This window comes from Balaenoptera borealis, assembly GCF_965194805.1.
Source record: "Balaenoptera borealis genome assembly, chromosome: 10".
Lineage (NCBI taxonomy): Eukaryota > Metazoa > Chordata > Mammalia > Artiodactyla > Balaenopteridae > Balaenoptera > Balaenoptera borealis.
Window position 1 is genome coordinate 75,349,686 of NC_138874.1, and position 144,179 is coordinate 75,493,864.

Genomic DNA, 144,179 nt, shown 5'->3' on the forward strand with positions numbered 1-144,179 from the left:
TAAACAAATTAAACTTATGAAAAGTTTATAAAATTTATGAACATTTATGGAAAAAAGTGAGATTATTGCCTATCCTTGGGGTTTTCTTTATTTTCTGATTCTCACACCCTCCCAAACTAAATGGACTGTTTCAAATTTTTTGGATAGAGTTCTGACTAAAAGGAACTCCGACAAGTAGGATGGTCCAGAAGTATATCCAAAACAAGTAGGAGATTTTGAAGATAGCATAAGCAATGGCAGAGTTCAAACCATGGCTCAGAAAAGAGGAAATGATTCAGAGCTGGAACATTAGTGCTCTTAAGGCATTCGGTTAGTCCCAAACTAGGAGGATGATTTATGAGGTTAAACACAATAAAGAGTAAGAACAGGGGACAACAAATTATATATATATATATATATATATATATATATATCAAATACATATGATATATAGGTTAAGAACTTTAGTACCAAATCCATCAAGAACTGTAATAAACCTAAGTTTTCTTTATATGAGTTAATGGCTATGTGTTTTGAGAATGAGGCAACAGATTAAAGGAAGTAAGTATGATTGGACAATATTGGAAAAATACAAGAAAAGATTTTCATGTGTTCAGTTATTCATGGATTTATTCATTCTTCAAAAGACTGTTTATGTGTGTTGATGGTTCATAATACTAAAACCACATGGGGTTAATTATAACCACATAGAAGCCTAATATAAAAATGGAATCAGAATGTGTTCTGCTCAAGGAAGTTTTTAAAATCAAAATTGTCTATTTTTTTTTTTTTGACTTTATCAGCAATCCATTTGAAGTCCTACGTTTTCCCCAAAGGTTAACAGCCTGATTTACATAATCACCCTTCTCAGTTTTCCTAGTTAAATACCTTCTTTAACACTATAACCCTTTTTTCTTGGTACTGTGAAGTGCACCTCTAGAAGAAAATTAGAAGGTAGTGATTGTATGAATTTTCTATCCATTGTATGAATTGTGGACAGTTTAGGACTTTTGATTGAGGGGTCATGCAGCCAAGTATTTAAGACCTTGAGCTCTAGCAAGTAAAATACTTTGGTTTCAGTATTGTCCCAGTTATTTAAGACCAGTTCCCCTTCCTTCCCAAGATTTTTTAAATCCCTGACACTGGACTGGTAATACTATGTCCTTCATATATTTGTTGTAATGATTGACTGAGTGTCTAATAGAGATTATTTTACAGACTCTGGATCATAGTGAGTACTAGATTGGAATTAGGTATCATCATTCCTATTATTTATATGGTGCTAGGCAATGAAAGTGAGTTAAATAATTATCATTAATATTAGTAAATATAAAATGGTTTGAATATTCAGAAATTTTATTTTCTAAACTGTATTTTTCATTCATATTGGTAAAACAATTTTGATCAGAGACTATATATAAAGTATATATATTCTTAAGTTTACACACATATAACTGTACTGATATATTTTGTAATCAAAATATACAAACATGGAAATTGTTTGAAATAGATAAAATAAGGCAGTGCCATTAAAACAAGCAAAAACAAAACAAAACAAAATACTTGAGTCCAACATGAAACCGGGATTAAGAACCACCAGATTAGAAAAAGAAAACAAATTCAATACTAGGCATCTATTAACATTAAAGAACTTAGGTCTCAAAAGAGTACAATATAAAAAGCTTCAGCTAGAGCTGGGAATTTACATTATAATGAGCATTTGAATTAACCTTAACCCCTCATACCAAGCACAATATTTAATTTGAGATGGTTTCACAAAAATATAAATACTGAAGCTTCTAGAAATAAAACTTTGAGAAATATCTTCATGATCTTGAAATCAACAAAGTTTTTTCAGAGCACAGAACATTTAAAAATTGTATTGATACATTGGACTATATTAAAACTTATATTCACTTACTCATAAAAACTTCATTAGATAAATAAGGAGCCCCAACAACTCAATAGCAAAAATAAAACAAAACAAAATAAACCAAATAACTCAATTTAAAAATGGGCAAAAGAATTAAATAGACATTTCTCCAAAGAAAACATACAAATGACCAACAGGTATATTAAAAGATGCTCAACATCACTAATTATCAGGGAATGCAAATCAAAACCACAATAAGATATCATCTCACCCCTGTTAGGATAGTTATTATCAAAACTAAATAAAAGTGTTGGTGAAGATGTGGAGAAATTAGAACCCTGTATACTATGGGTAGGAATGTAAATTGGTTCAGCCACTATGAAAAATAGTTTGGAGGGTCCTTATAAAATTAAAACCAAAACAACCATAGGATCCAGCAATCCCACTTTTGGGTATTATATATCCAAAAAAATGGAATCAAGATCTTGAAGAGATAGCTACACTCCCATGTTTACTGCAACATTATTCACCATAACCAAGACTTAGAAATGACCTAAATTTTCATCTACAGATGAATGAATAAAGAAAATCTGTGCCATGGAAATTATATTCAGTCTTTAAAAAAAAGGAAATCCTGCCATATGTGACAACATGGATGAACCCAGAGAACGTTATGCTAAGTGAGATAAGCCAGTCACAGAAGGACAAATACTGCATGAATCCACTTATATGAGCTATGTAAAATAGTCAAACTCATACAAACAGAGTGGAGTGGTGATTGCCAAGGAATGGGGGAAGAGTTTGCTGTTCAACAGGTATGTAAGCTATGTAAGATGAAAAAGTGCTAGAGATCTGCTGTACAACATTGTGCCTATACTTAACAATGCTGTATTATGCACCTAAAGTTTTATTAAGAGGGTAGATTTTAAGTGTTCTTACCACAATGAAAAAAAAATGAATAAGCATGTCACAGAATAAGAGAACATATTTGCAACAATGTATATCTAACAAAATATTTCTATCCAGAATAAAGAAGTCCTACCCATCTATATGTAAAAGATAACCACCAAATTAAAAATTTGGTAAAAAGATTTGAGTGGTCAATTCATAAAAGAAGACAGTCAAGTGGATAATAAAAGTAAGAAACACAAGTGGTAATAAGGAAAATAAAAATCAGAACTTCAATAAGATATCAATACCTACCAGGATAACTGCTAAATTAGAATGGCTGAATATACCAAGAGCTGAAGAAAAGATACAGGTCAGTGGAACTCTCATACATTTTGGTGGGAGTGCAACTACATTTTAAAGAAGTTTAGCAATTTCTTATAAAGTTAAACTGCATGCATACCCAATGACACAGCAATTCAATTTTTATGTGTATACCAAAAATAAATGATTGTAATTTTCACACAAAAAAGACAAGTATAAGAATATTCACAGAAGCTATTTTTAATAATAGGCAAAAACTGGAAAAAATCTATCAAGAGGAGAAAAAATTTTAAAGCTATGATATTGACCTATAAAGTAATGATACACAGCAATAAAGAATGAAGTACTAATACATACAATAGCATGGGCAAATCTCAAAAACATGATGCTGAATAAAATAAGCCAGACACAAAAGATTAAATACTATATGACTCCAAATAAATGAAGTTCAGCAGTAGGCAAAAGAAAACTGTAGTGATAGTAATTAGAATAGTCTTAACCCTGTGTGGTTATTGACTGGAATGGAATACAAGAAAACTTTCTGGTGTAGTGGAACCATTCCTTATCTTGATATGGGTAAAGTGAACATGAATGCATAAATATGTAAAATCCATCAAGGTGTACACTTAAGATCTGTGCATTTTACTAATTGTAAATTTAGCCTTAGTAATGCACTTCCAAAATCTTTTATTAAGGCTATAAATTATTTTATATGTATATTTATTATACTGTTAGTGATATAGTATCTTATATTTGCATATTTTCTAAGAAATAACCTTGTGGTCTAAGATTAAGTATTTCATTTAATACTCATCATACATTTATAATTGAGTAAGTGATTTATAATTGAGTAATAACTATGTATAAATCTTTATCACAATCTATAATTTAGGTAGTATTGTCTTCATTTTAAATTAAATTAGTAGTACAGTGATTTTACATGGCTTGCCTAAAACCCCACAATTATTTAATGGTGTATTTGGGACTCTAATCCAGGTCCACTTCTAAGTAGTAATATGTTCATTCTTCTTCAACTTGATAACTTTAAAATATACTTTGAAAGAGTTATTATTTAATTAATTGGTTAATATGCTCTCTTAATGTATTGTAAATTATGTGGATCATGTAACACTAGTTGGGTTGCCATTGTAGTTATGCCTTCTAATAGCCATATGGACTTGGCTGCTGAGCTTTCTCTTGGCAAAAGCAAATGATAATATCTCCCATTCTCAAGGCTATTGTGTGGTTTAAATGGAATTTTAAAAATTCCTTTTTGAAAGATTCTATCAGGACACAAAGTGCAAAGAAGATTTTCAATTTTCAGAAATATCTGAATTTTTCCTTTACCTTCTCATTCTTATTGTCACCTCTCTCCACAATGCTGCTGCTTCCAATATAGCCCTCTAAGTGGTAGATTATTTCTTACCCTCAGCTCCCTATCCACTGTCTCTAGAAGTGAAATAAATGTCCTCTCTTGCTCTTTGCTATTGATACTTCCAGAGCTTTCTCACTTCCTTCTCCTCCAACCCCTCCAATTCGGAATCATATGCCATTAGAATCTGTTAACTACTCTCTTCCATTTTTGTAGGCATGTTCCCTCATTCTTTGAAATCTTTATATCCTGATTTACTGTCAATATTTGCAATTCTGCCACTGTCATAATTTTGGTGTTCCATAAAATTCCTCATCCTTAGATATTTGACCTACTCATTTTCAATATTCTTGCCATCTTCAGTACCTCAATCACTCAATCCCATTATCTCAGCTCAAACCGTGTCATTACTCATAATGCAAATTTTTACAATCTAAATTTTAAGCCACCTACTCTCTGAACATTAACTGCCATCTTTCCAGTTCACTCCTTTACTACTACAACTCCAAAAGTTTCTTGATTCCTTCTGGTCCTACAATCTCATACAATATACAATCCTCAATCCAATTTTCACATGCATAGCTCTCATTTCTCAGCAACTCTACCCTCAAAAATATGTAACAATTCCCACTACTATTATTATTCACTCAGTTCAAGTCAACGCATATTTCATCTGAATTTTTAAATATTCCCCTTCTTTCTTCCACATTTGTCACACTTCTATCATTTGCCTCAATACATAAGCAAGAACAGAAAATAATTGAAGTCATATCACTCATCTGATCAATCACCTTCAATAACTTATGATCTCACTCTGAGTGAAAGGTAGTCATTATAATAGTTTACAAAGCCCTGTCCATGCGCCCCACCAGGTGTACCTTTCTCACCACATTGACTATTGCTCTGCCCTTCACCCTGTTCCAGCCTCATTGCTGTCCCGGCCTCCTGATGATCTTTGAAAATGCCAGGGATTTTCTTACATTAGATTCTTTGTATGTGTTTTCTCTGACTGAAAATACCTATCTCCAGATTTCCACCTGGATTGCTTTCTTACCTCTCTCATAACTTTCACTCAAATGCTACTTTCTCCATCACACCTTCCTTGATTTCCTTAGTTAAAATTAAATCCTCTTTCTGACATTCCCTATTTGCTTCTTCTGCTTTACTTTTCTCCATATAACTTATCACTACCAACATATCATGTGATTTCATTATTTATTTTTTTATATGTCACCTGCCACATAATGTACACTGCATGAAGGCAGGGATTTTTGTCATTTTTGTTCACTGTGGTATCCACAGTGCCTATAACAGAACGTGGTACATGGAAGGCATCCAGTATAAATGAATGAATGAATGTTAGTCTCATTACCTTTTAAGTTTACCTTATTTTTATTTTCCATCTTTAATCCTTTGGGATATACTCACAGAAAGTAGCAAAGTTCAGGAAACACCTAAGCACTCTAGCCAGATTTACCCAAACTTAATTTTCAAACTTTAACTGCAAAGCCAGCCACACAATGTGCAAGGGACAAGTAGTTATCTTTTTTTCTCCAGTAGGTTATTTACCAGTTAAAATTCACTGAAATGATTTGGGGCATTTTTTTCCTCACTGCTTACCCTCCCAATTATATGCTGAGCTCAAATAATTTTTTTTAAAACTCAGCCTGAGCCAGTTTGTATTGCTTATAACTAAGAATTTCAAGAAATAAAATAGCCATAATAAAGCATTCATACAAGTTTATAAGAACCAAAGAGCCCAGTCAAAAAATATCTGGGAAGATTTATTAAGATTTTAAATGCACATATCATTTGATCCCCAATTATTTTTCTGAGAAAGTACTAGAGGAAAAGGTTCAGTTTATAAAGATATAAACCAGAATAGTTATTTCATCACTGCTTGTTGTGACAAAAAACTGGGAAGAGCCAAAATATCCACAAGTTGAAAACTGCTTAATACCTTTAATGTAACAACACTATGAAATACTATGCACTTGTTAAAATAATTTTTTAAACAACTTTATTGGAGTATAATTGCTTTACAATGGTGTGTTAGTTTCTGCTTTATAACAAAGTGAATCAGCTATACATTTACATATATCCCCATATCTCCTCCTTCTTGTGTCTCCCTCCCACCCTCCCTATCCCACCCCTCTAGGTACTCACAAAGCACTGAGCTGATCTCCCTGTGCTATGCGGCTGCTTCCCACTAGCTATCTGTTTTACCTTTGGTAGTGTATATATGTCCATGCCACTCTCTCACTTCGTCCCAGCTTACCCTTCCCCCTCCCCGTGTCCTCAAGTCAATTCTCTACGTCTGCGTCTTTATTCCGGTGCTGCCCTTAGGTTCTTCATAACCATTCTTTATTCTTTTTCTTTGTTTTTAGATTCCATGTATATGTGTTAGCATATGGTATTTGTTTTTCTCTTCCTGACTTTCTTCACTCTGTATGACAGACTCTAGGTCCTTCCACCTCACTACAAATAACTCAATTTTGCTTCTTTTATGGCTGAGTAATATTCCATTGTATATATGTACCACATCTTCTTTATCCATTCGTCTGTCGATGGACACTTAGGTTGCTTCCATGTCCTGGCTATTGTAAATAGAGCTGCAATGAACATTGTGGTACATGACTCTTTTTGAATTATGGTATCTCAGGGTATATGCCCAGTACTGGGATGCTGGGTCCTATGGTAGTTCTATTTTCAGTTTTTTAAGGAACCTCCATACTGTTCTCCATAGTAGCTGTATCAATTTACATTCCCACCAACAGTGCAAGAGGGTTCCCTTTCCTCCACACCCTCTCCAGCATTTATTGGTTGTAGACTTTTTGATGATGGCCATTCTGACTGGTGTGAGTGATACCTCATTGTGGTTTTGTTTTGCATTTCTCTAATGATTAGTGATGTTGAGCATTCTTTCATGTGTTTGTTGGCAATCTATATATCTTCTTTGGAGAAATGTCTATTTAGCTCTTCTGCCCATTTTTGGATTGGGCTGTTTACTTTTTTTGATATTAAGCTGCATGAGCTGCTTGTAAATTTTGGAGATTAGTCCTTTGTCAGTTGCTTCATTTGAAAATATTTTCTCCCATTCTGAGGGTTTTCATCTTGTTTATGGTTTCCTTTGCTGTGCAAAAGCTTTTAAGTTTCATTAGGTCCCACTTGTTTATTTTTGTTTTTATTTCCATTTCTTTAGGAGGTGGGTCAAAAAGGATCTTGCTGTGATTTATGTCATAGAGTGTTCTGCCTATGTTTTCCTCTAGGAGTTTGATAGTGTCTGCCCTTACACTTAGGTCTTTAATCCATTTTGAGTTTATTATTGTGTTTGGTGTTAGGGACTGTTCTAATTTCATTCTTTTACCTGAAGCTGTCCAGTTTTCCCAGCACCACTTATTGAAGGGGCTGTCTTTCCTCCACTGTATATTCTTGCCTCCTTTGTCAAAGTTAAGGTGACCATATGTGCGTGGGTTTATCTCTGGACTTTCTATCCTGTTCCATTGATCTATATTTCTGTTTTTGTGCCAGTACCAGACTGTCTTGATTACTGTAGCTTTGTAGTATGGTCTGAAGTCAGGGAGCCTGATTCCTCCAGCTCCGTTTTTCTTTCTCAAGATTGCTGTGGCTATTCGGGGTCTTTTGTGTTTCCATACAAATTGTGAGATTATTTGTTCTAATTCTGTGAAAAATGCCAGTGGTAGTTTGATTGGGATTGCATTGAATCGGTAGATTGCTTTGTGTAGTATAGTCACTTTCACAATGTTGATTCTTCTAACCCAAGAACATGGTATATCTCTCCATGTATTTGTATCACCTTTAATTTCTTTCATCAGTGTCTTATAATTTTCTGCATAGAGGTCTTTTGCCTCCTTAGGTAGGTTTATTCCTAGGTATTTTATTCTTTTTGTTGCAAAGGTAAATGGGAGTGTTTTCTTAATTTCACTTTCCAATTTTTCATCATTAGTGTATAGGAATGCAAAAGATTTCTGTGCATTAATTTTGTATCCTGCCACTTTACCAAATTCATTAATTAGCTCTAGTAGTTTTCTGGTAGCATCTTTAGGATTCTCTATGTATAGTATCATGTCATCTGCAAAGAGTGGCAGCTTTACTTCTTCTTTTCCAATTTGGATTCCTTTTATTTCTTTTCCTTCTCTGATTGCTGTGGCTAAAACTTCCAAAAGTATGTTGAATAATAGTGGGGAGAGTGGGCAGCCTTGTCTTGTTCCTGATGTTAGTGGAAATGGTTTCAGTTTTTCACCACTGAGGATGATGTTGGCTGTGGGTTTGTCATATACGTCCTTTATTCTGTTGAGGTAAGTTCCCTCTATGCCTACGTTCTGAGGGTTTTTATCATAAATGGCTGTTGAATTTTGTCAAAAGCTTTCTCTACATCTATTGAGATGATCATATGGGTTTTCTCCTTAATTTTTTAATATGGTGTATCACATTGATTTATTTGCATATATTGAAGAATCCTTGCATTCCTGGGATGAACCCCACTAGATCATGGTGTATGATCCTTTTAATGTGCTGTTGGATTCTGTTTGCAAGTATTTTGTTGAGGATTTTTGCATGTATGTTCATCAGTGATATTGGCCTGTAGTATTCTTTCTTTGTGACATCTTTGTCTGGTTTTGGTATCATGGTGATGGTGGCCTTGTAGAATGAGTTTGGGAGTGTTCCTCCCTCTGCTATATTTTGGAAGAGTTTGAGAAGGATAGGTGTTAGCTCTTTTCTAAATGTTTGATAATATTCGCCTGTGAAGCCATCTGGTCCTGGGCTTTTGTTTGTTGGAAGATTTTTAATCACAGTTTCAATTTCTGGGCTTGTGATTGGTCTGTTCATATTTTCTATTTCTTCCAGGTTCAGTCTCGGAAGGTCGTGCATTTCTAAGAATTTGTCCATTTCTTCCAGGTTGTCCATTTTATTGGCATATAGTTGCTTGTAGTGATCTCTCATGATCCTTTGTATTTCTGCAGTGTCAGTGGTTACTTCTTTTTCATTTCTAATTCTATTGATGAGTCTTCTCCCTTTTTTTCTTGATGAATCTGGCTAATGGTTTATCAATTTTGTTTATCTTCTCAAAGAACCACCTTTTAGTTTTATTGATCTTTGCTATTGTTTCCTTCATTTCTTTTTCATTTATTTCTGATCTGATCTTTATGATTTCTTTCCTTCTGCTAACTTTGGGGTTTTTTTTGTTCTTCTTCCTCTAATTCCTTTAGGTGTAAGGTTAGGTTGTTTATTTGAGATGTTTCTTGTTTCTTAAGGTAGAATTGTATTGCTGTAAACTTCCCTCTTAGAACTGCTTTTGCTGCATCCCATAGGTTTTGGGTCACTGTGTTTTCATTGTCATTTGTTTCTAGGTATTTTTTGATTTCCTCTTTGATTTCTTCAGTGATCTGGTGGTTATTAAGTAGTGTATTGTTTAGCCTCCATGTGTTTGTATTTTTTACAGATTTTTTCCTGTAATTGATATCTGGTATCATAGCGTTGTGGTCAGAAAAGATACTTGATATGATTTCAATTTTCTTAAATTTACCGAGGCTTGATTTGTGACCCAATATATGATCTATCCTGGAGAATGTTCCATGAGCACTTGAGAAGAAAGTGTATTCTGTTGTTTTTGGATGGAATGTCCTATAAATATCAATTAAGTCCCTCTTGTTTAATGTATCATTTAAAGCTTGTGTTTCCTTATTTATTTTCATTTTGGATGATCTGTCCATTGGTGAAAGTGGGGTGTTAAAGTCCCCTACTATGATTGTGTTACTGTCGATTTCCCCTTTTATGGCTGTTAGTATTTGCCTTATGTATTGAGGTGCTCCGATGTTGGGTGCATAAATATTTACAATTGTTACATCTTCTTCTTGGATTGATCCCTTGATCATTATGTAGTGTCCTTCTTTGTCCCTTGTCATAGTCTTTGTTTTAAAGTCTATTTTGTCTGATATGAGAATTGCTACTCCAGCTTTCTTTTGATTTCCATTTGCATGGAATATCTTTTTCCATCCCCTCACTTTTAGTCTGTATGTGTCCCTAGGTCTGAAGTAGGTCTCCTGTTGATAGCATATATATGGGTCTGCTTTTTGTATCCATTCAGCCAGTCTATGTCTTTTGGTTGGAGCATTTAATCCACTTACATTTAAGGTAATTACTGATAGGTATGTTCCTATTACTGTTTTCTTAATTGTTTTGGGTTTGTTATTGTAGGTCTTTTCCTTCTCTTGTGTTTCCTGCCAAGAGAAGTTCCTTTAGCATTTGTTGTAAAGCTGTTTTGGTGGTGCTGAATTCTCTTAGCTTTTGCTTGTCTGTAAAGGTTTTAATTTCTCCATCAAATCTGAAGGATATCCTTGCTGGGTAGAGTAATCTTGGTTCTAGGTTTTTTCCCTTCATCACTTTAAATATGTCCTGCCACTCCCTTCTGGCTTGGAGAGTTTCTGCTGAAAGATCAGTTGTAACCTTATGGGGATTCCCTTGTATGTTATTTGTTGTTTTTTTCTTGCTGCTTTTAATATTTTTTCTTTGTATTTAATTTTTGATAGTTTGATTAATATGTGTCTTGGTGTGTTTTCTCCTTAGATTTATCCTGTATGGGACTCTCTGTGCTTCCTGGACTTGATTAACTATTTCTTTTCCCATATTAGGAAAGTTTTCAAGTATAATCTCATGAAATATTTTCGCAGTCCCTTTCTTTTTCTCTTTGTCTTCTGGGACCCCTATAATTCAAATGTTGGTGCGTTTAATGTTGTCCCAGAGATCTCTGATACTGTCCTCAATTCTTTTCATTTCTTTTCCTTTATTCTGCTCTACAGTAGTTATTTTCACTATTTTATCTTCCAGGTCACTTATCCGTTCTTCTGCCTCAGTTTTTCTGCTATTGATCCCTTCTAGAGAATTTTTAATTTCTTTTATTGTGTTGTTCATCACTGTTTGTTTGCTCTTTAGTTCTTCTAGGTCCTTGTTAAACGTTTCTTTTATTGTCTCCATTCTATTTCGAAGATTTTGCATCATCTTTACTATCATTATTCTGAATTCTTTTTCAGGTAGACTGCCTATTTCCTCTCATTTGTTCGGTCTGGTAGGTTTTTACCTTGCTCCTTCATCTGCTGTGTGTTTCTCTGTCTTCTCATTTTGCTTAACTTACTGTGTTTGGGGTCTCCTTTTCACAGGCTGCAAGTTCGTAGTTCCTGTTATTTTTGCTGTCTGCCCGCAGTGGCTAAGGTTGGTTTAGTGGGTTGGGTAGGCTTCCTGGTGGAGGGGACTAGTGCCTGTGTTCTGGTGGATGAGGCTGGATCTTGTCTTTCTGGTGGGCCAGTCCACGTCTGGTGGTGCGTTTTGGGGTTTCTGTGGCCTTATTATGATTTTAGGCAGCCTCTCTGCTAATGGGTGGGGTGTTCCTGTCTTGCTAGTTGTTTGGCATGGGGTGTCCAGCACTGGAGCTTGCTGATCGTTGAGTAGAGCTGGGTCTTGGTGTTGAGATGGAGATCTCTGGGAGATTTTCACCATTTGATAGTACGTGGAGCTGGGAGGTCTCTTGTGGACCCATGTCCTGAACTTGGCTCTCCCACCTCAGAGGCACAGCCCTGATGTCTGGTTGGAGCACCAAGACCCTGTCATCCACATGGCTGAGAATAAAAGGGAGAAAAAGAAAAGAAAAGAAAGAAAGAAAGGAAGGAAGGAAGGAAGAAAGAAAGAATTAGAAAAAATAAAATAATTAAAATAATATATAATTATTTAAAAAATTTTTAAGTAATTAAAAAAAAAAGAAAGAAGAGAGCAACCTAACGAAAAAACAAATCCACCAATGATAACAAGCGCTAAAAATTATACTAAAAAAAAAAAAAAAAAGGATAGAGAGAACCCTAGGACAAATGGTAAAAGCAAAGCTATACAGACAAAATCACACACAGAAGCATACACATACACACTCACAAAAAGAGAAAAAGGAAAAAAATATGTATATCATTGCTCCCAAAGTCCACCGTCACAGTTTGGGATGATTCGTTGTCTATTCAGATATTCCACAGATGCAAGGTACATCAAGTTGATTGTGGAGATTTAATCCGATGCTCCTGAGGCTGCTGGGAGAGATTTCCCTTTCTCTTCTTTGTTCGCACAGCTCCCAGGGTTCAGCTTTCGATTTGGCCCCGCCTCTGCATGTAGGTCACCTGAGGGCATCTGTTCTTCACTCAGACAGGATGGGGTTAAAGGAGCAGCTGATTCAGGGGCTCTGGCTCACTCATGCTGGGGGGAGGGAGGGGTATGGAGTTCGGGACGAGCCTGCAGTGGCAGAGGTCAGTGTGATGTTGCACCAGCCTGAGGCGCGCCGTGTGTTCTCCCGGGGAAGTTGTCCCTGGATCTCAGGACCCTGGCAGTGGCGGGCTGCACAGGCTCCCGGGAGGGGAGTTGTGGAGAGTGACCTGTGCTCGCACACAGGCTTCTTGGTGGCAGCAGCTCACACCCGTCTCTGGAGCTCCTTTAAGCGGCGCTCTGAATCCCCTCTCCTCGCGCACCAGGAAACAAAGAGGCAAGAAAAAGTCTCTTGCCTCTTCGGCAGCTGCAGACTTTTTCCCGGACTCCCTCCCGGCTAGCCATGGCGCACTAACCCCTTCAGGCTGTGTTCATGCCCCCAACCCCAGTCCTCTCCCTGGGATCCTACCTCCGAAGCCCAAGCCTCAGTTCCCAGCCCCCGCCTGCCCCGGCAGGTGAGCAGACAAGCCTCTCGGGCTGGTGAGTGCTACTCAGCACTGATCCTCCGTGCGGGAATGTCTCCGCTTTGCCCTCCGCACCCCTGTGGCTGCGCTCTCCTCCGTGGCTCCGAAGCTCCCCCCCTCTGCCACCTGCAGTCTCCGCCCGTGAAGGGGCTTCCTAGTGTGTGGAAACCTTTCCTCCTTCACAGCTCCCTCCCACTGGTGCAGGTCCCGTCCCTATTCTTTTGTCTCTATTTTTTCTTTTTTCTTTTGCCCTACCCAGGTATGTGGGGAGTTTCTTGCCTTTTGGGAAGTCTGAGATCTTCTGCCAGTGTTCAGTAGGTGTTCTGTAGGAGTTGTTCCACATGTAGATGTATTTCTGATGTATTTGTGGGGAGGAAGGTGATCTCCGCGTCTTACTCTTCCGCCATCTTGAAGCTCCTCTGCAGTGCAATGTATGATAGCTGTTAGGGAGAATTTATTTTGTGCCAGATACTGCTTTAAGTTTTTTACTTACCTTAATGTATTAAACTCTTTAGGGAAGGCACTGTTACTGTGTGCATTTCATAAATAAGCATACGGAAACCAAGAGGAATTCCAAGAGGTGGAGCAAGGATGTTTCACACATTCAGTCTGGATGATATTCTGTTTTTAAATAATATACCATAATTCTAGGCTTTTCAAAGCCCCCAAATTTCTCTGTTTTATTATACAAAAAGAATGAAAACATAAGAATAGATAACCTATTTTTATTCTCCTCTGTCAGGTAAGACAGGCTCTCCACTGAAATAAGGCAACAATATTTAAGGAAGATAAGAAATATTTAGAAAAAGACTCATATGAAATGTAATCTTAGTTTTCATCATATATGCAGAAAAAGAAAAAAGTCTTAAATCATTATTTAAAAATGGAACTACATGTTATATCACCTTTGAGGATCATTTCCATTTAATCAAAAGAAAAATAATGAGATTTTCTTGCTTATTATAGGTACCTAGTACAAAAGGAAAACTTCTGTCCTCACTGAACACTGGCTTACAATGTACCATTTACCATGAACCCAAAGATGTTGACATTGAGCTAAAAATGTGTTAAGGGTTTAATTTCAACACATCTTTGGCATCACCTTGGGTACCTTATTTAATATGGTCTGTGAGTACTGACAGTTAAGCATTATTCTTCTTATTTTTAAAAGAGTATTATGTAGTCCAAGGTCAGACAGAAGTCAAAAATAAGGTACTCATGATATTCTTGATGAGTTCATTCCTTTCTTCTAACAACAGTATCCCATAGAGCATAGGTATGCTAAGAAGCAATGAATACCTAATTAAGACAAGCTTTTCAGCATAACTGAGACAAAAGTATCCAATTTAGTAGGCTGAACCACAATGGCAACCACATCATTTTATAGAAATGTCCTTAGAATTTGCAGCATAATTATATAGAATGGCTCATAGAGAGGAAAACTTAAAAGTTATGTTCGATTTTTTAAGTTCCATAGGCATGGAAACTGTAACTAAAGAATGCTACTTTGTCACAAAGGATTTATTAATGGCATTCCTTACTTCTCCAGATCTTTTTAATGCTATAGGTAAAGTGTACTGGATTAGGGGAAAACTTTCATTAAACACCAGAGCACAGAGACAAAAGCAGCATAGTGTCTGTGGGTTCTATTCCTGGCGCCACTAGGGTTTTTACTCACTGAAATGGAACTTGTCTTTCTGGTATACTACTTCTTTAGTGATCAGGATGTTTTACAGAAGCAGGAAGTCTTATGACCTTTAATATAATTGCCAGGTTTTCATTAAGATACATGTTATGGAGAGATTTTAGTCTCCTGGTTGTAAGAAGCTCAGTAGGTAATTTTCCTGTAAGAAAAGATGGACTATGCTTTGTTTCTTTCTATGACAAATGATGTGATGTCTCATTTTAATTTTTTGTTATATCTTCTGCTGTAATTGCTGTCAATGGGTAAAAAGTTCAAATCCACGTGATCTGTGCTTTTAACAAACAAAAACATGTGCTTCAATTGATTTTCCTTTAATATCTCTATGTGTTTGGGGGCATCTGTCTGTTTGGAGGACATAGTGTGTAAAACATAGTTTTACTGATGAAAAAAGATGTCCTAGTAAAAGGTAAGTATGGAATTAGAATTCACTCAAGTTTTCAAATTTAGTTCTCTGGACTCAATATAAAGAAGTCTTGACAGTTATTTCATGGACTGAGGTACAGGATGCATATGTTCAGACAACGACAAAATCTCTTTTTTATGTAAGACAAACCAGATTTCATGTTAAAAAGTAAGTTTGGTATACTAGTTTTACTTTTCAAATTGTTTCACTGGTAGGTGGGCTAGCTGCTTTACTCTCAGTACCCGTTAGAGATTGGCTCAGTTGTTGGTTATTTATAATTGGGGTTATTTAGAATGACATGTTGATGGCTGTAAATGCCTGCTTGCAGTTTATAACCATGTGTTTTATACTACCTCAGCTGCCAATGGCTGCACTAATCCAGAGGGAAATAACCATTGATTTTTTTTTAAGTTTTAGGAAATAACACTTACGAGCTTAGTCTCATCTGACATTGATCTGTAAAAGTAATGTTTCTCAACTAAGAGTTGTCAAAAATATAGAGTGTTTTGGTTATGCGCCAACTTTCAGTTTCAAAAACTCATTCTGAGAACACTAATGTGCAAGGCAAAAAATGGTACAAATAGAACAAAAGAATGGCAAAAGCTGCCTCTAGGTGAATTAAACATAATTTGTCTCACCCCTGACTTGGTAACTGTACACTTGAATAATTTCCAAAACTATTCAGCCTGAAAACAAAATCAACACCATGTCTCTTTGGCAAGGTTGACAGTGGCAACAGAGAGACACTGAAGAAGGAAAAGGAAGGTGGATACAGAAGGAGAAGTCATTGTAAAAGTAGACTAAGGCTGTACTTCTTGATACTAAATCATAGCAAAGATGCCATCAGGTTACTCTTGCTTCAATATTGAGATAAATTATTGATATTTTCATTTCAGTTCTCTTTACTGCTGAAATTTTAATTTTATTCTTTGGCTCCTCCAGTTTAGGCTGTTTCTTTACACACTAAATGTGCTAGAAAGATGGATTTCCAAATAGTTTCATCTGACTAGTCAATCCATTCAGTATCAAAAATTGCCTCTGTTGCTCTATTGAACTAAACGGTGTGATTAATTATAACAGTTATTCACTTCATATTCTTTACCCAGTCATTGCCTTTCTTATTCCTACCAAAGAAAAATGTAAAATATAAATCAGCTATGTAGTACTTCAGATCATTTGTTCAGTTTGGACTGAATGGTCAAATGGTAGAATGGGGTTAACAAGTTCACTTCTTTCTTTTATATTTGTAAATTTTCATGTAGACCTTTTGGGATATGTTTTAGTTCGCTCATGCAAAGTCAATAATTGTTTAACATAAATTGGGTTTAAGAATAAATTCACTTTCTTATATATGTCTTTTCTACTTTCCAAATATGTCTCTCTTACTAATATACTGTCATACAAGCTATAATTTTTCTTTGTAGCATATACCATGATAATAAGCAACTACATGTTTTTGTATTAAGCAGAGCTCTTTAGTTATTAAAAGTCAGAAACAGAACTTAAAACAGTTAAATGAAAAGAGGTGCTTTACTGATTCATATCACTGTGAAGTCAATACTAGTTTGAATGGTTACATCCACGTGATGTACGGTGCAAGCATGAACAAAGGTGAATATATATTCAGGTAGGGCAGGGAGAATGGAATTCAAGGGTCTTATATGAAACATTTCTAACCTGTAAATATTTAAAGGTAGAGAATACCCCTAACTGTCTTTGTAATACTTGCATAAAGAGGACCCAGACCCACTGAATCAGACTTTTAAGGAGGGAAGTTAAGAAACGTGTATTTGAATAAGCTGTAAAGAAGAATCTCAGAGAGCACACTGCCGTTGATCTACAGAGAAGACTCTGGAACACAGCTGTACATTACCTATGAAGTAAAAATACTAAATAAATATTACATTGAAATACACATTCTAAAGGAAATATTAAAAAGAAAATACATGTAAAATACAGTACAGAAATAAATTCCTAATATTTATACTTAATGTTTAGGCCTTTAAATTTAATGTTTATATATATTAAACCATTTCCTCTGTAGTCTGATAATGCTTATATTCAAAGGAATGAAAAAAAGTTGCTCAGAATTATAATATGATCTTACCTTAGCAGAGCTTCCACTCAGAAAACATCTGCATTTATCGTGCTGTGGTGTATTCCCCTTGACATAGTACCCAAAATACTATTCACGGAGGAAGTAATTTCACACTAATTTGAGTACCTGGAGCGTAATGAGAACTATAAGTACAATTCAAAGGATTCTTTCTAGTGCCTATAAGATTGGTTTGGAAAGAATGCTTAATTTGTACAGTTGGAACACATACTATCAGCAAGCAAATCACATCCTGGGACCTGCTTTTGGTAAGGCAGGAGAAACTTTCCAAACGGAGATTTTACGTTTTCTTCTCTTGGGATTTTAAAGAGGAGGGGAGGGAACATTTGAAAGCATTTCTTTCTAGAATCACACTCATCTTTCTAAGATATAAATCTGATCATATTTTCTTTCATATAGTTCCACAAATTCCGCCTTGCCTGCAGGATAAATTCTGAAAATTTAAAAATTACTAGACAGAGACTAAATTTACTAGTTACTAGACTAAACTAGTTACTGCACAGACTCAGAAAGAACAGATATGCAAAGAGAAGCGCCTCTTAGAATCCAGACCCTCTAGAGGCACAGCTTCACTTTCTGGGTGTTCCTCAATTCTGTTAGATCATTCTGTCTCCTTACAATCAAATACCTGTTTTGATTAAATATCTTGAGTGAGTTTGCATGTTTTCTATCAGTGTTAGTGTAACCGTACAAAATGTTTGCCTTCGAGAATCCCAGTTACAGCTATATTCCTGCATCCCATTCAATTCAGCATCAGCATCTCCTGGGTTTCCATTTTGAAGAACAAATTATTGTTCAAAAATTATGAAAATAACCTGTGATGGGTTCCACAGGACTCCACTTTGTACTTTCCACTCTGCACTTTCCACTTTGCTTTTGTCTAATTAAGCATTTTCAGTGAAGATGGCTGTCAAAAAAAAAAGATGGCTAATTGTGCAACTCTCTTTCCCTCAGCTGTTTTACATACAGCATTACAAACTCCTTCCTTACAAAAAAAATTACGCAGGGTGAGCTCAAAAGGAAAACTGGAGAAGTATTGAATGCTGTTGGGCCTGATGGACGTTTGCTGGATGTTTGGCAATGCTGTCATGGCTTATCCTGTTCCTTTCAAAATGCCCTACCATTCTAGATTGCTAGTAGATAGGGTCAGGAAGAGATGGGAGAAATTGTACTTTACGGTGTTCACAAAATATGCTCACAAAATGGCTGAATAGTTCTGCTATAGCACTTATAAAAATTATTATGAGCATTCTTGCTACTGAAGTTGATTTTGGTTTTTAGGAACACATTTTTATTCTGCAATAAACACTTTTAGAAATAATAAGTTGAAAATATGATTTTAATTACTGCATTTTAAATACTGAAAAAGGTACCAATTAAAGTATAATTTGCATAAAATATTCATTGACATGTAACACCATTGGGGCTGTAGTGATAATAGTGATATCACAGAAAACATGAAAATAAGAATACATGAATCTTTTAACAGCATTAATGCCCACTCCAAAAGTCAATAATCTAGAAGACTATACTTGAAAACAATGGAAACAGATTCAACTGCAAAATCTGGGTTTGCCTGTCACAATGAGAGGCCTGACTTTTCATTGAGAAAAAATGACTGTCCTAGAGCACAAATATAAGTGGAATGATAGCTTTTAATGTGTTAGCACTGTTAGTAGAACTACCTAAATATTTAAATTATGCTTGACTTATGTCAGTTTCAACAGGTGTTTTGAATAGGTTATCGCAAATTAAGGGTTCCATTTTTTTATACAAATCTTGGCAACAGATAAACTTTTAGAAGTTGATTCCATAAAGGTAAAACACCTGACATAATTATTAATGCTATTGTAAATTCATTTAAAAGCTCAATATTTGGAGAAAATAGTTTTGTGACAAAATTTAGTTTTGGGTAGAACACAATATTGTGGTTAAAAATGTTCATAGGAAATTAAGACATTCATGAACACAAATGTACTTGGAATTGGTTATGGAGACATAATTATATAAATAAGCTATGATATTTTTATAAATCAAAATCGAAGTTATAGACTAAGTTACAAATGTTTTCAGTATACAAAGATTAATTTTACTACCACATTTGTTAATAATTCCCATGTTAAAATAAAAACATACACCTTGGAATACATCCATTGACTCTTTATTGATCATCTACCATCAGGTAGACTTCAAAATTATTTGTACCTTTGCAGAGCTACTTTGTAAATCTACATAACTGTCCTAAGATGATGTTGAACTGTTTTTGTAAATGCTCTAATTTTAGTTACAAAAGTTAGCTGAAAATTTAAATCAAGTATTCAATGAATACAGAGGTTTGCAATCTTTTTTAATCCAAAATGTGGCCCTTCTCAGTTTCTATTGCCTGGTTGGTTTTTTATTTGTTTTTTCTTTGTTGTTGTTTTTTGAATGTCTCCTTCCTGAATACATCCAGCTGTACTGGATGAGCTGTGCTTAACTAATTGACAGCTGATTGCTCTATTGTTTTCAACCGTGCCCTGCAGCATAAATTACTGCACAGACAGATCCAATGATATACTGGCTCCTTTAAAGGGGTTGTTTTTGAGGTCAGGGTTTCAGGTTTGTTCTGATTCCAGGAAGGCTTTCTTAGCCAACTCTTTCCCTGTTTGTTTCTGGAAAACTTGCTGGGCTACGGTTTAGTTTATATCTCCCATAAAGCTACTATCCTCCACTTAATTGCTTTCCACTAAAACCATTGTTTTTGAGAGTGTCCTTAGGCCTGAACTTTCTCACATTCCCTTTCAAATTAGGGAGAGCTATAGAGCTCTCTATTAGCATATCTTGCCCCCTGGGCAAAAACTCAGATATGGCTCTGGAGCTGATCCTGGGATAGTGGCTTGTTTCTGAGTGGTGCTGCTGCTTTAGAAGCAGAGCTCTGGGTAGGTGTGACAATCTGTGTTTTTTTTGTTCGCTTGTTTTAATTTCCTTTTACCTTTACAAAGAGAAGAATGTAACCTCTGTTCTAAGAATGAGCTGGGGCAAAGGCAATTTGGTCACCAGTATTCTCAGTGTGCTGCACCTTTGCTGGAGCCTCCGATTCTGAGTGGCAGTCTGCCTAGAAGAATGGAGCCTCCAACTCACTTGGAATTTAGCCTCTACAAAAGGTAACAGGGAAAAAAAAAAAAGGTAACTAGGTAGAGAGGATGAGAAATATTGTTGTCCCACACCCCTCTGGAACATGTCATAACCTTCAACTTGGAGGTGGGAGAACAATTCCTGTGTTCTAGTTGCACCCACCTGGAGTTGAGTTTCCATCTTACTGGGCTCAAGAAGGTGTGTGGGAGGGAGGGAGTAATTCATGGTTCAAATGCCAGAGACTCTGCCTTACTGAGTGACAGTAGGTTTTCTTGAATAAATGTTTCTTAGACTGCAGTTTGTTCTTAAGACCATTTCATAAGACTTAAATATGTTCTTATTGTTTTTTCACCAGTTGCTATGGTCTAAATGTTTGTTCACCTACTCCCCAAAATTCATATGTTGAAAATCTAACACCCTGTGTGATGGTATTAAGAGGTGAGGTCTTTGAGAGGTGCTTAGGTGATGAGCCTGCAGGAAGGTGATTAATGCTCCTATAAAAGAGGCCCCACAGAGCTTTCTTACTCCTTCCACCATGTGAGGGTGCAGGGAGAAGGCACTGACTATAAACCAGGAAGAGGGCCCTCACCAGAATTCAACCATGCTGGTGCCTTGATCTTGGATTTCTGTTCTCCAGAACTGTGAGAAATAAATTTCTGTTGTTTATAAGCTAGCCAGTCTATAGTATTTTGTTATAGCAGCCCAAACAGACTAAGAGACTAGTTATACATGCATCAGTGGGGAGCATATCTTGACAAATTTTGCCTGGTACTATTAATTTATTGTGAATTATATAGAGTACAGTATGTATGGGGTTAAGATAACTGATTGGGCAGACCATAAAAGTGCAGAGAAATGAATGAAACCTGGATCACAGACCAACAATGCTGAGTTTACACATTAGGTAGTCATTAACAGGTCAAAGTTATCCAAAATGTAGTAGAGAATACTACAGATGCCTTAAAATTAGATCTTTTAAAGTATTTTTGTGGGGAATTCCCTGGCTGTCCAGTGGTTAGGACTCTGTGCTTTCACTGCCAGGGCCCAGGTTCAATCCCTGGTCAGGGAACTAAGATCCCACAAGCCACATGGCACAGCTAAAAAAAAAAAATTGTGAAAAATTCATGTGTGTGTGTATATATATATATATATATATATATATATATATATATTTATATACGAACATATATGTATGAAATTCATATATAAATGTATATAACAGATATATAAAATACAAAACATAATTCATATATAATTTCTATAAATAGAGATTATTTTATATATTTATATATAAAATTTCATGCATATAATCTCCATTATATATATAATAATGGAGATAATTTTAGTCAATCTAACAACCTATCATCAAGATTTAACAAATTTCAACATTTGCCATATTTACTTCTTTTACTTTTAGTTTACTAAAGTATTTGAATCAAGTATGCAATCATGAAATGATAGTGTACATCTCTTAAAAGAAACCGTTTTTTTAATATAACAGAATTTAAAAGTCTCTTAATTCATCTAGTACCCAATCCACATTTAAATTTCTTTGATAGCTAAAGCAAAATAGTATTTTTATCATTGGATGATTGAATCAATATCAAAACAGGTTTTTTTTAAGAGAATTACCATTTGTGAATATTTCTTAATTTAAGACATTGGCTTGGAGAGAGGACATCTGTTTTCCTTTACAATGTTCAGAATCCTAGAAATCTGATTGCTTCTTTGTGGTATGATTTAACTTGTTCTTATATTTCTTGTATTTCTTGTGAATTTAAAAATAGATGCAAAGGCTTCAGGAAATTTTGTTTACCATTTTTGCAAGACCATAAAAATAGGTAGTTGTATCTATTTAATTTTACCTTAGGTCATGCAGCACAGGATGCTGGAAATTCCACCTTGAGTGACTGATCATCTGGTTCGGATGGTGACAGCCTGATTCCTCCAGTGTAAATTTATCTTTTTCCCCTTACAATGAGCAGATAATTAGGATAGCAATGCTTTGATATCTTGTGAGTGTACAGTCCCCAAACAAGTTTTCAAGTACTTGTTTTAGCATCTGTTGATAATTATTACATCTTTAGGGAGTATAAAAAGGCAATTTACTGATAAAATTATTTACCTACATTTTTGAAATCAGAATTATAATGTAGTAAAGCCTATTTACTCAATCATGGCCTTCTAGTTGTCCTTACAGACAGTTGCATCAGGAAAATCAAAGTAAAAGCTTAATTCTTTTCCTTTAATTTATCAATTTTCAAAGTCAGTATTTGGTGAAGTAGCTATTTTCAATAGTGACAATTTTTTTTGTTTGTTTTTTGAAAATCATTGTGAAATCATGGACTTTCAGATAATCTATATGTCTCAATCAGTTGCATACATTGTTTTTTGTTTGTTACTGAAATTGTCACATCTTTGCCCTGCCCTGTGGGATCCTTTTCAGATGTGCACCATGCCTTTTTGTTACAACCGTTAGTCTTTCGGTTTTTTTGTTTCTTCGTTTCTTTGTTTTCTGTCACGAAAAATAATGTTCTGCTAATACCCATCTTATGTTTCCTGCCTCAGACCTTAATTCAACCATTTTTTCCAAGGAGCTCTAGTTCTTTCATTTGAAAAGGAAACTTAACGACAAAAATATATACATGATTAGAGTACATATCATTACTGGCAATTGCTTCCCAGTAATCTTTTCTTTTTGGTGGTCAAAATTATGAAATAAGCATTTAAAAATAAATAACAATGAGTTCATACTGCTATTTCTAATTCTCATTTAACATTATAGAGTTGTACTCATTTCTTTTAGATTTTACTTGTATATATATATATATATATATATATATATTTTTAACCAAGGACATTATTTCTAACAACATTTTGTAATTTTTAATTTAACACAATTTCTTACAGAATAAATGCAGTTGTTTAAAAATCACTTTGATAGTTATTTTTTGACCTGAAACATTAAAATGTCTGTACCCTAGAAAATAAGTGAAAATTATAACATAGTGCAGAGATCAGGGTAGGGAATTTTCTAGTGTTCAAAATTGAAATTCTGTAGGTAAAAATCACAGTATGAACAATCTACACACAGAAAAAAGTTTAATTCAGAATTTTTTTCCTCTAATGAGTAGTTGTTATCAACTTCACTTGCAATAGAGATAGTGGGTAACATGTTTAGAATAAACATTTTCTTGCCTCTACCCACAGTTTTTGTATCAGCAGTTACAGGAAATCAAAATTATAAGAAGCTTCTCAGGTAATTTTGAGGTACATGGTATACCAGACCATGCCTTGACTGATACTTATCTGAAAGCTTTTTGATGCTGCTTCTTACAAAAATGAATTACCCTGTGTAGCTAGTGATAGGTAATTCTCATGTAAGCTCCAAATTGTTGTTGCTTGGAGAGCTGCAAGTGTGCTTGAGCCAAGACTAGAGGCAGTAAAAGGAAAGCGAGAACCAGAGAAAGAATCCTATGCAGAACTCCTTAATGAAACAAAGCATTCTGATTCTACAAAACATTGCATGTTTCAGTAGGCTGCATTAAAAAAAAAATTTGGTTAAATAAATAACAGTTTTGTTATAGCACACTAAATCTTGTCATCCTTGGCAAGATTTAAGTCAAACTTATGTTCCTTGAAAAAAGTTTGTACATCTACAAACAAATAAAGCCCTATCATCTGGTGACAATGGGAACCAATATTCATAATGCAGGGTACCTTAATTACAAAGATAATGAAATGACCAGAGTCACAGCTAGCTGGCCTAGAGTTTGGGGATCTAATTACAAATTCAGATCTGTCTAGGAACACTGCTATTTGGCCCTATCTACATATATATTTTTGTTTGCATTATATATATATATATATATATATATATATATATATATATATATATATATATATATGTATGTATGTATATATGTGTGTGTGCGTGTGTATGTTCTGTTTGGCCCTACTTGCTAATACATATTTTACTTATATATCAGTATCAGTAAGGATAATTCTGTCTTATGGATGGCTGGCACTTCCAAGACAGTGGCAGAGATTCCAAGAATGTCCCAATTCGTTTGTTCCAATTGTATACTCCTGATCAGGAAACATGGAGCCAGAAGAATAATGGAATGTAGGGGTAACATTTGACTCTTTCCCCTGGAACAACTCCTGCTCACCTAACAGAACAAGCCTCTATTTGACAACAGCAGTTGGGTAGAGGCTGGGAGTCAATCCCAATCGTATTTCTGTAATGCACATCAAAGAAGTTATATTATTATGGGCATCTGACTTTCTGAAAATAAAATGAACTCTCAAACTGGAGAGAGATTGGTTTTAATACCAGTTGTATTAGAATATTTGCTTTTTTAAATCTTGAAATATTATTTCGCTGAGCTATGAAGAACTTTAGGACTCACTCACTGCAGCCTCCTATTTACAGATTAAATGTGTACATTATGTCAGTTGCTAGAGTGATTAAGTGACTTAACCCAAGCTAATTTGTAATGTGTAGAACTGGAACCCAAATATTTGTAGTTGTAATTCAGTGCAAACATTAGGGAAGTGCAATTTAATATAGCTGCTTTGTAATGCAAGTCAGCAGGTCAGCTCCGTTTGTAAGAATAAATCCCTGTCTTCCTAAAATTATGTTCTTTCTTACTTGTTTAAGTAGGATTTTTAGCTTATACTTTTTGCACTGCTACTTTAGCTTATTAAAGGCAAAAAAATAACAAAACAGTTAAACTTATGGTAAATAACATAGCAGGATTTCAGATAAACAAACATTGTTTAGCTCCCCTACTCTGCAAAGATCTCATCTCCTCTGGGTAGCATGAGTAGAAAGGAGAGAAATGATTAGGAAGTAATTGATGGTGATCAAATGGAACTTCCTTAGTTCAGTTATAGACTCCTTGTTATCTTAACTTCATTCTTTTCTTGGTGGCACTACAAACTGATTAAAATATTGTGGGGTTGTTTCATAATAGTGTGAGCCTTTATTTTATATAATTAAATTTTTAAACTCAGTTTCTTACATAAAATTTCTAGGTAGACCAAGGCACCAACAGAGCTAATGCCACTTTGCTGATGGTCAGCTAATCTACTGAGGTATTACACACTTCAAAGAAGGAAAGAACTGGAACAATCAGAAGTATTAGTACTGAGAAACCATCTATGGGGGTAGTATGTGTCATACCAGCAAAACATTTAACATAAATGAGAGTAGGTAGGTAGAGACAGAGGGGAGTAGAGGAATGACTGAGGGAGAGAGGTCTTGTTTAAATGCTTATTTTGAAATCCCCCACTTTTAAATATACAATAATACAGAGATGGTTTCCAGAACTGAGGAGATTCAGTGGAAATGAAACACAAAATTACCTGAAGTTTCCTGCTGAGATTTTTTAAAATGTTATTTTGTTTTTTTCCCTACCATCTCATCTTTTTTTTTTTTTTTTTTTGCAAATGTTTGCTTATTTTTTATTTATTTATTTATGGCTGTGTTGGGTCTTCGTTTCTGTGTGAGGGCTTTCACTAGCTGTGGCAAGCGGGGGCCACTCTTCATCGCGGTGCGCGGGCCTCTCACTGTCGCAGCCTCTCCCGTTGCGGAGCACAGGCTCCAGACGCGCAGGCTCAGCAACTGTGGCTCACGGGCCTAGTTGCTCCGCGGCATGTGGGATCTTCCCGGACCGGGGCATGAACCCGTGTCCCCTGCATTGGCAGGCAGATTCTCAACCACTGCGCCACCAGGGAAGCCCCCATCTCCTCTTAATTAAAGCAAATCTTTAACTAATTTCTAGAATAATGAAAGTATAAACCGTCATCATCCTCTTCAGTCAAGCAGAAAATATTATTTTTGCTCGACTTTTGTTTGCTTAAAAACTTATTTAGCATTTAAAATCATGCAAAGGTATGCAGACACACCATCAACAAGCCCACTGTCTTTATTTATTTTTTTTTAATTATTTTATTTATTTTTGGCTGCATTGGGTCTTCGTTGCTGCGCGTGGGCTTTCTCTAGTTCTCTAGTTGGTGAGTGGGGGCTACTCTTTGTTGTGGTGTGCGGGCTTCTCATTGCGGTGGCTTCTTTTTGTTGCAGAGCACGCGCTGTATGCGCATGGGCTTCAGTAGTTGTGGCACACGGGCTCAGCAGTTGTGGCTCGTGGGCTCTAGAAGACAGGCTCAGTAGTTGTGGTGCACGGGCTTAGTTGCTCCGCGGCATGTGGGATCTTCCCGGACCAGGGCTTGGACCTGTGTCCCCTGCATTGGCAGGTGGATTCTTAACCACTTCACCACCAGGGAAGCCCAAGTGTGCAGTCTTTAAATGTCAAACTGACCTCAGTTATTGAAATCGGGAAGCTGGTTTTGTATTGCCCTTTTTGAACAATTTGTGATTGCCATTCAAGAAAGCAGTCATGCATTCTGCACTGCAAAAGAAGTAGAAGCCTCAAACCAGTCTATCCATTGCCGTCCAAATTATTACACAGTAAATGGAAGCAGTGAATGCAACCATGGTCCATTCAGGTATTGACAAATAGCTTACAGAAAAACTTCTATATGGACAACTCAAAATTACTCAGTTGAAAGTATTTTGTACAGAATTGTTTGGTAGTTTTGGCACCCCTGTAGCCCAAATAGATGACTGTCAAAATACCCATATCCATTTTATTCCTGATTTATGAGAGGATAGCTAAGGTATAAAGCACTTTTTTGAGCATATTTATCATCGGTTAAATGGAGAGTCTCAAGCTATTTGATAACTATTAGAGTAAGTAATTGAAGTTTGAAATCTTGAATCTCTCTTTCAATATTGGCCAGTAGTTTATAAGCTGAGTAGCTCCCTACCCTTAATAGTACCCCTGTCCTTTCTGGTATTAGAAAGATGGATTAGCTTTGTAAAGCACTAAAATAAAATGGATAAATTAAATAATTCCACATAGTATACATGATTGATAGTGTTCAAAATTGATAGTCTTTCATACATTTCACCCATTTGAACCCAATAATAACCCCATGCAGTAGAAAGTGTATTATTTTGCAGCAGGAGCACAATGTGGGTCTAACCTGTTTGTACATCAGAATGTCAGTATGTCCAGATATGTCTGGTGCACTAGTAAAACAGGCCTAATAGGAATCTGTTTAACTGAAGGGTCAAAGAATTTCCTGAGAAAGATGTTTTTGGAGGGAAAAGAACAAAAGTTGCCAAGTTTATTTCAAAGACAATGAATCAGGATCAGTGGAGTAGCATATTTACAAGTGTAGAACTGTGTTTATTTCAGATTTTCCTGTGAGTCAGGAACTTTAAAAATATGTCCAAGTCATAGGGCAAGATAATATAGCTAAAGTTTCTCATTATCAAAAGTTTTCATGAGATGTTGACATTGTAGGCTATCAGGAACATCAGTTGCATTAGCAGTGGAGTAAGCCAGCAACATCAGTGAAGACCTGATGGCAGGTGCTACTAAATAGTTTTTGCAAAGCTGACTTCTTGCTTATATTAGATAGCATCCTCCTTTGTTTCTTAATTTGCTTTTTATTCTGAACCTATCTGTAGAGGGACTTCATTTTTCCTGTATGACTGTCATGAACATAGGGCCTGTTAGTGAGTTTTTTCCACACCAATGAAGTTTTCTTTTGCTTTGTCAAGTGCACTGGGATATCACCAGTCCAGATAATTTTAAAATTATTTTCTGAGTTTGCATATTCCAGAACCTCAAGAATAATGTAAAAAGTGATGCCTAAATCCACTCTAAGTGCAAGCCCTCAATTTTGAGTCTTCTGGGCTTTTATTCTCCTTTCATTTAACCTGGAGTCTTCAGAATAGATGTTTGTCATCTTTCTGGGCAAATAGGTGAATTTTCTGTCCTTTTACATTGATGGTATTGGGTCTTATAGGGGGTCAGTTCATACATAATATCCTTTTTTTGTCCTCCTTTCTTTACCTAGCATATCTGTTAATATAAAAACCCTCATTTTGACTGGAACCAACCAAGAACTCTGGATCTAACCTCAAGAGCAAATTCAGTGTCTTTTCTGAAGGTACTCTTTCAGAGCTCGCTTCTTTAATGGAAACTGAACACTTCCCTTTTATTTAACAAAGGTAGATATGTATTGCATTCTTGTCATTGCTGTAGATATATGTTATGCAAAGTATGGTATGTAGTATTTGTAGCCAGAAACTTCATTAGTTCAGCTGTCTTCCACTTTTGGAAATAGAAGTATTTGTATTTGTCTTCCCCCTTCCCATTCTTTAGTCTTCAGCCAGCAGCTATTTCAGGATATCACACCCTGAACTACTTCAATATTTCTCATTATTGTACGTTTTTCATTAAAGACCAAAATCCTTAATATGAACTGTAATGTTCAGCCATTTTTGTCCTTTACTTGCTCCTTCATCTTCATCACACTCTTACTCACTCTTTGTACTTCTGCTCTACTGGTCATCTTTCAGTTTTTCTACCATGCCATGCTTTCTCCAGATGTAGAAACTTTACATGCATTATTTCTGTTGTCAGGTTGCACTACCCCTCTTTCTTAGCCTACTTAATGCTTTAAAATCTTTCAGGTTTTAGAAATGTATCACTTCTCAAAGAAACTTTCTTGATTTCTCTTCAATGTCAAGTCTCATAATCCTAGCTCTTGTCACAATTATCTGTTATAATTTTATATTTATTTTGGTTGTTACTTGTTACATGTAAAACTTGTCCTCCCCACAGCACCAGACTGGAAGTTCCAAAATGACAGAAGTTTTTGCTCATAATTTTATCCCCAGCACCTAGCACAGAGCTTGGCACAGAGTAGGTATTCTGTAAATATTTTTTGTATCAGTTAAATAATATATTAGTTCAATGTTCTCCAGATTTCACTCTTTTGTCAACATAATCCACATAACAAAAAATCAAGGGTTGAGATATTGCCTCCCCAGTGTCTTAACATTTTTTAAAAATCCCTCAAATTTCCTGACTTTCCATTCCTTTTATACCTAAGTCTGATGTAATGCTTAAAGATTCCTAGTCACAAAATATTTGCGTATAAAGAGCAGGAGCTAGTTTAGCCCTGAATATGGAGGGAAAGCTGCATATATTAGAATAATACACTGAAAGTATAAATGAAAATAGAATAAATTTATGAAAATACAGAGCCTTCTTACATTGTGAATATTCAGACTCAGGAGAGAAATAATGAGGAAAAAAATTTTTAAATCCTCTCTGCTTCAATAGAGAACACTTGCTTCTGATAGACCATTTTCCTTGGAGTCTTTCTTCTAATATATTTTACCTCTCCAAATCTTTCACCAAATCTTTAACAAGTTATATCAATTCTTCCTTCACGTTTTCTTAGGTATGTCTCTAAAGTTTTATTTCACAGTCAGCAAGCCTTGTCAGGCATTTATTTTCTCACACTTAGATCCCTGCAGTAGCCCCCTAACTCAGTTGCCTTCATTTGATATCTGTTGCAATCTATTCTGCTTCCACTGCCAGAGCAATCTTCAGTTACACAGTTTTTGTAGCATCACTGTTCTCTTTCAAACACAGGAGCCACACAAACAAATACAATGTGATTACTTAAGAGATAAAGTAAAAATACTAAAATCATGCAACACAATTTTTTTCTCTAATTGCCCGGGCTTCTCAGAGACAAACACTTCCCCCCAGCAAGATAGTCCATCAATTCAGTGTCCTGCGAATTGAATATTAGTTGCTTTTGTCTCTCCAGGAATTCTTCCCCTCTTTTGATAAGAGCAACCCTCTTTTTGGTGAAGAACCTATTCCATGTGATTCATGTAGATCTCTCCCCACTCAAGGCATGAAGGATGAACTCATAGTCTGGTCCATGCCAGACTATTTTATCTCTTAGATCACAGTGACTATTTCAGTGATTGTGTTAAGCAGTCTCAAAGGTGACCACCAATGATCCCCACCTCCCAGTATCCAGATCCTGTATCATCCTCTGCCCGGACTTACTGACTTGCTTCTAATGACTAGAATAGGGTAGAGGTCATGGTATGTCACTTCCAAAATCAAGTAACAAAAGAATTATTATTTCTGTCTTGGTGTCTCCCTCTCTCTTTCTCTCCCCCCCCCGCCCCGTTTCTCTTCCCCCTACCCCCGCCCTCCCTTGGGAGGAAGCAAGCTATCATGTTGTGCATAATCCTGTGGAGAGACCCATGGGTAAGTCTGAGACCAAGACTGTAAGTTAACAAGGGCCTGTGGTCTGCTGAAAGCCATGTGAGTGAACTTGGAAGTACATCCTCCACAACCCAAACCTTGAGATGACTTCAGTCCCTGTTGACTCCTATATTGCAGCTTTATGAGAGACCTGAACAAGAGGTGCCTAAGGTGTGCTCCCAGATTCCTAATCCATAGAAACTGTGAGAAAATAAGTGTTTGTTGTTTTATGCCATTGAACTTTGGAGTAATTTGTTATGTAGCAACAGATGATTAGTACATGTGCTTTCAAGAAGAGTAGTTCGGTCTTTTGGAAGTTGTTATATACAGTGGGCCCTTGGTATCCACGGATAAGGTAGACCAACTGTACTGCACCATTTTATATAAGAAACTTGAGTATCTGTGGATTTTGGTACCTGGGGAGGTTCTGGAAGCAATCCCCCACTGATACTAAGAGATGACTGTATTGGAGGGAGTCTGTAAGGGAAATCTAGACCTGGGACTGACAGCAGCCATATTTTCTGCTGTTTAGAAATAATCCATCTGAGAATTAAATCAGTATACGTAAAGAATCAGAGCCCAGAAATGGAAATACAGACAGACTCCTGACCTCATTTGAGTCCCTGGATTCAGCAGTACCTCAGAATTCTTAATTATGTGAAGCACTTCTCTGCTTATGTTAAAGTTTGTTGTTTGCCCTTTGTAACCAAAACAATCTAGAATAATGCATCCTCCAAACTTACTTAAAGCCTTCACAGGGCTGCCTTTTTACTCAAATTTTACCTCTCATCTAAGATAGCCTCCTCTGTTCACTCTGATAAACCAACCACTAGTGATGGTTAATTTTATGTGTTAACTTGACTGGCCATGGGGTGTCCAGATTAAACATTGTTTCTGAGTGTGTCTGTGAAAGTGTTTCTGGGTAAGATTAACATTTGAATCTGTGGCTTCAGTAAAATAGATGGCTCTCCTCAAGGAGGGTGGGTAGCATCTAATCCATTGCGGGCTTGAATAGAACAAAAGCAGAGGAGGGAGGAATTTGTCCCTTCTTGCCTGATTACTTGAGGTGAGATGTCAGTCTTCTCCCTGCCATGGTGATACTGGTTTTAAGTCCTTTGGGCTCAGTCAGAATTACTGCATTGACTTTTTTGGGATTCCAGCTTGCAGATAGCAGATCATGGGACTTCTCAGCCTCTGTAATTGCATGAGCGAATTCCTTGTAATAAAAGTCTCCCTGTATATAAATCGTATCAGTTCTGTTTTTCTAGAGAACTCTAATATGCTAGTTATCCTTTAAGACTAATTAAAGTTTTTTTTTTGTCTAAAGACTTTTCTAATTATTTCAAACAAGTCCACTGATGTATCCCCATTATTCAGACAGCCTATTTCATGAATTTAGCTCTTAGAATACTGTATTAGTGTAACTCTGTATGTGTGTGTGTTTTGGTGTAATGGCATATTTTTGTAACTATATTACAGATATTTGAGGAAATCAATGATTTTATATACTTCTTTGTATTAGCCCTAGTGTCAAAAATAGTGTCATGAAATAATATCAGTCATTCATTCATTAGATAGTAGTTTCTCAACTATCCAAAAGAAGAAAAGCTCATATATGATCTTTTATTCAGGGAAATAATTATTCTTCTATATGGAACTATAACCCTTTGTCATCAGTAACTTAAAAGTACCATAACTTTAAAGTCACTGGTGCCTACCAGGTAGAAATGATATGTTTTATTTGTGGGACATGTGATATGTATACAATTATTAAACGTGTTTTACAATTTTTAGACTATCATCATAATTAGTAATATATATATATATATTTTTTGCCAGATGTCTCTCAATGACATTCAAAATCATAGCTAGCTGGGTATTTACCTGTTTATGAGCACATTAAAAATAAAGATAGAATGTTCTCCTTTTATTCAAGCCTTGTTGAAATAAATACTTCTTCAAAAGCTTAACAAATACCTGGCATCTTTCTTGAATTAAAACGTGCATGTTTTGCTGCATGGGATGAGGACATAGAAGCAATAAACAGGTCAATTTTTTCACATTTCATGTTCTAGATTTCAAATATGTGTCAAATGCTGATGGTAGAAAAGAGCAACAGAGCTCAATGATTCCAAAATAAAGAAAGCCTTTCTATAGATAGAGACTGTGAAAACTACTATGCAGCTAAAATGGCATGGAAGCTACTCATCCCTACAGCATGTCTTACTGGGAAACTGAAGGAAAAATAGCACAATTTTTAACCTCCAACACTGTCATCATTTCCCTCCAATTCCTCCAGTTTACTTCAAATAAAGGTATAATCTAACAAACATAATAGAGTAAATAAAATATTTGAGACTTCTAGTAAATTACTAGGTCTCTCTTCCAACAAAATCAATGCCCCCTATCCTTCCTACATAGAAATTGTGGGGCTACCACTCATTTGGTAGAAATTTGGTCACAAGATATTTGTTAATTGTCTCAATGAATAAAGGAATAAAAGAAGAGAGCCAAGGGAGAAGGGAGGCAAGGAGAGAAGTTTGGAAGTTAAGAAAGCTGGCAAGATTATGCAAAAAGTACAGAGTATCAGAATCAAGTGTTAGGAAATATCATTTATGTATTTAGACTATATTGCCTAACTCTTTTACAAAGTAATTTATTTTTCTTCCTGGCAATACAGCAGTACTACATTTTTCAGCTTTCTTTCGTGTTAGTTAGCTGTGGCCATGTGTCTAACTTCTGGCCAATGGGATGTTAGGAGAAGTAGTGGCACTTCATCCAAACTGGGAGACTGGGCTCATTAAAACGTCCTGTACCTAATTTCCCATGGTCTTTTCCTCACTTAATATTGATGAACATGGCCACTGTGGAAGCTTTAAGTTAAAATAAATCTGTGTCTCTGATTCCTCACTTAGAACGACTTAAAAAATGGAGCAGGAACAATCGCTGTATTTGGACTTCATGTGATCAAAACATAAAATTCTCTATTTTGAGACATCTGGGGGTTAGTATGTTGAGCAGCTAATGTTGCCTTAAGAAATATGCTTCTTCTGGTGAATATGCTTTTTTTATGTCTCATATAAAAGGCCAGAATTGCTTAGAACTTAGAGAAGAAATTCACAATAGAAATGTAAAAATTAAGCCAACTTGTATTAAGTGGAAATTAAATCACGCCTCTGCTTCTGTGAATCCATTTCCAATGTTCTGGGTTACCCTAACAATTATTTTCTCCAGGACTATCTAAAACTAATCTAGGAATCGAATCTACTAGCATTTTATAGAAAATAATCTTTATCTTAAAATCACAGCAAAATCAAAGTAGTAACCAGCAAAACGCATTCATTATTCACCCAGTTTTCATAATTCTTCAGTATAGAAATCTTAGAGAAGAGCCTCTTGAAATTATAGTAATCTGCTGACTCAAGCAAGCAGATTACTTTTGTGTCATCAGCAACTGTGTATATACCTCCAAAACCGAAAAGTTATCACAAGGTGGTGCTGACCCTGCTGTGATTATTTCAGGAAATGGATACCTACCTCATTATTCATCTGTTATTGAAGATAGTTTAAGAAACTTAGGTTTATATATAAAGACCTGTAACAGAAGCTTCCGTAGGACAGGTAGTGTTCCCCATTTTGGGGTTTATACTACTTTTATTGAAAATGAAGAAATGGATGATGGAAGTGAGGGCTGTTTAAAATACATCATTTGTTCATTCATTCAACAAATATTTATTATGCACCTGCTCTGTGGCAAGCACTGTTCTAAGCACTGGTGATTGATGATTCAGCAGTGAAAAAAAACAGTTCTCACAGAAGTGATCTTTGGATGGCAAATGTGGCTTCTGAAACTGCAAGTACTTAGAGGTTTAACTCATCTGTGAAAGCCTGAGCTCTCAGTTAAGCAATGGTGATTTCCAAGTTTATATCACAAAAGGTCTTACAGAAGCTTTCTCAATGGACCAATGTGATACCCCAATCACTCTATTCTAAGTGCAAGGATGGAAAGATAAACATTTTAATTAAAATAGATACGTTTGCAGAGTATGAATCTGAAGGAACTTATTTATTGTAACGTAGAAACTCTAGTCCCCAAAAGAACTTGGCTTGGGAGCTGTTTTGGTTAATTGAACAGAGGTAGGTGGGCCCACTTGAGAGTAGTTTTGAGAGGGAAGTATCTAGCTTGTGAAGAGCACAAGCCAGTATGTTAGGCAGAAGGGATGGAGAATATTGGTAGACTATTTAAGTGAGGTCTTAGAGCCCTACCTTTTTTTGTGGGATATAATGAAGATAAATATGGTACACTAGAAATAACAATGAGTTTATAATCAAAAGGTACAAGAACCAATCCTAGCCCCAACAGAAATGTTTTATGTGGTCCTCAGACTTCTGAGTCTCTACTGCCTCAACTGTAAATAATGTTTTAAAATTCTGTGGCGATATGAATTACAACTCATACTGACCTGTATTATTTCTTACAAATGACTGCCTTCCTGCAGTGTAACATGGTTGTTAAGCACATGACAGAAGGGGGTTTGATTCTTGGCTCTACCTCCTACTAATTGCATCACTTTGTACAAGGAATTTAACTCTTCAACATCTCAGTTTCCTCATCAGAGAAATGACTATGATATTGTTACGCTTACTATAAGTTTTGTGACTATAATATGAAATAAGCATATATAATAACTAAGGCATTTTAATTGCTGAAGAGCTATGGCTTACTATGATTTTTCACATGAAAAGCGAGTCATGAAAAGCAAATTAAGATTATGTGAAGAAAAGCACTTTAACATCTGTATAGATATTTTACACATGCAAAATATAATCATTTAGTCTGGTTGCAGAAAACCAGGATACCACATAATTAAAACGCATGTGAAAAACATACTTCGATGCAGTATTTAAAGGGCTTCTGAAGTAGTATCCCCATTATCCAGGAAATTTCTCTTATTCTCCAACTTCTAAGTCCATGCTTCCTTTGAGCATTCAATTGTTGAGCGTTGATCTAATATTTATCAAAGTATTAATTGAAATATGTATTCTTTTCTTTACATTTGCATGTGGCATTAGAACCTATTAACTAAGTTTGTTGATTAAAGAAAGGGGTGAGTATTTCAGTTTGCTGCAAGTGAATCTTAAATGCTTCAGTGATTACACATTTCAACTATAATTGCTTTTATTTCAGTGACTAATTAAATTTTCCAAAACTCCCTATGAATCTATGATATACAGATTGGGGAATGAATGAATTTTCAATACCTGAACACTATTTAAGTTAAATATTCTTAAAGTTATGGAAGTTTAGTTCTGGAAAGAACTATAAGAACTATCATAGACTTTTCCCCTTAGTTTAACCAGTTAGAAAGCTGAGGTAATGGAGGGGAGTTGATTTGCAACAGGACCTGATATTGGAACTAAGTTCATTTCTCTTTCCATGAAAATGTATGACCCCTATTATACCGTATATTATTTGAAATCATAATACAGGAAAGATTTAGTGTGAAGTGAAGAAGAATAATTCACAGAAATATAGAAAATCCTGAGTTAGAATTTAATGTGATTAGGTAAATAATCAATAATTGGTCTGGTTTTATTGACACAAATATGATTTTCCCCAAATTAAATTATATTAGTCACTTCCTCTCTGAATTACCTCCCAAATACCAATATTCTAGGATGAATTTTAAGATGAAAACTAATATAATTCTCCAGTTTAGTAAATACTCAGGATGTTATTAAGAATGTTTGGGAAACATATTTAAACTATTTTATGAGTGACTGATCACTACTCATAGAATTAGGGAAAGAAATGATGTCCTTCTACCTGGTAGAGTTCTTGGAATTTGGTAGATAATAAATGATTGTTGAATGAAAGACTAAATAAATGAGTAAATGACCTAATGGATGACCTAAGGTAATAATTTGTTGAATAATGCTTTCTTAATCTTATATAGTTAAAGCACTTTTCAAAATTAGATGGAAAATCACCAGGGAATCATTATATGCTCAGAATATTAATTTCCCATGCATCCTTCTAAAGCAACTACCAATAAGGTTATCTTACAACTTAGCAAAATGAATATGAGAGAAGAAGAGAAGGGAAGTAGAGAGAAACAGTAAGAGAGAGAGGGCAAGTGCTATCCTCTGCATTCTGTTTCTGAGGATGCTCATTTATGTGACTGGACCCATGTAAATAAATGTACACAAAGTAGAAATTGTGAACAGCAGAATAGCTGAACAGATGGATACATTCTCTTAATATTATGGATAGATTCATTCCTAGAGGATAAATGATAATAGCTACCAGAAATTATATAATAGCTATGTAATAGTTGCATGAAATGCTCATGATAGTTGTTGACATGTAATAAAGTTACAGAAATTCCATGTAATAAATGAATAGAATAAATTATGAAAACACGTTATATACCTTAGCTCATTATGTTTCTTCCGAATTTTAATTCACTGTAGAGATCTTAAATGGTTGAATGGCTTCCACATATGCATTTCCTTTTACTTCATTCACTAACCCAGTTAATCATTAAGGCTATAACTGCTAGTTCACTACCTTCTTTGTACCCCATCTACTTCTCTTCTCCAGCCCCTTATTAATCTCACAGGGATTTAGATTCCTGCTGAACTGAGCTTGTTAAAGTTTGAAACAATTGAAATCTTTATAACCATTTCATACAGAATATACAACTCCAGAAAAGATCTACTTAAGCCCTCACTTCCTGTTATACGATGGGGAGAAGTGGCTCCTCTGTTTCATACATACTTGTGCCAAATGTGCTGTTTTAAGATGAGTTTGAGAAGTCAAATTACTCTTCTGTGTGAAATCTCTTTACTTCAGAATATAAAAGAATTTCCCAAATGACTGTAAATCTGTTTCGTCTTTGTCTTTTATTTTCTAGGTTACTCTTGGACACTTGGAGTTCTGGATAAAGAATCTCTGGCTGTGTTAGTAAGTGATCAGTCATTCTGGTCTCTACCTTCTTGTTGCAGGGTTTACAAAAATGCAAATACACAGAGTCTCAGCCATCTCAAATTTCACTTTTGAAAAGGCAAATATAGATCCAGTATCTGTTTCAGTCACAGTATCTGTGACTGTCAAAGTCCCATGGGATTTTACTGTCAATCCAATTGCTGACTGGCTTATTTCAGAACAATCTCAAAGATCCACCAGCACAACTGTATATAGTTTAAGTCATTCTACTGATAGTATCTTATTAGATTCATGAAAATGAAATAAGTTGCAATTTAGAAATAACAATACACTGAAGAATGGTATTACTATTTTCTTTTTTAATTATAATTCTATTTATAGTTTTTTCATTCTTTTTATATACTAAAAATGTGTTTTCTATAGTTATTTTAATAAAAATTTGATTTTTGCCCCTCACTAATGATTACAGACTCCATGAGAGTAGGGATCATATTTATTTTAGTAATTGCTGTATTCTTAGTGCTGGATAAGCGTCTGATACATAGTAGGGGCTCAATAAATATCCCAGAATGAAAAAAATTATAACAAAAGTGGAAACATTTATATCACATGTTTGAGAATAAAACTGTTGAATTGCATTTGCTTAGAGGGGAGGTGTAGATCCAAATGTGTGTAAGACTTAGTTCCTAATCTGACAGTTTTCACATGTGGTGGGGCATAGTGACAAGACATATATACAAGACTCACTATAATATAAGGCAATCAGTACTCAATAAGATACAGTTAAAATTGTTTTTAGACGCAAGTTTCAATACTGTTTTACTAGCACTGTTACCTTTGGCAATTTATGTAACCTCCTGAACCCAGTTTTATTATCTGTAGTTAATATCTGTTTATACTGTAGGAATATTAAATGAGATAATGAAGATAAAACATCTAGTGTAATGCTTGGCTCAGAGTAGGCAATCAATATAAATTTGATATGTAAATTACAATAACATAATTTATTCAACAAATATATTTTTAAAACCTACTAAGGACAGCATACTGATAACTATCTCAAAGATCAAAAAGAAAAAAAGACATGAGTTATGCAGTTGAGCACCTCATATCTCTGTGCTGTTACAGACGTTGAATGCTGTAAATGCCTTTCATTCAGTCATTATATATAAATTGAATACATACTCTGTGCAAAGCTTGGAGCTGAAAACAGTATGAAAATATAGTCAATTGTGTGTGTTTATGTGTGTATGAGAGAGAAAGAACATTCCTGGAAGGTGAGGAGCCAGCACTTGCAAAAACCCTGAGTCGTGGAAGCATGGCATGAATGAAGAAATGAAAGATCTGAGTTGCCAGATTATTGCAAGTAAGGCAGAGTGGTGTGAGATAAGGTGGTATAGTTAGGCCAATTTATACAGAGCCTTTGATAATTGTGTCTCTGCCTCAAGAAAAATAAGTAACCATCCAATAGTTTTTATGTACGATTGAGGAGATGTGCGTGGTATATGTATGCTAAATATTTCCTTTAAAAAATACTTGAGACTTCCAATACCAGCTCCAACATGGAAAGGACTTGGAGGTTATCAATCCTACTCTTACAGGAAGAAAAAAGCTGAAAAATTTGAAAATCAGTGCCTTTTATTAGACCCATTAGAGAAAAAAATGTTGCAGGGCAAACAACTACTCTGAAATCCGGAGAGCTGGGTGAATATATAGAGAATCAGGCTGGGAACAGGAGCCATTGGAGCCATAAACTGGTAGAAAGAAATAAGTAGTAATTGTGAGGAATTGCTAGAGGCCAGGCATAGAGTACAGCGAGAGTGAGAAATTCCTAGGGACCACAGTATTATGGGGTGCCCACACTTTCATGAGTTTAACCTCCAGGAGCTCCACAAGAGTCTCATGATGAAGAATCAAAAAAAAATCCCTTCAGGACTTCAGCAGGAGAAAGGGAAAATGACCAATTTACAAATATTTCTAGAGTGTTTTCCATAAGAAAGGCATATTCCCCAAAGGCAAGACTTTATTAAAACCTTATCTTACGGAGGGACAGAACATTGACACAACTCTAACAACATCTAGCTTTCCTTTAGCACCTAAGAGGAAAGGGGAGAGCTAAAAAACCTTGTGAATTTCATAGCCCCTGGACAAAAGTCAACTAAATGACAAATATTTAATTGTAAGATTATAGAATGATTTCACTTCACCATACTTTACCACCACAAAAACAGGACATCACTATTAAAAACAGTAAATAGCTGCAAGAACTGGAAGGTACAGACTTTATTTAAGGAAGAGTTCTTAGGAAAACCCAAATACAACGAGAACAATAAAAATTTTGAAGTCTCTGACAATTGTAACTGCAGCAAAGGTGAACAAAGAAAAACTCCTAGCCAGATTAACATAAAACCTCACACTATAGGCCTTTTACCCCAGTTCCTATTACTCAATACATCTTGCCTGGCTTGAGCAACAACAAAAGTATTCAAAGCATTGGAAAAAAGCAAGAAAAAACAAACAAATCAGTCTGAAGAGACAAAGCAAGCATCAGACCCATACTCAGATATGGTTCTAAGGGAAAAAGTAGACAACATGAAAAAAGATTGTGTAATGTAAACAGAGAAATGGAAACCCTGTGACAGAATCAAAAGGAAAGGCTAGAAATCAAAACCAGTGCAACAGAAATGGAGTATGCCTTTGATGGGCTCTTCGCTAGATGGGAAATAGCTGAGGAAAGAATCAGTGACGGAGAAGATATGTCAATAGAAACTTCCCAAACTAAAATTGAGGAAGAAGAATCTAAAATCAAAACAAAACAAAAACAGAACAGAACATAATACCCCAAAACTATGGTGCAATTTGGATGGTAAATGATGTATAGTAGAAATACCCAAATAGAAGAAGGAGATAGGGGAGGAAAATTAAAAAGGTTGAGAATTTTCCAAAATTGTTGAGTTGTACAAAACCACAGATCCAGTAATATTAGAGCACACCAACCAGTTAATACACTTTAAAAAATTACAATTAGTCATATCATATTCAGGTTGCAGAAAACCAAATACAAGGAAAAATAAGCCTTACTATAGAGGAATAAAAAAATAAAAAGAATTACATCAGACTTCTCATCAGAAACCTTGGAATCAAGAAGAGAGAAGAATGGAATATATATTAGAATGTTGAAGGGCAAAAACCCTACAGTTCTGTACCCATTGAAATTACCCTTCAAAAATGAAGAAGAAATACTCTGACAACAAAACAAAACAAAAAGACCCAGAGTATTTATTACCAGCAGAACTGCCCCATTAGAAATGCTGAAAGAAGTTCTTTAGGGAGAAAAAAATCATGTGGTCAGAACATTTACATAAAAAAGGAAGAGATACAAAAATAGAATAAATGAAGGTAAAATTAAATATTTTAATTTACTTATTCTTAATTGACCTAATAGATAATTATGTGTTTAAAGTAATAATAGTAAAAATGCTCCCAATAATAGTAAAAAAACTTATATGGAAAGGCAAAACCTGGAATTAAAACAAATTGAAATTTCACACTGTTGGAAAAGAACAAAATTGGGGAAATAAACAATTCAATTAAAAATGGCCAAAAGATCTGACTAACCACTTAACCAAAGAAGATACAGAAATGGAAAATAAGCATAATAAAAAATGCAGATGCTCAACATAATTTTCATTTGGAAATTGCAAATTAAAACGGAAATGAGGTAATACTACACAACCCTCGGAAAGCCTTAAAAAAAGAAAAAAAACAAATGCTGGTGAGGATGCAACACAAACCTTTTGTGGTAATACAAAATGGGGAAGGCCACTTTGGGGGATAGTTTGTAGATTACTACGGAGCTAAATATAGAGTTACCATAAGATATAGCAACCACTATCCTGCATTTTCCCCATTCATCTGAAAACCTATGTTCATACAAAAACCTGCATGTGAGTGTTTATAGCAGCTATATTTATAGTCACCAAAACCAGGAAACAACTAAGATGCCTTTCAATAGATGAATGGATAACAAACTGTGGTACATTCATGTACTGGAATACTAGTATATAAAAAGACGTAAAAATATTTTTTTAATTAAAAAGACATAAAGGGATCTTAAATGCATATGGATAAGTGAGAAAAGTCGGCCTGAAAAGACTAGATACTGTAGGATTCCAATTATATGACAATCTGAAAAAGTCAAAGCCATAGAACCATTTAAAAAATTCTGACTGTCAGGATTTGGGGAAGCGGAGAGGAAAAGAGAGTTGAATAGGTGAAGCACAGGGAGATTTTAGAGCAGGAAACTATTCTACATGATACTGGAATGATGGATACAAGACATTATGCATTTGCCAAAACCCATAGAATTTAAAACAGTAGAAAGGAACCTTAATATATGTAAAATTCAAACAATCATTTAGGACTGTGGGGGATTCTATAAAGAAATGCAGACTGTGACAAAAGTATCTAAGTACTTTATGAATATATGAAACAATGGTACTGAAGGTTGTTCTAAGGTGTTGAACTAAGTACCTTTGGAAATGAGTGGAATCTGTAAGACTCAAGGCGTAAGGAACAGCACTTGATTTCCATGGGCTATGCCTTCACAATTCTGATACCTGTACACATGTATACTGCAACTGAACAGTTAATTAAAGAGATGGTTGATGGTGGGGGCAAGGTTTCTCACTGTTAAGAGTTTGAATTTATGGATAAGCAAGGGGAAAAAGCTAGAATGATCTATTTGGTATGAATTAGAATTGGAGAAATCAGTATTAACTCATATTTAGCTTAACATATAGATGTTACATATATATAAACAAACATATATATGTATTTACGGATATGTGTATATACAGATGGTAGTATATATCCATATAGTCTCTTTTTCAGTCAGCTGAGAAGACCTAAAAGCAACCACACCCCATTAGCAATGAGCACAGCTAATACCCAGATCTTTGTTACCAATACCATTCTCCATTTAAAGGAACCAGGGCTCCTCAGAAAAAGGTCTCATTCTGGGACTGAGGCAATGTCTATATTAGATGATACTGCAGCATCTTGTAGTATGAAAAAGTAAGAAAGTGCTAAAAAAAAATTAGATGTGCCAAAGGGGCACAGGAGTCAAACTAAAGGAGGTCTTAGTAGCCAGAGCTAGGACAAGTTGAGCAACAAAATAAATAAACTAGTTTTGGATTATAACCCAAAGAGTAAAGTAAGTACCCATAAGTCCATACTGATATAAATAAATTATTTCTACATGCTTGAAAAAATAATATAATGTAGAAAAAATTTTAATATGGACCCAAATTCAAATTTCTTAAAATATGTAAGTTTGTCTATGAAAATAACAACTATTGCTTACTAAAATTACTTTAGTGGAATAGTCTTATGACACATCAGAAATATGCATTTTAAAAAGCAATAAAAAATAAATTATTGAATACATAAATAAGAGGGGGAGAAGTCACATCTCCCATATATAAGTATTTCAAAAAATTTTTGTAGATAATTCATCCTCAAAGAGGGGGAACATCACTCCCAATTCCTTAAGTTTAAGCTACACATACTTACTTCCTTCTAATTCATACAGTAGGGAAAAGAGGGAGAAAAAATAATGACTTTACAGTAGAAAAACCTGACAAACACTGCCTTAGGCAGGTGATCAGGGTCAGCATCAGCAGTGATTATTAGGCAGGTTGCTAGTAAGCATCCTTGATATGTATTGAAAATGGTACTTCCTCTCTGTGATCTTCTTCCTCAAAACCCATAACTACAGTTTAATCATAACAGAAACACCAAATTCCAATAGAGGGACATTCTACAAGTAGTACTCAAAACTGTGAAGGCCATAAAAAACAAGCCTGACAAACTGTTACAGCAAAAAGGAGCCTAAGGAAACATGATAACTTAATGAACTATAATATCGTGGATGGGATCCTGGAACAGGAAAAGGACATTACTTAAATATTAAGGAAATCTGAATAAAGGGTCAACTGTAATTCATAATAATGTATCAATGTCAGTTCATTGATTTTAACAAATATACCAGACTAATGCAAGATGTTAAAAATAGGGGAAATTGGTTAAGGAGTATATGGTGCTACTTCTGTGCTATGTTTTCAATTTTTCTGTAAATCTAAAACTAATATTTAAAAAAGATTTGAAAGATATCCATTTGGGCTCCTTAGGTCATCTTGACTCTACATTTTGAGATTTCTGTGTTGCCCATAAACCTCAACTAGGAATGCCCGTCATATTTGCAATTCCTTCTCTATTTTATGCTGCCTTCACCGCTTTCACTGAAGGAAACCACCTTCTCTCTTCATAGTTTTTCTCTACTCTTCATTACTTTTGCTTCTAGTAAATCTCTTTTTTTTTTAACATCTTTATTGGAGTATAATTGCTTTACAATGGTGTGTTAGATTCTGCTTTATAAGAAAGTGAATCAGCTATACATATACATATATCCCCATATCTCCACCCTCTGGCGTCTCCCTCCCACCCCTGTAGGTGGTCACACAGCACCAAGCTGATCTCCCTGTGCTATGTGGCTGCTTCCCACTAGCTATCTATTTTACATTTCGTAGTATATATATGTCAATGCCACTCTCTCACTTCATCCCAGCTTTACCCTTCCCCCTTCCCCTGTCTTCAAGTCCATTCTCTACATCTGAGTCTTTATTCCTGTCCTGCCCCTAGGTTCTTCAGTACCATTTTGTTTTTTAGATTCCATATATATGTGTTAGCATACGGTATTTCTTTTTCTCTTTCTGAATGACTTCACTCTGTATGACAGACTCTAGGTCCATCCACCTCACTACAAATAAATCAGTTTCATTTCTTTTTATGGCTGAGAAATATTCCCTTGTATATATGTGCCACATCTTCTTTATCCATTCATCAGTCGATGGACACTTAGGTTGCTTCCATGTCCTGGCTATTGTAAATACAGCTGCAATGAACATTGTGGTACATGACTCTTTTGGAATTATGATTTTCTCAGGGTATATGCCCAGAAGTGGGATTGCTGGGTTGTATGGCAGTTCTATTTTTAAATTGTTAAGGAACCTCCATACTGTTCTCCTAGGTAGCGGTATCAATTTACATTCCCACCAACAGTGCAAGAGGGTTCCCTTTTCTCCACACCCTCTCCAGCATTTATTGTTTGTAGATTGATGATGGCCATTCTGACCAGTGTGAGGTGATACCTCATTGTAGTTTTGATTTGCATTTCTCTAATGATTAATGATGTTGAGCATCCTTTCATGTGTTTGTTGGCAATCTGTATATCTTCTTTGGAAAAATGTCTATTTAGGTCTTCTGCCCATTTTTGGATTGGGTTGTTTTATTTTGGATTGCTTGTTTTATTGATATTGAGCTGCATGAGCTGCCTGTAAATTTTGGAGATTAATCCTTTGTCAGTTGCTTCATTTGCAAATATTTTCTCCCATTCTGAGGGTTGTCTTTTCATCTTGTTTATGGTTTTCCTTGCTGTGCAAAAGCTTTTAAGTTTCATTAGGTCCCACTTGTTTATTTTTGTTTTTATTTCCATTTCTCTAGGAGGTGGGTCAGAAAGGATCTTGCTGTGATTTATGTCATAGACTGTTCTGCCTATGTTTTCTTCTATGAGTTTTATAGTGTCTGGCCTTACATTTAGGTCTTTAATCCATTTTGAGTTTATTTTTGTGTATGGTGTTAGGGAGTGTTCTAATTTTATTCTTTTACATATAGCTGTCTAGTTTTCCCAGCACCACTTATTGAAAGGGCTGTCTTTTCTCCATTGCATATTCTTGCCTCCTTTATCAGAGATAAGGTAACCATATGTGCATGGATTTATCTCTGGGCTTTCTATCCTGTTCCATTGATCTATGTTTCTGTTTTTGTGCCAGTACTATACTGTCTTGATTACTTTGTAGTATAGTCTGAAGTCAGGGCAGCTGATTCCTCCAGCTCCGTTTATCTTTCTCAGAATTGCTTTGGCTATTTGGGGTCTTCTGTGTTTCCATACAAATTGTGAAATTTTTTGTTCTAGTTCTATGAAAATGCCATTGCTAATTTGATAGGGATTGCACTGAATCTGTAGATTGCTTTGCGTAATATAGTCATTTTCACAATATTGATTCTTCCAATCCAAGAACATGGTATATCTCTCCATCTGTTTGTATCATCTTTAATTTCTTTCTTCAGTGTCTTATAGTTTTCTGAGCACAGGTCTTTTACCTCCTTAGGTAGGTTTATTTCTAGGTATTTTACTCTTTTTGTTGCAATGGTAAATGGGACCGCTTCCTTAATTTCTCTTTCAGATTTTTCATCATTAGTGTATAGGAATGCAAGAGATTTCTGTGCATTAATTTGTATCCTGCAACTTTACCAAATTCATTGATTAGCTCTAGTAGTTTTCTGGTAGCATCTTTAGGATGCTCTATGTATAGTATCATGTCATCTGCAAACAGTGACAGCTTTACTTCTTCTTTTCTGATTTGGATTCCTTTTATTTCTTTTTCTTCTCCCATTGCTGTGGCTATAACTTCCAAAACTATGTTGAATAATAGTGGTGAGAGTGCACAACCTTGTCTTGTTCCTGATCTTAGAGAAAATGCTTTCAGTTTTTCACCATTGAGAATGAGGTTGGCTGTGGGTTTCACATATATGGCTTTTATTATGTTGAGGTAAGTTCCCTCTATGCCTACTTTTTGGAGGGTTTTTATCATAAATGAGTGTTGAATTTTGTCCAAAGCTTTTTCTGCATCTATTCAGATGATCATATCTTTTTTCTCCTTCAATTTGTTAACATGGTTTATCACATTGATTGATTGGCATATATTGAAGAATCCTTGCATTCCTGGGGTAAATCCCACTTGATCATGGTGTATGATCCTCTTACTGTGCTGTTGGATTCTGTTTGCTAGTATTTTGTTGAGGATTTTTGAATCTATGTTCATCAGTGATATTGGCCTGTAGTTTTCTTTTTTTGTGACCTCTTTGCCTGGTTTTGGTATCAGGGTGATGGTGGCCTCGTAGAATGTGTTTGGGAGTGTTCCTCCCTCTACTACATTTTGGAAGAGTTTGAGAAGGATAGGTGTTAGCTCTTCTCTAAATGTTTGATAGAATTCGCCTGTGAAGCCATCTGGTCCTGGACTTTTGTTTGTTGGAAGATTTTTAATCACAGTCTCAATCTCAGGGTTTGTGATTAGTCTGTTTATATTTTCTATTTCTTCCTGGTTCAGTCTCAGAAGGTTGTGCTTTTCTAAGAATCTGTCCATTTCTTCCAGGTTGTCCATTTTATTGGCATATAGTTGCTGGTATTAATCTCTTATGATCCTTTGTATTTCTGCAGTGTCAATTGTTACTTCTTTTTCATTTCTAATTCTATTTATTTGAGTCTTCTCCCTTTTTTTCTTGATGAGTCTGGCTAATGGTTTATCAATTTTGTTTATCTTCTCAAAGAACCAGCTTTTAATTTTATTGATCTTTGCTATCGTTTCCTTCATTTCCTTTTCATTTATTTCTGATCTGATCTTTATGATTTCTTTCCTTCTGCTAACTTTGGGTTTTCTTTTGTTCTTCTTTCTCTAATTGCTTTAGGTGTGACGTTAGGTTGTTTATTTGAGATGTTTCTTGTTTCTTGAGGTAGGATTGTATTGCTATAAACTTCCCTCTTAGAACTGCTTTTGCTGTATCCCATAGGTTTTGGGTCATTTTGTTTTCATTGTCATTTGTTTATAGGTATTTTTTAATTTCCTCTTTGATTTCTTCATTGATCTCTTGGTTATTTAGTAGTGTATTGTTTTGCCTCCATATGTTTGTATTTTTTACAGATTTTTCCCTGTAATTGTTATCTAGTCTCATAGCATTATGGTGGGAAAGGATACTTGGTATGATTTCAGTTTTCTTAAATTTGGCAAGGCTTGATTTGTGACCCAAGATATGATCTATCCTGGAGAATGTTCCATGAGCACTTGAGAAGAAAGTGTATTCTGTTGTTTTTGAATGGAATGTCCTATAAATATCAATTAAGTCCCTCTTGTTTAATGTATCATTTAAAGCTTATGTTTCCTTATTTATTTTCATTTTGGATGATCTGTCCATTGGTGAAAGTGGGGTGTTAAAGTCCCCTATTATGATTGTGTTACTGTCACTTTCCCCTGTTTTGGCTGTTAGCCTTTGCCTTATGTATTGAGGTGCTCCTATGTTGGGTGCATAAATGTTTACAATTGTTATATCTTCTTCTTGGATTGATCCCTTGATCATTATGTAGTGTCCTTCTTTGTCCCTTGTAATAGTCTTTATTTTAAAGTCTATTTTGCCTGATATTAGAATTGCTACTCCAGCTTTCTTTTGATTTCCATTTGCATGGAGTATCTTTTCCCATCCCCTCACTTTCAGTCTGTATGTGTCCCTAGGTCTGAAGTGGGTCTCTTGTAGACAGCATTTATACTGTTGGTCTTGTTTTTGTATCCATTCAACCAGTGTATGTCTTTTGGTTGCAGCATTTAATCCATTTACATTTAAGGTAGTTATTGATATGTATGTTTGTTATCATTTTCTTAATTGTTTGGGGTTTATTACTGTAGGTCTTTTCCTTCTCTTGTGTTTCCTGCCTAGAGAACTTCCTTTAGCATTTGTTATAAAGCTGGTTTTGTGGTGTTGAATTCTCTTAGCTTTTGCTTGTCTGTAAAGGTTTTAATTTCTCCATCGAATCTGAATGAGATCCTTGCTGGTTAGAGTAATCTTGGTTATAGGTATTTCCCTTTCGTCACTTTAAATATGTCCTGCCACTCCCTTCTGGCTTGGAGAGTTTCTGCTGAAAGATCAGCTGTTAACCTTATGGGGATTCCCTTGTATGTTATTTGTTGTTTTTCCCTTGCTGCTTTTAATATTTTTTCTTTATATTTAATTTTTGATAATTTGATTGATATGTGTCTTGGCATGTTTCTCCTTGGATTTATCCTGTATGAGACTCTGCACTTCCTGGACTTGATTAACTATTTCCTTTCCCATATTAGGGAAGTTTTCAACTATAATCTCTTCAAATATTTTCTCAGTCCCTTTCTTTTTCTCCTCTTCTTCTGGGACCCCTGCAATTCGAATGTTGGTGAGTTTAATGTTGTCCCAGAGATCTCTGACACTGTCCTCAATTCTTTTCATTTCTTTTTCTTTATTCTGCTCTACAGTAGTTATTTCCACTATTTTATCTTCCAGGTCATTTATCCGTTCTTCTGCCTCAGTTATTCTGCTATTGATTCCTTCTAGAGAACTTATAATTTCATTTATTGTGTTGTTCATCATGGTTGTTTTTTTTTTTTAATTAATAGCTACTTTATTTATTTATTTATTTATTTTTGGCTGTGTTGGGTCTTCGTTTCATGCAAGGGCTTTCTCTAGTTGCGGCAAGTGGGTGCCACTCTTCATTGCCGTGCGGGGGCCGCTCTTCATCGCAGTGTGCGGGCCTTTCACCATCGCGGCCCTTTCTGTTGTGGGGCACAGGCTCCAGACACACAGGCTCAGTAGTTGTGGCTCACGGGCCCAGTTGCTCCATGGCATGTGGGATCTTCCCGGACCAGGGCTCGAACCCATGTCCCCTGCATTAGCAGGTAGATTCTCAACCACTGCGCCACCAGGGAAGCCCCCATCATGGTTTTTTTTGCTCTTTAGCGCTTCTAGGTCCTTTTTAAACATTTTTTGTATTATTTCCATTCTATTTCCAAGATTTTGGATCATCTTTACTATCATTACTCTGAATTCTTTTTCAGGTAGACTGCCTATTTCCTCTTCATTTGTTTGGTCTGGTGGGTTTTTACCTTGCTCCTTCATCTGCTGTGTGTTTCTCTGTTTTCCCATTTTGCTTAACGTGCAACGTGTGTTCGGGGTCTCCTTTTTGCGGGCTGCAGGTTCGTAGTTCGCGTTGTTTTTGTTGTCTGCCCCCAGTGGCTAAGTTTGTTTCAGTGTGTTGTGTAGGCTTCCTGGTGGAGGGTATTGGTGCCTGTGTTCTGGTGGATGAGGCTGGATCTTGTCTTTCTGGTAGGCAGGACTGCGTCCGGTGGTGTGTTTTGGGGTGTCTGTGACCTTATTATGATTTTAGGCAGCCTCTTGGCATGTTTTGTTTGTTTTCCTTTCTTGTTATGGGTGCGGTTGTTTTCCTTTCTTGTTAGTTGTTTGGCATAGGGTGGCCAGAACTGTAGCTTGCTGGTCATTGAGTGGAGCTAGGTCTTAGCATTGATATGGAGATCTCTGGGAGAGCTTTCGCCATTTGATATTACATGGAGCTGGGAGGTCTCTGGTGGACCAGTGTCCTGAACTCAGCTCTCCCACCTCAGAGGCACAGGCCTGACACCCGGCTGGAGCACCAAGACCTTTTTCACAACACGGCTCAGAAGAAAAGGGAGAAAATAAGAAAGAAAGAAAGAAAAAAATAAAATAAAGTTATTAAAATAAAAAATTAAAAAATTATTAAAAATAAAAAAAAACTAAAAAGTAAGAAAAAAAGAAAAAGGACAGACAGAAGCCTGGGACAAATGGTAAAATCAAAGCTATACAGACAAAATCACACAAAGAAGCATCCACATACACACTCACAAAAAGGGAAAAAGGAAAAAATATATATATATCTATATATAAAAAAAAAGGAAGAGAGCATCCAAATCAATAAAAAAAATCTACCAATGATAATAAATTCTAAATACTAAACTAAGATAAACATAAAACCAGAAACAAATTAGATGTGGAAAGCAAACGCCAAGTCTACAGTTGCTCCCAAAGTCCACCGCCTCAATTTTGGGATGATTCATTTTCTATTCAGGTATTTCACAGCTGCAGGGTACATCAAGTTGATTGTGGAGATTTAATCCACTGCTCCTGAGGCTGCTGGGAGAGATTTCCCTTTCTCTTCTTTGTTCGCACAGCTCCCAGGGTTCAGCTTTGGATTTGGCCCTGCCTCTGTGTGTAGGTCGCCTGAGGGTGTCTATTCTTCGCTCAGACAGGACGTGGTTAAGGTAGCAGCTGATTCGGGGGCTCTGGCTCACTCAGGGTTGGGGGAGGGAGGGGTACCAATGCGGGGTGAGCCTGCAGCGGCACATGCTGGAGTGACGTTGCACCAGCCTGAGGCATGCCGTGTGTTCTTCCGGGGAAGTTGTCCCTGAATCACGGGACCCTGGCAGTGGCGGCTGCACAGGCTTCCAGGAGGGGAGGTGTGGATAGTGACCTGTGGTTGCACACAGGCTTCTTGGTGGCTGCAGCAGCAGCCTTAACGTTTCATGCCCATCTCTGGGGTCCGCGCTGGTAGCCGCGGCTCACGCCTGTCTCTGGAGCTCATTTAGGCGGTGCTCTGAATCCCCTCTCCTCATGCACCCCGAAACAATGGTCTCTTGCCTCTTCGGCAGCTCAAGACTTTTTCCCAGACTCCCTCCGGTTAGCTGTGGAGCACTAGCCCCCTTCAGGCTGTGTTCACGCAGCCAACCCCAGTTCTCTCCCTGGGATCCGACCTCCGAAGCCCGAGCCTCAGCTCCCAGCCCCCGTCCGCCCCAGCGGGTGAGCAGACAAGCCTCTCAGGCTGGTGAGTGCTGGTCGGCACCTATCCTCTATGTGGGAATCTCTCCGCTTTGCCCTCTGCACGCCTGTTGCTGCACTCTCCTCTGCGTCTCTGAAGCTTACCCCCTGCCCATCCCCTGTCTCTGCCAGTGAAGAGGCTTCCTAATGTGTGGAAACTTTTCCTCCTTCACAGCTCCCTCCTAGAGGTGCAGGTCCCGTCCCTATTCTTTTGTCTCTGTTTTGTCTTTTGTCCTACCCAGGTACATGGGGAGTTTCTTGCCTTTTGCGAAGTCTGAGGTCTTCTGCCAGCATTCAGTAGGTGTTCTGTAGGAGTTGTTCCACATGTAGATGTATTTCTGATGTATTTGAGGGGAGGAAGGTGATCTCCACGTCTTACTCCACCATCTTGAAGGTCTCTCTAGGAAATCTTGAGATGTTTTACTTTCAAGGTTTGTAAAATTATTTCTATCATTTTAATAGCCACGGTGGTTCAGCATTCTGGATACAAGAGGCCATGACAAAAGTAATTAGTACCTTAGAAAATAAGGGGAAATGCCAATAATTATCCTGACCAATCCTGAATTCCATGTTTTCTTGCCTACAAATGTAAATCTCACAGACAGTGTTGGACTCTTGAACTGAGAAATTCATGATTGGCTTCTCTCAATAAACTGAAAGGTAGCAACATATAAAGAAAATGAGACTTGGAACCCAAGAAGTCAAGAGGCTTAAGCTCTGATTCAGTCTCTTCCACAGATGAGAGTAGTTCAATCTCTTTCACAGATGAGAGTAGGAAAATCAGTGAGCAGTTTTCATCTTTTTGGGCCTAATATTTCCACCTTTGAATTTGAGAGGGTAGGTCTATATTTACCACCTGTTTTTCTACCATTTATAGTGCTCCATGTATTTTATGGATCAACAAATAATAGTAGTGATGTTTTAAAAGTAAACGAGAAAGGAAAGGGGAGAGATGAACAAAAGAGAGATTCCAATTTTCTGGGTTTTTGTTACTGCTTATATTCTGTACCCACTCCCAACTATCCTTCTCACAGAAAAACAAGAAAAATCTACATTTAAAACCATTTAATGATTTAACACTGAATTTATAATATAACATCAACTCATTAAGTATCTTAAAAAGTCCTGCATGATCTGGCTGCAGCATCATTTTACTCATTAATGGGAGTTTTGCCAGCTCCCATTAATTTCTGCCACACTGGCCTTCCTCCAATATGTGGAGCTCTTTCCTGTTTCAGATTTTACACACATTACTGGAAAACTCTTTTTCCAACTCTTTGCTTTTGTAGTTCCTGTTCATAATTCAGGAGTGTTTTAGGTCACCTTCTCTGAAAAGAATGCCCTTACCTTGAATCTAAACTAGTTCTCTTTGTTATTCTAGTTCATCACACCTTTTACCTTTCCTCCAGAGTACTGATCACATTTTAAATTAATATGTATGAGGGGTTTTTAAATGTGTTTCCAAAAACCTTTGACATTCATTCCATTGAGAAGTGAGTTCCCTGTTCACTTCTCCTTGAATACAGGTCAATCTTAATGATTCACTTGTAACCAGTAGAATACATCTGAAGTGTTGAAAGATAATTTTGAGCTCAGAAAAGCCCTTAAAAGGTAGTGCAGATTCTGACTCTTTAGATGTTGCTCTGGGGAAAGTCAAGCACCATGTAAGAAGTCTGACTAGCCTGAGAAAATCATGTGACAGAAACCACTGGTAGGAATTTCAGTCAGTAGCTGAGCTAAGTTTCCAGCTTCCAGCCATGTGGAAGAGTCATTTTGGAGGTTCAGCCCAGAAGAATCATGAAATGACTGGAGTCCAGCCAACATCTGCCTGTAACTGCATAAGAGACCCCAAGCAAGAACTGCTCATTCAAATCCCTCCTAAGACCATGACCCACAAAATAAAATGGTTATGCTAATTTTGGAGATAAAGTATTATGCAGCAATAATAACAAAAACAATAGGTGTGTATGTGACTATGTGTTTGATATCTTCTCCTCTATGCTGCAATATGTGTATATGCAGAGAGGCTGTGCCTATTTGTTCACTGCTATATACCCAGTATGTAGGATGGTGCACTTAATATATTAATGTTAAAAGAATGATACTAATGGGTAATAGTTTCACAAACATTTAAAATGCTTATAATAAGACATTCATATAGTACACTCAATAGTAATCCTTTTATGAATATGCTAAAACATTTTCAGAGGGTTTTCATATAGAGTACTATTTAGAAACATAAGTTTGTTTTTCAGAATATATTTAAACTACATCACCGTGGATTTTGTTCTTTCGAATAGCTTCAACTACATTCTAACCTCATACATTGCTGGTTGGATTGTACATTGGTGCAGCCACTTGGGGAAAAAGCCTAGAATTTTCTTAAAATTTTAAATATAATTTGTTAAATTTATTACATGAGCCAGCAATATTACTCCAAGATATACAGAAAAATGAAAGCATATATACACACAGAGACTTGTATATGAATGTTCATAGCAGCATTATTCATAATAGCAAAAAGCAGAAACAACCCCAATGCCCATCAACTGGTGAATAGATAAATGAAATGTTATATATCCATGCAATGGAATATTATTTGGAAGAAAAAAAGAATGGAGTACTGATGTATGCTACAAGATTAATGAATTCCAAAATATACTAAGTGAAAGGACCCAGAAACAAAAGACCACATATGGTTTGCTTCCATTTATATGACATATTCTTAAAAAGCAAACCTATGCATATAAAAAGTAGATTCATGGTTGTCTGCAAGTTGAGAGAAGAAAAAGGAGTGTCTACAATAGGAAAGAGTATTCTTCTCGGGGCCATAAAATGTTTTAAAATTTGATTGTGATGATGCTTCTACAACTCTATATTTTTAAAATATATATATATTGGATTGCAAAAAAAAAATGAGTGAATTTTATGGTGTATAAACTGTCCCTTAGAGAAAAGAAAATGTGCCATTCTATAGCACCAAACTATTTCAGTTTTTGAACAAGACTTTGCAGACGTCCAATGCCACTAGTTTTGAAAGAAAGAGTTCTTAGAATTGTCTGAGTATTTGCAGAAACATATTTCTGAATGTGATTCACCTCATGAAACAATTTATAAAACTTTTTTTGGTGAGTATACATAATGACATAAAACAGCAAGCTAAATACAAAAGAAGGAGCTAAAGCAAAGAGAGAAAGACAAAATGCAGTGAGTTAACTGAAAGAAATAGAAGCGTTTTGTAGCAAATGGAGAGGAAAGGAAACTCAGAAAAATCAACAATGTATCAAATGGTGCACAAACTAAAAGAGTTGCCAGAGTTTATTGTTGTATAAAATGATTTACGACACTTTCAAAAGTCCTGTGGTGAAAATTATATTAAGAGAGTGTGATCCACCAGAGTAGAAAAACAGATACCTGAGTATATCTTGAAACCAGTGAAAATAAGGAAATTGATCAGAACAATGAAGTCTTGTCTATGTGATAAATCAGTGATACTATTTCTCTCCAATAACAACTAAAAATTAAACACATTAACAAATGCAACTGACAAAGTTAATTCCCTGTTGTAAAACATGACTTCCCTTTCTGATACATATTATGGTATTGAACAAGATAAATTTAGAAAGCAATAATAAAATAACCAAGATTATAGACATTGTATGCATTCTAAGAAATTTAATTTTGAATGTATTCTAACTCATGAGTAATTTTTTAAGCCTTCTGTACAGACTGCTAAATTCAATACTAGCCAATTATCACTTAAACAGAAAAACAATGCAGATTACGCAAGCTGTTACTGTTTTGTTAGTACATTTAAAAAATGCAATTGAAATAATGAAATAAAACCTCTTTGGGAGCAAACATCACTAAGCAGTGATCTTTTTTTGAATAGTGATCTTCCATATCTGCTGAGGTCTTTAAAACTTGAAATTCATTTGGATGGAAATAGGCCTTCTTTAATAAACTTTATACTGGTCTGAAGTTATTGCTTCTTGATGTCTCTGGATCACCATTAAACCATATATAATTTTTCAGGCCAGGGATACAAGGATATATATTCATGGGCAATTTGGAGTTTTTGAATTACACTAAATGGACTCATTTTCATCTTCCAGAAATTGCTGAATAACTTTTCCTTTAATATTGGTTTTTATTTCTTGTTTCTGTCATGTGGCTTATTTGAAGAAATCCACTCACTTCCTGCCTCTAAACTGCCTTCTAATATGAGTTAGAGCTAAACAAAATATCAGAGTAATAGGAGAAGCAAGGATAATTTAATAATTAAGTGTAACATCATTTGGCATGAAATCAAGAGGGTATGGACGGATGGTCAGAGTAGCCTCTCCCCTTGCAGTGCAGTAAAATGCATAGGACTTAGTCCAATATTCAGAAATTTTGTGTGACTTACTTTTATATTTTTATAGGTTGAGTTTGGTAGAGTCTGAATACTTGAGAAGTGTTACTTTGTCAATGCCCTAAAATTTTCAGAGGTGTAACCAATTTTCCATTCAATCTTTCAAAATATTTTTCTCAAATCAGATTAAATATGTGAAAATGTACTGTAACTTCAATTATTTTCAAGTGTTTACCCAGTTTCTATATTTTTATCTATTATATTCTGTCCTTCAATTTGTATTCTACTTTGTAATTTTCCCAGTTTGTATTTTCGCTTTTCTCCTGAAACACAATTTTCTGAAGTCAAGAGCAGTGATCAATAAGGACCTGAATGTCAAATTATTGGGAGTATTTTTCCCTTCCTCCTACTCATATAGCTCATGTTGAGTGCCATTTAGAGTGTCCTGGTTTATCTCCTTACATTTTAGTGTTTGCGTGCTTAAACCTGAATTGTCTTCCTAGCGTTTGAGAAGTTTTTTTCTTACTCTATAAGAACGGGAAAAGATAATTCTCAGCCAATAATTCACAAACCTTGAGGTTGTTAGAACATAGGGAAACCCTGAACTGGAGCCCCTGGCTGAGGATTGCCCACTGTGGACATTTTGAGACCAGGACTAGTGTCATAGTTCAACGGTAGAGGAAGAATACTGCTCTCTGCTCATTCATGTAAATCAACTGCAGTCAAAAATATGTCTCAATGCATCAATTTATTTTTTTATTCAGTTTCTCCATCCACCAAACCAACTTCCTCAAGTGTCTTCTTAAAATCCCAGGATTAGACTATTTTAGACCATCTTGTCTAAACAAAGGAAACAATTTTGAAAGATAAGATTAAAGTATGAGTGCATAAGTAAGAACATAAAGAAAAGATCTGAAGTAAACTTCTCATTGAGGACTCTCTACCTTTTAAATATGTATTATTTTAGGCATCCTTTAACATAATTTAGAAAAAAAGTAGTTCAAGAGTTTCCTATTTATTGTGTTATGAGGAAATAGTCTAGAAAACTTCCTGAAACATCAATTTAATATGCTAATTGAGAAACAAAAATCCATATATTCAAAAGAGCAAGAGCTACTATCAAGTAACATTTTTGTTTCCTCTTCTCACTAATGAATCTAAAGTTATTATAGAAATGAGAAGAGCTTGCATATTTTGTGCTTAAATTTTTGTCATCCAGATTGTCATAGAGCTTTTAAAATGGAAACCAGGGGATCTACCTTAAACCCTGAAAGTGGAAATTAGGTGAATTTAAGTCATGTGCTCCATAGCACGTAGAAGAAATAACTGTACATAGTAGAAAGACTGGCAAAATTAGCCTTTTTACTGTCTTCTCAAAAGCTGTGCAAAGTGTTAATGCCTGTGAATAAATGCTCTGAACTAGCCAGTTGGTATTAAAAAGAACATTTTAAATGAGAACTTGCATGAAAGTTGAGACACAACATTTGTTCTCTCTAATTATTATGAGTCACATAACAAATGACAGTTCTTTAAGTGAACTTAGCAAGAAGAAAAAGACAGTTCAGAAAAGAAATGCCATAGAATTTGATTCTCTTAGGTCCAGTTCTTTTCATTTGCTACACTGGATTTGGAAAGCTGTAAGTGACAAAAATATCAGTGTGAAAAATTTGTAAATGCTTGAAGTTCCTGTGGCAGAGACTATGATGTGTTCATCAGAACCTATTTCATTTTCCTACCACATACTCTTGTTAGGCTATATTTTATCATTTTCCTTGCACTTAAATGAGGTAATTTCCTGAGTTCTGGCCAATAAAATGTAAGAATTGTTATCTATGTCTATTTCAGGACAAGTAGTCAACATAGGCGTGTTCCTTCCCAACAGTCTTTCTCCCTGTCTTCTGGGAGAATGATGAAAACATTGAGGATCTAGAGAATAGTGGCATCACAAGAAAGGAGTCCGAGTCCCAGAGTAGTCAGCTGGAAGGCAAGAACACCTACATTGCACTGTGACATGAATGAATAGTAAGCTCTTATTTTCTTAAGCCATGGATAAATCAAGATGTATTTACAGCAGTGAGTGATAACTAAGCTAATAGAGAAATCAGTTCTTTAGAGTGGGATGCTACAATAAAAACCTATAAAATGTTTGACATTGGTTTTGAAATTGGGCTTTTAGCAATGAGATAGCATACTGGAAAGCTAGAAATCCATATTGTAAAATGCAAAATATTTAATGAAATCTTACCTATGATAACCTGGAAGGCAGAACAGGTGACTATGAAGCAGGTGGTCGAGGAAAGTGGTAGGAAATAGTAGGCATGTTTGTGTGTTTTTGACCTTCTTTGCCTTCCACAAAGTACAACAACGAAGAGCTCAGGCAGAAAGGGGCTGGATCTCAAAATAATATTAAAGGCAATATAGACAGACTAGAGAGCAAGAACCTTTAACAAACAGAAAATTGTTTTAACATTCACCTACTTATACTAACACTTCCCCTCTACTCCACAGTTACTTAAATACTTCTATTTATACAATGTCCTTTTCCCTGGCAATATTAGTTACATGTGGATATTTTTTAATCAAATAATAGATATCAGGATCTGGCACGTAATAGCTCCTTAACTAGAGTGCAAGAACATTGTTTGTATTGCTTTCTCAAGTGTTACCAAGTGCACAGATGAGTGTCCAGCATATAATAGGCACTCAGAAAATATATTTGCCGAATATATTTACATGTTTAATGTACTAAATTAAAACAGCTTAATTAAGGAGAAATGAAAGTTTAAGTTTCTATTCTGATAGTCTCACATAAACACAAATCTCAAAAAGAAAGGAAAAGTAACAAGTCAGTGGAATACAAAGGAGCCTTGTATGTTTACAGAGTGTCATATATGTACAGTTTCATATATGTGCAAAATCACTACTTTGCAAAGTCATGCAACTGCCCTTTAGTCAAAGATCATTAGGAACACCTATATGGGCAAAGGAGGTTTAGTATATGGGCAAAGGAGGTTTAGTTTATAGGCTCATTGCAACAAGGAAGATAGCCTACCATGGGGAAAGAGGAAGCATCTCAGCAAGAGGGTATTAGTAGGACGTTGTTATAAGATTTTAGCTTCTGTTAGATGATTTTGGAGACGGTTCAGGAAGGCAGTGTTTTGCTTTGCATTGAGTGCTGTAGGAAAGCAAGGGTAATTCTAGGATTGGGTAGGTTAACATGTTTTATTTAGATGGTGGCAGAATTGGAGCAGATCTAAAGCTATAATTGATAAAGAAGCATCATTAACTCATGTTATCATGAAAAAGGGAATGCTTGGTCATTTTTGTGGTTTGGACAGAGTTCTTACTTTTGTCTGTGCTCAAACATGATTAAAGAGTGGTTTTGCTTTTGTGTCTCATGATCTCTGAAATTGTTTATGTTCAACAGGAGAAAACCATGTCTTACCTCTTAAAGCCAAACCCACTCCTACCTAATAGCTATCAGGGACTACCTTTCTTGATCTCATGTTTCCAAATGAAACATGATGATTGATTAGGTAAACTACAAATATGAAAATCATAAAATCATTGTCATTTTCAAATAAGGTGGGAAAATATCCATATGTTCTGGTCAGGAGAGGAGATAGGGATTCTAATATAATAATCATAACTTTAAAATATCCATAGGTTTCAGCTTGTCTTTTTCTGAAGTTATTCTCTTCTCAAAAATAAATAATAGTAAATATATAAAGTGGACTTGGGCTACTGCCAGTCTATTTTTCTTCAAAAACAATTGTGTCTGTTCAGAACAACTTTTTTTTTTTTTTTACAATATGTTAACAGAGCCATTGGACCTTCCCAGAAGAAAAATATATTTCTCTCCTTTATTTTTCCAGTATGAAATTTCATACTAATGAATGTAATTTTCTGAACAAAGTAACCAGAGTATAATGTAAGTAAGCATACTTGGCTTCCCTTCCATTACAATTCAAAATAGTGCTTCAAACTTAAAAATACATCTATATCTCTATCATCTATCTATCTATCTGTCTATCTATCTATCTATCTATCTATCTATCTATCACTAGCAAATGTGGACTCCAATGCATGAAGATAGATAATATTTAAAATAAGCAAGGCAAAATTTCATTAAAAACCTAATACATATGAAACAAATTTTTCAAATTAATGATGCATTTCATCAAGTCAGTGTCAAAAATGATGGGATAATACCTTAGTGACTTTTTGAAGAATTAGACAATGCCTCTATGCATTGTATACTGATAGGTACTAAGGGAAGACTATTAAAGCACAATAGAAGTTTGTCCCATGGAGGCCAAGAATGAGATTCAAAATTAGATAAAGATACATGACCTAAAATTTCCCTGCATATCTCAAACCACAAAAATAACTTGGCCCTTCTGAAACCATATACAGATAATATAGATAAAAGCCTCTCTGCAGTTTATACTTTGATAACAGATACCAGCACATTGTTGATCTAGATTTTGTAATTCTATCTCACAGAAGAATCCTAATGCCTTAGGAGCAATGTTTATAGAAAGTCAGTTTGGGTGATAATCATGAAAGACTGAATTCTGATAACTGGGTAGTAAAACAATGTGGTTACAGACCGCTGCGATCCTTGGCCTCCTTTCCTCTAAATGACAAGCAAAAATACAAATTTTAAAAGTATCCTCCTTGGTTTTTTTTTTATCTGAAAAAGATATTAACTCTCTTTTAGTCAAATATTAATCTGGTAAAATATTTACTTTTCTCATAATTAAAAAAAATAGAACAGATAAAGACCATTTGACCATGTACATAGAGTACCTCTTTATTTATTTATATGTTTGACATTTGGTAATTTCCTTTCTCTTAATTACTGAGAGAAAAATACAGTAGTGGAATCTATACCATTGAGAACTTGCTAGTAGATTTAAATTGGAGGATTTTGTGCCTAATTATTGAATTTTTATCAGGCTTGTAGATGGTGTTATTAGGTCATAATTACAATTTAAGACAAGTAATATATTTATTTTTAAAATATTTTGATTTATGCCATAAGTCAAGTTTATGTCTAAAATAAGTGTTACATCTAAAACTTTATTTCACAAACAGTTTTACTTTTGGAAATCAAAACCTTGATCATTAAGATCTGCATGTATTAGAAATCCTGATTGATTTTCTTCCCTGGTGAAAGTGAGATCATATCAGATAAGACATCATAGCAAATTGTAGTTCATATGAGTTTTTAAGGCACTATAGGAGGACTAAGAGTTGGTAAAATTTGATTGAAAATTAAATTTGCTTTAAGAGATTGTCCTCCATTCTCTATGAATAAATTGCAAATAGATACCTTACATGGAACAGGAAGAGAAGTAAGTCATTTGAAAGAAATTTTGACACCAAATTTCTTAAGACCCTGACAAGCCAGAGATAGAGATGTGGTTATACTGGGAAGGATTCTGATTCTAATGAAGTTCACCTTAGCTCATTGTCGCTTCCGTTCAGAATTTAACGAAAGAAGATACCTAATTTTTGTAGCTGCTGTGTGTGTGTGTAACATTAAAATTAGATTTGCTTTAAAAATGCCACATTAGCATAAAATAATTTATACCTAGTTTAAGAATAGATGAGTATAAAAGTACACTAAACTAAGCATAACAGTATTTCGGTCATAGCTCAACATCCTTGTGATACTTTCACCAAAATATATAGGCTCTTGACAACTAAGTCACCATGTACACTCGAACATATAAAGAAATATGTTTATTTGATCAATTAACAATCACTTTTGTTAGATCAATTAAGAATAAAAAATATAAAAGTCTTTATTTGCATATTTCTTCTTTAATGCTTTTTCTTTCTTTATGTAAATCCAAATTTCTGACCTATTCATTTTCCTTCTTTCTGAAGAACTCTTCTAACATTTCTACATATCAGGTCTACTGGTGAAAAATTCCCTCAAATTTTGTTTGTCTGACAACATCTTTGTTTCTCCTTCACTTGTTCTTTGAGCTTCCTGGACCTGTGGCTTGGTGTCTTATATTAATCTTGGGAAATTCTCAGTCATTGTTGCTTCAAATATTTCATCTTTTCCTTTCTCTCTTCTTTTCCCAGTATTCCCATTACACATATGTTTGAGGACGTTTAGTATGTTTTAGAATGTGTCCCAGTGCAGATTCAGTGCAAGTAAGGGAACCTGTCTGAGTCTCATTAAGTTATCCTTGAATATATTGGAAAATGCTGTATAAATAAGTTAGTAATGATTGGCTAACTCTTGGGACATTGGATCTTATTAATAATAGCATATTTCATGGAATTTAAAAACTACTGGGTTAGTCATGGAAATTAATAGTTTTCTTTATAATGTATGTACTATATTCCATTTCAATATGTCATATAAAACTAGAATGGTATGACAAATGACAGAATTTAATAACTTTGCATTGCCATTTATTTCTCAATTACTGTCTCAATTTTGGTATATTAAGGTAAGATATCTGAATTGAAATTATTAATAAGAAAGTTAATCCTCTCTACTTATTTCATTGTCTAAATATATTCTAGGATTGTTCCAAATTGTACACGTATTAACAGACTTAACAGAAACTCTGTTTTAATTGTTTCTCCTCATTTTAATCCACCATGCCTTAATCTCATTGGGCTCTTTGCTGCATTCCTGTAATTTAGGAGCCATCACAGCACCATTGTTAACAAGAAGAGTGCATTTAATAATAGCGTCTACCTCTCTGGACATCCATTCTACTAATAGGCCTAACAGAAAGCTAATCATCATTATTAGTGTGATCATTTTATTTCAGAAACTCCTAACCTCCCTGTTGAATTACGGTATTAGCAATTGCAAATTATTAAAAGTTATGGCAGGAGGACTAAGCTTATTATGATCTAACTCTTAAAGAAATCTAAGTCACTGGGAGACGTTCTGCAATAAGAATAGACACAAATCTCTTAGTAGTAAGCGTAGAGTAGGTAATGAAAAACACATCACCAAACCACCAAATGCACAGAATATAATCCTTTAGAGGTAATATTTTGTTTGAATACTTCCTACTTTTAAGTGATTCACTCTATCTCTCTAAAACTTATATATTTGTTTCTTTTCTTTTACTCCAATAATTTATTTAACATAACATGTATAGAATCACACAGCTAAGTGACAGAAACTGGATTCTTCATAAGTAGCATGCTTTCAAACACTGTGCTCTTAACTAAGCTAACCTGAAATTTAAAACATTTCTTTGATATATTTCTTGGTTTGACTCTATAGTCTTAATTTAGTTAATTTTGGTTGCTATTTTAATATGTTTATTAAAGTATATATGCCCATTTTTGAAAATCAAACACTTTAAATACCAAAAAGTTTATTAAAGTAACAATCCTTTGCCCCAGTTTACCTGATCCCCAATTCCACATCTTAGAATACTCCATTTAATTCTTTGAATGTGTATTCTGGTATATGCTTCCGCCATTATGATTTGTTCTATGAAGTTTAAATGCTATCCATGGACAAACTACAATAATTTAATTTAATTCATTTACATATTTAATTCATTTACATATTTTCCCTATTACTTCCCTTACCCCTCCAAACAAAATATTACTACTTTAGTTTCTCCCATTGATAAGTAATATACATAAAGGATTTATTTTTTCTAAATGTATAAACTAAATGTCTTCATTATGTATTTGTAAGTTCAGGACAGTAATGATCCTAACTCAAATGCAATATTTCTGCTTCCCCAAATCTGTCATAGATAGTTATCTTTTCTAGTTTGGTGTATAGCTTACCTATCAAGATTGAAAATCAACAATTTAAAAAATATTATTGTAAACAAGAATTTTTATTGTAATGCAAAGTGATGTGTGATACTGTTTCTTTTCTTATTCAGTGTTTTGTCCTTAGCTTTGTAAATGCATGCCTCTTTTTCTTTGTTCCATTTTCCTTTGGTATAGCCTTAATTTTTCCAAGTATGCATCATATTATCTTCTCTACACAGATTATTCTCTTTCTCAGAGCACTCCGCATATCACAAACACTACTGCCTCTCGCATCCATCCCTGATCTAGATCTGTTACTCTCTGAGTCTTTGTGAAGCATCACCCTGGGGTTTTCCTCCATACCTCTCTTGAGTTGGATCCACTGTGCCTTATATCTTCTACTTTCTAAATTTAATACGTTGCTTTGCTGAGTCCGTCACCAAATAAGTAGCTTAGAAAGGGTTTGTAAATACAATATTTCATCCATGAATATGAAAAATATCTTTATTTTGCTTTGCCACTGGATTGATAGTTTGGCTGTCTTTAAAAAATATAGATTCAAATGAGTTTTCCTTTAGTGAAATATGAAATCAGAGCAGGAATTCTGTGAGGAACTTGGCAAATCCTCTCTCCAAAAAGCAATGATGAAATGTGACAAACTTGACAAGAACAATCAGTTAAGGTTCTGGAAATTTACCAGATACATAGTGTTTATTTAAAAGAAAATCACCGAACTTCCATAAGAACAGTGGGCACCTGTGGGGACAGGAAATGCAACTTGCACTAGTAGATCATTGAAAGGGGTGGTCAGTAGATCCACTCTTACTTCTTTATTTTCTCATCTGTATAGTGTACCATTTGGAGTCACAACAGTACATGTTAGTCATTGATGCAGATTGTATAACTTTGTATCCCTTCAGTGTATTACCTTCAAGCTGTCATCTCAACTGCATTTTCAGAAGGACATACCTTTGGTCTATCAACCTGAATGAACATTCTGTATATCTGCAGATATGGGTACTAACTGAAGTTCTGCCTGAAGGAAAGACAAAACCATACCCAGCATATATACAAATTCTAGCCAACATGAATAGCTGCCTTTTCAGTGTGGCAGAGGTCTAATGTAATCAGCTTGTCTCTAAGTTACTGATTGATTTCCTCAAAGAATGTTGTTGATATCCAAAGCTTTGAATTGATTTCTGTTGCTGGAGTGATTGGACATCAGCAGCTGTTCTTTCTAATTCTTGGTTGAGGGAAGACCATGATATTGGGCCTATAATAGCCTCCATGCCTACTGCCACCATGACTACTCAGGGGTTCAGTACTGAGGTGAGTTAGGTCAGAGGCTAGTTTAAATTGGCTGGCCAAATCACTCTGATTGCTTAGGGTGTTTTCATGGTGAACACTTTTTGGAGGGCATCAATATGCAGTAAAAGATCTTTATGCTTTCTGCCCCATTCAATAGGTATATCCATGTGCCATTTTCCCAATTCTCTTTAAGTTTTCAATCTTTCCTATTTCAGAATCTCAATTAACCAGCCAAGTCCATCACCATTACCCATGTGTCCACATATTGTTCTTATCTCTGACCACTTCTCTTTCCACACAAAGTGGATACTCAGGGGCATTGTCTGAACCTCTGCTATTCAGTAATTTTTCCTTCCACTCTTTTATAGGGCCACCTAAAAACAAGGTTGTAGCGCACCACTAGGATACAATAGCAGTAGTGAATGCTGCGGTGTGCCACTCAGATTTCCCTCCAAGTCTGAAGTGCCCATATCTCTGCCATGAGTGTTGGCTGCTGACACCCTCAACAAAGTCCTTTCTAAGCAGCTGTTCTTATTGAAAGGATCTTCTCTTGTTAATAGATTGCTCATCTTCTTTAGGACCAGCAAGTGTCCATGGACTGGTTGATGCAGAGTTATGAAATCCAGCCTCAATGTTGGACACTTTGGAAGGGCAAATTTTAATTCTTGATTATAGCATATGTCTCCATTTAAAAAATCTTTCTGCTAATTTAATAACAATTTTGATTTTTTAAACTATTATAAATGAATTTTATGAAAATTCATTTAAATTCTTCATTTCGTGTGTATATATATATGTATACGTGTGTATATATTTATACACACACTCACATTATATAGCTACTGTTCCTGAAGTCATACTAAATCATTTACTAGTACTCTTTACTTTTTGTATTACCCCTATTATTTGGGGAAATTTCTACCATTTTCCATAAGTGCTTAACCTCTAGTTTCTCTATTCTGCTTTTAACCCTTCATGTGATCTCTCCCTGATCATGTTCATCTCATTCCTCAGCAAAAAAATTCATGAGGGACCACCACATGAACTTCTATGTACAGAACCCTATCTCTACTTCTTCTTTTCTTTTTAAGATTTATTTATTATTCATTTATTTATTTTATTTATTTTTGGCTGAGTCAGGTCTTTGTTGCGGCACGCAGGATCTTTGTTGAGGCATGCAGGAATCTTTCGTTGCAGTGCACGGGCTTCTCTCTAGTTGTGGCATGCAGGTTTTCTCTTCTCTAGTTGTGGCACGTGGGCTCTGTAGTTGTGGCACACGGGTTCCAGAGCACTTGGGCTCTGTAGTTTGCAGCATGCAAGCTCTCTAGTTAAGGTGCATGAGACCAGTAGTTGTGGCACGTGGGCTTAGTTGCCCTGCGGCATGTGGGATCTTAGTTCCCTGACCAGGGATCGAACCCCCGTCCACTGCACTGTAAGGCGGATTCTTTACCATTGGACCACCAGGGAAGTCTGTGATCTCTGCTTCTTCATCTCTATAGTGTTATCATGTTCTTCTTGCACTCATTTTGTTGCACTAAGTTAGGAAATTGTCCCCAGGCAGAAAGCCAAGGTGATTATGGGGTGATATCATGTTTCCCTTTCCTTTGGGTAACAGTATTGTCCTGTCTCTCATGTAATGCTTGCCTCATACCTCATATATTGTGCATCAATTTTGTGGTTGCTTATAGCATCCAGCCTAGTCTGGAACCAATTATATTGTCATGGCCAGAAGCAGAAGTTCCTCCCACTTTATTTCTTCTGACACTTTATGCCATCCACCCATCTTCTCAGATTCCAGTTATATGTATATTAAGTTATTTGATATTGTCCCACAAGAAACTGAGTCTCTGTTCATTTTTGTTCAGATTATTTTCACTATGGTTCAGTTTGACAGTTTAAATCCAGTAGTGTTTATATGTTCAATCTGTTCTTAAAGCCATCCCTTGAACTTTTCCATTCATATATGAAAATTGGGGCTCAGTTGTTTATTGTTGTTTGTTTCTAGTTTTTAGTACTGTGATTCCCTATCTTGTTTCTCATTTTATTTATTTATTTATTTATTTAATTAATTTATTAATTTATTTATATTTATTTTTGGCTGTGTTGGATCTTCGTTTCTGTGCGAGGGCTTCCTCTAGTTGCAGCAAGCGGGGGCCACTCTTCATCGCGGTGCGCGGGCCTCTTCACTATCGCGGCCTCTCTTGTTGCGGAGCACAGGCTCCAGACGCGCAGGCTCAGTAGTTGTGGCTCACGGGCCCAGTTGCTCCGCGGCATGTGGGATCTTCCCAGACCAGGGCTCGAACCTGTGTCCCCTGCATTAGCAGGCAGATGCTCATCCACTGCGCCACCAGGGAAGCCCCTCATTATATTTATTTTTATCTTAAATCTTTGTTCATAGAAAATATATAATGGCTGTTTTAAATTATGCTTTTGCTAATTCCAACATGTCTGTCATTCTATTGATACTATGATAAATTTTCTCGTGGTTGTTTGTTGGTTATATTTTCCTTTGTCTACACATATCAAGTTTTTTGTTTTGTTTTGTATGTAGGAAACTATGGGTAATATTGTTATGAATATCTGAGTGTGTTTTCTTTCTTTAAAGAGGTTTACATATTGTTCTGACATGCAGTTCATTTACATTTGAATCTGCTTGATTTTTTTTAAGACTTGTTTTTTAAGCTTCCTTAGTCCTTCTAGAGTCATCATGAACCTAGCAATTGAGTAGCCCTATAAATAGAAGCAGAAAACTCTGATTTTTTTTAAAATGAAGGTAGTACTCATTCAATGTCTACACTTTAAATGAAATGTGAGTAAGTGTATTTACTCACAAAAATACAGAACTTGTAGATTTAATTGATTTGATATTCTGTGATTAGCTGTCTTATCACCAGGAATGATATTTTTGAACAAAAATAGAAATAACAATACCACAAAACTTTTCAAAATTCTTTCAATGACTACAAATTATTAGGAAAATAAAATGCTATACATAAAATTATCTCATTATCTATTACTTGAAAGAATATAAGCATAATAATCTTTATAGATTTTATAACTCTTGATATTTAATTCTTGATATTGCTGCTGTGCTCTTACAACATTCAGTTCATATAAATTTATTAGTTATTTGAGAACCAAAAATTAATATAAAACCTGAAAGCATTCTCCATATTTTTTGATTTGGAAGTGACAGTCTTCCTATGAAAAGCGTAATATGGGTGTTTTAACCCCTTTTGCATTGGAAAAAACAAAGGTAAATTAGTAGTTACTTATTTGAGGTTTCCGTTTAAAGTGGCCACATAAATTTTAAATTAGTTCTTTTTATACTACAATTTTGTCTACTATACACAGTTTCTCTGTGATACGAAATTATGTCATAAATGATATATTACTCTCCTCTTTTTCCCTTTTAACATCTAAAGCCTAAATTTTAATACTAAATTATTTTAAGCCTTCTTTATCACTAGCAATCTTGGATATATAATTTGAAAATATATTTTTTTTCCACAGGGTTTACCTACCTTAACCCTTTTCCAATGAAAGAATTGCAAACTTTGTTTGGTGTGCATTTAAAAAAATGAGTTTTAAAAATAATTTTTCTGTCATAGTAATCCCATTTCAGGGTTCCATCAGTGGCTTCAAAATTTACATTAAATGTTCATTTTTTTGATCACAACTGTCATTAAAATGGGAGATTGCTATCTTGAGTTTACAGAGGCCATTGACGTGGAAAGCGTAATGCATATTTTACTAAATGTACTTTGCAAAATAGAAGGAAGACTATTTTAAGCTGTCAAGGTTAGTTGTACATTTTTTGGATGAGCAATACATATGTGTTGGGCAAGTAACAATTGTGATATAACATAGATAATGAGCAGACATCCAAAAAGGGAACATTCTAATAAGATAATTACCTCCAAGATAGTATAAGTTTCCTTTGAATCATAGTGAAGTTTCCTTTCAAGTACTTGTCAAATATTTATCGTTTGCCTGTATTTCTTTTATGTCACATTTTCTGAACATGTTTCCTCTTTGATTTCTACAATAAAAACATCCTATTAAGTATATTTTAGATTGCAGACCAACATGAGTGTATTCCAGCATTGTAATATGTTGTCAGAAGTTACTGGCAGCCTTTGAGAAGTGAACAAATGTTGCACATTAATATGTGTAGCCAGAAAGCACTCAGTTTGACTATAGGAGGGTTGAAGAAAGCAAAGGAATGAGAGATAAGAAAAACTATAGATGTAGATAAATAATAACTTATTAAGAAAAGTGCTTTAAAGGTAGAATATGTAAAGAATATTACCATTTTATAGTCAGTGTTTTATTTGCTTAATGATTTCATTGATTCAACAATTTTGCCTTGAATATTCAGGTCCTTATATAAGGCATATGGCACTATATAGGAAGAAATATGGGAAGTTGCAGGTCATGAATGATTATGAAGAGGGTAGAATTAGTGAAGATGATGTTAATGAATGCAATATAATGTAGTAAACGTATGAGAGATATTCAGAACACATGGGGATTTTAGAGGAAGGGGAGATTGCTTTAAACAAAAAGTTTTCAGGAGAAAATGTATCACTTGAGTTGGACCTTTAAGGATATGCAGAATTTCTTCATAACATGATAAAATGGGAACTAAACAAAGGGAGGTGACGTGTGAACAAAGTCACAAAAGCTACTAACTATGGAATAAATAAACTGAAAGTAATCTAGATTTATGTAATTTGCTGTTTGAAGATGAATAACACCAAATAAGTTTCGGAAAAACCCCTGTTCCATAGTATGGAGGGAATAAATTAACAGAATTATGACCCTGGATGTTTAATTGTTGCAGAGAATATTGAAATTCAGAATGAACTAGTATGTAAGCTGCTATTATCTAGTATAGTCACTGTGGACATCACTGCTTAGTTTGAAGAGCAATTCTAGTCTAGGGAAGTCTACAGCAAAATAGTACTATGGTATTCTAGAATGTGAATGAGATTCTAAAATAGGGTGATTGCAGTTTGATTCAAAAGGCGAGTGAAAAGAGAGATAGAATTATGAAAAATCAAATACCAGTCAAATATAAGAGATGATAGAAAGAGCTAGAATTAATTTGGATATTTCTTCCAACATGTGATAAGTTTAAGATCTTAAAAGAAATAGGTTCAGAATAACAGATTAGGGTAGAAGAAAAGAAATTAGGTCTGGAAAATTTAAATTTGAGTTTCTGGTAATATCTCTGAGTAAAGCTCTCCATGAGGCACTTTGTAATGTACCTCTGAACTCTAGGCATGAAAGCAAGAGAATGATTATTCAGATTTGGAGTAAAATTGTAAGGAGATAGTAGATTAGGCTGTGTTCCTATGTGCCACAGGCCCTACCTGGACTGCATTGCCAGAAATACTGAAACTAGAAGCCTCTGGGATATGTTTCAGGGGTGGAATTAACCATCTGAGAACTGGAAGAGTTGTCTACAAAAGTGTTGCAATTGAGAGATGAGTGTGCCTCCCCCATTCCCCTCCTCCCCCAAAAAAGTCAGATATCTCTAATGTAATTTTAGAAAATATAATATGTCAATAAGATGTAAACAGTAAAGTGCCGTTTTTATGGAGTTTTGAGGGATATTGAAAAACAGTTTTGATATATTGAAAATAGGTCTGTAACATTATTTAACTGGCATTCTGAGACAGATTCTCTGTAACATATGTGATTATTCACTTCTCTTTAAGAGTATTCTTTTCAGTGGGTCAGGTTTTGTTTCGTGGCCTGAAAGAAATCTGGCAAACTTTACTGTTATTCCCTAGGGATGCAGGTTCTGTAACAAACATCGGCTTACTCTCTTTTTAAAGAGAGAAAATGTGGCATCATGGACTATCCTATGTTTTGACCATCAGAAAAACCTTAGTTAAGATCTCATTTTCCAACACATTAGCTCCATTGAATTCTTTCTGCTGGTCAAGCAAATTTTAGATGCTGAAGTCAGACTCCAATTTTTACTGAATCTTGTCCTAGATGGTTAAATCCTAATGTTTCAAATTTGCGTAATTCCATCACAAAGTGTAAGCTATTTTTTTAATATATTAACCCATTCTACTATGAGTTAATGAGCATGAATCTATTCCCAGAATGGAACCCCAGCTGAACTATTTATAGATTTGAGTTCCCAACACTGTTTTGGGTTTTTTTTCCTTCTTACTCATCTTCCTCAGTCATTTGTACTGTATTACCTCATGGGTTGGTTGCAAACCAAGAGGCCTCTGGGGTCAGAAAAATAATGAAAGTGGTTAAGGAATGCAGGCTTCATGATGTAGTAGCCACCACTCACTCCTGGTGGTAACAAGGTATGACCTGTAAATCATTTAAATGATGATAAGCCTATGCCTTTCTTCCATAAGGCAGAATCAGTTAACTGTGACAATAAATCTAGCAATCAATGTAGTCAATTCAAAAGGAAAAGTAAGAAAAAAAATTCAGGCAAATATAAATTTCACTCATTTTCATGGGAAAAATTTTAAAATTAAGCAAAAGTAAAAATCAATTATGTTGCACAGTGACTCAAACAGAAAAGAAAATTAACACTTGAATAGTTTGAATGTTTAATAACTATAGACTTGTTACATTAGCAAAAATACTTTAGCCCAAATTATGTCTTTCTTTCTAGTAAAAGTAAGATGTTGTGAAAGAAATGTATCTTTTTTTTTTTTTTTAACATCTTCATTGGAGCACAATTGCTCTACAATGAGAAATGTATCTTTTTAAAAGGGTTTCATCTACACTCAATTTTGTTTCTAATCTAAAAATATATAAATGTCAAAATTTATTTTTTCTCTACATATTTTTGGAATAGTTTTACCTAATTGAAGTATTTAATTTAGAGGAACTTATTTCTGGAAATACTTAGTGATTTTATTGTATGTAAAAATATAGATTTTTCAAATGATATATACAACTAAGAAAATCATTTTAATGCTACAGATAGTTTGAAATGAATCCTACTTTTCTTTGAGTTAGACAGCTATGATGCAAATAACTTAAATAATGCATAACAAAATTGATTAAAAGGGAGTGAAGTATTTTCTACATATCAGAGCAACACCTTTTCCGGAAGTTAGATTTTTTTTTTCCCTTGCCAAATATTTGCATTAGGCAAAATGCATGTTGTCATGACAACTGGATGGTAAATTTAGCCTGAATAATTTCTTAATATATCAAGATAGAACTTTTTGCTAGTATTTATACTTTTTAAAACATGGCCTTTTTTCCTATCCCTGATTCCTCAAAATACTGCTTATTTATATTTCTAAATAATTTCCCTAAAATATATTCACTTTTCTGGTATTCAAATATATACTTTTATATGTTTAAGTCAATTATATTTTTTGCATTTATCAAAATATATAAATGTTTGAAAAAAATTAAACATTTGCAGCAGCATAATCTTTTTTCTAGATGCTATTTTGTAGACATTCCTAAAATGTTAGAGTACAATATTTTCATACAGTACCTATCCAAAATTTTGCAACAGTACTTATATTAAAATAATTTTCGATGTATTTAACCTAAATAGTTGATAGTCACCTAATTATAACTTTCACAATGAGATAATAGAGAAATGAAAATTTATACTGCAAACAACTTTCTCTTTAATTATACACTACACAGTCTTTAAAATTGGGATATAAGTATTTTAATATATCGTAATAAGAAAGGTACCCGGAAAATAATATTGTAAAATGTATATTCATTTGGGGAAACATTTTTTAATTGAAATGAGAAAATGTTACATAATGAACACCAATTTTTTAAGAAATTCTTCAGTATTTCTCAGTTAACCTTAATTTTCTTTAATGTGATTAGGATAATAATAGTAAGACTAAGAACTTGGTATGAATACATTGACTCAGTTAATGTTCACTAACACAGTGTGGGATCAGCAATTTGCCACAAATCATATAACTGTAATCTGCAATACTAGGATTCTGACCTGGATCTTTTTGACTCCAGACCAGCACTCTTAATCTCTCCTCATGCAGCCTTTGTTGTGGCAAATGAATGAACAATTAAGCTGAAAACATTGCAGTTAATCTTCAGCTGTACTGAAGGGCATAGTTTCTTTTGAGTCAAGGACTTGGAGCAAAATTAAAACTAGCCCCAAATAACTAAAGTTTTCTTTTATGATTACTTACCTGCAAGGTAATTTTAACACTTAAAACAAAATTAGGGACTTCACTGGTGGTCCAGTGGTTAAGAATCCGCCTTCCAATGCAAGGGACGCAGGTTCGATCCCTGGTGGGGGAACTAAGATCCCACATGCCGCGGGGCAACTAAGCCCGTGTGCCACAACTAGAGAGAGGCCCGTGCACCGTAACAAAGAGCCTGTGTGCTGCAACTAAGACCCGATGCAGCAAAATTAAAAAAAAAAAAAATTAAAGTGTTGTAATTAGGAGACACACTACTAATTATACAGAGTATCCCCTCAGAACCCCTGGGTTAATCTCATAGACACATAGGGCAAAATTGGAGACTCTAGAGAGACATGCCACAAAACTAAAATCCACCCATATTTCACCAGGCAGCAGAATTATATTAGAAATATAAGTATGCTTCCTATCGCTTAAAAAATTTAGTGAGCTCACATGTGTGCATTTTCATGTGTGTGTTGGCTTAATGTTGAAAAAATAGACATTTTTTAGAATTTAACGTCATATCATGACAATTTCCCCATTCCATTATATATTAATTGTCAACAGTTTTCCTGACCTCAAGGTAATCTTGCTATTTTATTAAGAGTATCTTTAAGAGTAACAAGTTTCATGTAAGAAAACGTCAGTTATATTAAAATAACAAGGTACTTTTAATCACTATTTGGTTCTATATCCAGTAGATTATATAAATTATTTTTCTGGTATTTACATTTTTTCTCGAATGTTCAAGAAGAGGACGTGTTTTCATTGGTGCCTAAAAATCATAAGCCCCAAAAACGTGAACTATGCAGAATTGCAAATGTCCTCCCTGATATGTTAGGACCACTCACAATATATGAGTTTCTCTCCAAATTTAACTAGAGACTGTAGATTCATTAATATTGCATATCACAGAGAGCTCACGTACTTAATAAACTGTCCTTAAGCATGAAGATGGAAATTGGAGGAGTAATCATAGAGCTGATCCTAGTAGCTATCAGACACTATATTGTTAAATGATAAAATTTACTTCAAATTTCCATGACAGATCAAAACTTCTCTCTAATTTCTAGAGAGAAAAAAGAATGTGACGTGAACTCTCCACCTTTCACTCACTGATATATCTAACTAGAGATTTGGGGAGAAAGTATGAGAATGTGTGAATTAACCTCTTTTTTCTCGTGTTTTGACTTACTCTGTCCTCAGAATCCACAGTTCTCTCTGTTACCTCTGTTAGGTGACCTGCCCTTATTCTACAAGTGGTCAGTTGTTCACCTTAATAATGACTAGATAATAATTAGGAAGTCTCCCTAGCCATAGACCTAAGACATATTCTCTAATTATATTTACTAGAAATAAAACTTTAAATATCAAATCATAACTCAGGAAAAGAAAGAATATTTTTATCTCCTCAAATTCCTGCCTATATAAACAGCAGAATGAGAGTTCATATGTCATGGGAACAAACATTATCAGAAGCTTTCCTAAGCTAATTATATTTTCTCATGCAATAATGGATTAATTTAAGCAGGAAAATATTTGATAATAATGCTTTATATTTCAGTGCTTCACAGTTGAGGCCAAGGATAGTGGAAATGGCCAACTCTGATCATATGGGTGTTTCTGTGTATGTTTGTAGGACTGTGTGCAAACTGACTGTAGCTAGTGCAAATTCTACTCAATAAGATGAATCTAATTAAAAAATAATAACTGCTGCTTTACATAAAAGTATTGGATTAGATGTGGTGCCCTGAACTACAGGAAAATGCACAAATGCTATGGTCTGAAACCCATCCTGGAGAAAGATGAATGATGGCGGCCATAGATTCAGGGATGGGATTTGGGAGTAGCAGGATTTGTCACTTAAGAAGTAAAAGATTATCTTTTCCTGCTGCTTTTAATTTTCCTCTTTTCAACCCAAGGCTACTACCTACCACAAGAGTGAGAAGTCAGAAACTCAAGCAAAATGACTAACAGAGTGAAATATATAAAGCATTGAAAGGAAAAAATTCCAAAAACCTGGAATTCTGTATCCAGTGAAATTATCCTACACAAATGATGCAGAGATAAAGACTTTCTCAGACAAACAAAACCTGAGGGAGTTTGTTGCCAATAGAACTACCTTGCAAAAAATGTTTTTGAATTTCTCTCTGAGAGAATTTTAAAATTCTCTCTGAATTTCTTTAGAGAGAAGCAAAATAATATGGATCAGAAATGTGGATCTACATAAATAAAGGAAGAGCATTTGACAAGGTAAATCCTTTATTTTTCTTATTCTTAAATGATCTATGTTCAAATTAATAATTGCATCATGTATTGGATAAATATAACTTATAGATAAGTGAAATGAATGACAGAAATATAATAAGAGATGGGAGAGAGAAATTGAGAATAAATTGTTATAAGGTACTTGCACTACCCATGTAACAATATACTGTTGTTTGAAAGTGGAAAAAAAATTAGTAGTAAATATATATCATAAACTCAGAAGCAACCACTAAAAAAATAAAAATAAGCATAATTAAATGCTAATAGAAGAAAGAAAATGAGATCACATTAAATTAATTACAATAAATAGCAGAAAAAGAGTGAAAAGAAAAAATTAAATAATAAGGGTAACAACTAGGAAACAGTTAAAATATGGTCACTATTATTCTAACTGTATAAATAATCAAATGAAATATGAATGGAATAAATACACCAATTCAAAGACAGAGATTGTCAGAGTGGATCAAAAAACACCACCTAATTATATGTTGTCTACAAGAAACCCACTTTCAATGTAAAGATACATGTAGACTAAAAGTAAAGGAATGAAGAAAGATATACCACACTAATGCTAATCAAAAGAAAGCAGGGATAGCTGTATTAATATCCAACATAGCAGATTTCAGAGCAAGGAAATTTATCAGGGATAAAGACAGGCATTACATGATAAAGGGTCAATACTCCAAGAAGAAATAACAATCCTTAATGCATGTGCCTAACAACAGAGCATCAAAGTACACGAAGTAAAAACTGATAAGACTGCAAAGAGTAATAAACAAATACATTATAGTTGGAAACTTTAACACCAGAAATGAACAGATTTGACAGGTAGAAGTTAAATAAGATGTGATACCAATTTCTCTAGAATATATTTGAGAAAACAGAAGCAAAGGGAACACTTCCAAATTTATTTATAAGGACAGGTATGCAAGGCTGGTTCAACATTCAACCATCAATTAAGGCTGTTCACATAATCAGGCCAAAAAAGGAAAATCATATGATCATATCAATGGATGGAGAATAAGCACTTAACAAAGCACAACACCCATTCATGATAAAAACTGTCAACAAGCTAGGAAAAAATGGAACTTCCTCAGCATGATAGGAACGTTTATCAAAAAATTACAACAAACATTGCTCTTAATCTTGAGAAACTAGATGCTTTCTCCTATGATCAGGAGCAAGGCAAGGATATTCTCTCTCACCACTCCTATACAACATGGTACTGGAAGTCCTTGCTAATACAATAAGACAAGAAAAAGAAAAATTATATAGCTTGGGAGTGAAGACATAGAAATGTCTTTGCATATGAGATGATCATCTATGTAGAAAATTCCAGAGAATTAAGAAAAATACTCCTGGAACTAATAAATGATTATTGCAAGGTTACAGCATATGTTTAATATACAAAAGTTAATTGCCTCCTATATACCAGCAATGAACAAATGGAATTTGAAATTAAAAGTGCAATACCATTTACAATAGTACCCCCAAAATTAAATGCTTCAGTGTAAATGTAACAAAATATTTACAAAATTTATATAAGGAAAACTACAAAACTTTGATAAACAAAATCAAAGAAGAATTAAATAAATGGAGAGATACTCCATGTTCATGGACAGAAAGACTCAATATTATTATAAAGATGTCAGTTCTCAACTTTATCTACAAGTTGAATGCAATCGCAATAAAAATTCCAGCAAGTTACTTTGTGGATAGTTCATGTTCTAACTTTTATGTGGAAAGCAAAACGCCCAGAATAGCCAACACAATACTGAACAAGAACAAAGCTGGGGGACCAACACTACTAACTTAAAGACTTACTCTAGAACTACACTAATCAAGACAGTGTGGCATTGGTGAAAGAATAGATAACCAGATTCCTATAACAGAACAGAGAGCCCAAAGAGACCACACTAAAATATAGTGAACTTGTCTTTGACAAAAAAGGAAAGGCGATTCGGTGGAAAAGGGTAGTCTTTTCAAAAAATGGTGCTGGATCACCAGTACATCCACATGCAAAAAAGTGAATCCAGACACAGATATTACACTTTTTACAAAGATTAATTCATAATGGATTGTAGACCTAAGTGTAAAATAAAAACTATAAAATTCCTAGAAAATAACATAGGATAAAATATAGGTGACCTTCATTTGGCAATAACTTCTCTGGTAAGAGAATGAAAAGACAAGCCACATACTGGGATTGTGGATTTGCAAAACACTATCTAATAATGGACTTTTATCAAAAATATACACATAATACTTAAATTCAACAATAAGAATACAACCTAATTAAAAGGTGTGCAAAATATCTGTACAGATACCTCTCCAAAGAAGATATACAAGATGGCAAATAAACATATGAGATGATACGCAACATCTTTACATTTAGTAAATTCCAAAACACTGACGACACCCAAATGCTCAGGAGTATGTAGAACAAGGAACCTCACTAATTGCTGGTTACAATGCAAAATAGTACAGCCTCTTTGGAAGACAACTACATTTTCTTACATAAGTAAACATACAGATTATCATCCACCAATTGTGTTATGCAAATAAGTGAAAATCTTATGTACATATAAAAACCTGCAGACAAATGTTTACAGAATTTTTAGTCATAATTGTCAAAAATTAGACTAAACCAAGATGTCCTTCAACAGGGTAATAGATAAACTATGGTACACTTATATAATAGAATATTATTCAATGATAAAAAGAAATGAGCTATCATGCCACTAAAGGATTTGGAGGAATCTTAAATGAATATTTTGAGTCTAAGGAGCTAGTCTGAAGAGCTTACATACTGTATTGGTCCAACTGTATGATATTACGGAAAAGGCCAAACTATAGAGACAGTAAAAAAAATCAGTGGTTGCCAGGGAGTCTCATTTGGGAGGTGGGGGGCACGAGTTCGGTACTGGATGAATGGTTAGAGAAGATGTGATATTTAGAGCAATGAAGCTATTCTATATGATCCTATAATGTTGGGTGTATGGCATAGAAATTTGTCAAAGCCTACAGAGCTGTACAAAACAAAGAGTGAACCCTCATGTATTATGGAATTTAGTTGAGAACAGTATATCAGTATTGGTTCATCAACTATAACAAATATGTCACACTCATGCAAGATGTTAATAATAGGGGGAAATTTGGGGGAAGGGATATATGGGAACTCTCTGCACTTCCTGTTTAATTGTTCTATAAACCTAAAACTGTGCTAAAAATGAAGTCTATTAATTTTAAAATTCATTGGAGTGATAAAATTTGTATTATTCTTGAGGTGAAGAGATAAGAATATAATTAGGAGAGACATATTTAGGCCTTCAAACCATTATTATGTACTATTTTTTTAGGTAGATTGTGCATAGCTGGGCATTTATTTCTAAGTATTTTGTATCTACAAAAATCACTATGTGTATAAAAATTAAGAAGAATAACTTGAAATAATGATAAAGTTAATTGGTTTTGTAAGCTTCTTAAATTGTTTACCAGTATCCCTTCAATTTATCTTCTCCAATCTTATCCTTTAGGAAACCCTAGCTCTTTTTCTAAAATGATAGAAGGAAGCATTTTTATTTGGTATATATATTTTTTTCCTCAAAAATATTAAATCAAGAGAATTTTAATGTGTATAATGCAGTTCTATGTTTTGAGGTTTTTTGGGGTTTTTGCTTTTTCTTAATAACTGAGAATTTCTCTTTTCTACATTGAAATCATTACATATGACTTTTTATTTTAGCATGGACATGTGTAATATTGAGCAATGAAATATCTATCATATTAATTTAATTTATTATTAAAAACCCATGTTGTATTCAGAAATATTAACATCCATCAAGAAACCAATGATCTCCAAATTACCATTTCAAAATAATATACAGCATAAAGCCTCCTTGTTCTAGGTGGAAATCAATGAAAGGGTAGATATCCAAAGAGGATATAGCATATTTAATTAAACCAACCTAAAATTTATTGATTTTATGTTTGAAAATAATCATTAAGCTTTTTTAAGGTGTTGCCTTCGTTGGTCATACATCTATTCTGGTGATGCCACCTTTGCCAAACTATGTTTGGCAGCTATATTTTGTAGATTTGCCTTCACATTTTATAACACATTTGTCTGAGTGTACTTAATCTTGTCAAATATGTTTCTGGTGTTTGTGAATAGTGTGGGTGGGATGAATAAATGGGATAATAAAGTTTTTATTAAGATATAAATGTTCATTATAAAATGATATAATGTGTGTGTATGTATTTATGTGTTGTGTACTCTGATGTATTAGTTCTAAAGTTGTATCCAAAGACGGATTTTAAAATGTTTGGGAACAATAAAAGCATCATCAAAACAACATGCAACACCTAGGTTAATGCAAAATAGTCATTTATATACATAGGATTTGAAAGATGTGTTAAATAAAATATTTTAAACCTGCATTTAAACCTGTATATTTCTTCATAGAGTTTTTTTATCATGGAATTCAATAAAATATATCAATTGAATATTCTGTGCCTTAAGATATGAAACTCTTGAGATAGCCTCCTCCACTAGAGGGCAGACAGCAGAAGCAAAAAGAACTACAATCATGCAGCCTGTGAAACAAAAACCACATTCACAGAAAGACAGACAAGATGAAAAGGCAGAGGGCTATGTACCAGATGAAGGAACAAGATAAAACCCCAGAAAAACAACTAAATGAAGTGGAGATAGGCAACCTTCCAGAAAAAGAATACAGAATAATGATAGTGAAGATGATCCAGGACCTTGAAAAAAGAATGGAGGCAAAGATCGAGAAGATGCAAGAAATGTTTAACAAAACCCTAGAAGAATTAAAGAACAAACAGAGATGAACAATACGATAACTGAAATGAAAACTACACTAGAAGGAATCAATAGCAGAATAACTGAGGCAGAAGAACGGATAAGTGACCTGGAAGACAGAATGGTGGAATTCACTGCTGCGGAACAGAATAAAGAAAAAAGAATGAAAAGAAATGAAGACAGCCTAAGAGACCTCTGGGACAATATTAAACGCAACAACATTTGCATTATAGAGGTACCAGAAGGAGAAGAGAGAGAGAAAGGACCCGAGAAAATATTTGAAGAGATTATAGTCGAAAACTTCCCTAACATGGGAAAGGAAATAGCCGCCCAAGTCCAGGAAGCGCAGCAAGTCCCATACAGGATAAACCCAAGGAGAAAAACACCGAGACACATAATAATCAAATTGGCAAAATTAAAGACAAAGAAAAATTATTGAAAGCAACAAGGGAAAAATGACAAATAACATACAAGGGAACTCCCATACAGTTAGCAGGTGATTTCTCAGCAGAAACTCTACAAGCCAGAAGTGAGTGCCATGATATATTTAAAGTGATGAAAGGGAAGAACCTATAACCAAGATTACTCTACCCAGCAAGGATCTCATTCAGACTTGATGGAGAAATTAAAAGCTTTACAGACAAGTAACAGCTAAGAGGTTCAGCACCACCAAACCAGCTCTACAACAAATGCTAAAGGAACTTCTCTAAGTGGGAAACACAAGAGAAGAAAAGGACCTACAGAAACAAATACAAAACAATTAAGAAAATAGTAGCAGGAACATACATATCGATAATTACCATAAACATGAATGGACTAAATGCTCCAACCAAAAGACACAGGCTTGCTGAATGGATACAAAAACAAGACCCATATATATGCTGTCTACAAGAGAACCACTTCAGACTAGGGACACATACAGACTGAAAGTGAGGGGATGGAAAAAGATATTCCATGCCAATGGAAATCAAAAGAAAGCTGGAGTAGCAATACTCATATCAGATAAAATGGACTTTAAAATAAAGAATGTTACAAGAGAAAAGGAAGGACACTACATAATGATCAAGGGATCAATCCAAGCAGAAGATGTAACAATTATAAATATATATGCACCCAACATAGGAACCCCTCAATACATAAGGCAACAGCTAACAGCTATAAAAGAGGAAATTGACAGTAACACAATAATAGTGGGGGGACTTTAACACCTCACTTATACCAATGGACAGATCATCCAAACAGAAAATTAATAAGGAAACAGAAGCTTTAAATGACACAATAGACCAGATAGTTTTAATTGATATTTATAGGACATTCCATCTAAAAACAGCAGATTACACTTTCTTCTCAAGTGCACATGGAACATTCTCCAGGATAGACCACATCTTGGGTCACAAATCAAGCCTCAGTAAATTTAAGAAAAGTGAAATCCTATCAAGCACCTTTTCTGACCACAATGCTATGAGATTAGAAATCAATTACAGGGAAAAAAACGTAAAAAACACAAACACATGGAGGCTAAACCGTACATTGCTAAATAACCAAGAGATCACTGAAGAAATCAAAGAGGAAATCAAAAAATACCTAGAGACAAATAACAATGAAAACACGAGGATCCAAAATCTATGGGATGCAGCAAAAGCAGTTCTAAGAGGGAAGTTTCTAGCAATAAAACCCTACCTCAAGAAACAAGAAAAATCTCAAATAAACTATCTAACCTTGCACCTAAAGGAACTAGAGAAATAAGAACAAAAAAACCCAAAGTTAGCAGAAGGAAAGAAATCATAAAGATCAGAGCAGAAATAAATGAACTAGAAACAAAGAAAACAATAGCAAAGATCAATAAAACTAAAAGCTGATTCTGTGAGAAGATAAACAAAATTGATAAACCATTAGCCAGACTCATCAAGAAAAAGAGGGAGAGGACTCAAATCAATAAAATTAGAAATGAAAAAGGAGACGTTACAACAGACACCACAGAAATACAAAGCATCTGAAGAGACCACTACAAGCAACTCTATGCCAGTAAAATGGCCAACCTGGAAGAAATGGACAAATTCTTAGAAAGGTATAACCTTCCAAGACTGAACCAGGAAGAAACAGAAAATATGAACAGACCAATCACAAGTCATGAAATTGAAACTGTGATTAAACATCTTCCAACAAACAAAAGTCCAGGACCAGATGGCTTCACAGGTGAATTCTATCAAACATTTAGAGAAGAGCTAACACCTATCCTTCTCAAACTCTTCCAAAATATTGCAGAGGAAGGAACACTCCCAAACTCATTCTATGAGGCCAGCATCGCCCTGATACCAAAACCAGACAAAGATACTACAAAAAAAGACAATTACAGACCAATATCACTGATGAATATAGATGCAAAAATCCTCAACAAAATACTAACAAACAGAATCCAACAGCACATTAAAAGGATCACACACCATGATCAAGTGGGATTTATCCCAAGGATGCAAGGATTCTTCAATATACACAAATCCATCAATGTAATACACCATATTAACAAACTGAAGAATAAAAACCATATGATCATCTCAATAGAATGCAGAAAAAGCTTTTGACAAAATTTAACACCCATTTATGATAAGAACTCTCCAGAAAGTGGTCATAGAGGGAACCTACCTCAACATAATAAAGGCCATATACGACCAACCCACAGCAAACATCATTCTCAATGGTGAAAAACTGAAAGCATTTCCTCTAAGATCAGGAACAAGACAAGGATGTCCACTCTCACCACTATTATTCAACATAGTTTTGGAAGTCCTGGCCATGGCAATCAGAGAAGAAAAAGAAATAAAAGGAATACAAATTGGAAAAGGAGTAACATTGTCACTGTTTGCTGATGACATGATACTATACATAGAGAATCCTAAAGATGCCACCAGAAAACTACTAGAGCTAATCAATGAATTTGGTAAAGTTGCCAGATACAAAATTAATGCACAGAAATCTCTTGCATTCCTATACACTAACAACGAAAGATCAGAGAGAAATTAAGGAAACAATCCCATTCACCATTGCAACAAAAAGAATAAAATACCTAGGAATAAACCTACCTAAGGAGGTAAAAGACCTGTGCTCAGAAAACTATAAGACCCTGATGAAAGAAATCGAAGATGTCACAAACAGATGGAGAGATATACCATGTTCTTGGATTGGAAGAATCAATATTGTGAAAATGACTATACTACCAAAAGCAATCTACACATTCCATGCAATCACCATCAAATTACCAATGGCAGTTTTTACAGGACTAAAACAAAAAATGTTAAAATTTGTATTGAGACACAAAAGACCCTGAATAGCCAAAGCAGCCTTGAGGGAAAAAAACAGAACTGGAGGAATCAGACTCCCTGACTTCAGACTATACTACAAAGCTACAGTAATCAAGACAATATGGTACTGGCACAAAAACAGAAACATAGATCAATGGAACAAGATAGAAAGCCCACAGGTAAACCCACGCACCTATGGTCAACTAATCTCTGACAAAGGAGGCAAGGATATACAATGGAGAAAAGACAGTCTCTTCAATAAGTGGTGCTGGGAAAACTGGACAGCTACATGTAAAAGAATGAAATTAGAACACTCCCTAACACAATACACAAAAATAGACTCAAAATTGATTAGAGACCTAAATGTAAGACCGGACACTATAAAACGCTTATAGGAAAACATAGGCAGAACACTTTTTGACGTAAATCACAGCAAGATCTTTTTTGACCCACCTCCTAGAGTAATGGAAATAAAAATAAAAGTAAAGAAATGGGACCTAATGAAACTTAAAAGCTTTTGCACAGCAAAGGAAACTACAAACAAGACGAAAATACAACCCTCAGAATGGGAGAAAATATCTGCAATCGAATCAACGGACAAAGGATTAATCTCCAAAATATATAAACAGCTTATGCAGCTCAATATTTAAAAAAAAAAACACCAACCCAATGCAAAAATGGGCAGAAGACCTAAATAGACATTTCTCCAAAGAAGACATACAGATGTCCAAGAAGCACATGGAAAGCTGCTCAACATCACTAATTATTAGAGAAATACAAATCAAAACTACAATGAGGTATCACCTCACACCAGTTAGAATGGGCATCATCAGAAAATCTACAAACAACAAATGCTGGAGAGGGTGTGGAGAAAAGGGAACCCTCTTGTACTGTTGGTGGGAATATAAATTGATACAGCCACTATGGAGATCAGTATGGAGGTTCCTTAAAATACTGAAAATAGAATTACCATATGACCCATAATCCCTCTACTGGGCATATACCCAGAGAAAACCATAATTCAGAAAGACACATGCACCCAAATGTTCATTGCAGCACTGTTTACAATAGCCATGTCATGGAAGCAACCTAAATGCCCATCGACAGACGAATGGATAAAGAAGATTTGGTACATACATACAATGGAATATTACTCAGCCATAAAAAGGAACAAAATTGGGTCATTTGTAGAGACGTGGATGAATCTAGAGACTGTCATACAGAGTGAAGTAAGTCAGAAAGAGAAAAACAAATATCATATATTAATGCATATATGTGGAACCTAGAAAAATGGTACAGATAAACCGGTTTGCAGGGTAGAAATAGAGACACAGATGTAGAGAACAAACTATGGACACCAAGGGGGGAAAGTGGCGGGAGGGGTTGGTGGTGGTGGTGGTGTGATGAATTGGGAGATTGGGATTGACATGTATACACTAATACGTATAAAGTGGACAACTAATAACCTTCTGTGTAAAAAAATAAATAAAATTCAAAAATTCAAAAAAAAAAATATACAGATAGCTCATACAACTCAATAAGAAAAAAACAAACAACCAAAAAAAAAAAAAAGATATGAAACCTTTTTTACTCAGAATATATTACAAACCTTGGCAACTTTAGACCTGCTAGGAATAGAAATTTAAATGGTCATATAAAAGCCTTGTCTTTTTGGTTAGTTTTATTGTTCCCTACGATATTTTTCAGAGAATTTCTTCCCCCATGGACATATGTTATTTGTAATTAATGTATAGATAATTGTTAATTTGAATTGAATGATTAAAATTCATTTATTCAACAAACGTCTATTAAGTACCTACTATGTACCATGTACTAAGAGCCTTATATTTATTATTTTCAATACTTACAGCAAACCACTATGAAGTGTATTCTTTTTTATTGTAATTTTCAGATGAGTAACAGTTATTAGAGAACTGAAATAATTTTCCAAAATATCATCACAATGTCACAAAGTAACCACAGTTAGAAAATCTTTTCTCTTGTATCTAGTTTCATTATATATAACCATGTAAGATCATTTTTGCATGTGATTTCATTTGAGTTTTTAAACATATTATGTTCAAGTCGTTGTTTTCTGAATTATAAGAATCTGCTTATGGTAAAAATACTGTCATTTTGAAAAAAAATACTCTTTAGAAGGGTAATTTTCTTTTCTTTTGAAACACATTTAGCTAATTAGTCTTCTTTATATTTTCACATGAGTTTATTATACATGTTTATACCAGCCTTTCTCTTTCACTAAAGATTTCATGTTATGACTTAAATAAAAATAAAAGGGATCTAAGAGGGAATTATGGTGTATGGATAATAGCTTAGGGACATTTGAGAACTTTCTACTTGCAGATTCCTCTTAACTGAGCCCACAGAAGTGGCATGTTACCCCCTTTAGAAGATGTTTCCCTTTTTCCTTGTTTGAAGATCATGAGGGTACCTTACAAAACAAAGCTTTCCTGCCTTAGGATTCACCTTTTTGTCCATTCTAGGCAGCTAGATCAATAACAGAACTCAAACCTAGCATAGCCTGGCTGAATTGAAACTGGGATTTCAATTCAAAAAAATTTCAAAAAAAAAAAGTTTCAGGATCTGGTTAATAAGTATTTTCAGGAGCTGTGACTGGATCTTGAGGGTGTTTGATAGAAAAGGGAGAACATAAAGTTGATAAAAGGGAAAGTTTGCTGATATGGGAATACCTTCCCATGATACAAAATTTAACACCCTGACAAGAATTCTGGTAGGTGGTTCCACCATGCTATTAGGATTTCTCTTTTAAGCTTGGATAAAGTGATGACTCATGTTAAATGAAATAGGAATGCCAAAATTCTGTGATAGTGAAGGAAAAGATCATAGGATTAGAGAATTGGGAATTGTAAAGTAAATGTACAGCATAAGGTTAGAAATTCCACTGACCAACAATATTCCACTGATGAGCCTAGAGGAAACTCCATTTACCAAAGTTATAACAACAAAATGTGCTGATGAAAGGTGCGCCACCATCTTTGAGTGGTGGCTCCTTCTTGTAGGTCAGGGCTAACCACAGGTGATGCTGTAAAGGAATTGGTCCCCTAAGAGGTCAGGTGGTGGCACATAAATGTCAAAAGCCAGGTGGGCACGATATTTGCAATGAACAGCAACATCAGAGTGGCAGTTGAAGGGGCTCATCTTCAGAGGGTCGTGGAGATGACTGATGTATTGCAGTTGTTTCTAGAAGGAAGAAACATGAGTCAAAAAAGTATTGCTTAACCTTTATGATAACTCAAATTATCAAGGGATTATGAGGAAATCAAGAAAAGCAGCCCCAAAATAGTCATGGTTCATGGTCAGTTACCAAACCTGAGACATTTCTTAGACCATGAAACCACTGAAAGAGAGCCCACATTCCTATTTGAAAGGACAAAGGAAAATCATGGCAACTATCATTAGTAGATATATATCCTCCCACAAAAGACCTACAATAATTTACTTAAGTAATTTAATTGTTTTAAGTTAGGTGTAGAATAGAAAAAAAAATCTGCAGGAGCTCCAGGTATTTGTGCCATTTGGACCATAGGACCCAATGGACCCTCTAATCTCTAATATTATAAAGATATCATTGGTAGGAAAACAATTTGTACGGAACTTATGGCTAGCCATAATGGAAGAGGACATTATAATGTAAACCCCTAAGGTTCTGAATCGAGATCATGGAATATGCCTGAGAGACAACACACCATACTAAAAGCAGTTTCTGTCCTCACTTGAACTCTAGACTCATGCATCTAGTTACCTGATTTTTTTATTTGTATGTCTCTTATTTCAACATTATCATGCACTGCAGTGAGCTCTCCATTTCTTTCTACCACAGTTATTTGTGTATACATAAGTCTTCTCTATCTTACTACTTGGTAGCACCATCTGTCTACTTACTAAATTTTGAAAACAAGGACTTATCCTAGATTCTTAATTTCTCACACCCCCCATATACAAGATATCACCAAATAAGTTTTTTTATCCATCACCCCAAATCATTCTCTACGTAACAGCAAGAGTGAAACTTTTAAAAATATAAATGAGATCATATCGTTCCATAGCTTGAAATGCTTCAAAAGCTTCACATTGCATTTAGAATAAAATTCATACTCCAGGCCTTTGAGTTTCTGTATGATCTAATCATTTCTCCAACCTTAACTAAGACTACCCTGCATTTCACTAGTTATAGACCACAGTCTTTTACAATCCAGAGACTGCACATGCTTTTTTCTTTTTTTTCACTGACTAGAATGATTCCCCAAAAAGTTCTTCACTGACCATATTATTTAAATAGCCACCCTACACCTTTCTTCATCTCAATCCCTTGTTTATTTCACATGATACAAAGTTTTTATATTTGTTTATAACCTTTGGCTATCTCCACACTAAAATGTGCAGTATGTGAGGGCAAAGAAGCTATCAGTCTTCTTCACTGTGGTATCTGAGGTGCTTAGCACAGCTATGTGCTTAGCACATAATAGGTACTCAATAACTAATTTCAGATGAATTAATTAACCTAAACTGAGACCATGGATAGTTTCGGTATATGCATATATCTCATATGCAATTACAACTTGAGTGCAAGACAATAATTATTTCTGTTTATTTTGTCTTTTGAGAAGAACGGCTCCTTCTATAAAACTTGCCCTACTCCAGACAGTTTTGCCCACAGTATAACTTTTTCATCCTTCCATTATCCAGCTAAACCTTGGCCATGTGTAAGAACCAAACCCAAGCTGGGATAACTAGAAACTTTATCTAAGATTATAAAATTTGAAATCAGAAAAGGCTTAAGATGTAAAATAGAAACTTTGAACCTGGTGTTTGCCAACTTTCCATCATGTAGCAAGAAATATGTAAAAAACTAATACACCCAACACAAGTGGAGAAGAACATATTAGATGAACCGGTCAGTGTTTGAGATCCAAATGTATTTTTGGTCCAGATTCCTCCCTGCCTTTCTGTTGATTTCTTCAATGAATTGGATCTATTTAGCCAATAAACTTCACCCCAACCCTAGCCCTATATTACTTAGATTAGGATCCCTGATGTATTTAACTGAAAGTCCTAAATAATTAAAGATACATTTAGATTCTTCAATGGCAATGCAGAAAATACAGACCACTAATTGTACAATTGCTTGAGGATTTAAACAGAACTACATATCCTACTCATCTCCTGGGAATAGATACATATTACGTTATCCACTTGGTAAGCCAATGGCCAAATCTTGAAAATTTTTCTGAATGTCAGTACCAGATAGTACATCTCCCCAGTTGAATTTAATTTGTCTTTCACAATCCAAATTTCAAAGCCATTCAGATTTTCTGCATTTTCTCAGTATGTTGTCTCTGTTGAATTTTATTGATGGTTTAATTTAGCATTCAAATTTCTTTTCAAATGGGATTTCAATATTCTGTTAATTAAAATAAGAGCCTTTTAAAAGTAGCATGCAAATGTAGACACAAGATAAATACCTTCGAGTATTTGACTGTTAATAGATGACAACATATATTTTTGATATCTCTGGTATAATCCTCATTAAGATTACTGTCAACAAGCTACAGTGCATCGTATCAAATGGCAATATAATACACAGTAATTTCTATTTCTAATTCTACACTGTTCTTTAAAGCCCTATCATTCCTATTTTATTACAGTTGTTAAGCAAGACAAGAATATGTCATGCAAGCCAGTGTTTTACTAAACCATTTCACAGTGCACACTTAGTTACAATAATAATTCATTTTATATGGCCTTAATATATATTATGAAGGCTATTTTGCAGAATGACAATTTTGTTGGCATATAAAATAAAATTATGCTTTAGTTTAAGTTGTGATGCAACAAAAAATGAAGGAGTCTGATTTGATTATCAGCCATATCATTTACATATGTATCTTAAGGGAAGCTAGTTATAAAATTGCATATTTATATGTGGTTGACTAAGATGTTTGGGAACTTAGACATAAAAATATGAATATATGATACTCTTTTGTTTCTCCAAAATCTTGTTAAAATTTTAGGGAATATAATATTCAGGGATATAATGTTAAATTGAGATAATTTATAGTTATCTCAGTTTATTAGTAGATAACTATAAATTATCTCAGTTTAACATTATATATAACAGTTTAAAAGTAGACTATTAATAGTCTACTTTGGAGGAGAGAAGATGGCGGAAGAGTAAGACGCGGAGATCACCTTCCTTCCCACAGATACAGTAGAAATACATCTACACGTGGAACTGCTCCTACAGAACACCCACTGAACGCTGGCAGAAAACGTCAGACCTCCCAAAAGGCAAGAAACTCCCCCCGTACTTGGGTAGGGCAAAAGAAAAAAGAAATAACAGAGACAAAAGAATAGGGATGGCACCTGCACCAGTGGGAGGGAGCTGTGAAGGAGGAAAGATTTCCACGCACTAGGAAGCCCCTTCGCGGGCAGAGACTGCGGGTGGCAGAGGGGGGAAGCTTTGGAGCCGCGGAGGAGAGCGCAGCCACAGGGGTGCGGAGGGCAAAGCGGAGAGATTCCCGCACGGAGGATCAGTGCTGACCAGCACTCACCAGCCCGAGAGGCTTGTCTGCTCACCCGCCGGGGCGGGCGGGGCTGGGAGCTGAGGCTCAGCTTGGGTTGGATCGCAGGGAGGACTGGGGTTGGCGGCGTGAACACAGCCTGAAGGGGTTAGCGCACCACAGCTGGCTGGGAGGGAGACAGGGAAAAAGTCTACAGCTGCCGAAGAGGCAAGAGACTTTTTCTTGCCTCTTTGTTTCGTGGCGCGCGAGGAGAGGGGATTCAGAGCGCCGCCTAAATGAACTCCAGAGACGGGCGCGAGCCGCGGCTATCAGCGCGGACCCCAGACACGGGCGTGAGACGCTGGGGCTGCTGCTGCCGCCTCCAAAAAGCCTGTGTGCAAGCACAGGTCACTCTCCACACCGCCCCTCCCGGGAGCCAGTGCAGCCCGCCACTGCCAGGGTCCCGTGATCCGGGGACAGCTTCCCCTGGGAGAACGCACTGCACGCCTCAGGCTGGTGCAACGTCACGCCGGCCTCTGACGCCGCAGGCTCGCCCCGCCTCCTCTGTACCCCTCCCTCCCCACGGCCTGGGTGAGCCAGAGCCCCCGAAGCAGCTGCTCCTTTAACCCCGTCCTGTCTGGGTGCGGAACAGACGCCCTCAGGCGACCTACACGCAGAGGTGGGTCCAAATCCAAAGCTGATCTCCAGGAGCTGTGCGAACAGAGAAGAGAAGGGGAAATCTCTCCCAGCAGCCTCAGAAGCAGTGGATTAAAACTCCACAACTTGATGTGCCTGCATCTGTTGAATACCTGAATAGACAACGAATCATCCCAAATTCAGGAGGTGGACTTTGGGAGCAGGATATATTAATTTTTCCCCTTTTCCTTTTTTTGTGAGTGTATATGTATATGCTTCTGGGTGAGATTTTGTCTGTATAGCTTTGCTTTATAATAGCTTTATTTTACTTCACTATATTATAGCCTCTTTCTTTCTTTCTTTCTTTCTATTTTTTCTCCCTTTTACTCTGAGCTGTGTGGACGAAAGGCTCTTGGTGCTCCAGCCAGGCATCAGGGCTGTACCTCTGAGGTGGGAGAGCCAACTTCAGGACACTGGTCCACAAGAGACCTCCCAGCTCCACGTAATACCAAACGGCAAAAATCTCTCAGAGATCTCCATCTCAACATCAAGACCCAGCATCACTCAATGACCAGCAAGCTACAGTGCTGAACACCCTATGCCAAACAACTAGCAAGACAGGAACACAGCCCCATCCATTAGCAGAGAGGCTGCCTAAAATCATAATAAGGCCACAGACACCCCAAAATACACCACCAGATGTGGACGTGCCCACCAGAAAGACAAGATCCAGCCTCATCCACCAGAACTCAGGCACTAGTTCCCTCCACCAGGAAGCCTACACAACCCACTGAACCAACCTTAGCCACTGGGGACAGATACCAAAAACAACAGGTACTACGAACCTGCAGCCTGTGAAAAGGAGACCCCAAACACAGTAAGATAAGCAAAATGAGACAACAGAAAAACACACAGCAGATGAAGGAGCAGGGTCAAAACACACCAGACTTAACAAATGAAGAGGAAATAGGTAGTCTACCTGAAAAAGAATTCAGAATAATGATAGTAAGGATGATCCAAAATCTTGGAAATAGAATAGACAAAATGCAAGAAACATTTAACAAGGACGTTGAAGAACTAAAGAGGAAGCAAGCAATGATGAAAAACACAATAAATGAAATTAAAAATATTCTAGATGGGATCAATAGCAGAATAACTGAGGCAGAAGAACGGATAAGTGACACAGAAGATAAAATGGTGGAAATAACTACTGCAGAGCAGGATAAAGAAAAAAGAATGAAAAGAACTGAGGACAGTCTCAGAGACCTCTGGGACAACATTAAATGCACCAACATTCGAATTATAGGGGTCCCAGAAGAAGAAGAGAAAAAGAAAAGGACTGAGAAAATATTTGAAGAGATTATAGTTGAAAACTTCCCTAATATGGGAAAGGAAATAGTTAATCAAGTCCTGGAAGCACAGAGAGTCCCATACAGGATAAACCCAAGGAGAAACACGCCAAGACACATATTAATCAAACTGTCAAAAATTAAATATAAGGAAAACATATTAAAGGCAGCAAGGGAAAAACAACAAATAACACACAAGGGAATCCCCATAAGGTTAACATCTGATCTTTCAGCAGAAACTCTGCAAGCCAGAAGGGAGTGGCAGGATATACTTAAAGTGATGAAGGAGAAAAACCTACAACCAAGATTACTCTACCCAGCAAGGATCTCATTCAGATGTGATGGAGAAATTAAAACCTTTACAGACAAGCAAAAGCTGAGAGAGTTCAGCACCACCAAACCAGCTTTACAACAAATGCTAAAGGAACTTCTCTAGGCAAGAAACACAAGAGAAGGAAAACACCTACAAAAACAAACCCAAAACATTTAAGAAAATGGGAATAGGAACATACATATCGATAATTACCTTGAATGTAAATGGATTAAATGCTCCCACCAAAAGACACAGGCTGGCTGAATGGATACAAAAACAAGACCCATATATATGCTGTCTACAAGAGACCCACTTCAGACCTAGAGACACATACAGACTGAAAGTGAGGGGATGGAAAAAGATATTCCATGCAAATGGAAATCAAAAGAAAGCTGGAGTAGCAATTCTCATATCAGACAAAATAGACTTTAAAATAAAGACTATTACAAGAGACAAAGAAGGACACTATATAATGATCAAGGGATCGATCCAAGAGGAAGGTATAACAATTGTAAATATTTATGCACCCAACATAGGAGCACCTCAATACATAAGGCAAATACTAACAGCCATAAAAGGGGAAATCGACAGCAACACAATCATAGTAGGGGACTTTAACACCCCACTTTCACCAATGGACAGATCATCCAAAATGAAAATAAATAAGGAAACACAAGCTTTAAATGATACATTAAACAAGATGGACTTAATTGATATTTATAGGACATTCCACCCAAAAACAACAGAATACACATTTTTCTCAAGTGCTCATGGAACATTCTCCAGGATAGATCATATCTTGGGTCACAAATCAAGCCTTGGTAAATTTAAGAAAATTGATATCGTATCAAGTATCTTTTCCGACCACAACGCTATGAGACTAGATATCAATTACAGGAAAAGATCTGTAAAAAATACAAACACATGGAGGCTACACAATACACTACTTAATAATGAAGTGATTACTGAAGAAATCAAAGGGGAAATCAAAAAATACCTAGAAACAAATGACAATGGAGATACGACGACCCAAAACCTATGGGACGCAGCAAAAGCAGTGCTAAGAGGGAAGTTTATAGCAATACAAGCCTACCTCAAGAAACAGGAAACATCTCGAATGAACAACCTAACCTTGCACCTAAAGCAATTAGAGAAAGAAGAACAAAAAAACCCCAAAGCCAGCAGAAGGAAAGAAATCATAAAGATTAGGTCAGAAATAAATGAAAGAGAAATGAAGGAAACAATAGCAAAAATCAATGAAACTAAAAGCTGGTTCTTTGAGAAGATAAACAAAATTGATAAACCATTAGCCAGACTCATCAAGAGAAAAAGGGAGAAGACTCAAATCAATAGAATTAGAAATGAAAAAGGAGAAGTATCCACTGACACTGCAGAAATACAAAAGATCATGAGAGATTACTACAAGCAACTCTATGCCAATAAAATGGACAACCTGGAAGAAATGGACAGATTCTTAGAAATGCACAAACTGCCGAGACTGAACCAGGAAGAAATAGAAAATATGAACAGACCAATCACAAGCACTGAAATTGAAACTGTGATTAAAAATCTTCCAACAAACAAAAGCCCAGGACCAGATGGCTTCACAGGCGAATTCTATCAAACATTTAGAGAAGAGCTAACACCTATCCTTCTCAAACTCTTCCAAAATATTGCAGAGGGAGGAACACTCCCAAACTCATTCTACAAGGCCACCATCACCCTGATACCAAAACCAGACAAAGATGTCACAAAGAAAGAAAACTACAGGCCAATATCACTGATGAACATAGATGCAAAAATCCTCAACAAAGTACTAGCAAACAGAATCCAACAGCACATTAAAAGGATCATACACCATGATCAAGTGGGGTTTATCCCAGGAATGCAAGGATTCTTCAACATACACAAATCAATCAATGTGATACACCATATTAACAAATTGAAGGAGAAAAACCATATGATCATCTCAATAGATGCAGAGAAAGCTTTCGACAAAATTCAACACCCATTTATGATAAAAGCCCTGCAGAAAGTAGGCATAGAGGGAACTTTCCTCAACATAATAAAGGCCATATATGACAAACCCACAGCCAACATTGTCCTCAATGGTGAAAAACTGAAACCATTTCCACTAAGATCAGGAACAAGACAAGGTTGCCCACTCTCACCACTATTATTCAACATAGTTTTGGAAGTGTTAGCCACAGCAATCAGAGAAGACAAAGAAATAAAAGGAATCCAAATCAGAAAAGAAGAAGTAAAGCTGTCACTATTTGCAGATGACATGATACTATACATAGAGAATCCTAAAGATGCTACCAGAAAACTCCTAGAGCTAATCAATGAATTTGGTAAAGTAGCAGGATACAAAATTAATGCACAGAAATCTCTTGCATTTCTATACACTAATTACGAAAAATCTGAAAGTGAAATTAAGAAAACACTCCTGTTTACCATTGCAACAAAAAGAATAAAATATCTAGGAATAAACCTACCTAAGGAGGCAAAAGACCTGTATGCAGAAAATTATAAGACACTGATGAAAGAAATTAAAGATGATACAAATAGATGGAGAGATATACCATGTTCCTGGATTGGAAGAATCAACATTGTGAAAATGACTCTACTACCCAAAGCAATCTATAGATTCAATGCAATCCCTATCAAACTACCACTGGCATTTTTCACAGAACTAGAACAAAAAATTTCACAATTTGTATGGAAACACAAAAGACCCCGAATAGCCAAAGCAATCTTGAGAACGAAAAATGGAGCTGGGGGAATCAGGCTCCCTGACTTCAGACTATATTACAAAGCTTCAGTAATCAAGACAGTTTGGTACTGGCACAAAAACAGAAATATAGATCAATGGAACAGGATAGAAAGCCCAGAGATAAACCCACACACATATGGTCACCTTATCTTTGATAAAGGAGGCAAGCATATACAGTGGAGAAAAGACAGCCTCTTCAATAAGTGGTGCTGGGAAAATTGGACAGGTACATGTAAAAGTATGAAATTAGAACACTCCCTGACACCATGCACAAAAATAAACTCAAAATGGATTAAAGACCTAAGTGTAAGGCCAGACACTATCAAACTCTTAGAGGAAAACATAGGCAGAACACTCTATGACATACATCACAGCAAGATTCTTTTTGACCCAGCTCCCAGAGAAATGGAAATAAGAACACAAATAAACAAATGGGACCTAATGAAACTTAAAAGCTTTTGCACAGCAAAGGAAACCATAAACAAGACCAAAAGACAACCATCAGAATGGGAGAAAATATTTGCAAATGAAGCAACTGACAAAGGATTAATCTCCAAGATTTACAAGCAGCTCATGCAGCTCAATAACAGAAAAACGAACAACCCAATCCAAAAATGGGCAGAAGACCTAAATAGACATTTCTCCAAAGAAGATATACAGATGGCCTACAGACACATGAAAGAATGCTCAACATCATTAATCATTAGAGAAATGCAAATCAAAACTACAATGAGATATCATCTCACACCAGTCAGAATGGCCATCATCAAAAAATCTAGACACAATAAATGCTGGAGAGGGTGTGGAGGAAAGGGAACACTCTTGCACTGTTGGTGGGACTGTAAATTGATACAGCCACTATGGAGAACAGTATGGAGGTTCCTTAAAAAACTACAAATAGAACTACCATACGACCCAGCAATCCCACTACTGGGCATATACCCTGAGAAAACCATAGGTCAAAAAGAGTCATGTACCAAAATGTTCATTGCAGCTCTATTTACAATAGCCAGGACATGGAAGCAACCTAAATGTCCATCGACAGATGAATGGATAAAGAAGATGTGGCACATATATACAATGGAATATTACTCAGCCATAAAAAGAAATGAAATGGAGGTATTTGTAATGAGGTGGATGGAGTTAGAGTCTGTCATACAGAGTGAAGTAAGTCAGAAAGAGAAAAACAAATACAGTATGCTAACACATATATACGGAATCTAAGGAAAAAAAAAAAAAAAAAAAGGCCATGAAGAACCTAGTGGCAAGACGGGAATAAAGACACAGACCTACTAGAGAATGGACTTGAGGATATGGGGAGGGGGTGGGGTGAGATGTGACAGGGTGAGAGAGTGTCATGGACTTATATACACTACCAAATGTAAAATAGATAGCTAGTGGGAAGCAGCCGCATAGCACAGGGAGATCAGCTCGGTGCTTTGTGACCACCTAGAGGGGTGGGATGGGGAGGATGGGAGGGAGGGAGATGCAAGAGGGAAGAGAAATGGGAACATATTGTATATGTATAACTGATTCACTTTGTTGTGGGGCAGAAGCTAACACACCATTGTAAGGCAATTATACTTCAATAAAGATGTTTAAAAAAAAAAAAGTCTACTTTTCTTACCTTTGTATTACTAAATCTAATGAAAAGAGAAAGATTTCCACTCTGTGAGAAGTAAGATTAAAGTATTTGAAAATAATATTTTTTTCAACTCTGATCACAAAATATGATTTTAAAAATGTATTCAGGATTCAGCACTAATTCTTAAAAGGTAAGTTACATGTAATTAATGTAATTCCCACAGACTTCACCTTGATTCAAAACAGGCATCGATGTGTGAAAAATTATACCATTGGGGCAAATACTTTAGGCTCACTTATGTCATTTCTTTCCTCTGGATCTCAGGGTTCTCTTCCATATAATGAGAAGATTAGCTTAAATAATCTCTAATTCTCCTTTTGCTGTTGATATTTTATAAAACCAATATGTATACTCTCAGAAGGAGTAAAATAATTGAGTCTACCAGGATGTTTTAGATTTGGAGAGCTTTAATAACTCAGAAGATGCAAAGACTTTCAATATTTAGAATAATAAAAATTTAGAATTAGAAGGCATCTGAACAGCTGGATATAAAGAATAGGAAAGTTGTTTTGTTTTTTTTTTCTCACCAAATAATTTTTATCCTCATTCTATGTCTGTACCATACGTAAATTTTGAGGAACCGGTGATATATAAAAAACAAGATTTAAAAATATGTATATTTATTAACAATATTTAATTCCCTGTCTCTTCCCCCATTTAAATTTGTAAACTGATCTCTAATTCATTACTTGAGAGGAGGCAAATGGGAAAGCAAAAATTAGAAGTTGCCTTTGTGTCTGGTGTGCTTTTCCCAGCAAAATGTCTAAGCTCAAAAAAAAAATCTTGAAAGTGGTGAAGATAAGTAAAGGGGGAATAAGAGCATAATATCTTTTTTTTTTTTAAGCATCTTTATTGGAGTATAATTGCTTTACAATGGTGTGTTAGTTTCTGCTTTATAACAAAGTGAATCAGCTGTACATTTACATATATCCCCATATCTCCTCCCTCTTGTGTCTGCCTCCCACCCTCCCTTTCCCACCCCTCTAGGTGGACACAAAGCACCAAGCTGATCTCCCTGTGCTGTGTGGCTGCTTCCCACTAGCTATCTATTTTACATTTGGTAGTGTATATATGTCCATGCCACTCTCTCACTTCGTCCCAGCTTACCCTTCCCCCTTCCCGTGTACTCAAGTCCATTCTCTATGTCTGCGTCTTTATTCCTGTCCTGCCCCTAGGTTCTTCAGAACCTTTTTTTTTTTTTTTTAAAGATTCCATATAAGAGCATAATATCTTGAAGGGGAAAAAATAGTCATGAAACTAAAAGGGATATTAAACCTGGTTGGGTAATAGGAGGAAAATAAGGAGAGTTGTAAAGGTCCTTAACACAGAAGTAACAATAAGCCCTGGTGCTTAGGATCACTATGAAGGATTGATGGAGGTGTCAGATAGAAATTCCTGAATAGCACAGCTAGACATGGGGGATCACAGGTAATCTCAAAGAAGACTCCTATAACCCAGTCATGGCACAGAAGTAACAGGTTATTTCTAGACCAAAAGGAACCGTGAGAGCAGGAATAATAGACATTTGAGCCACAACATTTATTAACATGTTACTAAGGCTCAGATGTAGCCTCTTCTGATTAAGTTTTCTGAATTATCCTAGGATAATGAAACAAAAACAGGTCAAGGAAGAAAGGGACTTGAATTCAGAACTAGTGTTGAGATACAGAAAATACGTTATTTTTTAATGTCATTGTTCTTGCACAACTGAATCTATGGACTAAGATTCATTATCACTGAATTAATTTTTAACGTGGCGTGAGAGAATGAAATAGAAAATTGGGCAACTTGCCCTTATTTATGTGCAAGGTAAGATTCAAGAATTTTCTAATGACGTACATTAAAAAAAATGAAAACTATACTATGTGCACCTACATGGATGAATTGCAGAAATGTACGGTAATTCTGAAAAAAGAAGAAAAACATTAAAATCTTTATACACTATGATTTTATTTTTATAAATTTAAATACAAGCAGTATTAAACCATGGTCCTCGATAACAGGATCATAGTTACCTTGAATGTGAAGTAATATCTGGGAAGGGGCATAAGAGAGAGGGCCTTTCCTTTGTCCCACTAGTATTCCTTTGCTTCATCTGAACATTGATTATGTGGGCTTTTTAAAATTTGTGATAAATTAATCCAGTTTCACAATAATGATCTATATTCTTTTTGCTTGTTATTTATGTTTTGGTAAATATTTTGGTAAAAAAGGTATGTTGTGTATTTCCAACTAGGGTTTACTCTAAGAATGCGAGAATGCTACAATTTCAGGAAATCTTTAAATGTAAGTCATTACAGTAGTAATTTAGAATAGAAACATCATATAATTATAAAAGTCTAATTGAGACTCCAAATGAAAAATAAATAGAAGCTACATTCATAATATAGAAACACTTTGCATTAAAATGACATCAACTTCTTCTAAAATATAACTCATTTTATGAAAAATGTACAACTATATATCACTTCAAATATTTCTGGCTTGGTAGGGATTTGGGGGTGAGCGGTCCTTCGGATCCCTCTTGATAGCCAATCCCAGCCCCACCCAACCCTGCATAGGTGCTGGGAGCACCAGAAACTCTAAGTTCTAGAAGAAAAAATAGAAACAGATAAGTCTGAGTTCATTAGAAGGAGGGGTCAAGCTGTCATCATGGGCAGAGCTGAGAAGCAGGCACTCAAATTCCATCTAGAAGGCCAAGCTAATGCCACAGACTGATGCAGGAGTCACAGCTGCCTGGGCTCCCTAGGTAAGGAAAGGGCAGGGGCACTGAACCCCTTCTCCAGGCCCCTGAGACAGCGGGTAGACAAACTTGGCTTCTTGTAGCCTAGAGGCAGGAGGAGGTCCATCCTGGAATGTGTGTGTGTGTGTTTATATGTATCTGTGTATACACTGAATTAGGGAACACTGAGCCACTGTTCCTAGGGAAAATACAGAATTCACATCCTGTGAGACTCTGGTCACACACTTTCACCAACAAATCAATACATAACCTTGTTTTTAATTGAAGTATAGTTGATTTACAATATTATATTAGTCTCAGGTATACAACATAGTGATTCAGTATTTTTACAGATAATACTCCATTTATAGTTATTACATAATAATGGCTATAATTCCCTGTGTTGTACAGTACATCCTTGTTGTTTATCTATTTTAACATAGTAGTTTGTATCTCTTAATTCTATACTCCTATCTTGCCCCCCCATTCCCTCTCCCCAAACCAGTAAACATGAGTTTGTTCTCTATATCTCTGAGTCCATTTCTGTTTTGTTATATTCGTTCATTTGTTTTAGTTTTTTAGTTTTCACATATAAGTGATAACATGCAGTATTTGTTTTTCTCTGTCTGACTTATTTCACTAAGGAAAATACTCCCTAGGTTCACCCACCTTGTTGCAAATGGCAGAAATTCATTATTTTTTATAGCTGAGTAATATTCCATTGTGTATGTGTGTGTTTGTGTGTGTATCTCACATCTTCTTTATCCATTCATTTGTTGATGGACACTTGGGTTGCTTCCATATCTTGGCTATTGTAAATAATGCTGCTATGAACATTAAGGTACATGTATCTTTTCAAATTAGTGTTTTCATTTTTTCTGGGTATATACCTAGGAGTGAATTGTTGGATCATATGGTAGCTTTATTTTTAGTTTTTGAGGAACCTCTATACTGTTTTCTCTAGTGACTGTACCAATTTATACTCTCACCAATGGTGTACAAGGGTTCACTTTTCTCCACATCCTCTCTAACATTTGTTATTTGTAGACTTTTTGATGTTAGCCATTCTGACAGGTGTGAGGTGATATCTAATTGTGGTTTTGATTTGCATTTGTCTGATGATTAGCAGTGTTGAGCATCTTTTCATGTAGCTGTTGGCCATCTGTATGTCTTCTTTGGAAAAATGTCTATTCAGGTCTTTTGCCCATTTTTTGAATGAACTGTTTGGGTATTTTTTTATATCGAGTTGTATAAGCTGTTTATATATTTTGGATAGTAACCCCTTATTGGTCATATCATTTTCAAGTATTTTTCACATTTAGTAGGTTGTCTTTTTGTTTTGTCAGTTTCATTTCCTTTGCTGTGCAAAAGCTTTTAAGTTTAATTAGGTCCCATTTACATAACCTTGTTTTGTGTGTTTCCATTTAGACAACTTGTTTAATATATATTGTTGACTTATTACCATTGAACTCACAGCCAACAACACTATAACTCATGCCTGAACAAACCTTGTCTAACAAGCATATTTTCTCCATAAGGCACATCACAACCTTCCTGCACTTAGGAACACTAGAGAGCACTTCAGTACTATTCTGGGGGGTGGGGTGACACTTAAAATAGCAAAGTCACCAACAATAAGCAAAAAATGCAGAAAACATGGCATTAAATAGACCACAAAAAGGATACCTGTATAGACTTGAGAGATGAAACAAGAAGATAAGGCATCGCATTTTCCAGCCTCATCTGGTGTGCACTGGGCAACTCAAATTTTTGCTACTGTGTGCATGTTTCACGAATGATGGCAAAATCTTCTTGAGTATTGATTTAGGGGTTACAAATAAATTGTAGCAAGTTGGTGAATTCACAAATATGGAATCCATGAATGAGTATTTACTATGTTTAATTTGTTTAAGCAGCTTAAGGGGAATAAGGGCATAATATCTTTTTTTTAAAACATCTTTATTGGAGTATAATTGCTTTACAATGGTGTGTTAGTTTCTGCTTTATAACAAAGCAAATCAGCTATACATATACATATATCCCCATATCTTTTGAAATGTATAACTTTTTAAAGTCAGCTGTACTTATTTATTAGTGATTTTGTTTTATTGAGAGTTTTCCTTGTTTATTCACATAAAACTTTTTATCAAAAAAACTTTACTTATAATTTTTACATGAACAGTGTAAAAAAAAAAAAATCAATAACTTAGGGCACAATTCTTCTCAAACAGCAGAAGCCCACTCAAGTTAGCTTAAGTAAAAAAGAGATTTGTATAAGATTTTTATGATATTTTTGTAAAAGATTTTTATTAGGCAATCCTCAATCTCACAGACTTTGGGTCAAAGCATGTATTATTTGGAAGGGAAACAGGCTAAAGAATTGGTTCTGGAAATCATTTTATAATTAAATATATGACTCTAAAGAAGAGAACAATATGAAAAGGTCCTATAGATAATAAAGAATACCTTAAAACAATAATAATAAAACTATTAGAAAATGGGATAGGACTGGAAATAAAAACCACTTAATGGAACAAAATAGCAGAAACAACCTATATGTAGATGTCTAGTCTTTAAAAAGGTGGCATTTCAAATTGTGGACAGTTAATCAGTCAATCTGAATAGAAAGTGTTGGCTGAGTTCCAGATTGGCACCCTTGATCATCCATTTTACATTTCCACTCTAATAGGTATCTCAACCTCACAGGTCCAAAGTAGAGATCTTGTTTCCCCTCAAGCTAGCTCTTTCCTTTTCAACAAATGACAAAACTCTCTACTTGATTACTCAAAATGAAAATCTTACAATCTTCCTTGATTCCTCCCTTTCCCTTAGTCCTAATACTAGCTAAAGTAATTGTAATAAAAAAGAAAACTATGCTCCCATTAAAATAATGAAGTAGATCTATAAGACTGTATACAAAAATTACCCTGATAAGAGTTTTAAGTAGTATAAGCAGGAAACAAACAAAAAACATAATCATGTTTATATGTAATTTTATAGAGAGCATAATAAAATAAATGTAACTAGAATTGAATATAGCAGATTATTATTAGTAATTATTTCTGATGTGACAGTGGTGATGGTATGTGCTTAGTTTATCACTTTGTCTTTGTGGATTCACAGTAAGACCACATTTCTCAGTCTCACTTTGAGTCATAAGGAGGCTAGGTGGCTTGGTTTGTTTCTAAAAAGGGGTCGTAGGATGAGAATGATTTAAAACACTTCCAGTACTGGCCCCTTAAAACATTCAGAGGCAAACCTCCAGTAATAACCTTTGAGGCCCTATGTTACAAATCCAGAAGTTACAAGATAGATGAGGGCTACACTAACATCAAAGTTTGGGTGAGAAATAAATATTTATTATGCTAAGAGACTGATTAATATACCTTCGAAATACGTTAATGAGAACATTCTCTTCCTACTTTATATGTTACTAAATTGCACGCTATAACAAATTAACCCATAACATCAGTGGCTTTTTTTCACCATCCAGTATATTTCCAAAAATATACCCCCAAATATTTGTAGATGAAAGTCTCAAAATATAGTACATCTATTATAGACTGAATTGTGCACCCCACCCAAATTCATATATCGAAGCCCTAATCCCCAGTGTGACTGTATTTGAAGATAGGGTCTTTAAAGGAGTAATTTAGGTTAAATGTGTTCATAAACGTGGGACCTTAATCCAATATGACTGGTGTCTTTACAAGTAACAGAAGAGACACCATGGATACATATGCACAGAGCAAAAGCCATGTGAGGATAAAGCAAGAAGGCAACCATCTGCAAAGCAACATATATAAATATATGTCATACATTTATACACATATACACACATTCTAAAGCACTGTGAAGACATAGACTAGGCTTTAGCAAAACTGGGGGCTGCTCACATTTCACTTCAGAAGAAACCAAACCAGCTGAAAGCTTGCTCTTCTACTTCTAACCTCCAGAACTGTGAGAAAATTAATTTATTTTGTTTTAAGCCATCCAGTCTGTGGTATTTTGTTATAGCAGCCCTAAAAAACTAATGTAACATCTAAGATTGACTTTTTTCACTTATCTATATTTGTTATTTTTATATCTCTGTTATCTGAAGCATCCATATTTAATTCTTCACTGAATTTTCTAGATACTACCTCTGATGTTACTTACTATGTTGAATCTTTCTTCCTGTGCATTTCGACCTCCACCACTTTTGCTCACCCCTCAATCTTCTGTTGTCTGAACTTATGCAAAAACATTATAAATGTTGTCCTCGTTTCCAGTTTCTCCCTGTGTAAATCTGTAACTGTGACCAGAGCAATTATTATGTAATGCAAATCTGCTTAAATCACCCACTTGTTTAATAAATTTAGTTGACCCCTAGTATATTAAAGTATGGCAAAAAGGACCTTCACAATTTATTCTCAATCTACTTTCGTGCCTTCATCATAAGAGCAAGTTTGAATATCACTGTTTCTTTAGAGTCTTTCCTCATTAACCAAAAAATTATTCTCTTCCCTTCAAACTGCATATAGACTACAGATTTATCATAGTATTTTTTTCTTATTAGTTATCTGTTTTATACATATTAGCATATATATGTCAATCCCAGTCTCCCAATTCATCTCACCAACACCCCCCCCAACCCACACTTTCCCCCTTGGTGTCCATACGTTTGTTCTCTACATCTGTGTGTCTATTTCTGCCTTGCAAACTGGTTCATCTGTACCATTTTTCTAGATTCCACATATATGCATTAATATACAATATTTGTTTTTTTCTTTCTGAATTACTTCACTCTGTATAACAGTCTCTATGTCCATCCACATCTCTACAAATGACCCAATTTCGTTCCTTTTTATGGCTGAGTAATATTCAATTGTATATATGTACCACATCTTCTTTATCCATTCCTCTGTCGATGGGCATTTAGGTTGTTTCCATGACCTGACTAGTGTAAATAGTGCTGCAGTAAACATTGGGGTGCATATGTCTATTTGAAATATGGTTTTCTCTGGGTATATGCCCAGTAGTGGGATTGCTGGGTCATATGGTAATTCTATTTTTAATTTTTTAAGGAACCTCCATAATGTTCTCCATAGTGGCTGTATCAATTTACATTCCCACCCACAGTACAAGAGGGTTCCCTTTTCTCCACACCCTCTCCAGCATTTGTTGTTTGTAGATTTTCTGATGATGCCCATTCTAACTGGTGTGAGGTGATACCTCATTGTAGTTTTGATTTGCATTTCTCTAATAATTACTGATGTTGAGCAGCTTTTCATGTGCCTCTTGGCCATCTGTATTTCTTCTTTGGAGAAAAGTCTATTTAGGTCTTCTGCTCATTTTTTGCTTGGGTTTGATTTTTTAGTATTGAGCTGCATGAGCTGTTTATATATTTTGGAGATTAATCCTTTGTCCATTGATTCGTTTGCAAATATTATCTCCCATTCTGAGGGTTGTCTTTTCGTCTTGTTTATAGTTTCCTTTGCTGTGCAAAAGCTTTTAAGTTTCATTAGGTCTCATTTCTTTATTTTTGTTTTTATTTCCATTACTCTAGGAGGTGGGTCAAAAAAGATCTTGCTGTGATTTATGTAAAATAGTGTTCTGCCTATGTTTTCCTCTAAGAATTTTATAGTGTCTGGTCTTGCATTTAGGTCTTCAATCCATTTTGAGTTTATTTTTTTGTGTGGTGTTAGGGAGTGTTCTAATTTCATTCATCTAGCTGGGCCGTTTTCCCAGCATCACTTATTGAAGAGACTGTCTTTTCTGCATTGTATGTCCTTGCCTCCTTTGTCATAGATTAGTTGACCATAGGTGCATGGGTTTATCTCTGGGCTTTCTATCCTGTTCCATTGATCTATGTTTCTGTTTTTGTGCCAGTACCATATTGTCTTGATTACTGTAGCTTTGTAGTATAGTCTGAAGTCAGGGAGTCTGATTCCTCCAGCTCCGTTTTTTTCCCTCCAGATTGTTTCAGCTATTTGGGGTCTTTTGTGTCTCCATACAAATTTTAAGATTTTTTATTTTAGTTTTGTAAAAACTGCCATTAGTAATTTGATAGGGATTGCATTGAATCTGTAGATTGCTTTGGGTAATATAGTCATTTTCACATTATTGATTCTTCCAATCCAAGAACATGGTGTATCTCTCCATCTGTTTGTGACATCTTTGATTTCTTTCATCAGTGTCTTATAGTTTTCTGAACACAGGTCTTTTACCTCCTTAGGTAGGTTTATTCCTAGGTATTTTATTCTTTTTGTTGCAATGGTGAATGGGATTGTTTCCTTAATTTCTCTCTGATCTTTCGTTGTTAGTGTATAGGAATGCAAGAGATTTCTGTGCATTAATTTTGTATCCTGCAACTTTACCAAATTCATTTATTAGCTCTAGTAGTTTTCTGGTGGCATCTTTAGGATTCTCTATGTATAGTATCATGTCATCAGCAAACAGTGACAATTTTACTTCTTCTTTTCCAATATGTATTTTATTTCTTTTTCTTCTCTGATTGCCGTGGCTAGGACTTCCAAAACTATGTTGAATAATAGTGGTGAGAGTGGACATCCTTGTCTTGTTCCTGATATTAGAGAAAATGCTTTCAGTTTTTCACCATTGAGAATGATGTTTGCTGTGGGTTTGTTGTATATGGCCTTTATTATGTTGAGGTAGGTTCCCTCTATGCCCACTTTCTGGAGAGTTCTTATCATAAATGGGTTTTGAATTTTGTCAAAAGCTTTTTCTGCATCTATTGAGATGATCATATGGTTTTTATTCTTCAATTTGTTAATATGGTGTATCACATTGATTGATTTGCATATATTGAAGAATCCTTACATCCCTGGGATAAATCCCACTTGATCATGGTGTGTGATCCTTTTAATGTGTTGTTGGCTTCTGTTTACTAGTATTTTTTGAGGATTTTCACATCTATATTCATCAGTGATATTGGTCTATAATTGTCTTATTTTTGTAGTATCTTTGTCTGGTTTTGGTATCAGGGTGATTGTGGCCTCCTAGAATGAGTTTGGGAGTGTTCCTTCCTCTGCAATTTTTTGGAAGAGTTGGAGAAGGATGGGTGTTACCTCTTCTCTAAATGTTTGATAGAATTCGCCTGAGAAGCCATCTGATCCTGGACTTCTGTTTGTTGGGAGATTTTTAATCACAGTTTCAATTTCATGACTTGTGATTGGTCTGTTCATATTTTCTATTTCTTCGTGGTTCAGTCTTGGAAGGTTATACCTTTCTAAGAATTTGTCCATTTCTTCCAGGTTGGCCATTTTATTGGCATAGAGCTGCTTGTAGTGGTCTCTTCAGATGCTTTGTATTTCTGTAGTGTCTGTTGTAACTTCTTTTCATTTCTAATTTTATTGATTTGAGTGCTCTCCCTCTTTGTCTTGATGAGTCTGTCTAATGGTTTATCAATTTTGTTTATCTTCTCAAACAACCAGCTTTTAGTTTTATTGATCTTTGCTATTATTTTTTTGTTTCTAGTTCATTTCTTTCTCCTCTGATCTTTTTGATTTCTTTCCTTCTACTAATTTGGGTTTTGTTTGTTCTTCTTTCTCTAGTTCCTTTAGGTGTAAGGTTAGATTGTTTATTTGAGGTTTTTCTTGTTTCTTGAGGTAGGATTGTATTGCTATAAACTTCCCTCTTAGAACTGCTTTTGCTGCATCCCATAGATTTTGGATCCTCGTGTTTTCATTGTTATTTGGCTCTAAGTATTTTTTGATTTCCTCTTTGATTTCTTCAGTGAGCTCTTGGTTATTTAGTGACATATTTTTTCACCTCCTTTTATTTGTGTTTTTTACGTTTTGTTCCCTGTAATTGATTTCTAATCTCATAGCATTGTGGTCAGAAAAGGTGCTTGATAGGATTTCACTTTTCTTAAATTTACTGAGGCTTGATTTGTGACCCAAGATATGATCTGTCCTGGAGAATGTTCCATGTCCACTTGAGAAGAAAGTGTAATCTGCTGTTTTTAGATGGAATGTCTTATAAATATCAATTAAATCTATCTGGTCTATTGTGTCATTTAAAGCTTCTGTTTCCTTATTAATTTTCAGTCTGGATGATCTGTCCATTGGTTTAAGTGAGGTGTTAAAGTCCCCCACTATTATTGTGTTACTGTTGATTTTTTCTTTTATAGCTGTTAACATTTGCCTTATGTATTGAGCTGCTCCTTGTTGGGTGCATATATATTTATAATTGTTATATCTTCCTCTTGGATTGATCCCTTAATCATTATGTAGTGTCCTTCCTTGTCTCTTGTAACATTCTTTATTTTAAAGTCTATTTTATCTGATATGAGTATTGCTACTCCAGCTTTCTTTTGATTTCCATTTGCATGGAATATCTTTTTCCATCCCCTCACTTTCAGTCTGTATGTGTCCCTAGGTCTGAAGTGGGTCTCTTGTAGACAGCATTTAGATGGGTCTTGTTTTTGTGTCCATTCAGTGAGCCCGTGTCTTTTGGTTGGAGCATTTAATCCATTCACATTTAAGGTAATTATTGATATGTATGTTCCTATTACCATTTTCTGAACTGTTTTTGGTTTGTTTTTGTAGGTCCTTTTCTTCTCTTGTATTTCCCACTTAGAGAATTTCCTTTAGCGTTTGTTGTAGCACTGGTTTGGTGGTGCTGAATTCTCTTAGGTTTTGCTTGTCTGTAAAACTTTTGATTTCCCTGTAGAATCTGAATGAGGTCTTTTCTGGGTAGAGTAATCTTGGTTGTACGTTCTTCCCTTTCATCACTTTAAATATATCATGTCACTCCCTTCTGGCTTGTAGCGTTTCTGCTGAGAAATCAGCTGCTAACCGTATGGGAGTTCCCTTGTATGGTATTTGCCGTTTTTCCCTTGTTGCTTTTAATAGTTTTTCTTTGTCTTTAATTCTTGTCAATTTGATTACTATGTGTCTCGGCGTGTTTCTCCTTGGGTTTATCCTGCCTGGGACTCTTTGTGCTTCCTGGACTTGGGTGGCTATTTCCTTTCCCATGTTAGGGAAGTTGTCATCTATAATCTCTTCAAATATTTTCTTGGGTCCTTTCTCTCTCTCTTCTCCTTCTGGGACCCCTATAATGCTAATGTTGGTGCATTTAATGTTGTCCCAGAGGTCTCTTAGGCTGTTTTCATTTCTTTTCATTCTTTTTTCTTTATTCTGTTCCATGGCAGTGAATTCCACCATTCTGTCTTCCAGGTCACTTATCCGTTCTTCTGCCTCAGTTATTCTGCTATTGATTCCTTCTAGTGTATTTTTCATTTTAGTTATTGTATTGTTCATCTCTGTTTGTTTGTTCTTTAATTCTTCTAGGTGTTTGTTCTTTAATTCTTCTAGATCTTTGTTAAACATTTCTTGTATCTTCTTGATCTTTGCCTCCATTCTTTTTCTGAGGTCCTGGGTCATCTTCACTATTGTTATTCTGAATTCTTTTTTGGAAGGTTGCCTATCTCCACTTCATGTAGTTGTTTTTCTGGGGTTTTGTCTTGTTCCTTCATCTGGTACATAGTCCTCTGCCTTTTCGTTTTGTCTACCTTTCTGTGAATATGGTTTTCATTCCACAGGCTGCAGAATTGTAGTTCTTGCTTTTGCTGTCTGCCCTCTGGTGGACCTGTCTTAGTATTTAGCATGTTGTTGGAATTATTTTCTTGTCTGCACTTTCACTAAATAGAACCAACACTTTGGTATTTATCATTTTACTGACTACAGTGTTGGCGTTTGCTCAAGCGTGTTATATGCTTAAAAATTTTGTTCTGATTTATTTAATGAATTCTTCATTCATTCTTGGAGGTTCTTTATGTCTTTTGTAATAAATGGAAGGATATCCTAGGCTTTTACCAACAGCTCCATTATTAATATCATTTGTATTACAATAAATGTTAAAATATTTACATGGTTTGACTAAATGAGTATGTTATAGGATTCTTAAATATAATATATATGTAGCTGGAGCACACAAGATTATTCAGCATCTATGACAATGTCTTATTAAGACTTAAATAATTTAAAAAACACCCTAGCTTGTACTTTCTTGACTAACAAAAATATTTTTAATGCATTTATATGCATAGTATAGAGCTATTCCTTTTTTATTTGAAAAATTAGAATTTTAAATTTCTTTTAAGTAGTAAAATAAGTTTGATTCATTCTTACCTGCTATGCCCTCCTCAAAATTTATTATTTTTTAAGCCATTCCCTTCATATGCTTCACTATTATTTCTCTACTTGTCAAAGTAATAATAACTATAAAAAAGATTGTCTCTTTCTTCACACTGCATCAACCATGTTCTGTGGAATTTCATGGTAAAATTCATTTTGAAAAATTATGTCCTGACTGATTCATTTTGATAATTTGGCCCATCAGGATCTAATGAAGAATGAATTTTGGAAATCAGAGACATTGTGCAGTATTGAAGCCATCTTTTTTTAAGGTCACAGTGAATTATGTATGTCATGCAGAAGACTTTCTTTTAGATTTCCAGATAAATGAATCTATTACTCTAAAAAAATTTAACAAGTTTATTACATATTGTATGGGTGTTTGTTTAGTTGTCTAATTACAATAGAAATCTGAGAGGAGACCCTTTCCCTCTAAATTAAACCCATTTCAATGAAATCATAGCACAGGGAGATCAGCTCGGTGCTTTGTGACCACCTAGAGGGGTGGGATAAGGAGGGTTGGAGGGAGATGCAAGAGGGAGGAGATATGAGGATATATGTATATGTATAGCTGATTCACTTTGTTATAAAGCAGAAACCAACACACCATTGTAAAGTAATTATGCTCCAATAAAGATGTTAAAAATAAATAAATAAATAAACAGAAATATAATTATAGTTGTTCTAATATTTTCCCTTGTAAACATTTTGTTACATTGTATTGCTATGCAATTATACCAACTTTTAAAATAGGTAACTTTTAACTTCTTTTGAGATCTAAGGGCTATATCCCTCCAAAATAATACATGGGGGTATTTCTTTTAAAATTATATAAGACTGGTATATCTAATTATCTCAGTTTCTTTCTTTTAAAAATGTGTTGGAAACAGAAAGGAACAATTGAATGAAACTGACAATTTTAGACAAGGGCAGGTGTCATATTTCCTCTATTTCAAAAATCAAGCTTGAAAAAAAAGTGGTGATACCAGCTAATTTAAAGAAAAGGAAAGATGAAGTTAGTCAGTAAAAAGCTATTTTGCCTAAAGTATTTCTTCTTATTGAGTAAGGACAATTTTTATCTCTGCCGTTAGCAATTGTAGCTTCAGACAAAAAAAAAAAAATGACATACCTTACATTTATGAAAGATTTAAACACTAATGCATTTTGAGATCAAGAAACGGAATGAATGACTCAACCTTACTGACATATATAGACAAAAATTGGAATTCTGATCATTGAAAATAACCAAATATAAGCTGCATGTCATGTTTTATCAGTCTGAATATTTAGAATATGATTTTCCTTTTTTTAAAATACTTGTAATAAAAATTTCCATTAATGTGTAACTGCCCAGAGTCAGAACTTAAACCAGATTTTCCATTCCTGAGATCTTTAAAAATTACTGAAGAACACCTTCATTTTCCATACATCCATTCTGTGTGCCCAAAGCCCCATCAGAAGCAGATCTAATTTTTCTCTTTTGTAGTGTACCTGCTGCATTCTTAGTTCGGTTTCCATCGTGTTTTGGCTATCTTCTTGTTTGAGAGTCATGATTCTGTTCCTAGTGTCAGCAGCTGATCATTCTACTGTAACTTTAGCAATGGAATACTGATCATAATTTACTGTTATTCTCAAAGAATAGGATAGGCCTAATAATAGTTATTAAAAATAGTTATTCTTGAAAACTAAATAGCAAATATACCCTGAGAGTCTTTTTCCAGTCTTCCTGCCCAGATTCACAGGCAGGCAGCAACTCACTGACTCCCTTCCCCCCCCACCACCAGGGATCTCCAGGGAATTCCTTGACTCATATCCCAAGCCTAATTGGACATTTGACTCTTATGATGGAGTTTTTATTTCCCAAGATTAGTGAACACAATGAACAGATTGGATCAATTTGCTGTAAGGATGGACTGTGAAATAATAATAATAATAAAAAAATCTGTGTCCCCAGTTCCTGTTAATATTTGGTCTTTGACCCCACTTCCTCTCACGGAGTACCTAAAACCCTTGTAATTTCCTGAATGATAGAAGCATCTGACACTGAGCTCCTAAATCCCTTGGAATTTCCTGGATGTTATGAGCATCTTTTGTTCTAATGAAGTGAAGCTTAATGGGCTTCTGGATGGAGGCTGGTCACTAGAAAGAACAAGCCATGATTAGAAGCTTGGAACTTTCAGCCCTATGCCCCCACCAAGAGAGGAGAGGGGCTGGAAATGAGTTAATAATCAATCATGCCTACATAAATATCCCTAAAGTATGGGATTTAGGTAGCTTCCAAGTTGGTGTACACATCCAGTTGCTAAGAGTGTGGGGTACCCCATCTCCAAGGGGAAAGAAGCTCCTGTGCTCAATACCACTCAGGACCTCACCCTATGTATCTTTTTTTATCTGTATGTTCATTTGCATTCTTTAAAATATCAATATCTTGGGCTTCCCTGGTGGCGCAGTGGTTGAGAATCTGCCCACCAATGCAGGGGACACGGGTTCGAGCCCTGGTCTGGGAAGATCCCACGTGCCGCGGAGCAACTAGGCCCGTGAGCCACAACTACTGAGCCTGCGCTTCTGGAGCCTGTGCTCCCCAACAAGAGAGGCCGCGACAGTGAAAGCCTCGTGCACCGTGATGAAGAGTGGCCCCTGCTTGCCGCAACTAGAGAAAGCCCTCGCACAGAAACGAAGAACCAACACAGCCAAAAATAAATAAATTAATTAATTAATTAATTTAAAAAGAATCAATATCTTTTGTAATAAGTCAGCAATAGTAAGTAAACTGTTTTCCTAAGTTCTGTGAGCCACTCTAGCAAATTATTAACTCTAGGTAGGGGGTCATGTAAACCCTGATTTATAGCTGGTCAGTCAGAGTAACAGCCTGGACTTTCTAGAAACCTGGACCTTTGGCTGGCACCTGAAGTGGGGTGCAGTCTTGTTGGATTAAGCCTTTAACCTCTGGGGTCTGCATTAATTCCAGTAGTGTCAGAAGGGAATTGTTGGAGGACACCCAGCTGGTGTTAGAGAATTGGTTATTGTGGGAAAAACATCACACATCACACACATGAGAAGTATTTTAAGTGTGAGAGAAAGTAAAGGAAAACACAGTGAGTTTTTCTGTACAATAAGGGACGTTTGAATATCAATGAAGAAATCTGGAGAAAGAGGAACTTATGCTAAATATGGGTGGACCTATTAGTGAGACTATTTCCAGAGGTAACTTGAAAAATATAACATAAGCCAAAGAAAATTGTGGCTATGGTTAAAGAAATTTTCATGCAGAATGTCAATAGTGTCAGTTGGCTTCTTTTTGCTACTTCTGGTATGTTGTTTGAAGAAAGAGGTGATTTATTAAAGAACTATTCATTTTTTAAGCAGAAATTGTAGAAATATGTCTACCCTAGAACTTTGAGTTGAAAAACAAAACTATTTTTCATTCTCAATCTCTCCAGCTGGTAAGACATTCTCAAAGCAAGAAATAACCTCAGGGAAAAGATTAAATCCAGGATGCTTTTAGTAAAATATGGTCTTAGGGTTTAGATCAAATTATGGGTGAGGCTATAGGGCCTTTTGTTAAGACTTAGGGTGATTTAAAATGATGCTCATAAACCCTCTTAGAGCATCTACAAAGTGTAAGTGAATTGTTTTAGAGCATTCTGACTTTCAACCCAAGGTAGACACGTAATCTGTTGTAAATCACCTCTCTGTGTGCTCTCAGGTGAATGTGGCCACATGAGTGACTTCAGCTACACTTTGTAGAACAGAAGAAACGCCTACTGACCCTAGTCAATTCATATTTAATAGAAAGTTACTGAGGTGGTTTGTTCCATAGTATTAGATAAATGATACGTAAATAAAATCAATATAGAAAAATATAAGTTAATAGAAGTGTATGATAGGTGTAAGTGCTCAAAATTCTCTATACTTTTTAGCAGATGTGAAATACTGCATCATAAACCATTTTTAAAGAAAGCTGTAATATAACCCTATATTAAGTTTAAGTTTTAATAGTTGCCACATGAATGATTTTCTAATCATCAGGTTATTCTTGTAATTAGAGGAATGCTGATTTACAGCTAACATTTATAATAGAGGATTTCTGTATTCCTGTAGCATTGAGATTAATATTCCAGCAATAATTTACACCTCTAATAAAAATTCCATTTATGTAAGAAACACATTCGGTCAATGTATACAAGTTGAACTGTACTCTTTAATAATTAAAAAAAATTATAACACAAACATAATGCACAGAGACTGTGTCAAGGCCATTTGTATAAGAGCTTGCTTGAGATCATTCCCCATTTTTAGAAAATATTTGTTTACAACATTATGCCGATGATAACCATTAACTCTAGATCTTTACATTTGAAAATATAGTATCATTTCACTACATTTAAACATTTAAAAAACGTATTCATTTAGATATATATTTATTTTTGACAACTGTCTTTGGGCATGAGTCTTTCCTATTTATGTAATTTACTTTTCCAGTGCTAATTTTTGTTTTTCAGTTTAACTAGTTCCACTCTGAAACCCATCTAACATCAATAATACTATTTTCACACTTCCTCAATTGTTAATTTTATTTTAACAAATTCAGTAAAGTTACAGGATACAAAATCAACATACAAAAATTGATGGCATTTCTATATACTAACAATGAATTATCCAAAGAGGAAATTAAGAAAATTCCATTTACAATAGCAGCAAAAAGTGTAAAACTCTTAGCAATAACCTTAACCACATATGTGAAAGAGTTGTATACAGAAAACTATAAAACATTGATGGAGGAAATTAAAGTGGACACAGATAAAAAGATATCTCAATAAAATTGTTAAAACATGTAAAACTATGCAAAAAGATACACATGAAAGCATTATAGGTTAAAAAAATGTAAATCTTAATATATCCAAGTAACCTATAGAAGGCAGGGAAAAGAAAACAGATATGAAAAAGAAAACAGATATGAGCAAACTGAAAACAAAAAATAAAATGACTTCAATATTCATTCATGATAAAAACTTTCATTTAAGTGGTGATAGGAAACATATCTCAACATAATAAAGGCCATTTATGGCAAACCCACAGCCAACATCGTACTGAATGGTGAAAAGCTGAAAGCCTCCCTGCTAAATTCAGGAACAAGACAAGGATTCCCACTCTTTCCACTTCTATTTAACATGCTATTAGAAGTCCTCACTACAGAAATCAGACAAGGAAAAGAAATAAAAAGTATCCAAATTGGAATGGAAGAGGTGAAGTCTCACTATTTGAAAATGACATGATACTTTATATTGAAAACCCTAAATTCTCCACCCAAAAACTATTAGAACTAATAAATGAATTCAGCAACATTGCAGGATACAAGATTAATATACAGAAATCTGTTGCATTTCTATACACTAATAATGAAATATCAGGAAGAGAAAGTAAAAAACAAACAAACAAACAAAAAACAATCCCATTTAAAATTGCATCAGAAAGAATAAAATACCTAGAGATAAACTTAACCAAGTAAGTGAAAGACTGAAAACTATAAAATATTGATGAAGGAAATTGAAGATGATAGAAATAAATTGAAAGATATTCCATGCTCTTGGATTGGAAGAATTAATATTTTAAAATGGCCATACTACCCAAAGCAATCTACAGATTTAATTCAATCACTTTAAAAACACCCATGGTATTTTTTACAGAACTAGAAGAAATAATCCTAGAATTCATATGACACCACAAAGACCATGAATTGCCCAAGTAATCTTAAGAAAAAATAACAATACTGAAGGTATTACCTTCCCAGACCTCAGACTATACTACAAAGCTACAGTAATCAGAACATTGTGGTATTGTCACAAAGACAGACATATAGATAAAAGGAACAGAATAGAGAGCCAAGAAATAAACCATGCATCTATGGTCAATTAATCTATGACAAATTAGGCAAGAATATGGAGTGGAGAAAATACAGTCTTTTCAACAAGTTGTGCTGGGAAAACTAGACAGCTACTTATAAAACAATGAGATTTAGAATGTTCCCTTACACCATATAAAAAAATGAACTCAAAATGAATTAAAGACCTAAATGTAAGACCTGAATCCATAAAAATCCTAGAGAAAAACACAGAAAACTCTTTGACATAAATCATGGCAATATTTTGGGGTATCTGTCTCCTAAGGAAAAAGAAATAAAAGAAAAAATAAACAAATAGTGTCCAATTAAACATAAAAGCTTTTGCACAGAAAAGGAAACCACTGACAAAAACAAAAAGACAACCTACTGAATTGGAGAAAATATTTGCAAATGATATGACCCATAAAGGGATTAATTTCCAAAATATATAAACAGCTCATATAACTCAATAGCAAAAAGCAAACAACCAATCAAAAATAAGCAGAAGATCTAAGCAGACATTTTGTAAATATCACATACAGATGGCTAACAGGCACATGAAAAGATGCTCAACATCCCTAATTAATAGAGAAATGCAAATCAAAACAACAATAAGATATCACCTCACACCTGTCAGAATGGCTAACATCAGAAAGTCTACAAATAATAAATGTTGGCGAGGATGTAGAGAAAAGAGAGTCCTTGTACCCTGTTGGTGGGAATGTAAATTGGTACAGTCGCTTTGGAAAACAGTATGGAGATTCAAAAAAGCTAAGAATAGAACTACCATATGACCCAGCAATTCCTCTCCTGGGTATAAATCTGGAAAACACAAAAACACTAATTCAGGAAGATAGATGCACTCCAATGTTTGTAGCAGCACTATTTACAATGGCCAAGATATGGAAGCAACCCAAGAGCCCATCAACAAACAATTGGATTAAGAAGATGTGAGATATATACATATCATGGAATACTAGTCAACCATAAAAGAAAGAATGAAATAATGCATTTTTCAGCAACCTGGATGGACCTAGAGATTATCATACAAAGTGAAGTAAGTCAGAAAGACAAATACCATATGATATCACTTATATGTGGAATCTTAAAGACTTAAAGACAGAGATTGGCAGAGTGGATTAAAAGGAGCAATCAACTATATGCTTTCTACAGTAAATTCACTTCAAACATAATGGAATAGGAAAGTTGACATTAAAAAGATGCAAAAGTCACATCATCATACACACTTTAATCAAAACAAAGCAGGATTGGCTATGTTAACATCAGATTAAGTTAACATCAGATAAAGTAGATTTAGAATCAAAGAAAGTTACCAGGGTCAGAGAGGGACAACACATGAAGCAATCATCCAATAAGAAGACAGCAATCCAAATGTTTATGCGATATATAATAGTGACAAAGTATATTAAGAAAAGCTAATAGAATTAAGAAGGAATAGATAAATCCACAATTATAGTTGAAGTCTTCCATATCTCGCTCTCAAAAATTGATAGGACAACTAGATAGAAATATAAAAGAATTAACATCATCATCAATCAAAAGGATACATATAAAGCACTTAAACAACAATAGTAAAATACACGTTCTTTTCAAGTGTCCATGAAATATATACCAAGATAGACCATATCCCATATCCTGGCCCATAAAACAAACCTTGATAAATTTAAAATAATTGCTATCCTACAAGGTGTACTGTGAGGCTACAATAGAATCAAACTAGAAATCAAAATAGAAAGAAATTGAAAATTTTCCAAAGATTTCTAAACTAATCCCATAGTTCTACATAATCCATGGAGCAAAGAGGAAGTATCAAGGGAAATTTTAAAATACAGTAAATGAAAATGAATATACAACATATCAATATTTGTGAAACACATCTACTCAGTTTGGGGAAGAGAAAGTACTTCAAGTCAATAATCTAAGAACAGAAAACATGGATATTTAAAGCAGAAATATCAACTGAAATGAATTAAAGTGAATAAAAAACAACATTGTTTGGAAAGATCAATAAAATTGATAACCTTTAGCAATACTGACAAAGAAAAAAAAGAAGACACAAATTATGAATATCAGGAATGTACAGACTCTGCAGATATCAAAAGGACAATAAGAAAATACTATAAACAACTCTAAACACATAAATTTGACAATTTAGATAAAACAGACCAATTCCTCAAAAAGTAGCAGTTACTAAACTTTCTCAATATGCAGCAGTTAATTTGAATAGCCTTATAACTCTAAAGAAAATTAATTCCTAACTAAAAATCTGTGTTAAAAAAACTTCCAGAGCCTAATGGTTTCACTAGTGAATTGTACCAAATATTGAAATAAGAATTAAAACCAATTCTATGCAATTTCTTCCAGGAAATAGGAGAGGAGGGACCATTTCCCAATTTATTTTTCTGAAGCTGGTATCACTCTGATGTTAAAACCAGACAAAGACAAAACAAATGACAAATTACAGACAAATAATCCTTGTACCTATAGACACAACAACCTTAAAAAATTATTAGTAAATATAGTTTCACAACAAATAAAAATAATTATACACCATGGCCATGTAGGGTTCCTTCCAGTGATGCAGGGTTAGTTCAATACTCTAAAACTGATCAATGTAACCTATCATATCATCAGAATTAACAAGAAAGATCATATCATACCAATTGAGCACAAAAAAAAATTGTGAAATTTCTTTGTCAGTTGTGAGTCAGACTCTCAGCAAAATAATACAGAAGAACATTCTCTACTTAGTAAAGACCATTTAAAAACCCTACAGCCAGCACTATACTTAATGGTTAAAGACATAATACTTGTTCTAAGATTTGGAATAAGGCAAGGATGTCCACTGTCACTACTCTTATTTAACATAGTACTGGAAGTTGTAGATAATGAAGAAAGGCAAGAAATAAAAAATATATAAATGAAACAGAAGGAAAATTTTATATATATATATATATATATATATAAAATCTCCAAAAACTCAACAGCAAAAAGAAACTAATTATCTTGTAAGAAAAAATGGTCAAAATACATGAACAGACATTTCACCAAAGAGGATATACAGATGGTGCACAAGCAGAAGAAAAGATGTTCAAAATTATTAGCCATTTAGCCATGCAAATTAAAAACACAGTGAAATATTACTACACATCTATCAGAATGTCTAAAATAAAAAGTTATGACCACACCAAATGTTGGTGAGGACACAAAGAAGTTGGATTACACATGCAATGATGTTGGGAATGTAACATGTTACAACCACTCTGAAAAACAGTTAAGAAGTTTTTGAAAGGAACTAAACATGGAACTGCCATACAAACCAGCAATTGCACTTTTAGTCTTTTATCCCAGAGACATGAAAATTAATGTTCACATAAAGACTTGTACATAAATGTTCATAACAACTTTATTCCTAATAGCCAAAAACTGGAAACATCCCAGATGGTCTTCAATAGCATTGTTTCTTACAACTGCATGTCAGTCTACAATTATCTCAAAATAAAAAGTTTAATTAATAATTAATGTGAATCTAATTGCTAATTTTAGTCAGTCTGAAATTCTAATTATTGTATACAATAAATAGAAAATAGAAAATAGAATATGTACAATAAATATATACAATAAATATATATAAAATGAATAAAATCAAGCAAAGCAAAACAAATTCAATAAATCTAAAATTGAAAAAATTACATTTTATCTAAAATAAGACTCAAAAGAGGAAGAAAAAAACATAATTACTCTCCAAGTCACATGAATATTTATTTTGTTGAATTCTAGTGTTAGAAAATATTTGTATAGTTACATAATAAATAAAATTTTAATATACACAACCAATCAACTTGCTCTAGACTGTATCACTCTGAGCAGTACTTAGAGTAATAATTCAATTATTTTGAAAGATACTGTATATCCTTTTTTCTGTAAATATATTTTTAAAAAGAAAATTTCAAGAATATTTTGCCAAGTGCTGAGAGGGATGCAAAAATAAACCATTAGGGTACTTGACCTCAGAGTTGATTAGACATACAAATATTGAGAATATACTTTTACTGAATTCTTTTTACTTACCAAAGCATATATTATTTTTTCCCAATATCCTATCATTGAACAATTAATCATGAATAACAAACTCGATCATTAACAATTGCGAATGCCCTAAGTGTACAAAAGCCATCTTTTACCAGATAACTTATTAAAATATCAATTGACAGGAATTTTTCTTATATTTTCCAGTCTCTACCATTACAAATATTGAACCATATCCATTTGTTTTTCCCTGATTAAGACCTTATTTTTCTAGACTGCAAACATAAACAAATTGAAAAATCAGTTTCTTCTTTTCTTTAAAAAAACTAAAACAAAACACCACTGCAAAGATAATCCTAGGTGTCTTTTTTTTAAAAAATGAGGTTTAGTTGATGTACAATATTATATAAGTTCCAGGTGTACAACATAATGATTCAAAATTTTTAAAGGTTATATTCCATTTATAGTTATCATAAAGTATTGACTATGTTCCCTGTATTGTACAATATATCCATGTAGCTTATTTATTTTATACATAGTAGTTTGTATAAAATTTTTTATACAAAATTTTAATCCCCTACCCTTTTCTTGCCCCTCCCTCCTTCTCTCTCCCCACTGGTAATCACTAGTCTGTATCTCTGTTAGTCTGCTTCTTTCTTGTTGTATTCACTAGTTCATTTTAATTTTTAGATTCCACATATAAGTGATATCATACAATATTTGTCTTTCTCTGTTTGACTTGCTCCACTTAGTATAATATATCCTGCCGGTCCATCCATGGTGTTGCAAATGGCAAATTTTCATTCTTTTTTCTGGCTGAATAGTATTTTGTTGTGTGTGTGTGCGCACACACACATATGTGTGTGTGTGTGTATATATATATATATATATATATATATATATATATATATATATATGACATCTTTATCTGTTGATGGACACTTTGGTTGCCTCCATATTTTGACAATTGTAAATATATGAACACTAGGGTACATTTATCCTTTCAAATTAGTGTGTTTGTTTGTTTTTTGGGTATATACCCAAGAGTAGAATTGCTGGGTCATATGCTAGTTCTATTTTTAATTTTTTGAGAACCCTCCATACTGTTTTCCACAGTGGTTCCACCAATTTACATTCCCACCAAGAGTGTACAAATGTTCCCTTTTCTCCACATCCTTGCCAACACTTGTTATTTGTGTTCTTTTCCATGTAAGCCATTCTGACAGGTGTGAGGTAATATCTCATTGTGGTTTTGATTTGTGTTTCTCTAATAATTAGTGATGTTGAGCATCTTTTCATGTGCCTGGTGGCCATCTTTCTGTTTTATTTGGAAAAATGTCTATTCAGTTCTTCTGCCCATTTTTTAATTGGGTTATTTATTTACTTATTTATTTATGATGTTGAGTTGTATGAGCTATTTATATATGTTGGATATTAACCCCTTTGGGGTCATATCATTTGCAAATATTTTCTCCCGTTCAGTAGATTGTCTTTTTGGTTTTGTTGCTGGTTTCCTTTTCTGTGCAAAAGCTTTTATGTTTAATTAGACACTATTTGTTTATTTTTCCTTTTATTTCTTTTGCCTTAGGAGACAGATACCCTAAAATATTGCCATGATTTATGTCAAGGAGTATGCTAACTAGGTTTTTTTCTAGGCGTTTTATGGTACCACGTCTTACATTTAGGTCTTTAATCCATTTGAGTTTATTTTTGTATATGGTATTAGAGAATGTTCTAATTTCATTCTTTTACAAGTACCTGTCCAGTTTCCCCAGCACCACTTACTGAAGAGACTGTCTTTTCTCCACTGTATATTCTTGCCTACTTTGTAATAGATTAATTGACTATAAGTGTGTGGGTTTATTTCTGGGCTTTCTATTCTGTTCCATTGATCTATGTGTCTTTTTCTGTACCAGTACCATACTGTTTTGATTTCTGTACTTTGTAGTATAGTCTGAAGTCAGAGAGTGTGACACCTTGATCTCTCTTCTTCTTTCTCAAGATTATTTTGGCTCTTTGGGATCTTTTATGTTTCTATACAAATTTAAAAATTATTTATTCAGTTCTGTGAATAATTCCCTTAGTATTTTGATAAGAATTTCATTGAATCTGTAGATTGCCTTCAGTACTTTGGTTACTTTTATGATATTAATCTTCTAATCCATGAACAGAGTATTTCTTTTCATCTCTTTTTGTCGTCCTCAATTTATTTCATCAGTGTCTTATAGTTTTCTGAATACAGATCTTTTACCTCCTTAGATAGGTTTATACCAAGGTATTTTATTCTTTTTGATGCAGTTGTAAATGGGATTGTTTCCTTAATTTCTCTTTCTGATAGTTTGTTGTTAGTATATAGAAATGCAACAGATTTCTGTTTATTAATTTTATATCCTACAACTTTACCAAATTCATTGATGAGCCCTAGATTTTTAAAAAAAATTTTATTGGAGTATAGTTAATTTACAATATTGTGTTAGTTTCTGTTGTACAGCAAAGTGAATCAGTTGTAAATATACATATAACCACTCTTTTTTAGATTCTTTTCCCATATAGGTCATTACAGAATATTGAGTAGAGTTCCCTGTGCTATACAGTAGGTCCTTATTAGTTATCTGTTTTATATATAGTAGTGAGTATATGTCAATCCCAATCTCCCAATTTATCCCTCCCCGTCTTTCCCCCTGGTAACCATAAGTTTGTTTTCTACATCTGTGACTCTGTTTCTGTTTTGTAAATAAGTTCATTTGTATCCATTTTTTTAGATTCCACATATAAGTGATATCATGTGATATTTGTCTTTGTCTGACTTGGTTCCCTTAGTATGATGAGCTCTAGTAGTTTTTTGGTGGCGTCTTTAATTCTAGGTGTCTTGAAAGTAGAAGTGAGACGTCAAAGTATTTATGAAAGCAAGGAAATTGATGGGGCTAAATTCTACTAGAATGGAGGGGGTAAATTCTTAGGAACTTTGAGAGCAAGGATACTTCCATTGTCCCATGCAGTGCCCTGACAACATAGCAAGGCCCTGGGAGATGGCTTAAGGAGGCAAGCTATCAAAGTAACCTCCTACATACAAATCCTAGTAGAAGTATTTCCTAGTAATAAAAATTTGCATTAGTCAACAAAAGCAAATACCTCAGAGAATTCATAATGTTGTAGCTGTTTTGCATTTAGTACTAAAGAATGTTGTTAGATTTCTATTTTGAAATCTGATGGTTCTATTCCAGTATAGTATAAACACATATATAATAAATTATATAATGTATAATTTAATAAATGTAATAATAAACATAGAATTAAGTATTCTTGACAAATTAATAGATTTAATTTATGAAAGAAGCATAAAGCTATCTATTTTTTAGTATTTTGAAAAATAACTTTTTATTACATTTGTTTTTCTCTTCAAATAAGTATAGCAAAAGAACTAAAGGCAAAAAATAGCCACTTTTAAAGATATACTGAAATATATCTTTATTAATAAAAACAATTTCTTTTACGCAGAAACCAAAAGTACTAGTATAATGCTGAAACATTGTTCATGTAAAACTGGTATATAAATGTCAACATGTGGTGTGAGGTTTCTGCTTGTGCATTTTTTCCTTTGTAGATCTGTTCTTGATTGGTATGTTGGTGACAGAGCCCAGAGGTGAAGGTTAATACTAGAGCACAGTCTCACTCTAATTGGGTTTCTCTTCCAGACTTGTGTTTTGGAGAAGAGTGATGAAAAACATTCCACAGAATTTTTACAGACTTAACCACGTTTTCAAGGCAATCTATATAGGCTTGGTTTATCAAATCCAGAAATGGAAGCTGGATATGGCATCTACAATTAATGTAATCTACAGATATAGATAATTGTTCACATTTAATGATTAAAAAGGCACATTTTAAATCTGATATTCCCCTAACACATGCAATAGAAGAAAATCTGACTCTTAATGTTCAGCTTTTTGTAGAAAAACTACATTAAAACAGATGTGTACAAATGATAAATGTATAGCTCAATAAATTTTTCAAAAATTAAATGTGAATCCAGAATAAAAGACAGATAATGCTCTATAATTAAGGTGCTGCCCTCATGTTTCCGTTCCATTCTCTAGCTGCATCCATGAAAGAAATGACTTCTGTTAACATTGAATAAATGTATCTCTTTTTGAGGTTTATACATATGTAATCATGTTATCTGAATTACTTTGTTCAACATTATGTTTTTGACATTTTTTCATATTTTGTGTCTAATTATGACTAGTAAATTCTATTCATGGATATTTTTCTGTGGTATGAATATAATACAACTTATTTATGCTCTTAATGAGTATTTAGATAATATCCCATTATAGGATATTGCAAATAAGTTTTTTAAAAATATTACAGTCCTTTTTACTGTTGTTGTTGAACATATGTATGCATATCTGTTGAGTATATACGTAGGGATGGAAGAAATGTCTGGTTTGTAGAATATATACATTCAGCTATAGTTGATAGGGCTCAACAGTTTTCAAAAGTAACCAAATCAGTTAACAGTCTCATCATTAATGTATGAAAGTTCTGGTTGCTCCATGTGGTCATCATCATTTAACACTAGTATTTTCCTTCTTTTTTCATTTTAGGCATACTTGAAGGTATATAAATATATCACATTTTTTTGCCTTTCTCTAATTCCCATGTTTTCTTTTTAAATAAAAATTACACAAAATCCACATTTAGTAATCATTCAATAATATACTTTGAAAATTTTGTATTTGTGTGTATACGTTTATATATCTCTATACATTTACAAAAAGTAACAAAAAATCATAAAATTATATTTAATGTCATATAATGACTCTACATACCATTAAAAATCTCGTGCTTCTTCTCACCTTCTTATACTTCATTATATAAGACAGAGAAAGATCTTGAAATTAATGGTTTTCAGAAAGTTCTTTTAAACTGATTCACAGCAATCTTTGAGAAGGCAGTTAAGGACTCATTGAACTATGTAAATGACCTTTGATCAAGGGATGCCAGTTTTGCTCACCTCAAGTTTTGTTTGTATGTTTCTTTGTTTTGACTTATCTATGGCATATAGGCAATAGCTACCAGATTGTGAGTCTTTCTGTGTTTGAAAACAGTCTTTCTTGAGTCTTCATCAGAACCAGTTACCTAATCTTACAAGGTACACTTGAACTTTAAAATTCATGAGCCAACTCTTATTTCCATTGAAATTTCCTTTCTTTGATCCCTTGCTGTATTGATGTTTCATAGAGGCAAAAGAAAAAGAAAAGTTTCAAATTTTGGCAAAAAATACTGAGATGGATCCTGAAGTCTGCAACATTGATTATTTCCGTTTTAATCACAAATTCTGCACGTGACTTTACAAAAAATATATTGTAATTATTACTTTTTCCCTATTTGTTTTTAATTAACATATGTTAAACATTACATAAATCTGAAATATAAAATATCTTAATAAAGTAATCATACAATATTTTCTGCCATGGCAATGCATAAATTTATGTGGAAGTTTTAGGCATTTATTTTTTTATTTTTTAAAAAAATTAAATTAAATTAAATTAAATTATTTATTTATTTTTGGCTGTGTTGGGTCTTCGTTTTTGTGCGAGGGCTTTCTCTAGTTGCGGCGAGCGGGGACCACTCTTCATAGCGGTGCGCGGGCCTCTCACTGTCGCGGCCTCTCTTGTTGCGGAGCACAAGCTCCAGACGCACAGGCTCAGTAGTTGTGGCTCACGGGCCTAGTTGCTCCGCGGCATGTGGGATCTTCCCAGACCAGGGCTCGAACCCGTGTCCCCTTCATTGGCAGGCAGATTCTCAACCACTGCGCCACCAGGGAAGCCCAGGCATTTATTTTTATAAGTAGAATTTTATATTTTCACGGAGGTCTTGGGGTAGAACATCCTAACTTACAACATTAGATTTGGGCCCAATAAAGGCTTTAGACTTGAAAAAATATTAAACTAAGAATAGCAGTAAGTAACAGCATGAATTGCAATTGTAACTGACTACTATAGGTACCATGAAAAAACAAGAGTAGTTTTAACTTGCTCAGAGTAAAAAATGCAGATTACCACAGATATATATGGTTATAGTTATATAGTTATAATATGTAAAAATATTTTCTGTTTCAGGCTTAAGATTTATGGTATATAAGGAAAAAGTATTTGTCATTAATTTTCTGCTTCCAAACTCCGATAACAATATAGTATTTAATTACCTCTGATACAATTTTTAAATTATTTGATATGGTTTTATTCATCTCTCAAACAAGAGTCTTGGAAATCTTCACAAAACATTTATTTATCTATTTATTTGTTAGCCTCATCAGCAAACACCATAACAATAAATAAACAATTTTATCCCAGTACACAACTTTAAAGTGATAAACTCTTTTGGAACATAAAGAAAGCTTTCACAAACTTATTATTTTCTTTTAGTGAAAAACCAAAGTTAAATTAGGTCAAAAGTATTTTGGTCGTTTATATTTTTAAGATTTATATTTCATGTCATGTATATTACTATGTAAGTGTCTTTTAATTGTTACTAGAGCTGTAATATGATTTTTAAAATTTTATTGAAGTATAGTTGATTTACAATGTATTAATTTCTGCTGTACAGCAAAGTGACTCAGTTGTACATATGTATACACACACATATATATATACACACATTCTTTTTCATGTTCTTTTCCATTATGGTTTATCACAGGATATTGAATATAGTTCCCTGTGCTATACAGTAGGACCTTGTTGTTTATCCATCCTATATATAATAGTTTGCATCTGCTGATCCCAAACTCCCAATACTTCCGTCCTCCAACCCCCTCCCCCTTGGCAACCACAAGTCTGTTTTCTATGCCTGTTAGTCTGTCTCTGTTTTGTAGATATGTTCATTTTTGTTGTATTTTAGATTCTACATATAAGTGATACAATATGGTATTTGTATATCTCTTTCTGACTTACTTTGCTTAGTATGATAATCTCTAGGTCCATCCATGTTGCTGCAAATGGCATTATTTCTATCTCTTTAATGGCTGAGTAGTATTCCATTGATATATATACCACATCTTCTTTATCTGTTCATCTGTCGATGGACATTTAGGTTGTTTCCATGTCTTGGCTATTGTAAATAGTGCTGCTGTGAACATAGGGGTGCATGTATCTTTTCAAATTATAGTTTTCTCTGAGTATATGCCCAGGAGTGGAATAGCTGGATCATATGGCAACTCTATTTTTAGTTTTTTAAGAAACCTCTATACTGTTTTCTACAATAACATGCTTTAATATTTAACATTTAGTATTAGTTTCAATTGCTGATGTAACAAATTACCACAAGTTTAGTGGATTAAAACAATATAAATGTATTATATTACAATTCTGAAGGTCACAAGTCTGACAGGTACCTCACTGTGCTAAATCCAAGTGCCAGTAGGGAGGGCTGCCTTCCTTTCTAGAGACTCTAGGGATTTTTTATTTATTTATTTATTTATTTTACCATCAGTAGTTGCTCAGGTTTCTTGACCATGGCTCATTCCTCTGTCTTCAGAGCCAATCAAGCTCCTTCCACACTTCAAATCTTTCCCTCATCTTCTGTTGTCATTTGTCTTTATATTAAGTGGGCTGAATTTACTTTCTTAGAATAATTAATCAAAGTCCATAAACAAGCTATTTTTGGAGCAGAAGCTTTTAAAATTTTGAGTAGTCCTTTTAAGAAGAAAACAAACAAAAATCTCCTTTTTTATATATCTCCCCCCCCCCCCCCCCCCGCCCAGGAACACACACATGCAGTTCTGGGCTCATAGAGTCCTACATATTTAGTTTCATTGTCTATGTGGTTAATATGCTTCTCTTCAAGTCAGAGAATCTTTCCCATACACTTGGTCCAGAGTCCTCTTCTTAGAGCCAACCATGACTGAATAAAGATCAAGTAAATAAAAGTCAGTAAAGGTCAAGTCAGAGTCTCTCATATTCATGGCTATTTTATTTTTATAGTACTGTTAGTATTAGAATAGAGGTAGAAGACAGGTATTTATGGGAGTAAAAAGGTTATTAATAACCTTGATTGACTTAAAAAGCTACTCATACTCAGTGGCCATGTGAGGTCTCTCTCTGGTCTGCAAAAGCCCGTCTTTCTATGGTACAGGGACACAGTAGTAATGATTTATAGAAGACAGTATATAATATTCTCTTTGTGTTTCTTTATTGCTCTGCCTCAGTGCCACGTGAGAACTTTTATTACCTTAGGGTTTTCTGACAAATAGTCTTAATTTATACTGGTGCTGTGATAGGTCAACATAGCTCCCAATGATTTTCCTCTCCTGGGATTCTATCCCTTGTGTAATCCCCCTGAGTGTGGGCTGTACCTAGTGATGTGCTTCTGTTAAATAGAATAGAATTAAATAGATGAGATATCACTTCTGTGATGAAATGTCACTTCTGTGATTAAGTTACAAAAGAACATGACTTTCGTCTTTCTGGACTTTTCCTATTGCTTTCTCGGCTTGCACATTTTAATGAAGCAATCTGCTATGTTGGAGAGGCCCACATGACAAGAATTCAGAAAAGCCTCTAGCCCACAGCCCACAAGAAACTGAATCCACCAACGAAATTTGAGTAAGCTTGGAAGCAGATCTTTCCCCAGTCAAGCTCTGAGATGATTAGAGACTCAGCCAACAGTTTTTTTTTTTTTTTTTTTTTTTTTTACCACCTATGAGATTACTTAATATTTGTTCTTTAAATCAATTCACTTTTTTAAATATCTTTATTGGAATATAATTGTTTTACAATGTTGTGTTAGTTTCTGCTGTACAACAAAGAATCAGCTGAATCAGCTATATGTATACATATATCCCCATATCCCCTCCCTCTTGAGCCGCCCTCCCATCCTCCCTATCCCACCCCTCTAGGTCGTCACAAAGCACCGAGTTGATCTCCCTGTGCTATGCAGCGGCTTCCCACTAGCCAGCCATTTTATATTTGGTAGTGTATATATGTCAGCGCTACTCTCTCACTTCGTCCCAGCTTCCCTTTCCCCCACTGTGTCCTCAAGTCCGTTCTTTACGTCTGCGTCTTTATTCCTGCCCTGCTACTGGGAGGTGGATGGACCTAGAGTCTGCCATACAGAGTGAAGTAAGTCAGAAAGAGAAAAACAAATACCGTATGCTAATGCATATATGTGGAATCTAAAAAATCAGCCAACACTTTGATTGCAGCTTTTGTGAGACACTGAGTAGAAGACCCAGCTAAGGCACACCCAGATTCCTGATCCACAGAAACTGTAACCTAATAATGGTGGTGGTTTCTAAGCCACTAAGCTTTGGGGGTAATTTGTTATATAGCAACAGATAACTAATACAACTGCTTTTGAAACTTAACATTTCACTTTGTATTTAAAATATTTAACAGAAAATTTGGGGATGGATAATCAGATGGCTCCAATGTTACTAACATGATCAGGACCTTTTTTGTAACTCTAATAGGTTATCTTTTGAATATTACAATTTTGTAAACACAATTCAGGTAATTATTTAATTACATCACTAAATGCTTATAATGTCTTTCAGTGTTTACTGTCAATCCTTTTCTGCCATAATTCCCTCATTTCAAGTTCTTAATTATATTTATTTCAGTGTAATCAGGTGATTCTTTCAAGAAGAATGAATGGTAATACAAGGACTTCTGCCATTACCCACAAGTAATGATCAAAGCCAGAACCTCATGGTTTCCATACATTTTGCAAAAATGTATGCAAATATTGGGTATATACATTTTCTAAGACTAGGATTCATGGATCCCTTTAGGTTCTCTCAAATATTAAGTACCTAAGAAAGCCTAAGAAAACTAAGGAATCAGAGCAAGGAATATATCATAAAATTGTGAGAACTATGACACAATATAGGGGAGCTTATTTATAAGATACAAACTAAAGGCCAATATTTTGAATGTTATTATAGATTTAGTTATTCACGTATTCAAAAAATATATGTATGGTGCCTAGTGTGCTAGATAATTGAGATACTTGGTATTCTAAACCAAACCCTAATTCTACCTCTTGTGCTTACTCTTTTTATCCCAATTCTTTCTTTACAGATCTTAGTCTGCAATGGGTTAGACATGTTATTATCCCAATTATTGTACATTAATATAGTAGATTGTAAGAAGTGCTGTAAGAGGAATTCAAGGCACAATGGGTACACCTGGGAAGGGCAGCTAATGTAGACTTCCACAAGAAAGCAAAACCTTAGATGATCCCTGGAAGATGAAAAGGCAAGCCGTAAAATGGAAGAAGGAAGGTGGGTTGTTTTAGCAGAGAAAATGGCAAGTGCAAAGATAATAGAGAACAAGTTAAAAACTCAGAACTCAAAGACTTAGTGTGATTTGGGAACAGCATGCATAGAGGGAGGAATTAAAATGACATGGAATTGACAGACAGAGAAAACATTATGAAGGGTCTGCCATGTTTATTAGTTCAAATTTGTTTGCATTAAGTTCCTAATAGAATAAGAAAAGCTGAAAATTCCTAGCTTCTGATTGAAAACAAGACTCCTCTTATTTCTTTTAATTAGAAATTGGTCAATGAATTGAAAAAGTACACAGTACTTTTTATACATTTTGATGTTATGATATTTGATTAATTTATTATAATCTTAATAATCTTAATCTATATAATCTTGTTCTTGGCACATGATCATATATGCCTTGTTTTATCAAAATTCTATTTTATACACTTGTCAGTTAATAAATACATTTAAATTTTACCTAAAAAATAGAAGCAGTTGCTCCAGAAAATATGATACTATATAACTTAAACCCTGAATAAATGGAAAATGCTCTTAAACTGAAAAGTTCCAATAATTTAGACTAAAGTACTCCTGAGAGATTCAAGGTATGAAATAGATTTTTAAGAATGTTGAGGCTTCAAATCTTAAATATATAACTTTATAATCATAAAACAATAATTGCTGTTGATTATGTTTGTTTTAAAATTTGTTCCTGACATAGATAAATAAATCACCAGTTACCTCAGTGTTACCATTGACCAATCTATTTACTATATATTATATACACTCTCTTTGCTTCATTAATTACATGCAAAACCTTTATTTTAACACTCCTGAGAGCTTAATTTGCACTTAAGTCACAGCACTTCAATTTATCTTCTTCATTTCGAGTTGCAGGCCTTTGAATATCGAATATGTTATAATATTGCAGGATAGCTCACTACACTAAGAAAATTGCATTCCTTATCTCTTCCTTTTCAAAGCTTTTGTGCCACGAGTTATTAAGAAGCATCCCTCCTTTGTTGCAACAAGACTGGTAGATGAATGAGTGCAGGGATACAGAAGATATCAACAAATAGTTTAAAAGAGTAAATCAATGATTGAATAAATAAATTAGTATTGTTTGAAGAGTATAGCTATCAATTATTTTGAACACTGACATTCAGAATTATATAAACAAGAACCACCAAAATAAGACCACATGCCTATAGGTGAGATATCATTTTAATAATTTTACCACATATCAGGAATTGACCTTCTACTTGGAAGACATGGATGTGAGTTTTTGTCAAATCCTGCGTGGCTGACATATGCTTTAAAGTGAACTCAGAAAAGAGTGAAATTAGCAAGATGGCCGAATAAGATGTCCCTTACTCCTGTCCTCCTCTCAACCACAATAATTTGGCATCCATCCATGAACAAAAGTGCCTGTGTGGGAGCTTTAGAAACCAGAAGACTGTGAAACCTCAGTACAGTCCAAGACCAAGGAGAGTCATTTTTAGAAGTCAAGCTCACACCCAGGTGGTTGACTCACTGACCATGGTCCCAACTGCAGACCTGGAAACAGCTCCATACCCTGAGAACTCAGCTACAGCCCCATTGGCTTTGGTTCTGTCGCTGGCATCATATGCCAAGGGGCCTGGGAGGAGTCAGGCCCATCTGTGAATCAGGTGATAGGCATATAGACCTCAGCCCCAGCTCTGCATTCCGAAGTGGCCCGTGAACCTGCCCCAGCCCATCTCAGCACAGGCTGGAAGCCCCTGGAGGTTGGCCCACCAAACCTGGTCAGGTCAGACTGTAGATTCTGAAAGGACCCTGTAACCGGGCTCCAGCACATCCTAGCTGCAGTCCGCTAACAGTCTTGTTGGTACAGGGACCCTGCAGCAGGCACTCCCATCTGCACCTTCAGAAAACCTGAAAGAACCCCACAGGCAGCTCCAGCTTCCTCAAGCCACAGTCTGCCAATAATCCTGAGGGTCCAGGGTCCCAGGAGGAGACCCTCCCATCTCTGTGCCCAGCTGTCCTGAAAGAGGCCTATACTTGACTCCAGGCCCCTCCCAGCCACAGTCTGTGAACATATTGTTGGCAAAGAGACCCAGTAAGAGACTGTCTTAGCTGTGCCCCAGGAGATCCTGAAGGGCCCTATACTCAGTTCCAGCCCCTCCAGCCACAGTCAGGAACTAGTCCAGCATGCCCAGGGACCTGGTAAGAGACGTGCTCATCCTTGCCTTCAAAGCCACGTCTGAAGACCTCATTTCTTAGCTGAGGAACTTGAAACAACCAGGAGGCTCTGTTACTGCCCCTCATAGCCACAGTCCAGGGCCAACCAGACCTGCCCACCCAAAGATCTATCCAGTGAACAGACCAGAGCCCTCCAAGTGACCTTGCGGGAGCCACACCTGTCCACACACCCAACAATAGATGCACTGTCTGAAGACCCAATTGTGGACCCTGAAGCACACCCTAGTCCCAGAGCCTACTGAACAAGATACTGCAGGCAGTTTCATCCACCCTGGAACTAGAGAGGACCCACACCTGCCCGAACCCCTGGTGACAAGCAATAACTGCAGACCCCATTGTAGACCCAGTGACAGCCTCATAACCGGCTCCAACTCACCACAACTTCAGTACCAGAGTTAATCTGATCAGCTCAGGGAGCACAGAATCTTTCCAAGATAGTGAAAATGCTTTCTGTGATACCATAATGATAGATCCCTGCCATTACACATTTGTCCAAACCAATAGAATGGACAACACCCAGAGTGAGCTGTAATGTAAACTGTGGGCTGTGTGTGATTATGACGTTTCAATGTAAGTTCATCAATTGTAACAAATGTACCACTCTGGTGGGGGATGTCCATAATGGGGGAAACTATGCAAGTGTGAGTGTAGTGGGTATAGGAGATATCTCTGTACCTTTTCCTAAATTTTGCTGTAAACCTTACACTGCTCTAAAAAACAATAAGGCCATAATGATAATAATTTAAAAACCTTACAGCAATACAATTCTATTTACTCCTGCCTGTATTTCTTATCTTCTATTTCACATCTTTGTATTTTGTAAGTTCGCAACACATTTTTGTTAATTTTTCATGAACTACTCCATGTATTTTAAGAAAATTGGAAGCAAATTTGTAATAAAATGCTATTTTTACTCACATATTTATATCAATACTTTCCAGTATAAATTCTTCATTTTTCCTTGCATTGTTGGGTATCTATTGGTTTCATTTACTGTCAGTACTTTAGAATTTCTTCTCATGCAAGTCTGCTGGATACAACTTCCTGCAAGTTGTCTCTGTCTGAAACATCTTTATTTATATTAATTTTAAGGGTATTTTTAAAAATATAGAATTCTAATGGACTTTTAAATATAAGCACTTTAAATATATAATTTCATTGTCTTGTCTTTTTTTTCTAATGAGAAGTCAGTGCCTTTCATTGTTATTCCTATGAGTGCAATGTATCTTTTGCAATTTTCTCTACGGTCTTTTAAGTTGTTGCTACTGTTGTTAGTCTTAATTTTGTTATTGTTGTTTTCCTCTATTTGTGTCTGTCAGCAATTTTACTGTGATGTATCTCAGTATGGCTTTCTTTGTATTTAGGCTACTTGGAGATTGCTGAGCTTCATCAATCTCTGGGAAATTCTCATTCATTATCTCATATATGTTTTCTGACTATTCAATATCTGCACTCATTCTAAAATATAAATAAAATTATGTTCTTCCTTTTGATGTTGTCCCATATTTCTCAAACATAATTTTCATTTTTTTCTCTCTGTACTTCTGTTTTTTGTTAATTTTTATGAACCAGTATTCAAGGTAATTGATAATTTCTGCAGCTAAGTCCAGCCCATAGTTAAACTCATTGAGTGGTATATGCATTTTCAATATATGTATCTTTTAGCTCTAGAATGTCAAGTTAGTATTTTATTTTTAAGAGTTTCCCACATTCTAGGAAATTCCTCAAATGTTCACAAATTTTGCCCCCCTTTCTATGAGTCCCTTCTACAGATTTATGATAGTTATTGTAAAGTCCTTATGTGGTAATTCCAATATTTGGGTACTTTGTGGATCTGCTTCTATTGACTTTTTGTTTCTTAATTATATGTAATATTATCTTATTTTTTCTAATATGTTATATTCTGTAATTATACCCTGGATATGCATAAAAAGATAATAGAAAGTGTAGAAAATAATATTCACACCTATTCCTACATGGGATATGCATTTACTCCTATCAGGCCACTAGGATTAGGTGAGTCCATCTAATGCATTGTTTAGCTGGATCTAGACTTTGTCGCAGCTTTATTCACTACCACTTTCAAATGTTTCAGGAGTAGATATAACTCTCCCTTCAGCAGTGTTTGGGATCTGATCATCAGTGAGATGTCAGAGTTCTACTTTTCAGCTCAGATTTTAGGCAGCTGGGAGGGGTCCTTTTTTTCTCTAGTGTAGCTCCCTTCTCTCTGTACCTAGGAAAAAATTTCCAATTTGATGACTTGCTCCCAGACATTTGTATGCTGCTGCTATAACCTGCTGAAGGTCCCTAGCTTTTAGTATGCCGCCAGTGACTCAGTGAAGGCCTTGAGCTATTATCTGGTTTTCTACCACTGTCCTGCCTTAAACCCAGCCTTCAGGACACCACTCTTAAGCTCTTTAAGACCCTTGCAGTAGTCTGAATGCTTATGTCCCTCCAAAATCCATATGTTGAAAACCTAATGCCCACAATGATTAAATTAGTACATGGGTGCCTTTGGATATGATTAGGTCATGTCATGAGGGCTGAGCCCTCATTGATGGAATTAGTGCCATTATGAAAAGGATCCCAGAGAGATTACTTGCCCTTTGCCATGTGAAGATACAATGAAAAGTCTATGACCTGGAAGAAGACCCTCTCTTGACCATGCTGGAAACTTGATCTTGGACTTCCAGCCTCCAGAACTGTGAGAAATAACTTTCTGTCATTTGTAAGCCACCCAGTAAGTGGTATTTCATTATAGCAGCCCAAAAGGATTAAGATAATCCGATATCCTGTTTGTATATCTTTCTCAGGCCGTTTGCCCTTTCCTCAGCCTTCATCACAGTGCTTTTTGTGCCCTCAGTAAATGGCATGTGAGAAAGAATTAGCAGTTGCATTCAAATCAGATCTGTGAGGCTCCTCTGGATTCTAATCCAACAGGCTCACTCATGTGTCACATTAAAAATTTGCTAAAATTTAAGGCATTTCTTCTCATCCCCCTGTATGGTGTATTTGCCTTTCCTAATCTCATACCACCAGATGTGGAACTTACTTCTCTCAAGAAGTGCTCATCCCTTTTTGGAATTTAGTTTTTTCAGATTTATTGCATCATCAGATTTCTGGGAGGCTCCCTATAGCCTATAGAATTTCTACTTCCTGACCAGAGTATAATTCATTTATTTGTTTTCAACATTTGATTGCCCTTAATTATTAGGTGCAATTTTTGTAAGAAACACAAGGAATACCCCCTTTTTAAATCTGTGATGATTTTTCTTTTTAATGATTTATGCACTTTATATACTAACTTCACTGCAGACGCCTTAATTTTTAATTCTTATTCTATCCTTTGATCTCTCCCTTATTTTGAAAGTTTGTTTTGTGTCCTAGGTTGTGTGCTTAAATATGTAACTTTCAGAACAAGGCAATCTGATAACTAATTAACTAGATAAATAAATAATTTAATAGCCCATGTGATTTTATATAAAGTGATTTTTTGTTTTTTGCAAATTGATTGCAAAGGTCATATAGAAGTGTACTTCTGACCTATATCCTCTGCAAGATGTATGTGCATTCATTAGTGTAGAAGAAATAGAATCAGTGTCAAACCTCCCCTGGATTCTTTTCTTTTGTCTCCAAAGAGTTCTTATTTGGTCCTTGTAGATAACCCTCTTCTCACCCAAAAAAGTGCAGGCATTAAGAGTGAGGGTTCTGATTCAGAAAGACCTGAATCAGTGTATTGCTTTCCTATTGCTGCTGTGAAAAATTACCACCAATTTAGTGGCTTAACTACAGAATATAATATTGTATTCTGTAAATATAATATTTACAGAAGTCTGACATGGATCTCATTGGGCTGAAATTAAGTTTGGTAGGGTGCATTCGTTTCTACAGGTTCTTAGGGATAATCTGTTTCTTTGCTTTTTCCAGCTTCTAGAGGCCATACCATTCCTTGGCCCATGCCCTCAGCCTCCATCTTCAAAGTCAGCAAATGTAGGTTGAGTCCTTCTCACATAACATCACTCTAACCTCCGCTTTTGCTTCTCTCTTCCACTTCTCAGGACCACCACAATAATCTATGATAATCTTTTTATTTTTAGGTCAGCTTTTTGGCAATCTTAATTCTATTGTCAATCTTAATTTCCTTTGCCATGAAACTTCACATGTTCATAGGTTCCTGGGATTAGGATGTAGACTTCTTTGGGGACAGTCATTTTACCTACCACAGTCACATCCTGATTCCAGACCTGGACCACAATCACATCCTGGATCCAGCTCTTAGAATTTGTCCATAGTATTATGCCTTTAAAATGTAGTATGTACATATTACATATGTATGTATGTAGTATTATGCTTCAATTTCCGTATTTGCAAAGTGGGAATAATCATCCTAGCTGTGCTTATTCATTGTTGGGAAATAATGCGGTGATATATGTAAAATGTTTAGGGTAGAACCTAACAAACAAGAAATAGTAAATAAATGTTAGTTATACTATTATTGATAATAAGTACAACTAAAGGATAAGGACACAGGAAAACTATCCTGAAAAGTATACATATTTTTATCTATTCCTCCTGTAATTTTGTAATTTGCTGATTAGCTATAAATAGTTAGTGTAAAGGTACTTGGGGAATGCTTACATATTTTTGGAAAAGTATGTCATTAATATCATTTTTACAGTTTAGTACTATAGACAAAACTGATAACCATAAAAACATAAGATTGTTTAACAGTATTTCTATTACTGCAGAGCTTAACAGCATAAATGGGCCCACAGAATGCTCATCACTGTCCAGACAGACCCTGTGGACATTTCAAGGATCCAGTACCACCTTGGCATCAGCCATGGAAGCAGATGCTATTTGCATCTGTTTCCTATGACAGTCACTGAAGGTGGCAGAGAAAAAAAAATACATTTTTAACATAAGCTGCTCAAATATTCAAGAATATATTTGGCTTGTCAAGGTACTTTTAAAAAAGTATTGTAAGAGATGAGATTTATAGGAAATACAAATTTTAAGCAACCAAGAAATATATTTTTCTGAATTTACCTGTGAATAAATATATTGTATATGATTTTTAATCAATTGCTGTCACTAAATTCTGAAGGACAATATTTTTAAGCAAAAGGAATAGGGAAAGGAAATAATTGTTCTTTCACTTTAAAACTTACACTAGTATTATTGACCAAATCTACCGTATACTATGTACTTGAAACTTAGGGTTTATGTAAGATATATAAATTAATATAGTTCCCTCTATTTTTAAAGCGTTTTTTCCTTCTAACAACCTTGTTAACTTAGCTTCAATCCCATAGGATTTTTAAAGCAAACTCAAAGATATGATTGCTTCTCAATCAGTCTAATTTTCCCAGGGTTCCTGGAAAGTGATTTTATCAGTCCTGGACAGCAGAAGGAAGATTGCCATAGTAATTTTTTAAATGCTCACCCGGTCCACATATTTTATATGTAAAAATAACTAGAGGGAACCTTTAATGTTGGGACATTATGACAATTAAATGTAGGAGAATAACTGTACATGCAGAGCAAGATTTTAAAGTTGATTTAAACATAATTTTATACAATAGCTATAAAGAGGATATAATAGACTTTATTGTGTGACATTTGTTGGTAAGTAAGAAATTATTTCCCCTTTAATTTGATAGAGCTCATTCCTACTGGACCAGATATCCTAAGTTTGCAAGTTGTGTCAGAATGTAACTTTCTTGTAACATTCTATTTGCATATTATGCTTACAGGAAACAGTCTCAGCATCTGGTATTTTGTTCAATATCCTTTTAATCATCACTGTCTAAGATGGTTATTGCTGTCAATATGATTTGCAATAGTTATTTCTCTTGATTATATTTAGCTCTAGAAATGGCATCTAGACGTATACAAGTTTGCATGGACACAGAACATTTTAGTCTAAGGATGTTCTGGGCTTTTGTGGACATAGTAAATCCATGATTGCTGTCCAAATAGAAAATAGTTACATCTCTAGGGAGGGCAAAAAGAAAGATAATGTGCAAGTTCCTACAGAAAATTTTTATAAGTGCCATCTACAACAACCTGTGGTTGGTCACAGATCTTCTTGTTTAACTTCTCACCCAAAGAGTCAGATTACACTGTGCACAGTGTAAGGATGTCCCTGAGAAAACTGACATTAATTAGGAAACTAAACATGTATTATATAAGCAAAGCTCTCTGTATTTTTAAAATTGGGGATGCAAAGTTTTCTCAAACAAAAGATAATCCAAACTCGATTATTTGAAACATATAAACCCATAAATACCTCAATCGAAACTTATCTGAATCTCTTAATTTGAAAATAGTAAACTAAATAAATTGTCCCATATTTAATGTGGATTGATATATTTTATAAATATATTCTTCCTCTCCTTCCCTCCTGGAATTGTATACATATATTTGACACAACTGAACTTTATTATAAAAGATGCATAATTATATAGGGCCCTAAAGTCTTATTTTATCATTCATTTAATCAGATTATCTCCTAGTTTGGAAACAAAATATAAAATCTGAGATTAAAATAATTGCTTTAGAGAGAGAACGAAGTAGTCCAGTAAAGAATGTCTTAATTCTGCTTGGATTTGAAAGTGTGTCAAGATATGAACCTCATATATGAATGCAGCACAAATAACAATGCAAAAGAATGCCCTACTAGAAGTTTAATAGGGCCTGTAATTCAATACACATATATTTTAATTGTTTTCATTTATCAAAGGAATCGCTCGTTTTTTTTCTAAAGTTGGATTGGTTGAAGTTTTCATTGTAGTTAAAATAAATATGTTTTTCTGTTTATATGTAGAATATTTTATAGTAACTTTAAAAAAGAAGCCTCAGATGCTCATTATACAAATATATTACTTTTCCCTAATATGTGAAGTATACTAAAATTTCAAAAACTAAAAATATATGAGATCATTACCATCAACAGTTCAGCAATAAGTAAAATAAGCCACAACCAAATAATATTTTGAAATATAGAGCAAGTTAATCAGGAGGATAGTTTTCATAATTAATACAGAGTAGGAAAAAATCATGACTTATCAGCAAAATTCATATATTGATATTGAGAATTTCAATTGTTACATGTGAATTTCCAAACTATGAAAGCTATCATTGAGACAAGATAATAGTTTAATATAAAGATACACACACACACACTCACACCCCAAACTTAAAAACTACTGTGCAACAAAGGACACAATAAACAGAGTGAAAAGGAAACCTACAGACTGGGAGACAATAGTTGCAAATCAAATATCTGATAAGGGGTTAATCCAAAAAGTATAGAAAGCTTCTACAACTCAACAACAAAAAACCAGATTTAAAAATGGGAAAAAGACTTGAATATTTTTTCAAAGATGATATACAGATGGCCAACAAGCATATGAAAAGATGCTCAATATCATTAATCATTAGAGAAATGCAACTCAAAACTACGAGATATCACCTCACACTTGCTGGAAAGGCTATTATCAATAAAACAGAAAGCAACAAGTGTGGGCAAGGATGTGGAGAAATTGGAACCCTTGTGCACTATTGATGGGAATGTAAAATGGTGCAGCTGCTGGAAAGCAGTGAGGTGATTCATCAAAAAATTAAAAGTGGAATTAACAAATGTATTAGTCTGCTCAGGCTGTCATAACAAAATATCACAGACTGGGTGTTCTTAAACAACAGAAATCTATTTTTCACAAATCTGGAGGTTAAGAAATTAAAGATCAGTGTACCAGCTGATTTGGTTCCTGGTAGGAACCAAAAGCTTCCCTGGCTTTCAGATGGTTACTTACATTCAGAAAAAAGAGAGAGAGAAAGAGAGGGGCTGAGAAGAGGGGAAGTTGTTTAATGGGTATAGAGTTTCAGTTTTGCAAGATGAAAAAGTTTCGGAGATCTGTCAACAATAATGTACATAAACTTAGCACTGCTCGGTTATGTACACTTTAAAATGGTTAAATGGTAAATTTTATGTAATGTGCTTTTTTACCATAATTAAAAATAAAAATAAGTTTAATTAGGTTCCATTTGTTTATTTTTGCTTTTATTTCCTGTGTTTTAGGAGACAGATCCAAAAAATACTGCTACGATTTATGTCAAAGTGTGTTCTGCCCATGTTTTCCTTTAGGAGTTTTATGGTATCCAGTCTTAAATTTAGGTCTTTAATCCATTTTGAGTTTATTTTTGTATATGGTGTTAGTGAGTGTTCTGATTTTATTCTTTTATAAGTAGTTGTCCAGTTTTCCCAGCACCACTTGCTGAAGAAACTGTCTTTTCTCCATTGCATATTCTTGCCTCCTTTGTTGTAGATTAATTGACCGGAAGTGCCTGGGTTTATTTCTGGGCTCTCTATTCTGTTCCACTGATCCAAGTGTCTGTTTTTGTGACAGTACCATGCTGTTTTGATTTCTGTAGCTTTGCAGTTGTTGGGTTGTACCCCACAGGCTTGCAAGGCCTATACTTGCCTAGCTTCAAGACCAAAGAAAGAGCCCAGGGTCAGTGACAGAGACATCAATGGTTTAATGGATAGGGGAATCTTATATGTCTGAAGCAAGGTCCTGGAGTGACACTGCACCATATGTGGCAGATGGTGGGCAGGACACGATGGCAGTCTTCTCTCCTGGGGGAAGGAGGAGGTTACCAGTTAAAGGGGGAATTGAGTTAGGTTGGCTTATGGGTTACCAGGGAAACTAGCAGAAGGGCATGCCCCTCACTACCTCTTTGATAAGCTATCATGGTGGAGATGTTCTGACCTAAAGGTTAGAACAGTCACTAGCTGGGGTGGGAGCAAGTATGTAGGAAGGTCAGTCATGTGAGTAGGATGTAGGTGAAGCAGGCACTGGTCGAGCAGGGGATGTACAGAGAGCAAGAGAACAGCCATCTTGAGTGACCTGACCATACAATAGTATACTCTGAAGTCAGGGAGCATGATACCTCCAGCTCTATTCTTCTTTCTCAAGATTGTTTCGGCTATTCAGGGTCTTTTGTGTTTCCATACAAATTTTAAAATTATTTATTCTAGTTCCATGAAAAATGCCCTTGGTATTTTGATGGGGATTTCACTGAATCTGTAGATTGCCTTGGGTAGTATGGTCATTTTAACAATATTAGTTCTTCCAATCCATGAACACAGTATACCTTTCCTTTTATGGTCTTCAATTTCTTTCATCAGTGTCTTATAATAGTTTTCCATGCACAAGTCTTTTACCTCCTTTGGTAGGTTCATTCCTAGGTTTTTATTGTTTTTGATACCATTGTAACTGGGATTGTTTCCTTAATTTCTCTTTCTGACAGTTTGTTGTTAGTATATAGAAATGCAACTGATTTCTGTATATTAATTTTGTGTCCTGCAACTTTACCAAATTCATTGATGAGCTCTAGTAGTTTTCTGGTGGCGTCTTTAGGATTTTTCTATGTATAGCATCGTGTCACCTGAAAACAGTGATAGTTTTACTTCTTCCTTTCCAATTTGGATTCCTTTTATTTCTTTTTCTTCTCCTTTGCATGGAAGAGGAAACCATTGACAAAACGAAAAGACAACCTATGAAATGGGAGAAAATATTTGCAAATGATATGACCCATAAGCGGTTAATATCCAACATATATAAACAGCTCATACAACTCAACATCAAAAAAAACACAAAACACCCAATTTAAAAATGGGCAGAAGAACTGAAAAGATGGCCAACAGGCCCATGAAAAGATACTCAGTATCACTAATTATTAGAAAAATGCAAATCAAACCCACAATGAGATATCACCTCACACCTGTCATAATGGCTATCAACAAAAAGAACACTAATAACAATGTTGGTGAGGATGTGGAGAACAGGAAACCTTCAGACATTGTTGAAGGGAATGAAAATTGGTGCAGCCACTCTGGAAAACAGTATCGAGGCTTCTCAAAAAACTAAAAAATAGAACTACTGTATGAACCAGCAATTCTACTTCTCAGTATATATACAAAAAAATCCCTCCAAAACACTAATACTAAAAGATATATACATGCCCATGTTCATAGCAGCATTATTTTTTTGGGCGGTGCACCTTGGGGCATGGGGGATCCCAGTTACCTGACCAGGGATTGAACTGGTGCTCCCTGCAGTGGAAGTGCAGAGTCTTAACTGCTGCACTGCCAGGAAAATCCCATATAGCAGCATTATTTACAACTGCCAAGATATGAAAGCAACCGAAGGGTCCATCAACAGATGAATGGATAAAGTAGATGTGGTAGGTATACATACAATGGAATACTACTAAGCCATAAAAAAGAATGAAATTTTGCCATTTGCAGCAACATGGATGGACTTGGAGGGCATTATGCTAAGTGAAATGAGTCAGACAGAAAAAGACAAATACTGTATGCTATCACTTATATGTGAAATCTAAAAACTAAAACAAACTGGTAAATGTAACAAAGAAGAAGCAGACTCACATATATAGAGAACAAACTAGTAGTTACTAGTGGAGAGGGAAGGGCGGAGGGGGAACATTGGGGTAAGGGATTAAGAGGTACAAACTATTAGGTATAAAATAAGCTACTTTGATATATTGTACAACATGTGGAATATAGCAAATATTTTATAATAACTATAAATGGAGTATAACCTTTAAAATAAATTTAAAATAAAATAAAAATAATGTTAATATTAAATATCAACTCTTTAAAAATATATATATAACAAAGCAAATATTCAGTTGCAGGATATTTCCCTAAATATTTCCCTCCAAATGCCCATCATTTCCCGAATATCTTTTTCATATTTATTTTTAGCATTCTCAGTCAGGATCTCCAAGTATCATGATTTAATCTAGAAGAATATTAATACACATAAAATGTAGTTTTAAATGAATGATACTTTAAAGGTAATATTTCTGTTTTAATGTTATAGATGAATTTTTTCTAGATCTAAGGAAATGATTTGTCTTAAGATTTTTTAATAACTAAAGGAGATTATAATAAAAGGAAATTCAATACTATTTACTATCATGCAAATTTAATCTAATTAATTCCTGTTAATATGTAACTCTTTTACTGTAGGTATTGCACCAAGATATTTTCACTAATTTAGGACAGAAAATAAATAAAATTTATCATTTAGCTTGTAGAAGCAAAAACAATTGTTAGTCTATCCAATACTACAAATTTTGATTCTTAGACTTAAAGCACAAGGGAGAAAAAAAAAAAAAAACAAAAAGGGAAGGCATGCTTACATTAGTGAAGGAAGCTTTGCTCTGACTGATCACAAGCCCCAACAGAGAAGGCTGATCCTTTAGGACATATTCAAGAGGAAGTTGTTTCCTAGAGCTTTTGGAAACCTGATCCTATGATCCCTGGATCTACAGAAACGGTTCTCACGCTAGTTAGTGCCCATCCTGTTGTTCCACCCTCTCTAAGGTCGCCTGTTACTCAGGACGGGGGTGCAGGTGAATCCGGGTCAGATTCAGAGGAACAAGCAGGACCCGAGGATTTGGTTGGGATGCAGAGTCGGTGTCCCAGAAGGGAAATAGGGGAGGAGGGACCTCATACAAAGGCGCGCGGGGCTCCTCCCTTCACTTAGGCTCTTCCGCAGCGCCTACCGCTCAGGCCAGGAGAACAGCGCGCAGGGCGGGCGGGCGGGAGAGGGCGCGCGGGCTGCAGTTCCTGACGCGCCCGGCAGTGCGGGAGGCGCCCTTGTCCCGCGTTTGGTGGCCCCTCCCCCTATGCTAGCTGGGCTGGCTCCCTTGGGGAAGGCAAGGTCGCCCAGCGCCGGCTCGCCGAGTTCGCGGGAGAAGCTATCCGGCATTTGTTTCCGGACGCCTAGACTATAGCCGCGATCCTCCCGGCGGCTGGCTCCGGCCGCGCGCTCCTGTCTGCCCGGGAGATCTTGACATCGTGCGCAGAGGCTTAGCGCCGGGGCTCCCCTCCCGGGCAGCTGCCGGGGCCCGTTGGAGGGAACAGCAGAGAGCGAGGCCCTTTCTGTGTCCTTTCGAGTCACAGCCACCGTGTGTGTGTGGTTGGGTGGGGGTGGGAGTGGCGTGAGAGAGGGAGCAATGTTGCGCGTTAGAAAATCTTCCTGAGCGTTGCTGCCTTTGGGAAAGCGACTCAGCTTCTGGGACAGCGACTCAACCTCTAAGTGGGAACTCGGGTTTCGTACACACAGGCCGACTTGCGGGTGGGCATAGGGCTGACTCTGAGGGGCAAGGGGTTTTCCTCTTGGCCAACGCGACCCTTCTCCGCCCACTTGGCAAAGGGCGCCGCTGGGGTCCGGCCTTTAGGCTTGTGACGATCTGATCCCTAAGGGGTTGAGGTGTCTCTTTCCTTCCAGTGAACCAACACCGACCCGCCAACTGAGACCAGGGCACCCTGAGGCTCCTGCCGGGAAGGGGGTTCCCGCCGAGTGCCTTCCGGGTTTGCTCCCTCCCCACTGGAGGCCTGGACGCGTCCGTGTCTCCACCT

At 35.2% G+C, this 144,179-nt stretch overlaps 1 long non-coding RNA gene across 1 annotated transcript; it reads left to right on the plus strand.

Annotated features, from left to right (window-relative positions):
• The first annotated feature begins 16,561 nt into the window (after positions 1–16,561).
• Positions 16,562–80,387, plus strand: LOC309604724. The gene is made up of 3 exons (XR_014231020.1): positions 16,562–20,526; positions 37,572–37,621; positions 74,945–80,387. It is a non-coding gene; the product is annotated as an uncharacterized lncRNA (long non-coding RNA).
• The last annotated feature ends 63,792 nt before the right edge of the window (positions 80,388–144,179 follow it).